The 136767-nt window shown below is 55.9% G+C and overlaps 6 protein-coding genes and 1 long non-coding RNA gene across 14 annotated transcripts; 5 read left to right on the plus strand and 2 right to left on the minus strand.

The window, feature by feature from the left end:
• The first annotated feature begins 2005 nt into the window (after positions 1 to 2005).
• NPRL3 (NPR3 like, GATOR1 complex subunit) lies at positions 2006 to 39487 on the plus strand. 7 transcript variants are annotated; one of them, XM_004750935.2, is made up of 14 exons: positions 2008 to 2171; positions 7491 to 7560; positions 11715 to 11753; positions 14992 to 15121; positions 16613 to 16687; positions 21151 to 21304; positions 23174 to 23255; positions 29928 to 30065; positions 31009 to 31165; positions 34128 to 34234; positions 34654 to 34783; positions 36697 to 36886; positions 37576 to 37768; positions 38529 to 39487. In XM_004750935.2, the coding sequence occupies exons 1-14, from the start codon at positions 2054 to 2056 to the stop codon at positions 38692 to 38694; spliced, it is 1749 nt and encodes a 582-aa protein (XP_004750992.1). In that variant the 5' UTR covers positions 2008 to 2053; the 3' UTR covers positions 38695 to 39487. The 7 variants fall into 7 exon arrangements, with proteins under 7 accessions (XP_004751004.1, XP_004750992.1, XP_004750996.1 ...); XM_004750947.3 differs by lacking the exon at positions 38529 to 39487 and having other exon boundaries at positions 2006 to 2171; positions 36697 to 36917; positions 37576 to 37719; XM_004750939.2 differs by lacking the exon at positions 16613 to 16687.
• Positions 39421 to 45636, minus strand: MPG (N-methylpurine DNA glycosylase). Of its 2 annotated transcripts, none has more exons than XM_013055351.2 (4): positions 45532 to 45636; positions 43462 to 43692; positions 42452 to 42656; positions 39421 to 39871 (listed from the first exon to the last, which is right to left on the minus strand). In XM_013055351.2, the coding sequence occupies exons 1-4, from the start codon at positions 45553 to 45555 to the stop codon at positions 39459 to 39461; spliced, it is 873 nt and encodes a 290-aa protein (XP_012910805.1). In that variant the 5' UTR covers positions 45556 to 45636; the 3' UTR covers positions 39421 to 39458. The 2 variants fall into 2 exon arrangements, with proteins under 2 accessions (XP_012910805.1, XP_044928051.1); XM_045072116.1 differs by lacking the exon at positions 45532 to 45636 and adding an exon at positions 44987 to 45415.
• Positions 45637 to 57053: 11417 nt separating this feature from the next.
• RHBDF1 (rhomboid 5 homolog 1) lies at positions 57054 to 64084 on the plus strand. The gene is given in 18 exon segments (XM_004750956.3): positions 57054 to 57654; positions 57724 to 57854; positions 58744 to 58957; positions 59377 to 59586; positions 59674 to 59796; positions 59868 to 60025; positions 60498 to 60682; positions 60685 to 60754; positions 60864 to 60975; positions 61094 to 61168; positions 61256 to 61417; positions 62103 to 62203; positions 62335 to 62398; positions 62489 to 62583; positions 62699 to 62774; positions 62846 to 62946; positions 63078 to 63231; positions 63441 to 64084. Coding segments are annotated over 18 exon segments (2610 nt in total). The 5' UTR covers positions 57054 to 57495; the 3' UTR covers positions 63861 to 64084.
• A 621-nt stretch (positions 64085 to 64705) lies between these two features.
• Positions 64706 to 67406, minus strand: SNRNP25 (small nuclear ribonucleoprotein U11/U12 subunit 25). The gene is made up of 5 exons (XM_045072115.1): positions 67166 to 67406; positions 66188 to 66278; positions 65861 to 65966; positions 65307 to 65381; positions 64706 to 64896 (listed from the first exon to the last, which is right to left on the minus strand). The coding sequence occupies exons 1-5, from the start codon at positions 67205 to 67207 to the stop codon at positions 64839 to 64841; spliced, it is 372 nt and encodes a 123-aa protein (XP_044928050.1). The 5' UTR covers positions 67208 to 67406; the 3' UTR covers positions 64706 to 64838.
• A 149-nt stretch (positions 67407 to 67555) lies between these two features.
• Positions 67556 to 71429, plus strand: POLR3K (RNA polymerase III subunit K). The gene is made up of 3 exons (XM_045072117.1): positions 67556 to 67723; positions 69593 to 69680; positions 70885 to 71429. The coding sequence occupies exons 1-3, from the start codon at positions 67613 to 67615 to the stop codon at positions 71010 to 71012; spliced, it is 327 nt and encodes a 108-aa protein (XP_044928052.1). The 5' UTR covers positions 67556 to 67612; the 3' UTR covers positions 71013 to 71429.
• Positions 71430 to 76061: 4632 nt separating this feature from the next.
• Positions 76062 to 88246, plus strand: IL9R (interleukin 9 receptor). The gene is made up of 8 exons (XM_045072142.1): positions 76062 to 76144; positions 79565 to 80084; positions 80182 to 80360; positions 80874 to 81019; positions 81339 to 81546; positions 82044 to 82152; positions 83334 to 83418; positions 84922 to 88246. The coding sequence occupies exons 1-8, from the start codon at positions 76117 to 76119 to the stop codon at positions 85420 to 85422; spliced, it is 1776 nt and encodes a 591-aa protein (XP_044928077.1). The 5' UTR covers positions 76062 to 76116; the 3' UTR covers positions 85423 to 88246.
• A 35497-nt stretch (positions 88247 to 123743) lies between these two features.
• On the plus strand, positions 123744 to 128636 carry LOC123389726. The gene is made up of 3 exons (XR_006604376.1): positions 123744 to 123757; positions 124118 to 124175; positions 128427 to 128636. It is a non-coding gene; the product is annotated as an uncharacterized LOC123389726 (long non-coding RNA).
• The last annotated feature ends 8131 nt before the right edge of the window (positions 128637 to 136767 follow it).

Consider the following 136767-nt stretch of genomic DNA (forward strand, 5'->3'; position numbering starts at 1 on the left):
TCTGTTTTTGGTTCTGATGTGCATTTCCCTAATGAGGAATGATGTGGGGCATCTTTTCATGAGTTCAGGGTCCATTTGGCTAGATTCTCTGGAGAAATGTCCTTTCACATCCTTTGCCCACTTTTCTCTCTATACATGCACCTGGGTGCCTTCCACTGAGGTCATGGTCCCAGGGTCCTAGGATCAAGCCCCACATTAGGCTCCCTGCTCCTGGGGCTCCCACTCCCCCTGCTCGTGCTCCCTCTCTCGCTGTGTCTCTGTCAAATAAATAAATAAATAAATATTGAAAAAGAAAAAGTAAAGTGTACACACACACACACACACACACACGGGATCTCCAAACTCGAGGTGCAGCTCAGACACGCACCTGGGATTTCCACACTCAAGTGCGGCTTGGACACACATGGGATCTCCAGTCTCGAGGTGTGGCTGGGAATCATGATCCATCTGGGCAAGCCAGGGCCTGTCACCCGTTGTCCTAGGGCTTGTGTCTGGGTTGAGCTCTTAAGTTTGCTTGTTAGCACGTGCTGGATACGGGGCCCTACACGGTCCCTCTGCAGGTGTTTCCCTCCTCTCCGCCTTCCTGGGTGGCACCCTCCAGTCCCAGGCTCTGATCGGGGGTCCCCTGACTTCCCCCTCTGAGAAACCCTCGCCTAGTCCAAGCACAGGAGGTTCCGTGTAGGCCCGTGTGTTCTTTTAGGAATTCTGTAGTGTTGGCCCTGACATTTAGGTCTATGCTCCACTTAAGAGTTTTTGTTTTACATTTTTTTTTAAAGATTTTATTTATTTATTTGACAGAAAGAGATAGAGAGAGAGGGAACACAAGCAGGAGGAGCTGGAGAGGGAGAAGCAGGCTCCTGCCAAGCAGGGAGCCCAACATGGGGCTCGATCCCAGAACCCCAGGATCATGACCCGAGCTGTAGGCAGACGCTTAACGACTGAGCCACCCAGCCGCCCCTTTGTTTTAAAGATTTTACTTATTTATTCGACAGTCAGAGATCACAAGTAGGCAGAGAGGCAGGCAGAGAGAGGAGGAAGCAGGCTCCCTGCTGAGCAGAGGGCCCGCCGCGGAGCTCGATCCCAGGACCTTGAGATTATGACCTGAGCCGAAGGCAGAGGCTTCAACCCACTGAGCCACCCAGGCACCCCGTCTTTTACTTTCTTGCTGCGGTGAAGTCTGTGCTTTCTGCTCTACACGAAGAGAACCGGCCCAGCCCTGCAGGTGCGTGGAGAACCCGGCTCGCAGCCCCACGCATGCGCGCAGCTTTCCGGGAGCCCGCCCCTCCCCCGCGCGTGCGCACAGACCGCCTGCGCCTGCGCCGACGGCCCCTTCCGCGCGCAGGCGCGTTCTGCGCTGGTACTTGGCCCTGCCACGGACCTCTTGCGAAGTTGGCGGGACGTGGGTGGTGGTTCTTGGGTTTGCAAGTTCCGGGGGTCGGTCAGCCCGGCTTCTGGCGCCGCACGGTTCCACGGCCTCGGGCGCGTCCTCGTCAGGCTCGTTCAGCCCCGCGCTGGGCGCGTCGTTCCCCGAGCCTCCCGCCCTCCGGCCCATCCTTCTCAGGTTGTGCCCCTGCCGGCCCGGGCGCGTCCTCTTCCCCCCGTCCCCCTCCCGGTCCCCAGTGTCCCCGTCTCCAGCGTCCGCCCCCCGTCCCCCATCGTCCCCGTCCCCCCAGCCCGGTTCCCCAGCGTCCCGGTCCCCCACCGTCCCGCTCCGTTCCCCCCCATCACCGTCGCCCCGTCGGTCCCCCACCGTCACTGACCCTCCCCCACCCCGGTTCCCCGCCGTCCCGTCCCCTCACCGTCACCCCCGTCCCCCACCGTCACTGTCCCTCCCCCCGTACCCCGCCCCCCCCCGCCCCGCCCCCAGCGCCCCCGGGTCCCCCAGGATCCCCGTCCCCCAGCGTCCCAGTCCCCTCCTCGTCCCGGTCCCCCAGCCCCCCGTCAACGTTCCTTCTCTCCCCCGTCCCCCCCGCCGTCCCGTCCCCGCCTCGTCCCCCACTGTCGCTGTCCCGTACCCCCCCCCCCCCACCCCCCCCCCCGGGTTCCCGGCACCATGGGCGACAACACCAGCCCCATCAGCGTGATTCTGGTGAGCTCGGGCAGCAGGGGCAATAAGCTGCTGTTCAGGTACCCCTTCCAGAGAAGCCAGGAGCACCCGGCGTCCCAGACAAGTAAGTGAGCGCCGGGGAGCCAGCCCGCCCGCGCTCGGACGCACGTCCGTGACTTGGGTGTCCTCGAGGATGGAGGCGCCGCCTGCCGCGTCCCGAGCAGTCGGGGAGTACCGGGAGTCAGAGAAAATCCTCTTGGGATTCCGCGGCGCCCCTCCGTCAGCGCCTGCCCTGCCTCCAGCCTCGCAAGAACGCGCTCTGGTCCCTCGAGAACGTACTGGGCTTGAAAGACCGGACCCAAGTGCAGGCTCAGGGCAGGTGCTCTTCGAGCCTGTCCCGCCAGGTCTCCTTCGCCCCGCGGGGGTGACCATATGCCCCTCTGGGCCACGCCGCTCCCTCTCCCGCACAGCCGTGTGTCCCGGCAGTTCCCCCACATCGTGCATCGCCCTGCAGGCGCCCCTTTGCCCCTTTCCGTGGAACCCCCTTCCCTGGAGCACCCTCGCTCCCGGAGCGCCCCCAAGAACATACCCTCTCCCTGGGGATGGAAGCTTAGGGTACATACAGTGTTTCACTATCCCGAATGTATTCACAGATACTTTGTTTCAAAAACGCTTTTACATTGGTCAGCATGGTACAGGGTCTTAAAGGTGCAAAGGGGGATAGATGACAGGAGTGCCCTTGCCCACCATGGAACCCCAGCCCCTGGACTCCCTGTCTGCGGGCAGCTGCTGTTACCATGTCCCTGTGCCTTTTCCCAGAACCTTCCGTGTTAGTACACCCATGTGCACACCTTTTCTTTCCTTTTTTAAATTACGTGCTTTTTAAGATTTTTTAAAAAATTTATTTATTTGACAGATCACAAATAGGCAGAGAGGCAGGCAGAGAGAGAAGGAAGCAGGCTCCCCGTTGAGCAGAGAACCTGATGTGAGGCTCCATCCCAGGATCCTGGGATCATGACCTGAGCCGAAGGCAGAGGCTTTAACCCACTGAGCCACCCAGGCGCCCCTATGTGCTTTTTTTTTTTTTTTTAAAGATTTTATTTATTTATTTGACAGAGAGAAATCACAAGTAGATGGAGAGGCAGGCAGAGAGAGAGAGAGAGAGAGAGGGAAGCAGGCTCCCTGCCGAGCAGAGAGCCCGATGCGGGGCTCGATCCCAGGACCCTGAGATCATGACCCCAGCCGAAGGCAGCAGCCCAAACCACTGAGCCACCCAGGCACCCCCCCATGTGCTTTTTAAAAGGTTTTATTTTAGTAATTGCTACACCCCATGTGGGGCTTGAACTCAGGACCCTGAGGTCCAGAGTCCCATGCTCTTCTGACTGCTCCAGGTGCACCCAGGTGGTTTCTTTTCTAAGCAGAAGTTAGCGCACTACACACTCGGTTTTGCCCTGTTGGTTCTGTATTCACTTGACATCTTGGGTATAGATTTGGAATCATGATCAGAATCGTGGGATGAACGCGCTGTGATTGATTTGTTTAATCCTCTGTGGATGGGCATTTCAGTTGCTTCCAAACTTCGGCAATACAGTGGGAGCATCTTTTCTGTATACAGGATTATTTCTCAGAATGTAGGATCAGCTCCCTGAATTGGGGAGGTTGGATCTAGGAGATAATGAACATCCTTATTTTTAGTAAGTCAGATTTCTCTATCTTTGTTAATGAGGTGGGTGAAAAGTTGTATCTGAAAGTGGTTTTCTGGGTTTTGTGTTTTATTTTTTCATTTTTTGAAGATTATATTTTATTTTATTTGTGCGAGACAGAGTGACAGGCAGAGGCAGAGGGAGAAACAGGTTCCCTGCTCAGGGAGTCTGATGTGAGACTGGATCCCAGGACGCTAGAATCATGACTGGAGCCGAAGGCAGACACTTGACGGGCAGCCATGCAGGCTCCCCAAGGATTTTGTGTTTTAGAGAGCATGGGTGAGCGAGTGCGCATGGAGTGGGGGTAAGGGGGGGCAGAGAGAGAGAATCCCAAGCAGGCTCCGTGCTCAGCGGAGAGCCCAATGTGGGGCTCGATCTCATGACCCTGAGAGCATGACCCCGGCTAAAATCAAGAGTTGGACGTGTAACGGATTGAGCCCCCCAGGTGTCTGATAGTGGTTTTGAGGCACATTTGTCTTATGACTGAGAGTGCACATGTTTTCTTCCTTTTCGAGCCATTTGGGTTTCATTTTTAGCGTACAGCTTACTCTTCACCTTTCCCTAATTTCATCTTGGGTTGAGTTTTCCCTGTAGATCTGAAAGGGCTCTTCATATATTTAGGGTAAAAATGGGCCTTTGTTACAAAGGCGTATGTTCTTAGTTTGCCTCTGTGTAGTTTTGGCTGCATAGAGTTTTGACTTCATGGAGTCAAGTTTTCATTCTGTCTTTTGTGGTTTCTGAATTTTGTTCAACATAGAAAGGCCTTCTGCTCTCCAAGATTATGAACGAAAAGAATTGAGACTCCTGAGTTTTTCCTTTCTCATATGTATTAGCTTTTTATTTTTATTTTTTATTTTATTTTTTTAAAAAATTATTTATTTATTTGACAGAGAGAGGGAGATCACAAGTAGGCAGAGAGAGAAGGGGGAAGCAGGCTCCCCGCTGAGCAGAGAGCCCGATATGGGGCTCCATCCCAAGAACCTGAGATCATGAGCTGAGCCGAAGGCAGAGGCTTAACCTGCTGAGCCACCCAGGCGCCACCAGCTTTTATTTTTTTTAAGTGTTTCTCTTGGTGTAAGTGGAGGCTCCTGGTAGGAGTGGGTGTCTTCTGCACACTTTGCCAAGGGTGCACATGTCCGGGAGCCCAGTGGAGCAGGTGCAGCGATGGTGAGGGCGGATGTGGGACTCTGGGGCGCCGCAGCTGCAGACCGGTTGGTTCAGGAGCCGCCATAATTTTCTCTTCCCTCCCTGGTTGGTTCCGCTGCTGTTATCACATAGTAAATTCCATGTTTCTTTGACTTTATTTTTCACCTTTCTTATTTCTCCCAGTGAGGTGCGTTCCACATGGATGAGCTGTTGTGACTTTACGCCGTTACGCTTTCAGATGGGACTGGTCACTTACCACGTCTCTTCTTCCGCATTATCCAGGCTGTTCGTGCCTCCTGTTCCCTTGGAACGTCACTAGTACTGAATGTATTGGGTCCTGCTCCCGAACTGTTGATGGCGTCATGGGGGTCAGGTTAAATGGATGGGTTAGCAGGGAAGAAGCGGCGTCTGCGCTGCTACTCAGGTCATGGCATGTCTTCTTTTCATTTGTATCTCCCTTGCTAGCATTGCTGGTTTCCTCACAGACCTCTTGCCTGGGACGAGCTTCTTACGTTTATCCCAAGGTCTTTTAGCTCTATTACTGGGGTAAGGTATGTGAAGGATATTGGCACATGGATATTTAAAAATTCTTTCTTTTGCCTATGCGTTTTCCGACCCAGCTGTCATCATACACTGAGAGGGTCCGTGTGTGTGCACGTGTGTTATCCTTTTTTTTTTTTTAAACTAAATATAGTAGCAAAAACATTTGCTATTTTCGTAACTTTTTGGAAAGTACAACTTTAAAAAAATATTTATTTATTTATTTGCTGGGGTGCCTGGGTGGCTCAGTTGGTTAAGCCTTTGCCTTCGGCTTTGGTCATGATCCTGGAGTCCTAGGATCGAGGCCTGCGGCTCTGGTGCTCCCTGCTCAGTGGGGATCCTGCTTCTCCCTCTCCCACTGCCCCTCCCCTTGCTTGTGTGCTTTTTCTTGCTCACTCTCTCTCTCTCTCTTTTTTTTTTTTAAAGATTCTATTTATTTGACAGACCAAGATCACAAGTAGGCAGAGAGGCAGGCAGAAAGAGAGGCAGAGAGGCAGGTGGAGGGGCGGGAAGCAGGCTCCCTGCTGAGCAGAGAGCCCGATGCGGAGTGCCCTCGCTCACTCTTTCTCTCAAATAAATAAATAAAGTCTTTAAAAAGATTATTTGGGGGCACCTGGGTGGCTCAGTGGATTAAGCCTCTGCCTTTGGCTCCGGTCGTGATCTCAGGGTCCTGGGATCGAGCCCCTCATCGGGCTCTCTGCTCAGCAGGGAGCCTGCTTTCCCCTCTCTCTGCCTGCTTCTCTGCCTACTTGTGATCTCTCTCTCTCTGTCAAATAAATAAAAAAACTCTTAAAAAAAAAAAAAGATTATTTGACAGAGTATGCGTGAGAGAGAGAGAAGGGGGAGGGGCAGAGGGAGAGACTCTAAGACAGCGAGATCATGACCTGACCTGGCTCAGGAGTGGGTTGCTTCATTGACTGAGCCACCCAGGCACCCTGGAAACCATAACTTTTTTGAAAAATTATTTGTTATGGAGGGGCGCCTGGGTGGTTCAGTGGGTCAAAGTCTCTGCCTTTGGCTCAGGTCATGATCTCAGGGTCTTGGGATCGAGCCCTGCATCGGGCTCTCTGCTCAGTGGGGAACCTGCGCACCCCCCACCCGCCCTGCCTGCCTCTCTGCCTACTTATGATCTCTGTGAAGTAAATAAATAAAATCTTTAAAAAAAAAATTTGTGGGACGCCTGGGTGGCTCAGTTGATTAAGCAGCTGCCTTCGGCTCAGGTCATGATCCCAGCATCCTGGGATCGAGTCCCACATCGGGCTTCTTGCTCAGCAGGGAGCCTGCTTCTCCCTCTGCCTCTGCTTGCCATTCTGTCTGCCTGTGCTCGCTCTCTCCCCCTCCCTCTCTCTGATAAATAAATAAAATCTTAAAAAAAAAATTTGTTATGGAGAAAAATATATAACATAAAACTTGCCATTTTAAAGTTTACACTTCAGGGCGCCTGGGTGGCTCAGTGGGTTAAGCCGCTGCCTTCGGCTCAGGTCATGATCCCAGGGTCCTGGGATCGAGTCCTGCATCGGGCTCTCTGCTCAGCAGGGAGCCTGCTTCCTCCTTCTCTCTGCCTGCCTCTCTGCCTACTTGTGATCTCTGTCTGTCAAATAAATAAATAAATCTTTTAAAAAAAAATAAAGTTTATACTTCAGTAACCTGAGTTACAGTCACCATAATCACTTGGCTGTGTTAGGCAGCTGTCCCCCCTGTGTAGGTCCAGAATTTTCATCAGCCCAAACTGAAATCTGTAACCATTAAGCAATAACCCCGTTTCCCCTGTTCTCAGCCTCTGGTAACCTCTGGTCTGCTTTGTGTGTCTGAGCTTGCCCACTGAGGTGTTTCCTGTAAGTGTTGTGTTTGTCCTTTTGTGTCTGGTTTCCTCCACCCGGCACAGCATTTTCAAGTTGCCCACGTTGTCGCCTGTGTCAGACTCCACTCCTCCTCAGGGCCCCAGCGTGCATCTGCCATGCTTTAGAAGCCGTTTCTCTAACGCACCCCCCCATCCTTGGGTCGGTGGTGGGGCCCGTGTGCTCAGCCGCTCTCCCCTTTGTGCCCTCGCTCAGATAAGCCTCGCAGCAGATATGCCGTCACCAGCACTGGAGACCATGCTGAGGACCAGGACGGGGATTCCAGGTGAGCGCCGGGCTGGCACTCGTGATGGGGCAACGCCTGCCCCAGGCCTGGGAGGGCCCCACCTCCTGCTGACCCAGTGGTTTTCTGCCTCCAGAAGCCTGGTGCCCTTTTTCCCGTTTGCGGGGTGTTTGGGGTTGTGCAGAGCTGGGGATTGTGTTGCCAGGGTCTGACCTGTGGCCCAGCATGGCCCATGTTCCAGCTGGGGACCCGGCTGTTTGGTGAGGCCGGAGAGCACGTTCATCTTCTGTGAGGGGAACAGGGAGAAAAGCAGACCTGACTTCTCAGGCGAGTGCCCAGAGGTCACGGGAAGGTGCCCGCGTGCCGCAAGCCTGTTCAGTGGGGATGGGGGTCAAGAGCCGGGCCTCATGTGACCCTTGCTCTTTTAGGGCGCAGGTGAGAGGCAGGTTTGGTTCCTTCCTGTGTGTGCTCCCGCTGCTTTTTCTGAGATGAGCTGTCAGGGTGGCAGACGTCAGACGTGACTACGTCTACCGTATGTTTATTGTAAAGCCCAGGGAATGGTAACACAGGCCCAGCTGATGGAGGGAGGACGGTAAACCGGCTGTCCTGGGCGCCTGTAAACGTAGCTGGGACCTGAGTGAGGTAAAGGACTCCACCCGCACTGTCCCGTGGCAGGAGAGCTGCGGCCCCTGCTGGGCCTCTGCCTTGGGGTGAGCCCCTGCGGTCTCCCTGAGTCCTCTTGAGCAGGCTCTGTACCTGCTGTGGTGACATGCAGCTCCACAGTGTGCCTTTATCCTTTCTCGTGAGGGTCGTGGGGCCTCGGGCGTGACCAGTGACCTTCTGTGAGGGCAGCAAGCTTTGAAGGAGAGACCAGCGGGGCGGGGACAGCGTGTGGGGAGCTGTCGGACATGTGCGGCTGGTTCCGCTCCATGGAGAAGCTGTGGTCCCCTTGTCCTCTGAGGTCGGCCACTTGGAATAGGCTCTTAGAAGGGGCGCCTGCACCTTATCCTCCACCTGGGGACACAGATGGCTTTAGAGCAGGGCTGGCCGCCCACCCGCGTGCTCTAGCTGTGCAGATAGGAGGCTCAGGCTTCAGAGGGTGCAGAAAGTGCTCTGGGTTTCCTGGGACGCTGGCAGCACCTGGCTCCTGCAGGTGACTCACAGGCTAAGAGGAGGTTTTTAGGGAATTATTTCAGTATTTAGCATAAAGAAGAGGAAGAACCTTGGGAAGGGAGCGAAGCATCCTGGGTCTCTCGGGGTATCACAGGTAATGCTGTTCGCTAAAAGAGCTGGTTCTCTGTACTGTCTCTTTCATTGAATTGAAGAATTCCTTCCTTTGGGAATTGGAGCACAGTATGGCCTCTGCGGATGCCACTCCCACCCACCCCTGTTGTCAAAGATACAGGTTAATACCTCTGAGTGCCCAGCTTTATTTCGTCACGTCGGCCTGCCATGCCTTTGGTGCTGGGGGGCAGCCGTGTGATGGCTCAGACACCTTCCTGGAGTAGTTCAGGGTTCTCCCCGATGGTCTTCTCCAAGGTGCTTTTCTTCTGTTCCCGCTTATTTTGCCAGACTGAAGCCACGTTAACAGGCCACTCGTGCAGCTTCTGAGTGTGGTGATGGAGGTGCGCTGCTCGAGAGAAGTGAGGGCGCGGGGCTGTGCTGCGCACTGTTAAGTCACTGTTGAAATAGAAATGAAACTGGTGAAATCTGTTCCTCCTTTGCACCAGCCAAGTTACAGGTGCTTGGGGGTGGGGCACGGGTGACGACTGGCTGCTGTCCCAAGTGGCTCAGATCGGCAGTGTCTCCACCGCTGTAGAAGGTCCTGTGTTACAACACGGGCTTGAAATCCAGATGTGAAGTTGCAGCAGTCCTGTTGGATGAGTGCTGGGCACCAGGGGGCTTGTGCTCCTTTTCTCCCTCCCTCTTTTTTTTTTTTTTTAAAGATTTTCTTTGTTTCAGAGAGAGGGAGCGGGACACAGAGCACGAGCAAGCGCTGAGGGAGAGGGAGAAGCAGGCGCCCCGCTGAGCTGGGAGCCCGACCTGGGGCTCAGTCCAGGACCCTGGGATCATGACCTGAGCCAAAGGCAGCCGCTTCCCTGACTGAGCCCCCAGGAGCCCTCAGGGAGGTCCTGCTCTTGCATCTACCCACGGCCATCAGGAGAGGTCCTGGAGAAGGCCTGGACTCAGTCACAAAGGCTGTCGTTGGTGCCTTCCCGCCCAGCGTGGAATGTTCTGGGCACTCTCACAGGAAAGCCGGTAGCTTGAAAAAGAGTCGACTTCATTTCAAAACACTCAGAAATCATCTTACTTTAGATAGAATCCAGATGACCTCAGAGGTTTTTGTCCACACCCTTAAGTTCTCGGTTAGCATTGTGAGGTGCTGGATTCCGGGGGCCCTCCTGCCCTCCTCAGGCCTGGCCACCTTTCTGTAAGCCGTGGGTCCAGCTTTTGGGCACACTCACCCCCTCAGGTAGCCCAGAACCTCGGGCCGGTGGGCCAGACAGGCACACAGCTAGTCTTCTCCGCCAGGTGCACGGGGCTCCACCAGGCCTCTCTTGACAGCTTTGTTTCTGCTACTGTGCATGTGCACATGTGTTAGAAAGGTAGTCCTTGGGGTGCTTGGAGGTGAGTCGGTGAAGCCTCTGCCTTTGGCTGGGCCAGGGTCCACACCCTTAAGTTCTCGGATCAAGCTCTCCATTGAGCTCCCTGCTCAGCAGGGAGTCTGCGTAAATAGTCTTGAAAGGAAGGAAGGTTCCCCTGTTTCCTAGAGCTGAGGTTGATGCAGAGAATGTGGGTAAGCAGTGTTGTCCCTGGGCTTGGGGATCCCCGCCCCTTTCCTGGCCCAGCCAGTAAGTCTGCACTGGGGGCTGCCTGCCCGCGGCATGCTGGGACATGTGCAGGCCCGGGTTCCTGCTGGGACTCTCATTTTGAACCTGCAGTATATGGTCTCGGGCATGTTCCTTCTGCCATGAGCCTCTGTTTCGCTGTCTTAAGACACCTGAGGGTGGCAAGGCCCCTCTGCCTCTCCCCCCAGGTCTGGGGATCATGGGAACACGTGTGTCTTGGTGAGAGTGCTTACTGGCAGCCCTGGCTCCCTTAGAGGGCAGACGCAAGTTCATGAAACATGCCGGGGGCATTTGACGTGTCCCCACCACAGCTGGGAAAGGGGAAGAGCACCACTGGTTCTCGGAAGCCCCACATGCTCTTCCCTTTGGGAAGTGAGGGATTTTGCTGGGACCTGTTTGGTTGTAGAAGACAGAAGTTGTAGGAGCTGCACTGGTGCTCCTAGGGGGCTTCTGGGTGACCTGGGAAGGTCCACAAAACATCTTACTCCCTTCATACTATGTGCAGGGATGAGCTGATGTTTGGGAGCTGTTGAAGAAGGGGCTCTTGGCTGTGTGTGTCTCTTACATGGGTCTGTGGTGCGTATTTCTTGGTGAGAGCTGTGCAGAGCCACAGGCCCAGCGGGACAGCCTGGTGGTCCCGGCATGGGGTCGTGGTAGGCTCTCATCCCTCCGTGGCTGTCTCCACGCGGGGGCCTGGCCTACTCTCTGTGCCGTGGACACTGGGAAAGCAGCATGTCCTAGAGCACAGTCCTCTGCAGAGTGATGGACTCTCTAGAAGACCGAAGCCGCGTGGTGCACAGGTGTCCCAGGCCCCGTCCAGATTGGCCGCAACCTCCTCAAGGCCGATGGTCCTGTGCTGAGCAGGGCTCAGCGAGCCTGGATGGGCAGGAGGCGTGTGTCACTGGTTGAGGCTGCCACAGTCAGCGGCACTCACCAGTTCTCACAGGCTCTTCCGTACGGGGTTCTCAGGGGGTCCGACCGAGACGGTTTTGTCAGAAAGATTAAAGTGCTTGCGCCTGGGTGTGCTGTGACACGATTGGCGCTGGGCTCTGACCCTGGGCTTCCGGCTTGCTCTCGCTCCTGAGAACTGGCTCTCCGTTGTGCCCAGCTCTGCTTCCGTGTGGGAATCGGAGCTCTCGTGAGAGAACGGTGGTAAGTCTTCACCTGGGCGAGTGTCTGTCTTCTTTCTTGTCCGGTAAGTCGCTTAGCTTTGCCTTCGGCAGGTAATGCTGGTGGTCGCCCTTCTGCTAGACTTTTAACGCTGTTTAATAAAACAGCCTTGTAACTCTTCATGAATTTTAAAATCAGTGTGTTTGTTTGCTCTTGATGGTCCTGTTCCCATTCCAGCAAGCCATGTCCTCCAACCGATGAGCGATTGGTTGCAGGGTAAGACGACGCTTCTCCACCATCTTTCTGTCTTGATTCCTGCTGCCTTCTCTTCTTGTAATTGTGCTTAAATCCTGATTGCCCTCAGTGTTGAAGAATGACTAACGAGGCACACAGGCTCTGGCTCGGACCTCACTGCCCGGTCCCCACGAGTGCCCAGGCTCCCCACAGCCCCTGCCCTTTCTCCACCTGGAGTTACTCAGCTATCCCCCACTCCCTGGGAGGCCAAGGCAAGGCTGGCTGCTGCCAGGGAGACTTCTGGGACCAGGTGTGCACGCAGACCTCCCCTCCTACAGGCAGGCACCAGTGGCCTCAGGAAGGTGGTAGGCAGGCAAGAACAGGGCTCCCTGTCTCCCGAGTCAGCGTCCCCCTAGAAAGACCCTTGGTCATTGCCTCTGGTTTGCATTTCTGTTTGTTTTTTTTTTTTTAAAGATGTTATTTATTTATTTGACATATAGAAATCACAAGTAGGCAGAGTGGCAGGCAGAGAGAGAGGGGAAGCAGACTCCCTGCCGAGCAGAGAGTCCGATGCGGGCTCGATCCCAGAACCCTGGGACCATGACCCGAGCTGAAGGCAGAGGCTTTAACCCACTGAGCCACCCAGGCGCCCCCAGGGATATTAGTTTTGTAACGGCTGTTTTATTGTGTGGCAGCACACTTACCAGGGCTTTTGTCTTCAGAACGTGGGAAAAGGATTTTTTGGAAACAAATATTTTCACTTGTTTTGTTTAACTTTGCTGTTCATGTCAGTTACGTCCCCTTCCCCCAAGTCTCATGGTGCGACTCTGTGACACTGTGCGTTAGGTCAGCAGACACAGTATGTGAAGTGTAAGCCACTCGGGTGGGTTTTTTTTGTTGTTGTTGTTTTTTAATCATTAGTGTGTAATATAAGTTACCGTGAGTGGATTTCTGTGTGGGTCAGACTGGCTTATATGGGCAGAGCAGCCACAGGCCACCCAGGCCACCCCAGAGAACCACTTAGGGTCGTGTGGCTTTTAACTTCGGCAGCACACGGCTCTCAAGTTGGCCCCCTCTGTTGTGTCCTTTCTGGACCCAGAGTGGGGAGTGTTTTTTATTTGGGTCTTGGAAGGGTACCTCTTGGATCCAGATATTTATAAGCGTGAACTGGACCACCTCTATTTGTCTCTGAATCTCGGCGCATTTCACAGCCGGACTCAGGTTCTGGGACCGGTGGCTAAAGGCCAGGGCTGGGGCCCCTCTGTGGCTCTCCATGATGGAGCAGAGGTTGTTAGTGGAGATTTTTGGATATCACAAGAAAGTGTGAACCTCTGGGATGGTAGGAAGTTGTTTTTCTGTCCGTCATCTCTGTGTCCCTCGTATCGCTGGGTGGCAGAGTGCAGGGGCAGTGTTTGTTTAGATAGGGATGGAATGTTGGCAGAAGTGCTTAGTAGGGCTTTATCAGCGGGAGCCCTCCCTCGGCATCACCGTGTCCCTCCAGTGGGAGGTGTGGGGCAGGGTGAGCCATTGAGAGTTTTTGAAGAAAGCACATCACACCTCCTAAGACTCTGCAAGCTTCCATCTCTGGCTTATTCACTCTAGAGAATGGTGTTCCTGGGAAGGAGTGACCCACATTGGGGAAGGAGTGACCCACATTGGGCGGCCAAGGGCTGCAGCCGTGTCCCGAGTTCCCCAGAATGTCTCTGACAGCGCTGGTCCTGGAAGGTCCAACTGCATTCCTGACTGTACAAGAGGCAGGGCAGCCCGTTTTGGCCAAAACCCTTGCATCTGGTTTGTTTTGGGGACCACAGAGTGATCAGGGGCTCCTAGGGGACCACGTTGGCCCTGGGGGAAGGCTAGAGGCCAGCATGGCCAGCTCCCCTTGGCCGTGCTAGGCTCGCCTGCTGCCTAGGAGAGAGGCTTGGAGAGAGCCCATCGCTGCCTGTCTTGCCTTTCTCCGTGAGCTGGTTGACCTCAGCGAGGCTCTCGTTCCAGGCCGGTTCCAAGTTACGTCTCTCGCTTGAGACACTGAGCCCTGCCGAGGGTGAGGAACCCAGAGCAACGGCCCCTACTAGACCACGTAACGTCGAGGTCATTTGCTGCCTCAGAGTTGGACGGGAGCCGCAGTCTGTGGTAGACTTTCCCTTCGGAGTGGTGGGGGTCCGTTGCCGCCCTCCCTGCAGAGTGAGCTCCTTTAGAAGAGAAGCTCTCGAGGGGTCCCAATTCCCTGTGGCTCCTCCATGAAGGCCTGGGACGCACCCTGGTGTCTGTCCTCATCAGCCTCCTCAGGACTATCAGGGCCTCCTTACCCAGGGGCAGAGCGTGGCTGTGGAGCCGCCCTTTCCCACACAGTGGGCCCTTCCGGCCCGATGTTAAATGTACTTTTCCCAGGTGGAGAAACGAGCACAGGACTCGTCTCCCTTCTGGCTCCTGACCAGACACGGGGCCTCCGAGTTTCTAGAGTGGAGGCCCCTGCGGCCTGGGCTCTGAGATGAGGGTCTGCACTGTACCCCCAGCCTCTCCTCCCTGCAGTGATGCTCGCTTATCTGGGTCCCCTGGGCAGGAAGGAACAGGGTTGCCCGTGGGGAGACCGGTGTATAGGTGCCTCTCGACAAGGGTGAGCTCAACAGTGGTACCGAGGCGGTAGCCAGATGTACTGCCCCACCACAGCCTTCCTCCTTCCCACGGCGCCCAGCCGGTGCGTCCCCACCTTCGTTTCCTGTCACCAGCTCTGCATATCTTGCACTTCTTCAAGGTTTCTCCCCTAGTAAGAGCTGGAAGGTTGAGATGCTCAGCGTAGGGGGACGCCCAGGCAGCCTTGCCGTGAGGAAGGTCAGTGAGTGATGTCCTTTATATACCTGGGGTGGAGGGTGCAGCCCGGCAAACCCGGGCCAGTCAGTCCAGGCGTCCCCACGTGCCTGTGCACCTCGGCGAGCGGCTCCCTGGGGCAGTGCCAGCTGCAGCTGCTGTCCTCCCTTGAAAAGCAAACTGCCATGCGTCCTCTCTCCTGAGTTCCGTAGAGCATGCCAAGAAATGACAGCATGTGCCTTCATTCTATGCTTCTCATGCCTTTTACCTCGTAATCCTGGGATTTATGTCCCCGGTCGCGGGGGCCGCTTCTGAAGGGCGACTGACGGCCGCTTCCAGGTGGGCAGTGGCGGTAGAGCACTGCACGCACGAAGCGGCCCTGTCCTGAGACCCTTCCCCTCGGAGGGCAGGTGGGCCTGGTACCGTGGCACGCTATGTCCTGATTTCCACTCTGCCCTTGTGTTATTTTAAGGTTTTCGGATGTCATTCTGGCAACAATTTTGGCAACCAAGTCTGAAATGTGTGGCCAGAAATTTGAACTGAAGATTGATAATGTGCGGTTTGTTGGACACCCGACCCTGCTGCAGCACGGCCTGGGGCAGGTACGGCCTGGGGCAGGTACAGCGCCCAGCAGGTGGGGCTCTTGCTGGACAGGTGGGGCTCTCCCTGGGCAGGTGGGCTCTCGCTGGGCAGGTGGGGCTCTCCCTGGGCAGGTAAGGCCCCCCTGTGCAGGTGGCGTTCTCGCTGGGCAGGTATGGCCCCCCTGTGCAGGTGGCGTTCTCGCTGGGCAGGTATGGCCCCCCTGGGCAGGTGGGGTTCTCGCTGGGCAGGTGGGGCTCTCCCTGGGCAGGTGGGGCTCTCCGTGTGTAGGCACGGCCTGTCCTGGCTCCGGGGCCCTCAGGGAGCTGTAGCTCACACTAGTGAAGGCAGCCATCGTATCATGCCGTGTCCCTGACCCCTTGCATGTGTGTGTGTGTTCAGTGAGCTGCGTATCCCCATAGGCCTGCCATGGTTTTTGCTCTTTGCTTCCTGAGTTCTCCTGACTGCTACCTTCCCCTTTATATCTAGGACGTCCATCTCTGAAGTGGTGCAAGTCTTTTTTCTTATTTATTAAATGACATCATAGCAAATAGGATGATTAATTCAGTTCTTAGTGTTGTGCTAGACTTCTGGGATGAATGACATGTTACGGTACTGAGGGGTTTTAACAAGATCGAGGGCACTATTCCCCAAGGGAGTTTGACACCAAAACCTGCTAGTCAGTCCTTTGCACACAGAATCAGGGCTTTGATAAGATGGGGTAGGATTCAGCTCTATCTATAGGATCCAGAAGCTGCAGTCCTCAAGTCTTTTCCCTGAGTTTCCCTGTGGAAGGAGTTTCTGAGGGGGTTGGCTGTTCCAGGATGGCAGTCCGTGGCTGGTGCACCAGGTCCCACTGGTGACACCTTCCTCTTTACCAGGCCTCTGTAGACAGGCCTCAGTCCCCGCTGCTGACCTGTGGGTGGCAGGGGGAGATGGGACATTTTCCCAGGAGTCACAGCCTACCAAACCAGGGATGGTGACCGTCCTGGTGGGTTGGCCCAGGGAGATGTGGCCACCACCCCCTCCCCCAATCCCCAGACACACTCCCGTGCCTTCTGCTGGCGGCACGCGTGACTGACCATGGCCGGGTGCCAGGCAGCGCGGTCCCGATTGGCTCTGAGTGTTACCTGTCTCTCCGTCGTCTGGAGCAGTTGCCCAGCCTGGCGGGGACGGGACAGTGGAGACAGCAGTGGGGGAGGGAGGGTCTGGGCAGAGAGTGTCCCGTGTGCTCGAGCCTCTCCCCATCAAGCTCCCTTCCGTTGCCTGCAGTAATCTTGTCCCTTGGGGCCGTGGCATCGACCCTCCCGCTGTCGTCTCAGCCGCGTTTCCATCGGTCTGTGCTGCCCGTGCTTGCCTCTGCGGAGGCGGTGGCCACGTCTCAGAGACCCTTGGGCTGTTTTATTCTGGGTCGGCTACCCTCTCGAGCCTTTTCCTGTGCCTGAAGAATAGCTCTACATAGGGTTTCTTGGGACGTGGTGGCCCTCACTCATTAGATTGTATTTCTTTTCCAGGTTTCAAAAACAGACCCATCTCCGAAGAGGGAAGCCCCCACGATGATTCTTTTTAATGTGGTGTTTGCGCTGAGGGTGAGCTAGTGCACAGATGGCTGGAGAGCCCTGGCGGCTCGAGGGCGGGGAGCAGGGCCCCGGGGCAGGGGAGCAGGGTCCTGGGACGGGAGCGGCCGTTCATCTCTGGTGACAGTGTCATTGGCTCAGAGCTCAGACTGCAGGGTCGGCCCGGCTGCTGCCAGGCCCCTCTGGGGGTCCTGCGGGAGTTTACCCTTCCTGTGTCAGTTCCAGGACAGTTTCATTGCCCCTCCTCTCCCGGCCCCTGGAAACCACCGGTGTGCCTTCTGTCTGTGGGCTTACCTGTTCTGCATTTGCGTAGAGACAGGATTCTAGACAATATTTTTTTTTTAAGATTTTATTTATTTATCAGAGAGAGCGAGAGAGAGAGAGCGAGAGAGAGCGAGCACAGGCAGACAGAATGGCAGGCAGAGGCAGAGGGAGAAGCAGGCTCCCTGACGAGTAAGGAGCCCGATGCGGGACTCGATCCCAGGACGCTGGGATCATGACCTGAGCTGAAGGCAGCTGCTTAACCAACTGAGCCACCCAGGCGTCCCGCATAGAGACAGGATTCTACACTGTGTGGCCTTCGGCGTCTGTCTGCTTCCACGTGGCTCACGCACGTGGTAGTGTGCCCACCCCTCTCGTGGTGGCAGCGTGTTCCATGTGTGTGGAGCTCAGCGGGCGCGTCCGTCTGTAGTTGCGGTCGCGGATGCGCTGTCTCTGCGCTCCAGCCGTTGGGAGCGACATGTATGTGTTGCTGCACTAGGGCCCGTGCTGTGACGGACATTTCTGTCCAGGTGTTTGCGTGGACGCCCGGTTTTCTTTCCCTTGGGCACACACACTCTGGAGTGGCATTGCAGTGCCGTGTTGAGGACGGGTCAGACGGCTGCCCACGGCGGCCCACTGTCTGTGTCCTCCACACCAGCACTTGTGATTCTCCGTGTCGTGTTTAATCCATGAGCCTCGGAGTTTCTCCGGGCAGTTCCCAGACTGCCTGAAGTTAGGTCAGAGGAAGTTTCTCTTCAGTGAAGCTGTCAGGATCTGAGGGACCCACAGGAACATGAAAAGCGCCCCCGGGAAAGCCTTACTGTGTTCCGAAAGGACTGGGAGTTGCCCAGGAAGTCTGTCTTGTGGCTGTCCTGTGACGGGATCCCTGTGAGCTGCCCCACTGCCGGTTCGTACAAAAGCAGTCCGTGTTCTTTCTGATGGGCACGTGTGGCCCGTGCGCTGGCTTCACAAAAGCATCCCAGACCAGGTGACTGGGTCTCAGTGACACGGAGCAGCGTGTGCTTTGCCGGCCCTCAGAGTGGCCAAAATGACATGCAGCGCAGGGAACACCTGTAAGATGGGGAATCGTTCCACGTCTCGAGGTGCTTTTCTCTGGAGAGAAAACCGCATTCACTGTGAGCGGCTCGAAACCACAGTGACACCAGGGCAGAGCCCCTTGGAGTGAGGCTTGGTCTTTAAAACTGGCCCCCGCGCTGCTTGAGACAGCAGCATGCAGGGTTAGCAGGGGCTGTCCCGGGCCTGCCGTTCCACGTGGAGACCTTTACTTTGTCATTTTGGCCTTTGCACAGTGTAAATAATGTCAGGTGTGACTGACAAAACTACATACTGCGCACAGCCACCAAGAGAGCTCCAGGAAGTAAGAAACAAAACCCCCAAATCACGATGAACACTGTTGGCCTGTGAACCCTGACAGTCCCTGCGGGATGGGCAGTGAGAAGCAGCCATGGGTCTGCCCTGCAGGCAGGTCCTGGTCGCGGCGGGACAGTGCAGGGGAGCCGACTGGGTGCCACCTCTGGACACTGCCGTCCAGAAAACAAGCGGCTTCTGGAGCTGCGAGCAGACTTAGGATAACGGCGAGGCCGGAAGCAGTGCAGGCATCCAGTAGTTGGGTCGCTGAGACAAGGGGGAGGCCTCACACTGGTGCGGCCCGTGGCTGGCAGGGGTGAGGCGTGGGGGCCCGGCCCGAGCCTGGAGGAGGACGGGTGGATCGCTGCGCTGGGAAGCAACGCGGTAGGGGACCTCACACAGCAGAGGCCGTGACGTTGAAGAGCGGGAGGAATTTTAAATGATGTAAAGCATTGGTATTTTTAGGGGAGAAAGTTATTTTGTCTTTTTTAATAGTCATGAAAACATACATATATACTTTAATACTTTGAAAAGTTTTTCCTTTGAGATTTTATTTATTTATTTGATGGAGAAAGAGATCACAAGTGGGCAGAGAGAGAGGGGGAAGCAGGCTCCCCGCTGAGCAGAGAGCCTGAGATCATGACCTGAGCTGAAGGCAGAGGCTTAACCCACTGAGCCCCCCAGGTGCCCTACTTTAAAGAGTTTTAAACAAACCGCCCACTAGTGACAGTAATAGTCTGACCACCCTCGTACACCCATCTCTGATGTCCCCCAGCTGTCACCAGCCCGCCCTGGCTTCTCCCCTGCCCTGTTGTTCAGGCGTTTTGGGCAAGCCCCGCAGCTCATGTCTGTTCAGTTCTGCATACTGTGGGTGGCTTCTCTATCAACTGTGAATGTTGGTGTTATACCATGGCACCTTTTCACCCCTGATAAAGTTCGCTGTGATTTGGTATCAGCTAGTGCCTGATGGCCATAGTTTTGGCCGCTGGCCTGTCTGGGCCAGGATGAAAACCTTGCCCTCACGAGTGTTTGGGCTGTGTCTGTGGGTCTCTGCCGGTCTAGGACCCTCCTCCCGCTCCGGCCCGTTGGTGTTCCGTGTTGGGGTCCATCTCATCGTGCTTGCTCTGTGTGTGTGTGTTGCCTGCAAATTGGACGTCTGCTCTGGAGGCCTCTTTCTGTTTCAGTGCACTTTTTGGGAGCGAGAAAGTCTCACAGGCGATACCCTAAATCTCCTGCTGTTTCACATCACCTATGGGGCAAATGCGGCATTTCTGAGTTTCCCCTCAGGGCCGGCATGTCCTCGGTGGTCCCTCTGTCCCTGTGGCCAGAGTGAGCCTTGGGCTCTGCAGGCACCTGTGTCTGTGGTGTCTGGCCTGTGGAGCCAGGCAGGACACCCCAGGGCACCCTATCAGTGCGGGTCTTGCCTGGGTGCATACCCCGCTGCATGCCTGGGAGTGTGGACGTCATGGGCTCAGGCGTATGACTTAAAACGCCGTAGTGGCCCGCCAGTGGGACCTGGAACATAGGGTCATGCTCTCCCGTGTGACTCGGTGGCTCAGGAGGGGAATAGCCAGGTGCATGGGATCATTCCTCCCCTGTTTGCTGCCGGGACCGCCTGTGCAGACTCTTCTGCAAGTGTGTTTTGTCGGAAAGCTGTGGCACATGCATGAGGCCCTGTAGTTCCAGCGTCTCGTGGGGGCGTTGCTGGGGGCCGTGCTGGAGGAGCAGGGCTGCTGCCGGGTGCTGGGCATGGCGTGAGGGCAGTGTTTAGTCCTGTCCCCTGCATGGGTGCAGATTCTGTCTGTGAGTGTGACATCTGCTGGGAGCTCAGAAAATCTCTCCAAGTCCTGGTGACGAAGGTGTTTATCCTGTCTGGTGCAGGGTTTGGTCCAAAGGGCTGACTGTGGACACCTCGCTGGGGGGGCCCTGCCTGCCAGATAAACAGGAGGGGAGGCACCCCTGGGTTTAATCAGCGGTACCAGCGTCCCTTTCCCTTTTCCCACCTCCGCCCCTGGGATGACTCAGCAGCCCTCGTGGCCTCCTGAACCACTGAGTCATGGCTTCGCCGCTATCTGCTCCCTGGTGCATCTTCAGAGACCATCCAGCCGCCTGCCCCACCCTGGCCTGGGCGGGTGTGGCTGCCTGGCCTCCCTGCCCATCTGATAGGTTCTGGAGCTGGCGCAGGGGTGCCAAGGGAGCCTGCTGGCTTTGGTTAGCCATGTTCCTGCTGGGAAGAGCCTCTTCCCTTGAGGACAGTGTGTCCAGCAGACGGGGGGCCTGGAGCTTCTGTGTCCCGAGCTCCGTGTCCCTGTTGTAGTGGGTCTGTGTGGTTGAGTTCTCAGGAGGCCTGGTCCTGCCCACCAGCAGTGGCTGCGCATGGGTGACCTCAAGCACTCTCGGGTTTGTGCCCTGCAGGGGCTCTGTCGGGCTAACTGCTGGGGGAGGTGCCACTGTGGAGCATCTCCGGAGGGAGCCTAGGGTCCCACTGCGGGCACGTGGTGGGATCTGTGCCTTCCGCTGCCCCGGCCCCCGGTGGGCTGCCCTGGTCCTGTCTGCATGGCCCTGCTGTGGTGCCCTGCTATGCCTCTGCTGGTGGCACATGCTGGGGGCCCCATAGAGCCATTTCCATGTTGCCTCTTGGGCAGTCATTCCCCAGCCAGGACACCGCTCACAGCAGTGTTGCTGTGACAGACCCCAGAGGGGACACAGGCCCGGGGACAGCAGTGGCCCCTGGAGAGGACCATGTGGACAAGGAGATGAGCAGGTTCCTTCACACCCTGTGGCCAATGCGCCCCGTGTGCCCCTCAGTGCACGTGCCGCCTCCGAGCCCCTGCCTTCCCCCACAGGCCAACGCGGACCCGTCGGTCATCAACTGCCTGCACACGCTGTCCCGGCGCATCGCCACCGTGCTGCAGCATGAGGAGCGTCGCTGCCAGTACCTCACGCGGGAGGCCAAGCTGATCCTGGCGCTGCAGGACGAGGTGTCTGCCATGGCTGACGGTGAGTGCCGCGGGGCGTCAGCGTGTGCAGGCCCACACGCAGGCATCGGGGGCTCCTGGGACCGTCTGCAGGTCGTCCCCAGGCACTCGGGAGGGTGCCCCATGGGACACAGCTGCATAGCAGCCCTGAACTGACCCCGGAAGTGGATTTCCCGGCCTGATCCGCACCCCACAGCGCCCGGCGGCGGGTGCACACACCGGGGACTTGTCCAGGGGCCAGTGGGAACTCAGGGCTGGTGAAGTGGGCGCTTTCCCCTTCTCGGCTTCCCGCAAACTGAGGGAGGACCCGACGGAGTCACCAGCTGACCGGTTACTGGCTGCTGCATGGACTTGGGCATCCCCAAACCACCTGTGAGCACAGGAGCGCCGCCTGCCGCCCCCACACCTCCATCTCAGCTCAGGGCTCTGCAGCCGAAGGAGGCCAGATGCGGGTCTGAGGGTGAGCCCGGTCTGGCCGTGGCCGGACATCAGAGTAGCGGTTGGGTGCGCTGTCAGTGAGAACTTGCTTTTTCCCTTGACAGCTGTCAGAATGTATAAGTATGTTTTGGTCAGTTGTGTATTGATTCATAACAATCCACAAGTTTTGTTTAAAAAAATTCTCTTTAGAATCTGTGACTTCATCACAGAAGAAATTTTTTAAGATTTCATTTATTTGAGAGAGAGAAAGAGCACAAGCAAGGGGAGCAGCAGAGGCAGAGGGAGAGGCAAGCTCCCCACTGCGCAGGGAGCCCAATGTGGGACTCCATCCCAGGACCCAGGGATCTGACCCAAACAGAAGGCAGACGCCCAACGACCAAGCCCCTAGGAGCCCCTACCACAAGAAATGTTTAAAAATTCAATTAACTACATATTTTAAGGTATTAATGATAAAGGACTAAGAAAAGACTTTTTTTTTAAGGTTTTATTTATTTGACACAGAGAGAGACCACGAGAGAGGGAACATAAGCAGGGGGAGTGGGAGGGGAGTGGGAGGCTCCCCACCGGGCAGGGAGCCCGATGCAGGGCTTGATGCCAGGACCCCAGGATCACAACCTGACCTGAAGGCAGATGCTTAACGACTGAGCTCCCCGGGTGCCCCTAATGAAAGACTTTGGATTCTAAAAATAAATGGCCCTAGTGTGAGCGAGTGGGATGAGGCCTGGAAGCAGCGGCTCAGCAGGTGGAGGGCGTCTTGGGGGTCTGTGCTCTGGGGCCACCGGTGAACTCGCTGCGGGGCCAGGGGCCCCAGTGCTAAAATCTAACACATGACCCATCTAAAGGCCATTGAACAAATCAGCCAAAGTCTCATCTTCATTCAAATGGGTGCACAGATTTTATAAAATACAGTGCGGGGTTCCCTGATGTTTGGTTCAAAATGACTTGAAATTGGGGCGCCTGGGTGACTCAGTTGGTTAGCATCTGCCTTCGGCTCAGGGCATGGTCTCAGGGTCCTGGGATCGAGCCCAACATCAGGCTCCCTGCTCAGCGGGGAGCCTGCTTCCTCTCTCGCTCTGCTTGTGTTCTGTCTCTCACTCACTCTGTCAAATAAGTACATAAAACTGTACAAAAATAAATCAAAAAAGAAAACCTAGTTCAAATTTATTTTCAGTTAAATTTTAAGATTTATTTATTTGAGAAAGAGCACGTGAGTGTGGGGGGTGAGAGGCAGAGGGAGAGCGAGAATCTTGAGCAGACAGACGCCCCACGCTGTGTGGGGCTCTATCTCACGACCCCGAGATCATGATCTGAGCCAAAACCAAGAGTCAGACTTTGGACCCACTGAGCCACCCAGGCGCCCAGTTAACCTTGTTCTTACGGGTATTTTCCGTTCTAGCCTCACATATTTCCTGGCTTCGGAGGCTCTAAACTCTCTGTGTTCTGATCGTTGCAGCGAGTGATGGTCCTCAGTCCCCGTTTCATCATATCCTGCCCAAGTGCAAGCTGGCCAGGGACCTCAAGGAGGCTTACGACAGGTGAGGCGGGCGGGGAGTGTGCCGGGGCACCTGCCGTGGCCCTTGTTGCCTGTTCTCCTGTGGTGCCACTGTGATGGGGGTGGGCACGGAATGGCAGTGCTGGCCCCCCCCCCAGCCCCCGGACTGAACCTGAAGTCACCCTGTCATGGTGCCAGGTTTGGGGTCTGCCTCCTGAGGTGGGTGTCATGTCATCACTTTGCTGAGGAGGAGGCTGAGGCTCCGAGGGCGCCGCGGACGCCGCGGGACTTGGGGTCTGCGTGTGGGAAGGCGCAGGTGCTGTGGACACAGCAGAGCCGCACGGTTTTCCCCGTAGTATTGGTGTCCGCAGCCGGGAACTTCATTTCCCAGCGTGTTCACTGGTCCCTGACCCTGGGTCTGTAGTGTGGCTGGGAGGTGGGGGGTGTGGGCCGGGGTGGGGCATGGGTCCCTGCCCCAGGACTGTTGCTTCCCGAGGGGTCACTGCCCAGCCAGCGGTGCAGGCGGCTCTGGGCCTTGTCCTTGCACACTGCCCCGTGCCCGCCCCTGCCTTCTCGGGCCTTCATCCTATCGGCAGGCCCCGTGCTCCCCACTGGAGGTGGGCTGGGCCTAAGAGCTGTGGCTGCCAATAGCACACATCGTCCAAACCCAGAAAGGGTGGCTTCTCGAGGACCCTTTTCTGTGTTAGTCGTTTTCCTGATCTCACCAACCATACACGCTTGTTATCGATATTTAGGAAATCTAGAAGAGTGTCGAGAAAACAAAGCCCATCTCTAGTCCCATACCTGGGATTATTGTTAGGAGCATTTGGGAAATTTCCGTTCTTTTTGCTGTTTTAATGGAAGGTTTTGAAAAGGTCACGCATCCCTCATCTGAAAATCAGAGTGTTGCGTTTGTTCCCCGATGTCCCTGCACCAGGCTCCGTCCGGCCCTGGCGGCAGGTGTATCCTAGCCCCAGGCCACGTGCCAGCCGCCCAGGTGGGCTGGAGGCCACGCAGGCGAGCATTGGCCACCTCTGCCCCTCCACGCTGTGCGTACACACCGTCCCTGCCCTCTCCGCTCAGCGGTGTGGCCTCCACCCCGCTGAACTTGTATGTAAGGACTTCTCTGTTGCTGCCGCCAGTTAGACAGCCCTTGCCTGGGCCCTCAGTTGCCGCAGCCTCTGAGCCTCGGGGGCCCTAAGACCTGCGCCCGCTGCGCACGTGAGGTTATGTGTGTGTTCCTGACAGCGTGGGGGGGCCTGCGCCACGGGCCACACCCCGCTGGCAACACAGGAGACCCCCCCTTCCTCTGGCTGTGCCGGCCCAGGGTCTCGGTGAGCGTGTGTGTCCACAGCCGTGTCCGGCCGCCGCCCTGTGCATCCCCCTCTCCTATCCAGAGCCTTCTCAGACCCTGTCCGCTGCTGTAAGAGGAAGGGTGCTTTCGCCCTGGACGCAGAGCTGTCCTCTGCGACGGAAGCTGCGGCCCGTGTTCCCTCGTCCTGACCTCGGTGGTGGTGGGGGGTCGGCACGGGCACTTCCGTCCTGCGGTCCCCCCCGTTTCTCCCGCGGCGTCGCTCATGACCACGTTGAAGTCTGCTGCCCTCTGGTTTTGGGTTGGCTGGTGCTTCCTGGGTGCCGTCTGGTGCCCGGCCTCCCTCCACGAGGGTGGGACGAGAAGCGGCGCTCAGCCTGCCCTGGAGATAAACGCCAGCCCTGAGCCAGGCTTGCCGCGTCGAAGGAAGGAGTGGAGCGCGACTCCTTGGGTTTGAGCTGCAGGGTTGGAGGCCGTGAGGTCTGGGGCGCTTGGCCCACCTGCCGCCTGGACTCGAGGCAGCCCGGCGCCCCAGTGGGCCCTGGATTGAGGGAGACCAGGGAGCCGCGTTTCAGGGAAGAAACTGCGCCCGGGGTTACTGTTGCGCCCCCGGCTGCTTCCTCCAGCCCAGGCGTCCTGGTGTGAGTGTTCAGGATCCTATTTCCTCCAGGTGAAGCCCCCGCCCGCCCTTTCCTATTCCCAGACCCCACCCTGCCCACTCGTGGGTCCTGGGGCCCACCTCTGTAAGCCAGCAGCAGCGCCCCTCTGGTGGGACGCCCAGGGACAGCGGGGTCCTCCCCCACACCCTGTCCCAACCTGCCGGTGGCAGTGGCTCTGGGACGGCCCAGGAGCAGCCCTGGCCTGGGGCCTTCCCTGTCCCTTGAGGTCTAGCCTGGCCCGCTGCTGCAGGGGGCTTAGCTTGGAGCTGAGAGAGGGCGCCGTGTGTTTACGGAGTGACCCAGCGGCACAGAGCCGCTTCTCCCTGGGGCAGCGTTCCGGCGGGGCTGCGAGGGTTTTGTCCGAGCATAGGTGAGACCCGGAGCTGCGAGGTGTGGGGGTAGGAGATCCGGGTGAGACATCAAAGGAGCTGGATCGGCTTCTTTTTTTAAAATTTCATTTGTTAATTTGTCAGAGAGAGAGCACAAGCAGGGGGAGCCGCAGAGGCAGAGGGAGAAGCAGGGAGCCTGACCCAGGACTCGACCCCAGCAGACACTTAGGCACCTGAGCCCGCCCAGCCTCCTGGGATGTGCTGCTTCACATAAAACCCATGGCTGTGGCGTGGCCGATTGGCCTGGTGGCCTCACGGCCCAGGATCCAAGTGTCTGTGAGGAGGGGCCAGCAGCATGAATCCCTTGGGAGCCTGCCCTGACTGTTGTGGCATCTGTGTCCCCCGTGGGGCTCGGTGACCTCAGTGACTGTCCCATGCCTCTGTGTGACCGTCAGGTTGTGTCTCCCGTGAAGTCAGGGGATGTCCCTGCACTACCTGTAACAAACCTTGAGGCTGGCCTGTAGGGAAGTGTGGCTGGTGGCTCACCGGTGGTCGAGGGAACGAGTGCGCAGCAGTCACAGTATTGTGGGCCGCGGCTTGACAGTGTGTGCCGACTGGTTTTCAGAGGTAGCGGGGCCTGTGGTGGGGCTGGGAGGCTTGGAGCTCGGGGGGGGGGGGGCAGCCCAGGGCCAGTCTGGGCAGGTGGCCTTGGGAACTCTGTGCTGGTTCATTGCTGCCTCCCACTGCCGTCTGCTCAGAGCCATGATGCACCAGAGACACCTCCGCCAGCATCCTTGGAAGGTTAGTCTCTTTTTCCACAAATCGTACTTCTGTAAACCTTTGAGCCCATTCGGACCTCTTGAATGTGTATGTGTCCCCGCTGCGTTAGCAGGAAGGCTGGCTGTGTGTGGGACCAGAGTGTCGGTGGGCACTGGGTGGCAGGGAGAAGGGTGACCGGGAGACCAGAGAGGGAGGTCTCAGCTCTCAGCTCAAGGGTTAGGAGCTGAAGTTGTTTCTGCGAGGGTGGGAGGAGAGGGTAACGGAGTAAGAGCCACACGCCACCTTCCTTCTGGGGCAGGAGATATAAGGGCGTGTCTTCAAGGCCAGGTGTCGCCTCCTGCGCAGTCATCGCCTTGAGACCCGAGCGTTATCTCCTGTGGCAGATGGTCTGGGCGACGCTGTGTGGCCCAGAGCCATGTGGCAGGCGGGATAAGCCTCACGCGGGGGGCAGCGCTCTTCGGACAGTGTCTCCAGACCAGACACAACTGCCATGCAGACAGAAGTTCAGAGTGGGAGCCGTGTGGGCGCCAGACCCCTGCTCCGCACCTGCTATGGCGTAGGGAACTACCCCGTGATGCCGCAGGGACGTTGTTCGGTGACAGGCGGCAACGGCACACACGGGGCTGGGTGCCGCGTAACGTGGGCAACAGACAGCAGCTGCGCGTCAGCTGCTGTGTGGTGCTGACAGATACACACACCAGATGTAGCCTCCCAGGTTTTCTGAGGGGGCGCCTTCTGTCCTTCAGGGTCAGAGAAACGGGCTGCATTTCCGAGACAGAGACACAGCCGTTTCCCCTCCCCTTGGCTCGCCTCTTGAGCAGGGGTACTCTGGGGCTTCCCCTTCCCCTGTGGGTGGGCATATTGGGCCGGGTCTGCACGCGGGGTCTCGGTGTGCAGTGCTCTGTGGGCGCACGTGACCGGCGGGGGGGGGGGAGGGGGTGGCGACCAGTGCCTGGGGGCGTGGAGCAAACTGCACGTGAGACCCAGGGAGCATTGTGTGCCTGTCTCCCCTGCTCCGGGGAGAGGACCCCTTGCCCATGTGTGCAGTGGCGTTGCCAAGCTCCTGGGGCAGCGGAGCAGCTGCATGGGAAACAGCAGGAGAGTCAGGGCTGACTCCGGTTCCCGGGTGTGGCCACCATGCCTTTGAGCCGCGTCTTAAGGACTGCCGCTTGGAAGCCGGCCTTTCTGTCCAGGTGTCTGGTGGGATGGAGGAGCCTGCCCACATTAGCTTTCAGGCTCGCTCTCCCTGTGGCCCTGCTTTCCTCTCTCTTCTCTCTTCATTTTGTCCGTGGGTGCTGAGAACCTCATCCACCCGGCGGCTCTTGCGTGCTGTGACCTCTGACTTTGCGAGCTGCCGTTTCTCAGGTTTGGTGGCAGCTGTCCTCCTGCAGACGCCCTTGCTCAGAGCTTGCTGGGGCTCTGGGGACCGCCATCTCCTACAAACTCCTTAGCTCTCCACTCTTCTGGGCCTTGGTGCAGGATCCTGGGTCTCTTCCGAGAGCGTGACACTCATCAGACCCACTCGTAGCTGTCACCCTGAGGGACTGTGGCGTCCCTGGTGACCAAAGCTTTGCCTTCTGGCCTCAGCCCCACCTGCGGCCCCCACCCTCGCAGCCGTGGGTGCTCTGACCCTCCCTCCAGGGACGGCTCGTGGTGCAGATGTCCAGGGAGTGTGGCGTGGGTTCCCTGCTGACTCGGGGCAGGGCCGGTGGAGGGTGTCTGGGAGTCGTGGGCAGCGGGCAGATTGTGGTGTTGGCAGGAATCCCGAGGGTCGTCGAGGTCATAGATGTATGTTTTGTTCCCCCCACGGTTTGTTCTCACGAGAAAATGGCTGACACAGATTCTGCTGGCTCTTTGGGTGGACCCTGGAGAAGCCTGTGGTAGTTGTTATGCTGCTTAAGGCTTCAGGGACGCGATGGTAGGAACAGCCCGGGGCTGTGGGCAGTGAGGGCCACAGGGCCACCTGCCAGCACCGTGCATTAGTGTGCCCCGAGGGAGGGCTGACACGGGGCCTTCCTGAGCCCCAGCCTGCCCCACACTTGGCCAGATGTGGACGTCATGGCCTCTCCGGCTGCTTGGGAATTGCAGAGTGGGGTTTGGAATGTGATGGGAAGAAGCGGACTGGGCCAGGCTAGACCTTGACAGTGGGCACCATCCCCATCTTGTCCACCTGCTGGGGGTTTGGGGAGGACCAGTCATGGCACTTTGCCCAAGTAGCCCCTCCTCCTCTGTGTCAGGTCCCAAGTGCTGTCGGCACTTGGCTCAGGAGCCGCGCACTGGGCTTGGAGTGCAGTCAGGCTGGCTCCTCACTGGAGGGCTTCAGAAGCCCCTGCTGGAAACGACTCCCATGTGTGTGGTTCTCGGGGGCAGGGCGTATGGGGCCACATGCCCGCTGGGGGGCTGCCAGGAGCCTATTCTCTGCGCGGGGGCTTCCCGAGGGAGTGTCCCCCAGAGTTGGCAGTGTGTGCCTTCCTCAGTTCCCGAAATGGCCCTCAGTGCCCCCAGGTACCCGACGCTTGACCGGCTGTGTCGGGGGGAGTTAGCACTAAGACCAGAGCTGGTGACCGGGTTCTGGCCGGGGAAACGGCACCCTCTAGCAGACACGTAGGTGCCTCCAGACACGCGGGACCACACGGCGGTCGGATTGCCTGTGGGACGGGGGCAGGGGCCGGGTCCCGGCCCATCCCACCAAGCAGGTGGTGCTTGGAGTGAGACCTGAAATGGGAAAAGAGCCCAGGGCGCCCGGAGGAAGCCCCAGAGGCTGAGAACAACAGAGTGGCTGGTTCGGGTGAATCCAGACGGCCTGAGGTGGGAGACGAGGTTGGGGGAAGAGTCGGCGGGTCATGTGGGTCTCCCGGCTTTTGGGGGCCTTGGCTGGGACTGCTGAGGTTGGATCGTTGAGGGTCTGAGTAGGGAGGGTGGACGGGGGTGCTGGTGCTGAGACAATCTGGACCTTGTACCTCCCTGTAGGTAGAGCAGACAGGATTTGCAGGTGGTCAGGGTGGGATGTGGGAGCAACAAGGCTTCAGGGCCAGGGGCTTTACGGGACCCGAGTCGTGTTTGGCCCTGAAAGAACCACATTGCCATCAGCAGGGAGGTGGGGAGCGAGAAGTCTGCAGCTGAGGCTGGTTTGCTGTGGGGTAGCTGGCGTGCTGCTGGCCTCTGTAGGGAGCCGGGTGCCCTGTGCTCCTCCCTGACAGGACGTATGGGGACTCGGCACCCCCCCACCTTTCCCCCGCTGCCCACCTGTCCTTTCCGGAGACGGGCCCTGCCTTCCTGGCCGCCCAGCTCTGATGGGGCCCTCCTGGGCTGTGCAAGCGTGTATGCCCAGGTGGCCCCTGAGCCTTGGACTGACAAAGAAGAGGCTTCCCTGAGCCTTGGTGCTCCGGTCGGACTGCAGATTCCAGGGCTTCCCAGAGACGTCTGTGTGTGTGTGTGTGTGTGTGTGTGTGTTTTCTTCTGGTGAACACCCTGCTGGCTGGGAGGTGCTCTCTGGCCCGGGGCTTCCCGTGCGGTTTGCTCCGGCTGCAGGAGCTGGGGGCTGGGAAGCAGCCCCCTCCGGCGGGGCTGGTGGGCTTGCGAGTGAGCGTGTGGGTTTGCGGGGGCACTGGCGGTAACGGGCCCGCTCTCCGCAGCCTGTGTACGTCCGGCGTGGTGCGGCTACATGTCAACAGCTGGCTGGAGGTGAGCTTCTGCCTGCCCCACAAGATCCACTACGCTGCCTCCAGCCTCATCCCCCCCGAGGCCATCGAGCGGAGCCTCAAAGCCATCCGGTGAGTGCCAGCCCTGCCCTCTGCCTGCGGGCCCTTCCCCCGAGCTGCTGCCTCAGGCTCCTGTGGTTGCTGCCTTCGGGAGTCCTCCGTTCTTCCTGCCCCAGCCCATGGCAGGTAAGGCCCTATGCAGAGAAGGGAAGGTGCCTATTTCGAGGTTTGCTTTTTGTCCAGATGGGACCAGCCACAGGTGTCCTCTGAGCCCTCTCAGCACACTGGGGCGATGAGGCTCTGTGCTCCCAGGTCTTCAGCCCAGGCCTGGGCTGTGCTCCAGGGGCCCAGCATCCTGGCAAGAAGCCAGACTGGGGGAGGAGTGCGCCCTCCTGGTGTTGCTCACCACTCACTGGGGCACCGCATCCGAATCAGAACTCGGGGAGCTCAGCGTCTTAGTTTAACTGGTCTCCTGCAAGGAAAGAGCTGAGCTGTTTTCGCAACCCCCCTGCCCAATTAAAGTCTCTTGTTTCCTTAGATATTTTTATGACTAGAAAAAGAAATCTGGGCACATTACAGAAGATTTGGAGATGAGAGGAAGCGGGGCACTACCTCGCCCTCTCTCCCTTGCCCAGTCTGTGCTCTAAGTGTGTCCTTCCTCCTGGACTTACTTGCTGAGTCTGTTTTTATGTAGTTCTGTTCATAGCTGCTGTGGGGATTTTGCTTTTCCAAATTTGGGACTCTCTGCTTGGAAAAGATTCATGTATGTTTTCAGTGAATAAATGTTTGCTGGGCAGTCCCAGGGAGGGGAGATGGAGCTGGGTTGCCGAGCCTTCCTCCACTCTGTTCCTGTTGTTTTTTCTGAGGGTCATAGTAATCCCTGTGGCTTTTTAAAGGCCCCTGGACACACCACTGCCCTTCTGTCTAACCGTTCCGGTGGCCTCTTCTCTCGGGTCCAGTGTCTGTGGGGCCCGGGTACGTGCCTGGTCAGTTGACCTCGGACTCTGCTCTGCAGCCCGTACCACGCTCTGCTGCTGCTCAGTGACGAGAAGTCCCTGCTGGGCGAGCTGCCCCTCGACTGCTCCCCGGCCCTGGTGCGGGTGATCAAGACCACGTCCGCCGTGAAGAACCTGCAGCAGCTGGCCCAGGACGCAGACCTGGCCTTGCTGCAGGTAACTCCCTGTGGGCCCGGGCACGCGCCCTCCATGGGGAGAATGGTGGGGGAGGGGGGCATCTCAGAGCAGGTGGTCCTCGGGTGGAGGTGGGAGGTCAGGGCGTCAGGAAAGCAGACTGCCTATGTGCCGTGTCCCCAGGACCTCTCTAGTGAGGGGCCCCGCGTGGCCTGCCGTGGGGGAATGGGTCATTCCAAGCTCTGGAATCTGAGGCCTGGCTTCAGGGCTGGCTTTGTGAAGTGGCTGTGGGGCCAACGTCGTCTTCTGTGCCAGCAGTCAGGAGGCATGCGGCCCTCCAGGTGCTGGGGGCTTGCCGGGCGTCACTGTGAGAAACCGGTGGCACGGGTGCACTTGCCAGTGTGGGAGGTGAGGGCAGGCCCACCTGTGTGCGGAAGTGGGACCTGACCTGGGGGCCGACCAGACTCCTAGTGTGCGCAGTGAGGCCTGTGTTCTGTGTGGGGTCCTCCACTTGCTGGGCTGGGCGCCTGTGCCTGCAGTTTCTCTTTTCGTGGCTCAAAGACTTGTTTGTTTTCGAGAGAGAGCGCACTCGTGCACGTGAGCTGGGGATACTCCACGCCCTGTGGAGCGTGGAGCCAGGGCGCAGAGCAGGGAGCCTGGTCAGGGTTGGTCTCACGTGGCTGAGATGCCGAACTGAGCTGACAACACGCGGAAGGCCCACCCGTCGGAGCCGTCCAGGCGCCCCCACAGTTTCTGATGGGATGCAGGGCCCCTTGGTCCTGGCTGTGGCCTGGCTGGAGCCTGGGTGGGGGTCAGGGAGTTCGGAGAAGCCCAAGTGGAAGCTGAAGGTCCCAGGGCAGTTGTACCTTCCTGAGTGACCTGTCCGCTGGGGTCTGGGTCTGTGGGCACCATGTGGCCACCAGGGGGCAGCAGGACCTGGCCCTGGAGCTTGGCTCTCTGAGGCTGTCTGAGGAAGAGGAGCCCAGGGGTGAGACCTGCCTGGGCGCCCCCTGTCACTCCCGCCCCACCGGAGACAGGCCTTTGGCCTTTGGTCGTTAGTGTGGGGTTGGGGGGGCTGAACTCCCAGGCCTGTGTGTCCCAAAGCAGCATTTTCTGGTTCTGCTGTCCAGGGTGAGTCCTTCCCTGTGGGTTTCCCATGCGCTTTGTCCATCCCCTGTGAGACTGGCTATGTACGGGTTCTGCCCTTGTGCACTGTCACCTGGACTCCTAGACTGGGGGCCCTGCTGTCTTTCGCAGCATCCACGAAATGGGCCTGATGCGCAGGCGGCTCCGTCCACACTGCAGAGCTTGTGCTCTGAGCGTCCGGGCTGCGCTTTCGGAACTTTCTGGCTTCTCGGTGTCTTCGGACACAGACTAAGCTTGGTGACACCCCCTTCAGTTCCCTGCCCAGCCTTCCCTGCCATCACCCTCTGCACTGAACCCTGTTCGAAGCAGGCTTTCCTGCTGGCTGCTGGTGGGCCTTGCCGGCCTCTTCACTCACCCCCTGGGGCCCGAGGTCAGCAGAGCTGCCTGAGGCCCGTTGGAGCCCCAGGCGCGATGGCCCCACGAGGGAGAAAGTGTCAGCTTCAGCGTGCATGTCCTCAGGTGACTTACCGTTGACTTGAGCTCTCAGGGTGCCCGGCCGGCTCCGTTGATGGAGCACGTGACTTGATCTTGGGGTCGCGAGTTTGAGCTCCGCAGTAGGTGTACGGGTTACCTAAGGAAAACTGAAGCCTTAAGTAATTCACGTTTCATCATTGGCAAAGTCAATATTTTGGGCTTTTCTTGTTTCACTTTTTTTGTTTAACTGTAATTAACATACAGTGTTGTCTTAGTTTCAGGGTCCAGTGTGGTGAGTCCGAGATAGGGACACTGTTGCGTCCTTCACCTGTCTCCACATCCTCCCACCCTCCTGCCCTGTTTTGGGGTTTCTTGTCGTGATAAGGTTAATACGTTCTTAGAAAGATTCAAACATCAGGGGTGCCTGGCTAGGTGGGTTAATCCTCTGCCTTCGGCTCAGGTCATGATCTCAGGGTCCTGAGATCAAGCCCCACATCAGGCTCCCTGCTCTGCGGGGAGCCTGCATTCCCCTCTCTCTGCCTGCTGCTCTGCCTACTTGTGATCTCCGTCTGTCAAACAAATAAATAAAATCTTTTAAAAAAAAAGATTCGAACATCATGCAGATTAGAGGCAGGGAGAGTCCTGCCGTCCTGTGTCACAGAGGTCACTGCTGGAGATTCCTCCGGACCTTCTGCGTGTGTCCCTTCTTCACACATTATCTCTGGATTACAGAACCAGGATCGCACTGTCCATCCCTTGTGATTGGCTCCCCAAAGACCTTCACATCCTACTCCCACGTCCTGCCACTGCATCTGCACAGGGGACTTTGCAGATGGTGAAGGGTTTTGAGGTGGGCCGTGACCCTGGGTTGTCCCCGCAGGGCCCTTGTGAGAGATGGCCAGGGGGTATGACCACGGAGGCAGGGAGTGGAGGGAGGTGGTCACGTGCCAAGGAAGGCTGCTGTGAGAGGGGGTTGGGCAGCTTCTCCCCCAGAGTCTTCGGGGAGTGTGTCCCTGCTGAGAGCTGGACTCCAGCCTGTGGCACGAGTTCAGACCTCTGGTCTCCGGAACGGCGCTCTGGCTGCAGGGAGTGGTGGGAGGCAGGCTCTATAGGGGAGGGCGGGGGCAGATGGCGGAAAGTGGCGTATCCTCACTTTGGAGCTGGTGTCATTGGGACTTGGGGTGAGAGGGAAGACCGGCAGTGACAGCTGTGGTTCCGGCCGTGTGGGCTCTGGTGTCCTGTTTGCCGAGGCGAGCTGCCGGCGCACGGAGCAGTGTCCCAGCCTCAGTGCCGGCCTGGGGAGGATCCTGTGGACCCACAGGAAGTGAGCGTCCCAGACCACACCAGGGACCAGTGGTAACGAGGGTGTTGTGTGTGCTGTGCCAGACGCCCAGGTGGGGGTCAGAGAGTCGGGCACTGTCCTCCCAGCTCCCGCTGTTGGCAGGTTTTCCAGCTCGCCGCCCACCTGGTGTACTGGGGCAAGGCCATCATCATCTACCCGCTGTGTGAGAACAACGTCTACATGCTTTCTCCCAATGCCAGCGTGTGTCTGTGAGTACCTCTGGTTGCCAGAGCCCAGGACGGTGCTCCCTGCTCAGCTGGACCCTCACTTGGGCATGCTTGCTGGCCTCTGCTGTGTCCATGTTTTGATTGTGGCCTGCCCCAGGCCTGTGCTCTTTCGGCATTCAAAACCCCTGTGCAGGTTCTGTGCTCCCTCACACCTGCTGGCCGGTGGGTGGTGGATGGGGTCCCTGGTGGGGGTTGGGAGCCTTGGGAGCTTTGGCCTCTGCCCATGGCTCCTGCTGCCCCTCAAGGGAAAGCACCTGGGTTTGTCCTCATGGCTCCCACCCTGGGCACCTGCTATGCTGTGCCTCCCTGCTGCCCACTGTGGCTCACAGCGAGGGCATGGCTGTCCAGAAGCGAGGAGAGGCCTGCTGAGCTCATGGGCACGTTGCCTCACCTCTCCCCAGGTACTCCCCACTGGCCGAACAGTTCTCCCGCCAGTTTCCGGCTCATGACCTGCCCTCTGTCCTTGCTAAGTTCTCCTTGCCTGTCTCCTTGTCAGAATTCAGGAACCCCCTCGCCCCCCCTGTGCAGGAGGTAAGTTGCAGGAGACCGGGGGTCTGGGAGCCACCAGCCCAGTGTCAGCTCCTCATCCCAGGGCTCTCAGTGCTGCTGCACTCCTAGCCTGGATTTTGGGGAGGAGGGGGCTTGGCTGCGTAGTTGGTACCTGTCACGTCAGGGTGACCAGGAGCTGGCTCCCAGCCAGGCCCGCTGCAGACCGTGGGGCAGTCCCAAGTCCCACCCCCACCCCCGCTGGAGGCCGTCCTGACTGCTGAGAGCCGAGTGGTTAGAGCCGCTAAGAGGCCCAGGTGACAGGAGAGTGGTGACCTCTCCTGAGGGGAAGCTAAGTCAGCTTCGTTTTCACTGAGTTTGGGCCCTGCTTCCTGCTCTCTCCCCCTCCATGGTCCAGGTGGCCACAGGGTATGTGCGTCTAAGTCCTGAGCTCCCTGATCCCCAGAACCTCCTCATCCAGGAAGATCTGGAGAGGACAGGCCTGGGACAGGCCCCAGTGGGACCACTAGGGTTGCTGGGTGTGGCAAGGGCTCATCTAGGAAGGTACGAAGTGTATGGGATGAACAGGTGAATTCTGGGTCAGGTGCAGGCTCTGTCCAAGAATGAGCCTCTGCCCTCCACCCCCGTGCGGAAGGCCTGGGGTTCTGTGGCTCGGGGCAGGGGCAGCACAGAGCCAGAGCCAGGGTGGGGCTGGTGTTGGGAGATGGGGCTTGGTGCTGTCAAGGCTTTGTTTTCAAGAGCAAAGTATCTTTTTAAATAAGTGTGAGATCTGTGAGGCAAAACCAATCCTTCAAAGGAAACCCTTTTCCTTCTTATTGTGAATGAGGAGGAGATCCTGGTTCTTGAGTTCATTCAGATGCTGAGCTGACGGAGTTCTGACGGCCTCTTTCATGAGGCCTTCGGTTTCCAGGAACCGAGCCAGGCTGTACCATCTGGAGAAAAGCCGCACTCTGCATCTGTGCCCCACGTCCCCCAGCAGAGCCGTCCTCATGGTCCAGATGGCAGGTGGATTTCCCAGGCCAAGCCTGGGGGGCCGCCGTGTGCTTGGTCAGGGGCTCGGATAGAGCTGGGTTTGGTTCCGCGCTGTCCCCGGGAGAGGCGTCTGCTTGTCAGGACTCCTGCTTCGGGGCCTGGAGTGCGCTCGTTAGTGCTCATGAAGCCTCTTTGTTTTATTTTTTAATGGTAACTCTTTCGCAGGCCTTTTCCACTTTACTTGGTTAGACCAGGTCATAACATGCCTAAGGTACCTGGTGCCTCTCTGTTCCGTGCCTGGTCAGTCATCCCTTCCCAGGAGGGGACTCCGAAGCTGAGCAGGCAGATGTGCGACCTTCCTGCTCACCCGTGCTCAAGCCGGGCCTGCACAGGGCTCCTCGCTGGCCACGGTCAGGAGCCAGCCCTGGGTGGGAGGGGTGGCCTCCATGTGCCAGGAGGACCACACCGCTCATTGGGACTCCGTGTCCATGGGCAGGCTTCCAGGCCGAGCCAGGGAGAGGCCTGGGTGCCATCGGAGCAGCTGCCTGCAGGGTCTTCCTGGGCAGTGTCCAGGCCACAGCTGGCAGGTCCCCAGGGGCCCCGCTCCGTGTCAGGGGGTCTGAGCGGCGGGGCCGCTCTGCTGCTCGTAGTCGGCTCTGCTGCTCTGCTCTGGGCGTGAAAGGCCCTATGCTGGCGCTGCCCAAGTGTGCAGTGGGGGCAAGTGCAGGTGTGGCCCCGGGGCTCCTGTGGCCTTGCGCAGAGCAAGGAGCTGGTCTCTGCTGGCCGCTGGCAGGTCCTTTCCTAAGGTGGGGGTTGGGCCTCTCGAGCTCAGGGACCCCTCACCTCTGGCATGACTCGTGGGAGCCCTGGTTTCAGTCATGGCCTGGGTGCACCCCACGGGGACAGGGCAGTGGTGGGGAGCAGCCCCCTCCCCGGCCCTGGGCCACCTGCGGCTTCTCCTGCAGACCCAGCTCATTCAGATGGTGGTGTGGATGCTGCAGCACCGGCTGCTGGTGCAGCTGCACACCTACGTTTGCCTCATGGCCTCACCCAGCGAGGAGGAGCCCCACGCCCGGGAGGACGAGGTCCCCTTCACTGCCAGGGTCGGCGGCCGCAGCCTCAGCACGCCCAATGCTCTCAGCTTTGGCTCCCCAAGTAGGAGCCCCCTGCCCCGGGCGTCTGTGTGGTGGGTGGGGTGGTCGGGAGGGTGTGGTGGCGGGATCCCGACGCGGGCACTGCTGGGCGTGAATGAGGCACCTTCCCACGGCCACACATGTGCACACACACCCGCCCTTTATGTGGGCCGCTGGGGCCTCCCACGGGCAGCCTCTGTCCTCCGCTGAGCCTCCTTCGAAGGAGGCAGGAGACCCCGCTCCCTGGCCTCCCTGCCACTCTGTGCCTCTGGGCTCTGGAGCAGGGCCTCGTTCAAGCCAGGAGCAGCCTGGGATCTGAGCCCATTTCCCACTGTCCCTGGGAGGGTGGCTGGGTTCGCTGGGCCGGGGCCTGTGAGGGGACACGGACTCTCACAGTCACTTCTTGGCAGAGCCATTGTGGCCGCTGCGTGCGCCCAAAGAATGCGGTCCATTGCCAAGCCCAGGTGCCCTGGGCTCCCCCAGGCTCGGGGGACACGAAGGGCTGGAACTAGACTGAGGCCTGACCTTACCTTCAGCTTCAGTGCGAGGACCAGCCTTGCCCGGGGCCACTCTAGTCCCTCTTTGGTGGGGGGGTGGGATGAGCAGGCCTGCCGGGGGGTGTGGCAGCAGATTCCTGGTGGACATGGGCACAGTGGGTGCACCAGGGCGTGTGTGGGGGACTGGCTGTTCCCTGATCCGTGCCCACCACAGCCAGCAGTGATGACATGACGCTCACCAGCCCCAGCATGGATAACTCCAGCGCAGAGCTCCTGCCCGGCGGGGACTCTCCCCTGAACAAGAGGATGACAGAGAACCTGCTGGCCAGCCTGTCCGAGCATGAGCGGGCGGCCATCCTCAGCGTGCCTGCGGCCCAGAACCCCGAGGACCTCCGCATGTTTGCCAGGTGGGGGCAGGGTGACCCCGGGGCTGGGCCGGTTCTGGCATCAGAGCAGAAGGTGGGTGGGGGCTTGGCCAGCAGGACGCAGCTTCTGTCCTGTGATGACCACTGGCTGTTGCTGGTGGTGCTGGTGTCTTGGGCATGAGGTGTCCCCAGCTGGTGCCTGTGATGCCAGGCCTGGGGCCTCTGCCTGTGGGGTATCTCCAGGACTTCCTGGTGCTTCCCGTTAACTTTTTCAGAAGCTGCGGCAGGTTCCTGCCCTCTTGAGGCCTGTGGGGATCTCCCACACTGGGAAGGCTCTTCACCCGGGCTGGGGTTGCTGGTGTCCAGGACCCCCACACCATGAGTGACAGACTGTCAAACCCGGCTTTGACTTGGGGGCTCTGTGGGTTTCAGGTTTTCGGTTGCCCGGGGAAGCTCCCAGTCAGGAACCGCATGCCAGGCAGACAGGCCCAGGCCTCTGCGCTGGCCCCAGCCCACACAGCCCTAGAGCAGTGACCTCGTCTGGGCCCGTAGCCACACGGGAGCCACTGCCACAGCAGCACGGCGGGCCTGTCCCCCCGCACTTCCCCGTCAGGGTGCCGCGGGCAGACGTGGCCTTCAGGCTCAGGTGGCTCCAGGGTGTGAACAGGGCCCACGAGGGCAGCAGGCCTGGAGCCCTCACCCGCCCCTCCGTCCGTGCCGGGTCTGCTCAGGTCTGCGGGATGCTCAGCGCGGACCCCCTCCCATGGCTGCCTGGCCTCACACTGCCTGCCCCTCGCCCCAGGCTCCTACACTACTTCCGTGGCCGCCACCACCTGGAGGAGATCATGTACAACGAGAACACACGGCGCTCCCAGCTGCTCACGCTGTTCGACAAGTTCCGCAGCGTGTTGGTCGTGACGGCCCACGAGGACCCGGTCATCGCTGTCTTCCAAGCGCTGCTCCCGTGAGCCGGGCCCAGGACGACACCGAGGAGGTGGCAGGCTGCTGCTGTGGGCGCTGGGCTGTCCCCCCGCCCCAGGGCCCCCCACGCCCCCGGCTAGGCTGAGCCCTCTGAGGCCTGAGTGGATCCAGCAGCAGCCTTGAGGCGGATGCCCTCCGTTCTCGTCCTCACCTGTTCCTTAAACCGCCTCTGTGTCTGAGCTGAGGAGACGAGGCTCCCCGCTGGAAGGAGTGTCCAGGACTCGGGCCTGCTGGCCTCCTGCGCAGAGTCAGGGTGTGCTTCTCTCAGACCCTCCTCCCAACCCTGCCCTCGTTCTCTGGTCCCATCCGCTGCTGCCTTCCTCATGGCCACCCTGGGACTTACAGAGAACTGTGTCTGACATGAGAGCGGAGGAGAGCCCGGCTGTGCCATGTGCCCTCTGCTGCTCCTGTGAGTCCTGGGCCTTTTGCAGCCTGGCCCCTGCAACGGCTCTTGTGTTCACCAGGAGCCTCGTGACCAAGCTGTCACCACCAGCACCCCCGCCCCGGGACTCCTGCTGCACAAGGGCCTGGGCCGATGCCCGTCTTTGGGGTGAGTCTGCCCTGGTGCCCTCCAGCTTCCCTCACACCGACCTGAGGGACAGTGTGCCTAGCCTGCACCCGCAGGGCCTCCAGAGTCCGGTGCTGGAGGGGGAACCGACTGCAAGCACATGTTGACCCCTGAGGGGGCTCTGGCCGAGACACAGGAAATAATGTTTTCTAGACATAAAGTGTTTATTGGGTTTTTATAGAATTAAAAAGCCTCGTGGGCGCAGATGCTCACTGCGGGCCCGCTCTGTGTGTTCTGCTCAGCCGTTCTGTCCACCACGCTGACCCAGGGGCTGCCCCGGACATAGAAGCGCAGGGGCTTCTGGGCCCATTCTCCTGCCTGGCCGATGCCCACGCGGGCTGCCGCCACCACAGCGGGCTCCCTGGTCCCCGGGGCGCTGTGCTCCATCCACACAGCTGTGTCGGCGGCCAGGTCCCGCTGGTCGAAGCTCTTGTCGATGGCCAGGGCCTGGCACAGCTTGGAGGGGCCGCTGCACAGCTCGCGGTCCTTGAGGGCTCGGCCCACGGTGCCCTTGCGGAGGGCGTTTCGAAGCTGCCGCATGGTCTCCAGGCCCCCCAGGGGCTCCAGGGCTCGCAGCAGGACACACGCCCCGTCCCCTGGGGGACAGACAGACAGCCTAGAAAGCCAAGCCTCCCCGGGCTGTTGCCCTCCCTACACCGGGGCGCACACGGTGCTATGGCCGTGAAGCGGCTGCCTTCCTGAGCACCGGACACCTGCTGCCTCCACCCCCACAGACCGGGACCTGCAGGTGCCTGGGCCACTAGGTGGGGTGTGCCTGGGAAGCCCGAATGCCTGACCACCAGCTAGGGACAGCCCGGTGGCTGCTGGTAGCCGGCCTCCTCCTGGCTTGGTCTGGTTTGGAGACTGGCAGCACCTGTGAGGCTGCGGAAGAAAGCCCCGGAAGCCAGTCATCTGTGGGCGTGGCTAGCCCCCCGGGAGGCAGCAGGCTCAGGCCTGGGTGCCCCGTCTGCCTTATCCACTAGGTGTCCGCTAGGCAAGGTCACTGGCTCAGAGCAGCCACTCTGCACTCATGCACTGAGTGAGTCCTGCCCGGGGACCCGTGCAGGAGGAGACGCCAGCACACAGCCCCTCTCCTCCCCTGGGGCCCCTCCGCGTGTCAGTCCACCGACCCCTGACATCAAGAGTCACGCCTCACTGACTGAGGCACCCCAGTCCGAGCTACTTTTAGGGACCAGCGGATGGACACCCTGGGTCTAGGGGCTCACTGGAGAGGGCGCGTCTGCCCTAATCCCCTGCACAGCTGGGAACAGTATGACTGGACCCTGGCGAGAAAAACCAGGATCGTCTGGCAACTCTGCTCGGACGGCTAACCCCCCCCCCCCACCAGGGTTCGCAGAGGCTCAGGTGGCCAGCCGCTTTCCACTCTTGGACCTTGGCCACAAGGGCCCCCCCCACTGGCATCCGGGAGCCCCGAGTGGACGCAGCAGCCAGGCCTTCTCAAGTAGCCAGCAGCTGGCAAGTGCGGGGGCTTCGGGACCAGATGCCCCTTAAACAGCCAGTCCTCAAAGGACCTCAGGAAATACTTGGTCACGCAAAACCGTGCCGTTCCTGTGCCTCCGGCTCCTGGGCTCGTCCCAGCCCACCAGCGGCATGGCTCCCTGTGGTGCCACACGAGTGCCTCACTGCACATGGGGTGAAGGGGCAGCCTCTCCCAACATCCCCACATCCCAATCCTGGAGTGCATCCAAGTCCCTCCCCCTGACGAAAACCTGACACCCTAACCTCTTCCTGCCAGGTCTCCCCGTCCTCACCTGCTAGTCCTGTCTACACGGCCTGCCCTCCTGGTGTCTGTGCTGCCTCCACCCTGCCATGTCCTTGGCCTCCCCCTCCCTCCCTCTGCCTCACAACCCTTGGCCTTGACAGTCTGCACCCACGTGGTTTCCTGCCCCCCCCAATGTGGTTTCCTGCCCCCCCCGAACCTGGATGGTCACATGTCCACAAAGTGACGTGCCACCTCCAATGTATGCCCTGTCCACTGTACCTCCCCCCATCCCAAAATCCTGCCCTCCTCCCCTTCCTTGTTGACCACGGCCCTGGGTATTGCTAGACCCCGTGAGTCCCCTTGTCTGAATTCAGGCCGGCTCCACAAGAGCGGGTTGGTTCTAGTAACAAGGAAAAGCCAGACAGCCAAGGTAAGTGCTCCAGAATGACCAGAGGACCCTCTGGGATGGCCCCTACCACCCTCTCAACACCTGCTTTGTGCTGGGCACAGGAACCATCCTTCAGCCCCTGTGGCTCTGACACTCGACGTGTCTAGCTCTCTGCTTGGTGCCATCACAACTCCCAGGTCATTGGACTCATTCAGCAAATGTGTGTGACACACAGCATGCCCGACCCAAGCTTCTTACTGGTCTCCTCAAGCATTCGCTCTTCTCGGGATGGGCCCTGGCGAGATTCGACAGATACAGAGGCTGGGACTGGCCAGGTGGAGTGGGCCGGGCAGACCCTGCTCCTGGTCAGCAATGCCTCTGGCAGGACAATGCCGGGGACTCTCCCTTCTGAGCATAGGCCTTCGGCTCCCAGTGGGACACAGGCTGTTCCACAGCAGGTGTCCCAGGCTGAGCGGGTTCTCCCGGGAGCTCCAGACCAGCGTTGCTCCACTCGGCACTGTGGACAGCGGGGGCCGTTCCGTGCCTCGTGAGCCATCCGGCAGCATGTCTGGCCTCCACCTGCCAGACACTGGTCGCACGTCTCCAGCTGGGATGACCACACCTCTTTGGACGTTGCCTAATAGTGGCTCCCCAGGTGGCAAAACCATCCCCAGTTGAGGACGACTGGTTCAGGCCCCGCAACCAACCACCTGATGAAGCTCTGGCTTGAGGTCAAGTCAACTCAGGCTGACCACACCCTTGTGTTCCCACAACTCACCCTCCCAGATCGGCCCTGGTCATAGGAGATCTCAGCTTTGAGGTTTGTGATCATTGGTGTCCTTGTAGAGCCTGTCAGCTCTGTGTTCAGGTCAGCCCATGACCTCTGTCCATGGGGGGGGCCCCAGGCACCTACCACCACCCAGACGGCGTAGCCAGAGTTCCTAAAGCCCTGGCCTAGCTTAGCAGGGACACCCGTCCGTGCCTGTCCTCCCGGATCTCCCAGCTGCCAGTTCAGGGGGCAGTGCCCGAGGCCTCCTGCTGCCCTGTCACCCCAGCACTGCTCACCTCGGCTGGAGACGTTCATGCAGAAGTACATGCCATAGATGACGTACACGTACAGAGTGCCCGGCTTCATGAACATGCCACGGTTGCGCGGGGTCTGCCGGCCACCCCTAGAGTGCGCGGCTTCATCCTCTGGCCCCACGTATGCCTCCGTCTCCACGATGCGGCCGCGGAGCTCTGTGCCGTCATCAAGTCGTCGAACCAGTACCTGTGGGCAGTGTGTCTGCTCAGAGCCCGGAGGGGCAGGGGGCACCCTCAATCGTGACAGCCCGCAGCCTGGGCCTCACCTCCCCAGTTCAGGGTGCATCGGGGCACCCAGACCCAGCCAGGCCCCCACGGTCCCCCTCACCCGTCCCAGGAACACAGGCCCTGCTACGTATCCTGTCCCCAGGGGGCAGCTGTTTCAGGCTCTGGCCAGGGCCAGGCTGGGGAAAACCAGCACTAGTGAGTCCGCACACTTCAAGTCTTCTCGGTGGGGTCCTCCATCTCCCTGCCTCCTCCTCACCCTGCCCCCTTGGATTTAAATGCTTAGCCAGGGATAAGGCAGCATGGAGGGCACAGGGCACCAGTACTGTCCTCCACACAGCTGCCCAGGATGCCCAGAGCCTGTGCGGCCCCTTCCACCTGGACTGACCACAAAGGACCACCCTACTTGGCTCCCACCCCCGGCTCTGAAAGGCCCTTCTGAGCAGCGGGAGCAGCTGCCTGCAGGGGCCCCGGCCTGGACTGCAGGCCTGGGTATAGCTAGCTCCACAAGGAGTAGGTCAGAGCAGGCCGTCTGCCAGGGAGATGAGCTGGCTGCAGCTGGCTCAGGCGGCACCCTGGGGCAGGGGTGAGGCCCGGAGCCGCCCGAAGGGCCAGCTGAGGACGGGGCAGGGGCGGGTGCTCTTGGGTGAGCCAAACACCAAGGAGAGCAGGGCAGGCCACAGGGGAGCCAGGGAGGACCCGTGGAGTGCTGAGTGTGCCTGAGAACGGAGTTTTCCCCCGCCTGATCCCAGGCCACAGGACAATACCTGTCCCAGAAATGCCCGTGCCAGGGCGACAGCGGGTTGGTCGAAAAACTCCGATCCCAGCCGTGCAGAGCGGCTTTTTGGGCTTGAGAAGTAGACGCTGCGCTGGGGGCCCAGGGAGGCAGGCTGCCCCAAGCGGGGCTCCGTAGGGGAGGGCGTTGGGGCTCCGTGCAGGTCACTCCCGGGCTCTTCTGCCTCCAGCAGTCGCTTTTTCTGCCCGATTCTGCGGGAGAGCTGTAAGGGGAGTGGACCGATCTCCTGAACAGGTTTGGTGGTGATGTTGGACTCAGGGAGGCGAAGGACTGTATTCGACAGCCTGCCTCCTCGAACAGCGGAGACCACCCCGTCTTGGGTTGTTCCAGGTGCAAAGGGAGTGCTGTACCTGCCGTGTGCAGCCCCACGCTGAGCCCCGGGAGACCTTGGGAAATGCCTGCACAGCTCGACCGGCTGTGGGTGCGGTGGCCGAGCAGCCACTCTGACCCACACCCGGTCCGCTGCAGATGATGCGCAGGCTGATGGCAAAGGGCTGCACGGCCTGGGGAGGGGACATAGGGCGCGCGAGCCTAGGACGGAGGGCTGCTGTCCTGATTCCCACCCGTGACATGGAGCCCAAACTTCCAGTCTTGTTTCTGGAACCTAGCCTTTTGCAGCAACCCTAACCGGGAATTAATTATTTTCTTTTATATTTACTTACCTAAGTACTCTCTACACCCAATATGGGGCTCAAACTCACAACCCCAGCATCCAGAGTCACATGCTCTTCCACCTGGGCCGGCCATGACCTTGATGGGGCTTGGCCAAGGACCGCTCACGGTCCTTGTGTCCTCCACACTCCCTCCCACCCGGCTGCCGTGTTGGCAAGGCTCCCACTGTGTCATCCCCTCCTCAGAATGTCCAGGAAGGCCTGACATGCAGGGGTCAGGAGGTCTTCTTTGCTCCAACCCAAGTGCTCAAGGCAGGACCCCTGGTGAGTCCCCAGCTGTCCTCGCTCAGGACCCAGGTGTCGTCCTAAGGAGCAGTGGAGAAAAGGCGAGGTCTCCCAGGGGACAAGACATAACCTCCCACCTGCTACCACACAGCCCGGGAAGCCTGAGCAGACACTGTTCTGGGACCAGCTGCTCTACCGGTGGGAGAAGACGATGAACAGGTGAGCCCCGGGGCCTGGAAACACCCTGGGCAAGGCCTGGTTCTCGGTAGTACCCACATCTCCTCCGCACGTGACGACCCAGTATTTTTAACATCAGCACTGATGTTCCATCTTGAAAGGAGACAGCCAGTCTACTGAGAGTGGACGCTGACGTGACCGTCTTCGCAGCCCAGCCCAGCCCATCTGCCAGCACCCGCCGTGGGCTCAGACGCTGGGTCGCTGCCACCCGGAGTCTGGCCTCCCGCCTGCCTCATGGCACTCGGGTCATTCTCCGTCAGGCGAAAGTGCCCAGGACTGAGGCCTAGAACAGTTTCTCTATCAGAGACTAAAATCTGAACCTGACCCCGCACCGCACTCAGCGAGCCGGCCTCAGATCCCTACCTGCGCCTCCTGCATCCCCGCTCTGGTTAGAAATGAGGGTTCCCCACATTGGGGACCCGGGACACCCACGGAGTCTGCCTGTTTCCTCCTCAGAAGGAAGGGAGCCCGCATCTGTGGCCGGGGGTGGGAGGAGGGCCTCCGGCCAGAGTGGTGCCCCCCGTGGAGGGCTGGAGCGAGCTCGGCCCGGACGTGGGTTAGTCCGAGGGACCCACGAGCCCTCCATCCACACCCGCCAAACAAGGGCTTAGGGCGTCCAGGGCGAGCCTTTATCAGGCCACTGCCACTGCGGCCACCGCGGGTCACTTCTGCGGCAGCCTGGCCGCCGGGCAGGACAAGTCTGAGCTGGACCCCAGGGCGCCGCACGCGACCAAGACACCGGAGCCTGGGGCTGCTCCAGGACTCCACCGCCAGCCCCGGGTCGGGCCGCGCCTTTTCCAAAGGCGGAGGAGCAGCCGAGCCGGGGCCGCTTGGGGCGCGGGGGGGGGGCTCTGGGCCCCGGGGCGGGTCCTCGGGCGAGCGCGGGGCGGCAGTGGGCGCACACTCACCTGCGCCGCGCCGCGCACCGGCATCCCGCGACTCCCGGCGCCCCCGCCCGCCCCGACGCGACCCCGGAAGTGCCGCGGGCGCCTGCGCGGAGGAGGACGGAAGCCCGGCGGGGCGGTACAGACCCGCCCCCGGAGGAGGGGTCGGGAGAGGGGGTGGTCCTCGGGTCCGGGACAAAGGCCCGGGAGCTGCTGGGACGCTGGAGGCGGGAGAAGGCGGGGACAGCGGCGGGATTGGGGAGAGAGCCCCGCAGCCCGGTTCCCCTCCTAGTGCCCTGCGTTCCGCCCCCACGCGCGCGGGGGTTCACGCACGGCCGCCAGCCGGGGGTCAGACCCCCGATAGCGCTGGTTCTCGAGGGGCCCCGGCTGGGGGCTGGGGGTCGCATACGCTTGGGTGGGGTAACCGGGAGCGAGCGTGGGGGAGGCGGCGGCCAAGCCCCGGTCCTCGGGAGACCCCTTCGTGGACGGCGGCTCCGGGAGGCCCTTGGGAGGAGAGGACCTGGGGAGTGGGCCAGGAAGGCGGGCCGGGAAGCAGATGCCGGGCCCCTCCGGAAGCCCCCGGCCCCGCCCGGGTCGTCCTCACCGGCTGGAGCGGGGGTCCTGTCTGCAGTGCGCCCCGCCCCTTCAGCCGCGCGGAGGTGCCCAGAGGAGCCCGCCCACGTCCTCCGCGGGCTGGCGGGATCGTGGCCAGCCTCCTCGAGAGGCCGGAGCCCCGGTCCCGGGAACGCCCGGCTTGCGGCTGTCGGGGAGCAGCCCGCCCTCCACCCCTGATGCTGCCCACCCTGTCTGTAATCTCTCAAGTCGGACAGGAGTCCCCAAGGGCGGTGGCGGGGAGGGCAGTGCCTGGTTCACAGGAAGGAAGGGCCGTGGGTGGCGGTGGGGGGTCCAAGCACAGGGCTGTTGGCTGGGGACGGGGCTGGGGTGGGGGGTGGGAGGGGCGCGCTTCTGGCTCCTGTGGCTCAGAGAGCAGACCTGGAGGGTGAAGGCGGGTCCTAACACCCAGCGGAATCCCCTGCCCCTGTCCTCGCAGCTCCAGGGTCCCCTGCAGTCCCATCCTCCTGGATCACCCACCCCTGTCCTGGGGAGACATCTGAGCAGCAGGGCCTGCAATTGGATTTCTGGGACCCTGGCCCAGACCCCTGGGGCGGGTACCATGGGGCCTCAGAGCCATTGGATACAGGATGATGTCAGGGAGTGCCCCGAGAATGGGGCCCAAGATGAGCACAGAGCCAGTCCAGCTGGGAAGATTCCGGTCTCCCACTGTGCTCCTCTGAACAGCCCAGGCGCTGAAGTCCAGCCTGGGCCCAGGCCCAGCAGCGCTGCTGGCCCCCTCCCCTCGGGGCTCCCACCAGGACTTCCTGGAGAGGGAAGGGCCACAGCCGTCCAGCTGCCTGTTGGAAGCCGCCCAGCTGTTTGTGGCATTGGGTGCTGCTTCCGGGGGTGGGCCGTGTGTCACAAATCCAAGCTTGTAAGGCCTGGTTTTGACGCCCACCATGTCCTTTCCTCCTTACCCCCTGCAGCCATTCTGCCCAAACAATGACGCCTGCTTCCTGCCTTCCTTTGTGCCCAGTCCCCCTTCTCTCCTCCCTTTCCCCTCTTCCTCTCTCCCCACGGCGGCGGGAAACTGAGTCCTCCTACTGAGGGCTGGGGCAGGGTGGGTGCGGCTTGTACTAATTTTTGTTCTGATTTCACAAATGCGTGCTGAGTCCTTGTAGAAATCACGGGGAGTCGACTCGCTCCCGGAGGGGTGTGTTATCCCCACCTTGAGAACGAGGAACGAGTGCCTCAGAGCACAGACCCGGCGCCCGGACGCAGAGTCCAGATGTCCCAGCCAGAGTGCGGGGGCTTGTGAAACCTCTGCAGGGTGGGCCCTACTCTGCCCTGCCCCCATTTCCTGGCTCTTGGTCTGAGGCTTCACCAAGGGCTGGAAGTGGTGGGCCGAGCGTTCCCGCTGTGGCTGTGGCTGGCCGGGGGTAAGAGGAGGGGGTCCCGGCGGGAGGGGCCTATGGCCTCCTGGGTCCTCAGTGTGCCCTGCTGCTGGCCTGAAGAGGTGTGTTGGAGGATGTCAGTGTGAGACGGAGGTGAGGACACCCTTCCTGCTTTGAAGGGGAGCAGTGCCAGGGCGGGCTGCCCTGGGCCCTGCTGTGCCAGGGCCACCAGTGACCGAAGCCTTGAGAGTCCACAGTTCGGTACCAGTACTGTCCCAGGGCACCGGTACACTGTCTCTGTCCTTTTCTCTAACAGTGATGCTGACACGGTGGAAGGGAGAGTTGGGTCTGAGCCCAGGGGCTGCATGTCCAAAGGCGGAGGGCCCTGCGGCAGGGGGCCCGTGGGGGTCAGAGCCTCCGTGGGTGGAGAGGGCAGCCAAAGGAGGTGTGTGGGGACGGCCCTCTCCCTTTCTGGGCTGTGTAGCCCGTGCTGCTGAGCCTTGGGCCCAGGTACTTAGGGGATCACTTGCTGTGCACTCAGACACGGGGAGGGGCCGCTGCCTCGGAAATAGTCGGTGACTTCAGACCCCTGGCTGGCCTGGCCTGCGTTCATCTCCTCCCCAAATAGCCAGGGGCTGGTGCTGGGTCCACCCTGTTGCCCAAAGCCCAGGATGGCCTGCTGAACTGAAGCTTCCAGGATAGCTGATGGCCACTCACCTTGGTTGGGATCTTACCCCCTCAGGTCCTATGGTGAAGTCCACCACCAAGGGGGTGGCCCAGATAGCCATCCACCCCTCGCTGTCCACAGGCTAGGTGGTTGCAGCGGATTTCCATTTCTCTAGGGCTGGGAGGAAGAGGAAGGAGAGGCACTGGAGCTAGCTTTCCGTGGAGGGGCTCCGCCAGAGCAGAGGGCAGTGGGGCCGACTTGAGGGAGGACGTACGTGTATGAATACGTGTGTCTGTGTGGACCAGGCCAGGCCTGAGCACTCATGGGTCGAGGCCCCTGCGTGCACTGTCCTTTGATTCTGAGGTCCTTGTTCAGGTGGGCTGAGAACCTGGGGCTTCCTGGCTTTGCCTGCCAGGGTCTTCCGAGCTGTACCTTAGGAGGAACACCCGGGAGGGGCAAGGGTTTGTCACAGAGGCTGCTGGGAATCCTACTTGAAGTCAGAGACCAAGAGGACCCTTGGGAGGTGACTTGATTACACACAGGGGAGGCTGTTTTCCTGTCACTGAAGGCACAGACCACCCTTCCTGGGGAGGGAGGTTGCCTTCTGTTCAGGCGTCTCTTGTCAACTGAAGGCGACTCCTTGGAGGGGGGTTTCAGCGGGAAGCCAGCCTGGGCTGATGCTCCGGGCAGCGGGGAGTGAGTCTCTGGGTCATGGAGCGGGTCTGGGTGGCACCCTGCAGCGGCCACTGCCGGAGGGGACCTGCCAGCACCGGGTGCCCAGGGCCTTGGATATGAGCCCAGGCCCTGGACTCCAGAGATGATACCACCGCCAGCCTCTGTCTGGGCATCCCGATGGGTGGGGCCTGCCTCTCCCTGGCAGGGGTCAAGAACGCCTGAGAATGCCTGGTATGGAGAGACGGTCCTGTCTGGCTGAGCGCCTGGCATGGGAGGAGTGGCACGTGTAGGCCGCAGGAGCCGTGAGCATCAGGGCGGGGCGGCCTCCCTCTCGCCTGGCGTCCCCAGTCCACCTGCAGTCGCCTTCCCCACGCCCCAGGGAAGGAGTCCTGGAGCTCCTCCAAAGCTTTTCTTGTCTCCCCCTAAGAACTGTGTTGATGTGCCTGTGTTCATAGAGGACCCAGTATGGGCAGGCACCGCTTTGGCCCCTGGTGTGAGGGACAGTATGAGCAGGGTGCCTGTCCCTCACCCAGGTTCCAGGGCCAGCTAGGAATAGGAAGTTGGTGGCCACTTCAAGCCATCAGCGTTGTTTTCTGTGGGTCCAGAGCCCAGTATTGTGCGCAGTCAGGCCTAACATGACTTGTGGACAGTGGCTGCAGCTCTGCTCAGAGAAGGCCAGTGCCACCTGGTCCCAGATCAGCAAGGGGCATGTTTGTAGGTACTGCGAGGCTTGAGGTGCTGGGCCCCATGGGCCCCAAGGTGCCCTGGGAACCAGTGAAAGTGTCCTTAGGGGACCTATGGTTCCAGTTCTGTTTTCTGCGGGGCCATAAGCAAGGCCACCGTGAGAAAGTCTGGGTGGTCAGCCCTGCCTATGCCCTGCTATTGGCAGTCCCCGCCCCGCTTCCCTGGTCTTCCTCTGGGTGGTTCAGTCCCACACACTCTGGCGATGTTGAGAGACAGGGATGCTGGGAAGTTCCACCAGGACCTCAGCCTCAAACAGATGGATCATCTTGTGTCCAGCTCCGAGAGTGCAGGGCTGAGCCCATGGTGGGGGGCCGGGGCGGTGGGGGGCTCTGAAAGAGGGAACCATCCACAGTGGATGGAGGTCCTGCTCCCTTCAGAGAAGCGGGCTGTGGAAGAGAGAAGGCTGTAGGCCCAGCCTGGCCTGGGAGCACCTGCTGGGGGGCACAGGGGTCTGGGGAGGGGCCCACTGCCCTGATCCTGCCTTTGTTGTGAGGCAGTGTGAAAACACACGAATGGGAGTGTACAGTGGTTGTGTGCATGTGTGTAACTGGATGGAAGGGGCTATGAAGTCGTGTGTGTGTGGATATGTGAGTCGGTGTGAGGGTTTAGAGCATGGGGGCTGTGTGTGTGAGTGTGCGTTTCCATGAGGCTGGCTGAGTGTAGGGGATGTGATTTCGTGTGGTCTCTGGAGGAGGTCGGCAGTTCGGTTTGCAGGAAATGCAGGGACACTGTCCCGCACCGCCCCCTCCCCCTTTCTGAAGCACAAGTCAGGGCAGAATGAGGTCTGGCCTCACCCTGGAGTCCCGGGAGAGGCGAGGAGCCCGGGACTCCCGCAGGATCACGAGGTCTCTCTCCGCGGCCAAGGAGCCCGAGACCACCCCCCCCCTCCCGCCGCCGCAGCTATCCCCGCGGGCAGACCGAGCGGAGAGCAGAGCCCAGCGGCCTTCCCGGAGGAGGTGACTCGGGCCGGGCGGGCCGCTCGCATTCCTGAGCCCTGAGTCAGCGCGGCCGCCCCCTCCGGCCGGGCCCGCCCCCGGCGCGCACGCCCCTCGTTCCATGGCATTCCCGGGCGGGCGGGCCGGACGGGCGCGCGGGCGGGGACTCGGCGCGGGCGCCCTCCCGGCCGGCGGCGGCGGCAGCCCCTGCCCGGAGCCCTCAGGACCCCCGAGGCCCCCCGAGGACCCCCGCGACCCGGGGCCGGCGGCGGCGGTGAGTGAGCGCGCGCGGGAGCGGGGCGCAAGGCTCCGCGGGCCGGGCGGGTCCCGGGCCCGCGTCCGCTGCGCGCGGGGCCCGTGCTCCGTCCGCCGCGGCCGGGGACGCGGGCAGCGGCCGGAGTCGGGTCGGGTGCGGGGTCCAGGCCTGGGTCCGGCCCCGGGGTCGGGCGGGTCCCGGCGCGGAGCGTCCGGACTTTCCTCCCCGGACTTCCCGAGCCACCCGCGGAGGCGGCCCGGCTCGGGATTCCTCGCCCGGCGCGCCGCAAAAATAGCCCAGGGCCGGATTAGCACGTCCGCGCGGCCTGACCGGGCCGGACAGCTCGGCTCCAGCCGCCGCGCAACAGCTGAGGGTCCCGCGAGCTGTAGGGCTCGCGGCCCGGGGCCGTCCCCGGGCCCCTCCGCGCTGCGCCCTGCCCCCCCCTCCCCGGACGAGTTCCGCCGCGGCCCCGCCGGTGGGTGGTGCTTCGAGCCGAAACTGCGGCTCCGGGGGTGGGACTCCTCGGATCGTCCCGTCGCAGCCGTCGTCTCCGGGTCTGGGAGACTGTCAGCACCAGTAGCCGGAGCTGGGGAGCGAGGGGCGGGGGCCGGCCCTCCGTCCCGCTCCGCAGCCTCTGTCTCCCCACTCAGTAAGTCCCGGAACTGCAGGGACCTGGGAGCGGCTCCCCAGGACACCCCCCTACCTTGTGCTTAGTGGCCAGGAGGAGCGGAGGTGGGGGGCGTGGGGGCGTGCCTGGAAACAGGCCTTCTATTGGCAGGCGAGACCCACCCAGGTGCTCCGGGCACTGGGGGAGGGCCTAGGCCTAATGGGGGCCTGTTAGTGGTTGGATGCGGCCTGGGCAGGGGGTCTCGCAGCCCGGCCTGCCCCTGGCCCAGCTGGCTCCTGACGGGGTGCGTTCTGTGCAGCGTGGGCTGTGTGTCCCTGTGTCCGCCTGGGTGGGCGGGGCCTGGATCTGGAGGCCGTAGCCTTGGACTGGGAACCCCCCCCCCCACCTTGGGACTTCCTGAAGGAGAAGATTCGAGGATGAAACTGGCTTTTCAGGTTTGGCCCAGCTAGATGCTGGGTTCTCCCCACCTCCCTGAAGCCAGCCCCAGCCCTCTAGAGAGCCCCCAGAAATCAGGAGGAAGGAGAGGAACCCAGCAGCTGTCTGGGGTCCACGAGGTCCCCCCCGGGCAGCCCCCTGGGCTGCACCCCCTGCCACCGGGGGACCGTTCTGGGCCAGCTGGGCTCTTTTCCATGAGAACCAGGCAGAGGTAGTAGGTGGGCACGGGAGTCAGTGGCCCCACGTGGAAGGTTCCGGGCCCCAGGCACCATCCCAAGCCTTCAAAGCAGCTGATCAGTGTCCCAAGGTGTGGGCCGGCTGACTGAGGGCGGCCGAGCTGGAGGATGGCCGGGACCGTGTCCCTTGTGCTGGTTAGCGTCCCAGCCCAGTGCCTGTCCTTAGGAACTCCTGTTCTCAGGGGGCCTTGGCTCAGAGGTGCTCACTTAGGTGTCCTCTGCCTTTCAGCACCTCCCTCAGAGTCTTCTCAGCTCCTGGCCCCGGCTCTGGGCATACCCTGTTGCTCTTTTCCCTGGATGTGAGGTGCTCCCCTTCCGGCTCCAGGTCCCCGACTTAGGTGTCTGTGACAGGATCTGCTTTCTGTCCGAGGATCGCGTTCCTGGCTTCTGCCTGTTTTCTGGGTTGGGTGTGTTGCGTGTGTTGGAGGGTGACCCCCTCCTCCCTGAACTGAGAGGCTCTGGGTTGGGATAGGGTGGAGTTGGGGGTCCAGATGGGATGCCCCCGCCCCTGGGGGGCTGTGGCCAGCGCCAGCTAGGCGGACACACAGGTCCCTTCGACCCCAGCTCCTGGGCAGACACTGTCCAACGCTTTGAGCCCCCTTGGAGTCACCACTGGCCTCTCAGGGCCTCTGTGTTCTTATCTGGAAGGTGGCTACAGAGAACCCTTCCCAGGGGCTGTGTTAGGTCAGCAGGCTCTGTTGGAGCCAGGTTTCAGGCCAGTGTGCCAGGCTGCTGATGACAAGCCATTTCCGCTCTTACAACAGACTCCAGGACTTGGCTTCCTTCCCCTCCCGGGACCTCTCCAGTGCTCTCCAGGAGCTGGCCCGTCCTGGGAGGAGGTCGCTAAGGCCGAGGGTGTCAGGTCCGTGGGGGAACTTCTGGGGGCGCTGACCTGGGGCCTGGCTGCTCACCTGCCCTTGACCCAGGCAGACTGGTCCCTGTGCAGCTTGAGGGAGGGTTCCCCTAGCCCCAGAGCCCCAGCGAGGCCACAGGCTGTTGCAGCCAGAATTGGCCATAGCTAGACTCCACCCTCGTGCCCTTGCTGATGGACGCCGGGGCCCGGCCCCGCAGCCTCTCTGAGCCTTGGGGTGCGCTTGCCCTGTCGGGTATTGTCGCAGCCAGTGGGGTCAGGGGCTTTGGTTCCGGCTGTCAGTGACCCCCGGGTTTGGGTGGTACCCCTCCCCGGGACTTGAGCTCCCTCTGCACCACCATCCCTGGGGAGGAACCTGAGTGTAATTATCTCTAGGAATTCCTGTGCCTTCAGGGGACCGCCTGAGCCAGGAGCCTCCGGTTCTGTTACTGGCCTTCTGCATACCTGTTTGGGGTGATGTCTGTCCCGTGATAGGTGACGAGGGAAGGTGGGATTGATGGGTCCCCTTGGGGATGGGCAGAGGGGCACTTTGGGGCCATCAGCAAGGTCTTGGGCCTGCCCTGCCGCTGTCGGACCTCATTTCCTTCGCAAACAAGCGGTGAAGTCTGGGAGGGTTGAGGAGGACTGAGGACCCGACCATGACCAATTTCAGCATTTATGCCATTTATATGTAAGACAAAGAGGCAGAGAGAGGCTGGTGACGTGCTTTGCTGCACAGTAGCAGGGGGTGGGGAAGGCCTGTATTCTGGGGTGCCGCACAGTGAGTGACCCCCGCTCTCGGGGGATTTCTGGGGTTAGGCATCCATTTGATGGGGTGGAACCGAAGTGTGAGGGTCAGAGGTCAGGGCTGTGGTGTGGAGGCTGGAGGATTTGGCCCCTCCTGGGATCTCGCTCAGGTGAGGCATGACGGGTCTGGGCGGGTGTCCTGGGGTGGGGCCCACTGCTGCTGCTGACCTTGGTGGTGGGCGGTCCCCTGCAGGGCAGGGCCAGGGTGTGACAGGTCTTGTCCTGGGGCTGGGCGATCCCCACTGCCCACCCGGCCTCCAGCTGCCCACAGTTTCATGGTGGCTCTGGCCGCTGTCTAAGCTGAGCTGGGGCATACCTGCGCCCCCCCCCCCACGCGCCGCCAGTGTCCTCCTGCCTCTTGGTCACGGCCTCCCAAACTGGGTATCTCTGCAGGCTCCCATCTCCAGGATCCTCCCATGGCTTCTGCTCCGGTCCTACAGGCTCTTGGGACGTTGCACTCCCCCACCTTGCCCCCCCCTTTGGCTGCCCTCAGGGAGTTCTCGGGAGCCAGCAGGCAGGGACCAGCCTGGCTGTTGGGTCCCGCTGTGTGCCCGGCACTGCTGTGGTCCCTCCTTTTCAGAGGAGAAAGTGGAGGCTTACAGAGGGTTGCATGTGGTGAAGACGAGCGGGTGTGCCCAGTGTCTCAGGCCAGGCTCTCCCCTGGCTTCCTGGCTCCCCTTCCCATGGCCCCCACCCAACCCCTGCACCGGCCTCTCATCCCCAGGGCAGGAACAGGCTTCAGTAGGACCTGCCTCTGTTCACCCAGCCCTCTGCGCTGAGGCTGTCCATGGAAAGCAGCCCTTGTGGTCCTCTGACCCAGTGGGTCCCTCTCGTCCCCCAGCCTGGTCTCGGTCCCTCATCCACCGTGAGCCCCACGCTTGTCCTGTGCTGCCTGGGATGTCTGGGTGTCATGTCTGCCCCTGTTTCATGCCCCTGGCTGGGCTTAGGCCCCATTTGTAGCATTTACTAAGCCGCTGTGTACACTTTCTACTTGACGTCTCCACGCCCAGTACAGGGTCTCCTGGTGGGGCTGGGCTCTGGGTGGGCAGCCTTGACTGTTGTCAGCCTGACTCAGATGCTGTGTGACCCTGGGCCGTCAGGCCCTCCCCGGGCTGTGGTTTCTTCCGGCCCTGAAGGGGGTCAGTGGAGCAGAGATGCTGAGATCCTCTGGGATCCCCCCCAGAGGGGTTGGCTGGGAACAAGAGCCCACTGTGCTCCTGGGGGAGGCCCGGACACTGGGCCACTGTCTCCTTTGGGTGGGCACTCTTTGTCCTCTGGGCCTGCCCCCTCCTGCTGGGGCCCATTCTGGGGCACCCCCCTTGTGAATCCCACCCACTTGAGGCCCAGATGGGGAACTGTGCACAGAGGGGTGGGGCAGACCAGGAGCCCGAAGCATGGGGGCCCCTGTGGGTTACAGAGCACCCCCCACTGCCCCTAGAACAGGAAGGACTTGGGTGGAGGTGAGGGGCACCAGGAGATGTGGGCAGACGGGCACAGGGATCGGGTGCCTCCCTCGTGAGCTCAATGGCCCTTGTGTTCTTGGGGCTGCCTGGAGGCCCAGCCTAGCAGGGGTGGGGAGTGTCCCTGTGTACCTCACCACCCTTTTCCCAATTCTTGGCTTGTTCTGTCCCTGCCCCGACCTCGTCCTGGGTCCGCTCCTCCTCCCAGACCCAGTTGAAGGGTCTTTTTCGGGAACTGTTCATCACTCTAGATCCTGAGGACGGGCCCAGTGTTTCCCAAGCAGCGGCTCGGACCAGGCCTGCCTTGGGCACTGTGGGCCCAGTAGAACAGCGCAGCCTACACGTGGACGGTGCCCTGGGCTGTGCCCGGGAATCCGGGGCTGGGAGCATCTGCCAGGGGTGGGGCCAGTCTTCTGACCCAGGCTGTGTGCAGGGGTGAGGCATGGCGGGAGCCGTGAGCCAGAGGTAGAGAGCTGGCTGTGGGGAGAGGCTGCGGGGCAGCAGAGCTGGGAGGGTCCTGGATGTGTGGGGTGCTGGGAGCGGTCAGCTGGCGGGGTTCCTTGGACTCCTAAGTCGAGAACCAGTCCATACCCCTGGGAGGTGCTGGGAATGTCTGTGGAGGCTCCTGGGGAGGCCAGCCCCCTGGCGCCTGGCCTGGGGCCTCCTGGTGGCCAGTCTGGGGCCGGGAGGGGCTGTTCTTGGTGATCCGTGCCCCCCTGGTCTGTGTTGGGGTTCCGCTCTCTCGGGTTGGGAGAGCTGCGAGTTGCTCTGAGCGGACCCCTGGCTTCACTGTTCTGTGTAAGCGCCTCGGAAGCTGCGGGCAGCCCCTTGGGCCGTCTCTGGGAACGAGCACCCCCAGCATGCGGCCTTGACCTCGGGGAAGGCAGGCCTCTGTTCTCTGAGACTCTGCTGGCCTGTTTGTAAGGCGGGGGGTGGGGGGTGGTGGTGGTGGTGGTGGTGGTTCTGGACCTCTCCTCAGGCAGGCGAAGGGAGGCTGTTTCTAGAGGCATCCGTGGGTGGGGCCCCAAACCCCAATTTTTTTTTTTTAGATTTTATTTATGTGAGAGCGAGCGTGGGAGCGGGGTGGTGGCGGTGGTGGTGGTGGCCGTGGCGGTGGGGGGAGGGGAGGGGCGGAGGGACATGCGGCCTCCCTGCTGTGTGCGGGGCCTGCCTCCACCGGGCTCCCTCCCAGGACCCTGAGATCCTGACCTGAGCGCGAGTCATGGGCGCCTACCCCAACCTGAGTGTCAGAGTTGGTCCAGCTCCCAAGCTCTTGGATGTGGCAGAGGAGTTTTGGGGTCTCCACCCCCCTGCTGTCTGCGCCCCACACTGTGCTTTGGACCCCGTGTCCAGACACCTTGCTGTCCTTCTTTGGGAGAGCTGCCCTGAACGGGACCTCCTGTAATGGGAGGGGACGCGGCCGTATGGTCGTTGTCTCTCCATCCCCTGGACAGAGTCAGACCCTGGGCTTTCCAGCCCGGGTCTCAGGTGCTCAGGGAGGTGCGGGGCGTGGCTGGGGGCCGTCCCGGGGTGCGTGGCGCCCCCTGGTGGTCCTAGCCGTCACCCCCACCCAGGTGGCTTGGGGAAGCAGGCAGGATCTCCCAGACTGGTGGAAGCCCTGTGGCCACTCCTCCGGGAGCTGGAGGGGTCACGCCCCCTGTGGTGGGTGCACAGGGTCTCTTGTCCTTGCAGCAGATGGCACCGGGGCTCTAGGGTGAGGTCTGGGTCGGACAGGGCTGAGATGCAGACTGGTGTGGGACCTGGATGTCACCTTTTCAGGAGGACGTCTGTGGCCCGGGAACCCTAACATGTTGTTTTCCCTGTCATATGTCTCACGTTTTAACATAGCATGTTGACTGACTTACAGGTTATTGTTTTTTTTTTTTTTTTAAGATTTTATTCATTCACTTGAGAGAGAGCGAGTGTGCGCATGTGTGGGGCAGAGCAGAGGGAGAGGGAGAAGCAGGCTCCACGCTCAGCACACGACCCTGAAGTCACTACCCCAGCAGGAAGCCAGAGTCGGAGGATGCCCAACTGACTGAGGCACCCAGACTCCCCGTGCTTAATTAGGGGTTATGTTTGGACGGTGTGCGCCAGGAAGGCTGGGATTTTGTCCCTTCTTGTTTCCTTGTCTCTCCATCTGTGTATCCCTAAGCTCCTGGGAGTGGCTCTTAATGGACGCTCAAATATTTGTCACGAATGTCTTTCATCAATGAACGGATTTGTGTTGTCTGAGGATCTCGTTCATGCCCTGCAATGTCTCTTGGGGCGTGGAGTTCAGAGAAGGGCTCCAGGACCATCCCTGGGTGCAGCAAACCCTGGGAGGTCTGTGGGCACCGTTCCTGAATGCCCCCTGCCCCCCTAGGGCCGCCGTGCCCCTCCAGCGCCATGAGCGAGGCCCGCAGGGACAGCACCAGCAGCCTGCAGCGCAAGAAGCCACCCTGGCTGAGGCTGGACATCCCGGCGGCGGCGCCCCCAGCGGCGGAGGAGCCTGGCCTCTTCCAGGTAGGCCCCGGCCGGCAGGGGCTGGGGGGGTGCCCTGTCCAGCCTCCTCACTGCGACCCTGCCGCCCAGCCCCTGAGACGTCAGGCTTTCCTGCGGAGTGTGAGTATGCCCGCCGAGACCGCCCGTGTCCCCTCGCCCCACCGTGAGCCCCGGCGGCCTGTCCTGCAGCGCCAGACGTCCATCACACAGACCATCCGCAGGTAGTCTCCTGGTGCGGCGGCTCTGCTGGCCGGGGGGAGTGGTGCTGGGGGGCTGGGGCTTGGCACTTGCGTCCCCTGCAGGCACGGGGGCTGGGAACAGAGCCAGGGTTCCTCCTGTCTTGGCTTTCTCCTTGATCTCATTCCCCGGGTCACCCTGTCCTCCTTCGTAGATCTGGGGACCAGCTGCTCTCCCCTCCAGCACTTGCTTTCTCCTTCTCTGTCTCTCCTATCCCCACGCTCTGGTCCCCGGATAGCCGACAGGTGCGCTTCGGGCGTGTCCACACTCTGCCCCTCTTGGGTCCCCCCGCTGCCTGCAGGGCTCTCCCGCAGCGCTGGTCTCTTTCTCGGTCCCTGCTCAGGTACCTGGGGCCGGGCGTGAGTGTGCGGACGTCAGGTGGCATGCATGGCTTGTGATCTCTTGGGGCTGCCGGCACTGTTGGTGTTCCCTGGGGTTCCTGAACAGTCGGTGCTGGCAGTGGTTTTCCTTGCATGGCCTGGAGGGACGGATGGCTTGCCTGGGCTTGCAGTGCCCACTGCCTGAGTTCTCGGGCGTTTGAGGTCACGCTGCTGCCTGGGGCCAAGCTCCCTGGCTCCAGGCTGAGCTCTGCGTGCCGCCTGTGGACTTGGTGTCTGTCCCTGAACGTCCCTCTCTGTGATGGGTTGAGGATCTGTGTAGCATACTCATGGGGTGAGGCCTGCCGTCTGCGGTTCTGGCGGGAGCCTGGAGCTGGCTAATTATTCAGGGGGTGGCCGGGGCTGGAATCCACTGCCCTCTCAGTGAGGCCCAGCCCACCAGGCCTGCCCCAGTGTGATGGGAGGCTGGGGTTGGGGTGGGTGTCCGTGAGGAGGGCCCCTGAGGCTTCCCCATGCTGAGAGCCTCCTGTGGCAGGGGCACCGCGGACTGGTTCGGGGTGAGCAAGGACAGCGACAGCACCCAGAAGTGGCAGCGGAAGAGCATCCGTCACTGCAGCCAGCGCTACGGAAAGCTGAAGCCCCAGGTCATGCGGGAGCTCGACCTGCCCAGCCAGGACAACGTGTCTCTGACCAGCACGGAGACGCCCCCTCCACTGTATGTGGGCCCGTGTCAGCTGGGCATGCAGAAGGTATGCCCGTCCACTGCCGCCTCCAGGCAGCCTCTTGCGCGGCTCCTGGGGCTGGGGCTGTGTGCCCACTGCAACCGAGGGGATCCCTCAGAGCTCCTGGTGGGGCAGGGTGCTCAGACGGTGCCAGCAGGGCACCTTGGATACCCTCTGGGAACCGGGAGCCAGGCTAGGGGACGGGGTCCTGGGATCGTGGCCTGGGGCCCGTCTCTGGGTGTGAGACCATCTTGGGATGAACAGCAGGGCACAGGCACTCTAGGTGAGGATGGGGACTCTCTTGGGTTCCTGCGCAGCCATCCAGGGACCCACTGACCCACCGGGAGGGGTGGCCGCTGTGTTCTCCACAGCGGGATCTGGGGTGGGGAAGGACACCCTTAGCGATGACCCTGGCCTTGACTCTTACGTCTCCTTCCGTCTGCCAGATCATAGACCCCCTGGCCCGGGGCCGGGCCTTCCGCGTGGCGGATGACACGGCCGATGGCCTGAGTACCCCGCACACACCTGTCACGCCGGGTGCCGCTTCCCTCTGCTCCTTCTCCAGCTCCCGCTCGGGCTTCAGCCGGCTCCCGCGGCGACGCAAGCGCGAATCAGTGGCCAAAATGAGCTTCCGGGCAGCCGCGGCCCTGGTGAAGGTGGGTGCGGGGGCTAGGGTGTGTGTGGGGGGTGTGGAGCGAGGGTCCGGCAGCCCACACGCCGCATGCTCCCCTCCTTGCCGGCAGGGCCGCTCTCTTAGGGACGGCACGTTACGCCGGGTGCAGCGCCGAAGCTTTACTCCTGCCAGTTTCCTGGAGGAGGACACGGCGGACTTCCCTGACGAGCTGGACACGTCCTTCTTTGCCCGGGTAAGAGCACACGGACATCCCTGCGACCCCGCCGTCTGCGTGTCCTGCCCTGATCGCCCCTGTTTGCTCAGGAAGGAGTCCTCCATGAGGAGCTGTCCACGTACCCGGACGAGGTGTTCGAATCCCCTTCGGAGGCTGCACTCAAGGACTGGGAGAAGGCCACGGAGCAGGCTGACCTCACGGGTGGGGCCCTGGACCGCAGTGAGCTCGAGCGCAGTCACCTAATGCTGTGAGTGCTGCCGGGCTGGCGGGGAGTGGTGAGGAGCAGCTGGGCCCTGGGACACAGGTACCCTGGAGGCCTGAGGCAAGGAGTAGTCTCATGGGCTGTGGCTGTGGGACCCGGGGCACTCTCCAGGGCTCAGTGGCCCACCTGCCTGACAGCAATGGCCCTGGAGGCCCTAGGCTGAACAGAACCCAGCAGGGAGGAGGCGGGTGTTGTACTTAAGGCTTGTAGATCGCCAGGGGTGATGGGGGAGCCTTAGGTAGATAGGTTGGTAGGTCAGGTCATAGGTCGAGTTCCACCTCTCCATCTCCAGAAGAGCTCCGAAGCTTTCTGGGGTAAGGAGGACACTGGTTGACCCCATGGCACCATCCCTGCTAGATGGGAGCGAGAGGTGGGGGAAGGTCAGTCTGGTCCTGCCAGGAGGGATCACTGCAGGCCGGGCATCTAAGGCGGGAGGTGACATCCCCCTTCCCCCCAGGCCCCTGGAAAGAGGCTGGCGGAAGCAGAAGGAGGGGGGTGCAGCGGCCCCGCAACCGAAGGTGCGGCTGCGGCAGGAGGTGGTGAGTGCGGCGGGCCAGCGGCGGGGCCAGCGTATCGCCATGCCGGTGCGCAAGTTCTTTGCCCGGGAGAAGCGGCCATACGGGCTGGGCATGGTGGGCCGGCTCACAACCGCACCTACCGCAAGCGGATCGACAGCTACGTCAAGCGGCAGATCGAGGACATGGACGACCACAGGTGCGCCAGGCGCGGGGGGGTGGGGCGGGGCGCAGCTTCAAGCAGGCAAAGCGGGGTGCCGGGGGCGCGTCCGCACCCCCCTGAAGCTCTGCCCCGCCCCACCGCGCAGGCCGTTCTTCACCTACTGGCTCACCTTCGTGCATTCGCTCGTCACCATCCTGGCGGTGTGCATCTACGGCATCGCGCCCGTGGGCTTCTCGCAGCACGAGACCGTGGACTCGGTGAGCGCGGCGCCCTTCCCTGCCTGGCCCAGGCGTCTGCAGTCTGGGCCTACACTCCCTCTGCCACAGTCGGGGAGGAGAGTGCCCGGGCGGCCTCTGTGAGCTCTCCCATCTCCAGGTGCTGCGGAACCGCGGGGTCTATGAGAACGTCAAGTACGTGCAGCAGGAGAACTTTTGGATCGGGCCCAGCTCGGTGAGGGCAGGGCCTCGTCGGCATCGGAGGGTGGGGACCCTGGGTCACCGAACCAGGTCCATCACTGCCCATCTCGCTCGCCCGCAGGAGGCGCTCATTCACCTGGGCGCCAAGTTCTCGCCCTGCATGCGCCAGGACCCGCAGGTGCACAGTTTCATCCGCGCTGCGCGGGAGCGGGAGAAGCACTCGGCCTGCTGCGTGCGCAACGACCGGTCGGGCTGCGTGCAGACATCAGAGGAGGAGTGCTCGGTGGGTGCGCCCGCCCCGGTTTGTGGTTGCTCTGGGGCTTCCCAGTGAGGGCACTCCGCTCCCCTGCGCGCCCTGACTCCTGCTTGCGCATGGCAGACAGCAGCTGCATTTGGTCTGGGACTGGGGCACGCTCTCTGTGCGCATGCAAGTCCTGTTCTTGTGCACGTGTCTTATGTTGACACAAGCGGTGCTGCCTTACTCTTTCCACTAAACAATTAAAAGAGACACCCCCCCCCCAAGGATTCAAGTTAAAAAAAAAGTTATTTAAAAAAAGATTTATTGAGAGCACAAGCTGGTGAGGGCAACACAGGGTCGGGGAGAGCTGACTCCCTGTTGAGCACAGACCTGGCCACAGGCTGGAGCTCACCACCTGGAGCTGAATGAAGAGTCGGAGGGGTACCACCGAGCCCCCAATCCGGGCTTTTATCACCTCATACGTGGAGGTGCTACAGTTTGTACCAGTTCCTCATTTGGGTTGTTTCGATTGTGAAGCTCTTAGGAATTCTGTTGAGCCCCTTTCAACAGTGCCCCCACATGCTTGCATGTTTCTGGAGTGAAATTCCAGTGCCACGGGCTGTGGGCTAGCGTGAGAGTCTCAGTGGCTTTGGTTTTGATTCCTGTCTCCTGTTGGCTGCACTGGTCAAGGGGTGGGCTCTGACTGGGGGTCGACTGTGTCCTCCCACAGTCCACGCTGGCAGTGTGGGTGAAGTGGCCCTTGCATCCCAGTGCCCCAGACCTTGCCGGCCACAAGAGGCAGTTTGGCTCTGTCTGCCACCAGGACCCCAGGTCAGTCTTGATGCCTCTTTGTCCAAGCTCTGTGGGGTGTGGGGGAGAAGGCATAGCCTCCCCTGTTGTGGAGCTGGACAGGTGTGGGTGCCAAGGAGATAAAGGATCTGACCACATACTGGTTCATGCAGAGTGTGTGATGAGCCTTCCTCGGAGGACCCCCATGAGTGGCCAGATGACATCACCAAGTGGCCGGTGAGCTGGAGTAAAGGGCTGTCCCAAGCACAGTGTGGGGCCCAGGGTTGGGGGAGGCCCTAACCCAGCTCACCTGCATTTGTGACCCAGATCTGCACCAAAAACAGTGCCGGGAACCACACCAACCACCCGCACATGGACTGTGTCCTCACGGGCCGGCCGTGCTGCATCGGAACCAAGGGCAGGTAGGTGCGCTCGTGTGTGGCCGATCCGGGGGTGGGAGGTTGCGTTGCCCTGGGGCCCCTCCCCAGGTTCTTCTCAGCCCCTCCAAGTCTTCTCAGCCCTGGCCTGGCCTCGCAGGTGTGAGATCACGTCTCGGGAGTACTGTGACTTCATGAGGGGCTACTTCCACGAGGAGGCCACGCTGTGCTCGCAGGTAGGGCTCTAGGGTGAGTGTCCCTCCCGTCGCCCCGGCTGCAGTGGGTGCTGACAGGCCACTCTGCACAGGTGCACTGCATGGATGACGTGTGTGGGCTCCTGCCCTTCCTCAACCCCGAGGTGCCTGACCAGTTCTACCGCCTGTGGCTCTCCCTCTTCTTGCACGCCGGGCAAGTGATACCATATGGGCTGAGCTATGCCAGGTGGGGTGGGTGCCCCCAGGGACTCTAGGTGTGGCTGGCCAGACGGTGGAGGGGTGGTCTCCCCGCTGAGACCCTGCTGCACCCCGCCCTCCCTGCAGGATCCTGCACTGCCTGGTGTCCGTCTGCTTCCAGATGACCGTCCTGCGGGACCTGGAGAAGCTGGCCGGCTGGCACCGCATAGCCATCATCTACCTGCTGAGTGGGGTCACTGGTAACCTGGCCAGTGCCATCTTCCTGCCATACCGGGCAGAGGTAAGGCTGCCCCCAGGGCAGGGACCCATCCCAACTGGCTCCGTGTCCAGCACGGAGCGTGGGTCCCTGCACAGTCCAGCCTGGGAACATCTCCTTTTGGCTCCTCAGTGTTGACGTGAGCCCCTGGAGACAGGACGGGAGACAGGGCTCTGGGTCCGGCGAGGGTCTGCTGGGCCTCACCAGCTCACGGACACCCTCATTGTTGCCAGGTGGGCCCGGCCGGCTCCCAGTTCGGGATCCTGGCCTGCCTCTTTGTGGAGCTCTTCCAGAGCTGGCAGGTCCTGGCGCGGCCCTGGCGAGCCTTCTTCAAGCTGTCGGCGGTGGTCCTCTTCCTGTTCACCTTCGGGCTGCTGCCCTGGATCGACAACTTTGCACACATCTCGGGCTTCATCAGCGGCCTCTTCCTGTCCTTCGCCTTCCTGCCCTACATCAGCTTCGGCAAGTTCGACCTGTACCGCAAGCGCTGTCAGATCGTCGTCTTCCAGGCAGTCTTCCTGGGCCTCCTGGCCGGCCTGGTGGTGCTCTTCTACTTCTACCCCGTGCGCTGCGAGTGGTGCGAGTTCCTCACCTGCATCCCCTTCACCGACAAGTTCTGCGAGAAGTACGAGCTGGACGCACAGCTCCACTGAGGGGCTGCCCCAGGCCTCCCGGGCCCGACCTTGGCCTGCGCGCCCGGTGTGCGGCCGGCCGGTGCCCTGCACTGACCTCTTGTGCCTTGCTCACTGTGGTGGACTTCTCGTCCTCCAGGGCGTTTACTACACTAGTTACCATGATTACCTTCTAACGAGTTTTTTGACGACCACCTCGTGTGGCCAATAAATGCACCGGGAGCGTTTTAGCTGCCACTAACTTACCAGCGCTGCCTCCTCTTTGTGGTCTCTGGCTACGGCTGTGGAGGGGGGCGGGTCCTTCAGGCCTCTTCCTCACCCTCCCCTCCCGCTTATGGCTCTGCAGAGTGGGGAACAAAGTGTGAGACACACCTCCCAGTAAAGTCCCTCTGCCAGATGGCTGGCTGGACCTTGTCCCCGTCTTTAGGGTGACTGGCAGCTGACAACGAGAGAAGAACCCATGGTTGTGCTATTGTGCCCTCCCCCGCCCCGAGAAGTACCTGACCCCAGCCCTCCCTCTCCAGCCAGAGGCTGCCTCCCTTTCCAGGAGCCACAGGGTGAAGGGTGCTGCTCCAGGCGAACCCTGGGAACTGAGGCCGGAGACCTCACCCACATACTGTTGGATGCAAGGCCCCTGCTGCCCCGTAAGCGCACAAAGCCAGCCATCGACTTTATGTCCCCTTGCCATAGAAATCACGGTAGAATCACTGGTCTGGTGGCCGGGGGATTGTGTGGCCGCAGGGTTCAGAGCAAGCAATGGAGACCTCAGGGCTCCCCCGCACCATTTTCTGCCCTTGTGTCCTCTCTGTGAATGGGCAGCAGCACGGCTTCCTGCTCCCAGACTGTGGCTTTCTTACTTTTCAAACTGAGGAGCAAGTAGATTTATTTTGTATGCAAGGCCAGGCCCACGTGCTGCGCAGCTTGGCTGTTCGGGCCCAGGGCTCAGCTTCGTTCCAGCCGGTACCAGCCACCGGCACAGAGCTGTCCGTGTCCGGATGTTCATTTTTGCCTCAGCTTTTTGATGAAGGACACCTCATCTCGATTCCGGATACCATAACTGGAAAAGAAAGAGGACTACAGTGTGTGATCGGCAGAAGCTGTATCTGACTCCTCACCTGAGATCTGTGAGGGACCAAGAAGGAATGGGCAGGAGGAGCGCTGTGTCCAGGGAGGAGAGGAAGTGGCAGTGATCATCCTCTTGCCTGCACACACTCTGCCTCCCCCTGGCTCTGGGAGGCCCTTCACTGCCCCTATGCCTCCCATTCCAAGGGGGAGGGCCCCCAGGAACCCCCTTGCAGGAGGCTCTCATTCCAGCCAGGCACTCTCCGGGTATTGCGAGTTCCCCAGGAACTGATTTAATCACGACTCCTCATTCCTGGGAAGCCCCAGCCCTCTGGTGGGGCTTGGGGAGCTGGCAGGCGAGAGACCAGATGCCTCCCTGCACCTCAGAGCGTGGCCCACACTTACTCTCGCAGCTTCTTCCTGTCGTCTGTGAGCTTCTCTCCTGCGGAGGTCAGGTAGTAGGTCCTCCACACGTAGGACCTGTAAGGTTCAGGGGTTCAGGAACACCGCGGGCAGGGTGATGGGGCAGCTGGGACACGGGGCTGCGTGTGAGATGGGCTCAAGACACTCAGCTCGGGGCGACCCAGGACAGGCGGCCTCGTCTTGGCTCTTCCTGTACCATGCACGCGCCGGGCCCGATGGAACTCTAAGGAGGCACTGACTGCTCCAGGGGCTGTGGTGGGCCCGGCCTTACTCACGAAACAGGCTGCAGACCACAACCTCTGGCCCAGCAGGCCTGGGAGAGCACCCAAGGGGCCATGGGCGGGACCACTGACAGCTGCCCCACCTCCAACCCGGGAGACCCCTTACACTGGAAATGCCCCGAGGTGCCCCCGTTAAGGAATCCTGGTGGCATGCTATAGACACCAGAGCAGCTGAGGCAGGAGTCCCAGGCACCGGCCACGCCTGAAGGCTCACCAAGACCTCACAGCACCAGCGCTTCCCACAGCCCCACTTACCAGCTGATGTGCTGGATGCCCCCCTCACGCTCTTGCCTGAGCTGCACATATCTCTGAATGGCCTTCTTCAGGTCCAGGACGGTAGCATTCTGGACCACAACCACAGCTGCAACACAGGTGGGAGAATAGGCACGGTGGGAATCCTCGGACGGCAGGAAAGGAGGCCAGCAGACTGTTCTGGACGAAGACTCAAGTCCAGGTGGAGTGGGCTTGTGCCTGGCCCAATACCCCTGCACATGCCCCTGAGTCTCCCCCAAGCCGCCATGTCAGTACCCCGCCTGTGGGAAAGCTGGGCTGCACGGTCCCGGGGAGATGGCGAGCACTTACGCATGATTTCTCCGTCCATCTTGCATACTCGGACTGTCATTGCTTGGCCGTATTCTAGTGCTATTTGGGAATTGACTTCTTCCAAAGTAACCTACAGAAAGACCAAGGGTGGGAGCCCGGCTTGTTGAACAACAACAAGAGAAAACAAGCTGAGAGTATCCAAAAAGGATAAGAAACAGATTTCTTGCGTCTGTGTCTCTCGGCTCCACCCACATTTTGTATTTAATGCTCAAAGCGGATGACAGCTCAGGAAGAGTACAGAGAGCAGGGAGGACCAGGGTCAGATCTGGGTTCTGGGCTGGGCAGGAGCACAGACACTGTTGAGTCCAGGGCCCAGGACAACGTGGAGTTGAGGCAAGTGGGCAAAATTCACCAGGCCACCCCCATCCCCGCCCGCCAAAAGCAGTCACAATAAATAAGCCAATACAACCTTAAAAGCCCGACAAGATGGGCAACTGGGTGGCTCAGTCGGTTAAGCGACTGCCTTGGGCTCAGGTCATGATCCGGGAGTACCAGGATCGAGTCCCGTGTCCGGCTCCCAGCTCCAGGGGGAGTCTGCTTCTCCCTCTGACCTCCTCCCGTCTCAAGCTCTCTCTCAAATAAACAAGTAAAATCTTTAAAAAGAAAAATAAAACCCGACAAGTTCAGTCTACGACTCCAGGAAGGGCTGAGAGCCGTACGGAACCAAACTGAAAGCGATTAACGAACACCGGTCCCGGTCCTGCTCCCCATCAAGGGTGCGTCCCGTACGCCACGGACGACCTCTGCGTTCCGCCCCCGTGTGTCAGAGGGTCCTGCGCGGACGCGCGTTTCCGTGCGCCCCTCTCCATGCCGCGCGCCCCCGCCGCCCAGGCCCGGTTCCCGCGAAGACCCCCGCTTGGGCCCAGAGGCGCCTCCTCCAGGGCTGCGGGCCGCCCCAGGGCCGTGCGCGGCCGGCGGGGAGAGGGCCCGACCCCGGCCCCCGGCGCCCGCGCGCACCTGGATCGGCAGGTCGCAGAGCAGCGGGTCCTGCACGACCATGGCGAGACCCTCCTGGAACACGTCCACCGCCTCGGAGTGCGGCAGTGCCTCCTCTTCGTCCTCCTCGTCCTCCGGCGCCTCGGGCCGCGCGGCCGCCTCCGCCCCCGCCCCCGCCCCGGCCCCGGCAGGCTCCAGGTCGCCTCTCCGCGCGCGCGCTCCACCCGCACCGCCGCGGCGCGCCCGGGTTCCGGCCGGGGCGACCGCGAGGGGGCGGGACTGCCGCAGGGACCAATGGGGAGCTCGAGGGGGGGCCAGCTGACGGGCGCGCCGGGGCGCGAAGTCGGCCCGTCCATTGGCCGGCCGGGGGGGCGGGGCAGCTGCCCAGACCAATGGGCGCTCGAGACGGGCGCGGCGGCGGCGGCGGGCGCGGGGCTGCCGGGATCCTGCGGGGCGCCGGGGGCCGCCATGCTGCTCTTCTGTCCCGGCTGCGGGAACGGGCTGATTGTGGAGGAGGGGCAGCGCTGCCATCGTTTCGCCTGCAACACCTGCCCCTACGTGCACAACATCACCCGCAAGGTGCGGCCCGGGGTCCGCCTTCGCCCGTCCTCGCGCTCGCGGCCGCCTCCCGCCGGCTACGGGTCCTGCCGCGCGTCCCATCGCGTGCGCCCGCGATCCGGCCGCCAAGACTCAGTGCAGCTCCGCGGGTCCCCGGCCGTCTCTCCCGCGCTGCGCTCCTGACCGCGCCCCGGGGCTCCCTCTCGGGCTCGCGGCCCGTGCCTCCCCGTCCGTCTCCCCCGGGCTTGCGGCCCCCCACGCGCGCTCCCGGCCCCTGCCTCCCCCTTCCCCGGGCTCGCGGCCCCCACGCGCGCTCCCAGCCCCTGCCTCCCTCTTCCCCTCCCCCTCCCCCGGGCTCGCGGCCCCCACACGCGCTCCCGGCCCCGTCCCGAAACATCCCCCTTCCCAGCGCGGACCCCAGGACCCCAGCCAGGCCCCACGAGGGTGCCGCCCATGCCCGGCCTCATGCACGCGCTGTCCCGAGACCCGAGGCGTTCTGCGAGGAGCCCCGTCGCGCACGCAGCTGCGGCCGGGCCTTTGCACGTGCTTTCTGCTCGGTCTGCTTTTCCGGGGGGCGCCGTGCCCCTCGGGGGCCCTGTTTCAAGTGGTTGCTCGGTTTACAGCGTTTCGGCGTCTTCCCTGTGTTCCTGAGGGCCTAAGGCGTGGGAGGGCGGGGGCTTCTCGGTTTTGGTGCCGCTTAGGGCCGAGGCCGATCCTCGAAGTAGCGCGCGCGCGGGGCGGGAACGACGCGCGCGGGGTCGTGCCTCGTCGGTCTCCAGCGTGAGCTGCGCGGATGGGAAACTCGCCCCCCCCCGTGTGCGCGGGGCTGCGCCGGGCTGCCGCGGTCGCCGGCTGCGGGGGGAGCGGACGCCCAGGGAGCCCTGACGTTCCCCGGGCACTTGGCGAGCCGGGGAGCAGCCCAGGTGTGGTCTGCTGGTCAAGGCCTGGGGCTGCGCTCTGCGGGCCGTGCCGGGGAGGGGACGGTCCCACCTACCGGCTTTCCTGCCGCTCTGGTGCGTCCTCCAGTGCCCGGAGCGACGCTCTCACCCCTGTGTGGTCCCTGCGCCGAAACAAAGGAGCGGCCACGCAGGCTGCCTCTGCGAGGGGGGGCAGCCCAGCGGGGGGTTCCGCGCGGAGCTGTCGTCTTCCTTTACCGGAGAAGCAGGGACGCGTGCCTCAGAGCGAGGGAAAGGACCGCGGAGGGTGGCGGGTGCCTTAACGCGGTAAAGCCGGCCTGCACCGTCCTGAGCGCGGGCTCACCGGGAAGCAGACGTGGGTAGGGGGGGAGTGGGATGTTCTTGCTAGTCATCGCCAGGTGCAGGGAGGGGCGGAGGGGTACCGTCTTCCCTCGCTCCTAACCCGTGCTCTGTCCCTGGGTCACGGGATCCTGTTCTTGGGCCCTGGCGGTCAGTAGTAGCCTGAGAACAGGACCGCTGCTGCTGTTCCAGCTGCTTCCACAGTCACTCCTTAGGGCTTACAATGCATTTACTTTCTTTGTTCCTGCTTTAAAAAGGTTTTATTTATTTGAGGCAGAGAGAGAGAGAGAAAAAGCCGGTGAGCGAGTATGGGTGTGGGGAGGAGGGGCAGAGGGAGGGAGAAACAGGCTCCCGGCAGAGTAGGGAGCCCAGTGCCTGCATCCCAGGACCCTGGGATCATGACCTGAGCTCCACACAGCTGAATCCTCCTCTTTGGGACTGCGGAGACCTGGATTCTTTAAATGCCAGTGCTGAGTTCTGCGCTGTGAGAGGAGAAACGTGGGACTGCTTTAGTGTCCCTCCAGTCTCTGTTGAAGGAAGCAGGTCTGGGAGACCCTTGAAGATGGGAATGGTTTGGGGGCCCAGGTCTGTCCTCCTCCATTGTGTGGATCCTGAGGACCCGCTGTTCCATTAGGTGACAAATCGGAAGTACCCGAAGCTTAAAGAGGTAGACGACGTGCTCGGTGGGGCAGCGGCTTGGGAGAACGTGGACTCCACCGCAGGTGAGTCGCGAGCAGTGACGGTGAGGCACGGGGCTGCCGTCCTGGGTCTGCATCAGGGACGCTGAGGACGGGGGAGCGCCTAAAGAGAAAGTTTCCTGAGCACTTGTTAGACTGACAGTAATGGCTCAACTCCCACCCAGAGTTGGACGGGCCTGGGCCGGGGTCTCAAAGTGACCTCCCAGCGTTTTAGGACCTTGGAGGCCTCCCCGGCCCTTCCTGGGGCTGTTCCATGTGCGCTGGGTGTGGGAGACAGCGGTGGGCACCCCATGCACTCCGAGGGCTGGCCGTGGTGGGAGCGGCGGTTACAGGAGTAAGGGAAGTCAGAGCCCGAGGAAACACATGGGGTCCCTTGTTCTGGTGTGGACTTTTACATGTCAATGTCAGAGAGCATTCAGCTGTTTATCCCAAGTCTTGTTCGTATGCGGAGGGGGGAGACGTGACCAGTGAGGGAAAGGGGAGCCCCAGACAGTCCTGGACTGGGAGGACCGAGAGCAGCTCCTGTTCCCTGTCGCCTTTTCCCCTGTAGAAGAGCGTCCACATCTGATGCGTAAAATTGGCATCGGCAGAATTTGATTAAAAAAAAACGATTCACGTACCTAATGTTTGAAATGGTGTCTGAGAGTGTGATGGACTGGGTCAGTTTCTCAGGGTGAAGTCACTTTGCCTCGAGGCACTTGGCAGAGGTGTGGGGCGGAGGGGCGGAGGGGCGGAGGGCAAGATGGCCCTGAGAACAGCCCGAGGGCTGTGGCCAGGATGGGTCCCTGCCCTGGAGGGTACGTGTGTTCACTGCCCGCGGGGGCTCTTCTGGGAGGCGTGAGGGCCCACGCCATGGAAGGGCTGTTGGAAGCCTCGCAGGAGTGGACCCGTGATGCACAGGTAGCCACCGTCCCCTTCCTTGTGACGTTCGCAGCCCGTCTTCAGCAGATGGGAGGAGGAGAAGGGGGCCAGGGAGGGAGCTGGCGTGTATTCCCGGTCACAGGTCTCAGTTCCCTCACTGCGGGAGCATAGTGGGACCGGTGCCACTAGCGGTCGCCTGAAATCCTGGCACAAGGGTGCCCAGGCAAGGGATGCCAGGTAGCCGGGCCGGGACAGGGTCTTGCTGCCTTTCCGTGACACCTCCTTCTAGCAGGTATGTCTGGCTATGGGCAGTTTTGTTTCTGTTTTTGTTTTGAATGACGTGGGTTACTCGTTCTTCTGTTTCCAGAGCCGTGTCCTAAATGCGAGCATCCTCGTGCCTATTTCATGCAGCTGCAGACGCGCTCTGCCGACGAGCCCATGACCACCTTCTACAAGTGCTGCAGTGCTCAGTGTGGACACCGCTGGAGGGACTAGGGTCCGGCTGGCCTGGCCGCGTCACTGTCTCGGACCTCACTCCCCAGGGTGCACTCCCCGCCAGGAGTGCGAACTTTGTCCAGAGGCGTCTTTGTGGGGGTGGCGGGAAGCTGACCCGTGGAGGGGAGCTGGCCCAGGGGCCCGTAGATGCAGCCCGCCTGTCGGTCCGCGGATGAGCTCACTGTGCCCGGGGGTCGCGTGTGCGGAGTTGGGTGTCCGCTCGGAAGTGTGCTCTTCCGGCGTGCACCTGTCAGGGCCGACAGATGTCCTCTAGCCATCACCCTTTTCAGATGTGTGCCCTGTCGGCAGTTGCGAAGTAAAGTTGTGTTGATAGTACATCGATGTCCCTGAGTATTTAACTGTTAACTTATTTTATCACCATCTGTTGTGAACGTTTAATTAAAATGGAAACCTTAATGATGCCTTTTCAGTGTTTCATTTTTTTTGCCAAGAAGTGTGTTTTATTGTCATTAATCATAACCTGATTTGCTGTAGTAGCCCAGGGCACACTGGAGGGTTGGGCAGTCTGCCTGGGGGTCCTCAGAGACCCGCAGGCCTGTCGTGTCGCCCTGGGTGCCCGGTCCACAGTGCGGCCTGTCACATGTGTCCACCGGCAGGTAGTTCTTGCTCCACGGCACGGCCGGGCAGAGGTCTTGCAGGTGACGAGGGCAGGGAGTCCCCTGGGTGCTTAGGATGGTCACTCTGCTTCTCCCCCAGGGGGGCCTTTGCCTGGGTGGGTGTTCTCCTCCAGCGTCTCCGTTTTCCCCAGCTTGGCCTTCTTGACGTGTCCAGCCTCTGCCATTTCCTTAACGTGATCTGTGGCGTTGTGCTCTGAGCCCGGCGCCTGGTCCTCGCACTCGTGTTGCTACCGCAAGAGACCGCGTTCAGGGTTTTCAGTGCTTTGAGACGTTGACCTCAAACTCCTGCCACCCTTCGGGTTCTTCTGGTCGAGAATCACTGATGACCTGGATTTCGGGCGGTCATTTCTGTTTGGGTTTCCTAGGATTGCAGTAAACTGGTGAGATAGAAGGCATTTCTGCTGTTTTCCTTCATCTTTTCTCCTGCAAAAGAAAAGGGATGTCCCAGCCTGGAGGGGGACCGGATGGCATTTTGCCTCCGGGTTGGTTTCTTGCCCAGGACCTTGGACTTCATTACGTTCCCAAATTTCTTCCCAGTGAAGTCTCGTTTAGGAAGTTGCGGGATGTGAATTCATACCCCTGATACGGGTGTGTACGTTTTCGAGACTCGCATCTTTTCCAGAAATGGCTAATCCTGAAGTCTGACATGGCGGTGCGTTCTTTTGGCTTCGTTTTGTTTCAGGTAGGCTCCACGCTGGAGCCCCGCGTAGGGTTTGAACTCCTGATCCGCTGGTCATGGCCTGAGGCTGAGATCAAGAGTTGGCTGGTTCACTGACTGAGCCACCCGGCGCCCCAACCTGATGGGGGCTTTTTGCCATGACACGTAGCCCGGGTCGTGAGCCTGTGGTCTGTAGTGGGTCATTCCCCGGAACAAAACAGCGTCTTCCGGTTATGCTGATGGAATGTTAGGATACGGGCATTGCCCTCGGTAGCTTCTGTTTGTTGCATCAGTTTTTGTGGTTTCGTTTTGTTCCCACGTGCACAGTTTCCTCGGATCTTCTGCAGATGCCTGCCGTCTGGTCAGTGGTAAAGGCCAGCACGTCTGCCGCTTCGCGGTGAGACAGCGGCGAGCTGAGCTTCTGCCCTCATTCCCCTGTGTACGGTGGTGATGACGATTGTCCAGTGCAGGGGTTCGCAAACTTCCGTCAAGGGACGGATAGTAAATATCTTCGACTTTGTGGCTCAAGAGTCAAAATCTAGGAAGACAAACTTCGACAGCCTTTATATAGACAAAACCCGACATGGCCGCAGTCCTTGGGTGCAGCGTTTTGTGTGGGGGTCTCCCGGTGAAAGAGGGGATATCGGTTCACTTAAGGGGGCTTCAGTTCTCTTCGTGCAGACAGATGGCAAACAGGCATCTGTCAGTGCCGGTTAAGTGCCGGGAGCATGTGAAGTCGGCTGTTGGTGTTGCCGGCAGGTTGGAGTCTGTACCGATGGGAGTGGCGGGTGGTTTCCGCAGAGAGCTTGCTGTGGTGTGGGAGCGGACGCCAGTCCACGTTCTACCCACCTAGTGTTTTCTCGGTTTTGAGGATACTCTTGCCTCTGGGGTTGGGTGGTTCTCTGCGGGCTGGCTCCAGCTCCGTGCGGGGCCCTGACTCTCCGGAGACACCCTTGGGCGGTAGCAGTCACATCGGGGAGTCGTTGGGGTTCGAGGGAAATCACTTTGGATGACGTGGGTTGCCTTCCTGCTGCTCCCAGTGCCCTTAGGTGTTAGAACCGTTCTCCGAGGGGCCGGGGGTTTTCAGTCTAATCTCTTGGGACACACTTCAGCTGCTACGAATACACGCCAGTCGCCATCCTCACAGCTTTCCTGGCTTGGGTAACGCACGAGCCACTAGGAAATTTAATTTAGTTGCTTCATTTTTGTATTTAATTTTTCTGGAGAAATTCTGTGCCACGTTGAGAATCGTGCCAGTGACCGGGTCGGCTCCAATAACGTTGACCTGCTGGGGTGCCCTTGTGCCACCAATTCAGGGTCCACTTTCTGGTTTCGTCTCGATGCGTGTGCACTGGGAAGAGGTTAAGGGAAGGAAACACGTGATATGTTTGTATGACTGCTTCACGCTCAGGATTGACAGTCCTGGGGATTCTCTGGGGCTCTCCCTGGCTCCCAGCCTCCGGGAAGGGCTGTGCACTGACTTTCACGGATGGCCTCTCTTATGTCTTTTTCTTGTTTTCTGCATTGTTACGATACTGTGTTTTTCTCTTATGTATTTTCCTTTTGGTTCTTTTCTGCAGTGTGTATCTCTCCTCGCGTATTTCCTATGTCTTCCTTGGGAGCATATTTTCCTTCACAACTTGGAGCATAAACCTGTGCTCATTCCAACAGGTTGGTCCTGGGAGTCCCTGTCCATCGACGTGGGTCACCTGGTTCTGTGTCTTCCTAAGCCCGATACTCTCGGGTTCATCTCGGAAACGGTGAACGATGTAGACCACAGATACTGGATTCTGTTGGGTTTCTCCGGAGAGGGTGTTTCGTACTGGAAGAGGGTGTTTCGTACTGCTCCCTACCGAACGCGGTGTCTGATCTTTAACCCTTCGCTGGCTGCCTGGAGTCACTCTTATGCATGGAGTTCGCGGGGAGCTAGAGATTTTGTTGTTTGTGTTGGGGGCAGAGTTTCGATCTAGAATTTGGTGCTCTTCTCCCCTCCAGGTTTCCTCCCTTTCCCACCTGTGTGGTTTCCCCTGGAGGGGTCATGGCTGTGGTGTGGGTGCTGTGGTCTGACAGACTTGAGGTGGTAAATTCTAGTTTTAGCAAGGTGGGAGGGACCCTGTCAGAGGGAAGGAACCTCTCTTTAGACGGGTCCTAGAGAAGCTGCAGTCATCGTAAAGGTGTGTGCTTCTAACAGGTAAGGTGGGCGTCATGCTGAGTGAAACTTAAATAGTAGACAGCTCTGTGGGGGTCGCCTGGGCGGCTCAGTCTGACTCTTAATCTTGGCTCAGGTCACGACCGCACCGGGTATGAGCCTTCTCCCTCTCCTTCTGCCCCTCCCATCTCAACAAAACAGATGCGTGATGTATGTTTGCCGCCAGTCCTCAGGTGTTCACGGGCTTAGACTTCTGGTTTCATCTCTCTGTGGGTCCTGGTTCTTTGCAGAGCTCAGAGCTGCAGCTCCGGGTCCTCCAGACCTAACCCGAGATGTTTTGATGCAGAGACACACATGCACACTGAAATGTGCCCTTATTTGGTACCCCAGAGAACACACAGACAGTAAGTAAGGGAAAAGAAGCATATCTTCACTAATAATCAGCAAAGTGTAAATGAAAGCGACGCGAAATGTGTTTGCTTAGGAGATAGGCAAAGATTACAAAGACTGATACTGTGTCCTGTTGGGGACAGGCACTCCCAGACTCCGGGTGGGAGTAGATGTTGATCCGTGTTTGGAGGGCCACGTGGTAGGATCAGTATTTTAAAATGCTGAATCGTATTGTTTTTAGTTTTTATTTTTAAAATAAATTTAGATTTTATTTGTCAGAGAGGGAGGGGGGCGTGTAAGCAGGGGCAGAGAGAGGGGGATGCAGGCTCCCTGCTGAGCAGGGAGCCCAATGTGGGGCTCGATTCCAGGACCCTGAGATCATGACCTGAGCTGAAGGCAGGGGCTCAACCCACTGAGCCACCCAGGTGCCCCATTAAAATGCTGAGCTTCAGACCCTGCATTTCCACCCGTAGAATCAGTTGCACAGAGGTGCTCACTCTGGGTATTAAGGGTCCCTGCCCAGAATCACTCATTACCTTTGTTTAAAATTGCGATTATGGAAATTAACGTAATGTTGCACGTCCTTCCTCAGAAAATAAAGATAGCACACACGGCAGCAATCCCAATGTCTCCCGGCAGGATTATTGAACTGTGGCATGTGCTGCCGTTAAAGGCACTAAACGGGCTTTTCTGTGCCGACCTAGAAGAGCATCGAAAATACAGGAGCCAGGAGTCCACCCGCTCGGCGCAGCCTGAGGCCAGGAAAGACACACCTGTTTGGGCTTCCCCCTCGTGTGGAAGGACTTGTGCCTAACTTCTCACAGAGGCGTCCTCTGGGGTGAGAGAGCAGGGACTCATTTTTTATTTTCTTCTGTGTCGTTTGCTCTCCTTGACGTGGGAGTGCATCACTTTCCTGTTTAACCGCCTCTCCAGGGCTGTTTCTCGGAAGGGTTCCAGTGGACACTGCCCCTTGCCGGACGGGTCCCCACAGCCCATGTTTAGCTACCTTCCGTGTCACAGGGAATGAAGGGTCACCCCATGTCCCAGTCCCCGGGCTTGGGGTTAGCGGTGGTGGTTGTCTCCCAGCCCCACTTGGGGCAGCCGCTCTGCTCTGCGTCGTGGTTTTGATATGGGCGGCCCGTGTGAGCCGCGGGAGGTTCACGTCACTGCTCACTGCACTTATAGCCTGAGTCAGGCTGAGAGGCTTTGCTGCAAGCACAGGAACAGTCATCTCCAGGTCTGCAGGGTTGGGGGCCCCTCTGACTTGCCATGGGACCCAGCAGGTGCATCTGGGAAGGTGAGTCTGGCTGTCAAGACAGCCATTCTGGGGCCAGATGGTCTGAGCTGTGGTGGCCCGGACTGGAGATGAGGTCCAGGTCCTGGGGCCAGCAAAACCCCTTCAAGCCCCCATGATCTTGGGGGACCTTTGAGCAGAAGAGGAGCCAGAGTCTGGGGATCCCCCCGTTGGGGCTGTGGGCGGGCAGCAGGTGAGAGTGTGGTCCTAGAAGGAAGGTCATCTTGGCCAGGCGGAGGAAGGGGAGGTGAGGGTTCCTGCTCTGGTCCTGTCCCAGTGCCCTCTTCCCAGGGGCCAAGGCACACACCTAGAGACAAGGTCCGCCTCCGCAGGGGGTTCAGGATGCATTTCTCTTCCTGTTGGGGCAGGCATGGGACCTCACGCCAGTCACACTGGTCTCGCCCTAGAAGAGCCTGGTGTGAGGAGGCAGCAGAGCTGTGGGCTTGGCTGACCTCGCCGCCGGGGGCTGCCGCGGGGAGGTGGGTTCTGGGCAGAGGAGGGCCATTAACAGGTGCAGGAAGAGCAGGTACAACATTTAACCCCCTTTTGCCCCCAGGTCCCCTGCAACCCTGTCAACATCCTTATTCTAGACCTTTCCTACAGCCCTACCTGCTCCCCTGCTCCTTTCCTGAGCTGACTGGCCTGGCTTGGGGATGTCTGGTCTGGCCAGAGAGACACTGGGGGGGGGGGCTCAGCAGGGCTTCATGAAGGATGTGTCTTTGTCTCCCCGAGGCGCAACTGGGGCCAGCTCATGTGTCTCCGCGGCTGCAGCCTGGTGTCTCCAGGGCTCCCAGACCCGCTCTTTCCAGCTGCAGCCCCTCCTGCCCACCCCTCTCAGTGCGGGGAAGCTGCTCGGGGCAGGCTCTACCTCTCCCCAGCCTTCCCTGCACCTCTTCTGCACCCACCCCGGCTGGCCTTCCTGCCTCTGAGCCTCCAGCCTGTGGCCTTCCTGTCAGCATCCCTGTAGGAAGCTCGTGTTCAGGTCCTTTCCGCCAACAGCACTGGCAGTTTCCACCTGTGCTAGACGAGCCCCTGTGCGCTCATGTGGCCTAGAGGCACTGGGGGGACTCCTGCCTCCATCTCCAGCTCACTGTTTATCACAGTCCCCATGTCCTCCTGTATCTGGTTCTTGGGAGCCAGGGCCTGAGTTTCTCCGCCTTCCCCAGCAGAGAGAAGAAAATGCTTGGTAAGTGTCCATTGAAATAGCAGCCTCCTTCCTCTGGAGGGAGCTGGACGGTTCTCCATCCGTTAAAAACACAGCGTCTCTGTAGGAGGGGACAGTAAGTGGATGCAGGAGTTGGCGTGAAGCCCGCTTGGAGGGTGTGCTACAAAGGCACCTTGCTCTGGCGGGGCCTCCCCGGCCTCAGTGGGTCCTTGGGGGCTGAGGCCCATGGCGGGGAGGGGCTGTGTCTCTCTAGAGACCTGCCTCGGGTCTGGCCCTGTCGGTGGGTTCTGGTGCAGGGTCCAGCTGCAAGGCAGCCCATGGCTTTGTGGTGGGCCAGTAAACCAGGGCAGGAAAGCTGTGAGGCCCCAGCGGTCAGACCTCATGGCCAGATCTTGACCCCAAGGTCACGGAGGAGATGGGTCCTGAGAAGGGACCAGAGTGCTCCAGGGCTGAAGGCGTGTCCACAGACGTGGGGCTGTAGTGCTGGGTGGTGGCGTCCTGAGGGGGATGCCCTGGTTCACCCCCCAGCCCTGCAAGCCGTCCTGCGAGGTGGTGTCGTGTTGTCCGAGCGGTGATGAGGTCCCCCTGCTGTCCTCGCAGTGCCTGTTCCTGGACCAGGGAGTGTGTGGGTAGGGGTTTCCACACTGCCTGGCCTAGTGCCTGTTGTTGAGGATGCGGGTGGCCAGAGGAAGGATAGGCCAGCGGTGCCCAGGGCGAGGTGGGTGCTCCCAGGCTGGTGTGACTACAGGTCAGACCTGTGCTGGGAACAGAGGTACCAGGTGCCGGCGTTGGGCACGTTGCTCCTGACCCCGGCCTTGATGGCCACAGCTCGGGGAGGGGCGGCCCCATCCAGCTCACGTCGTAGACCCAGAAGCATCCTATGTGGAGAGTTCGAGGAGAAACGTCCCCGTGTCCATCTCTGCTGCTCCCCCAGAGGGGTCCTGGCCCTGGTAGCTCGCTCTTGTCCCTGCCCTGGGGCCAGCCGAGCTTGGAGCCACCCCACACCATGCTCTGGAACCATCCGCTCCTAGGTCAGTCTGGGGCAGGAACGGCCCAGTTCAGTGTGCACAGAGGAGTCCTTCCACCAGGGCCTGGCTCAGCTCCTGGCTGGGAAGTGGCTGCCATCCCTCAGGCCCCCAGACCTTGGGCTCACTGTGATTCTGTCATCCCACACCCTGCCTTGGGCTCTGGTCAGGCCGCTCCCTCATCTCCAGCCCGGCATGCACGGGAGGGGATGCGAGGTGTTGGGCAGAACTTGCCTCCCATGCTGTGGCTGGGGGTGCCGGGGGATGGCGTGCCATTTTCCTGAGCAGGGATTGTACTGGGGTCTGTCCTGCGGGTCCACAGAGAGGCTGCTGGTGTGTTGGAGGGGTGTGTGCTGCCTGGGTGCGTGCGGGCTCCCCAGGAGCTTGCGTGCTGTGGTCTGTGAGCACGGTGCTGCTTGTTGGCCTCCTTATCACCCATCAGGCTTGCGTAACCAGGCTCACCCTGCTTCCTGCTTCGGAACTATCAGTGCACCATCTGGAGCTACGAATGGGGTGATCGGATGTCAACGGCCTCCCCGCACCCAGGCACTTCCTAACACCCAGCGCCTTTGTCTCCCGTGAACCTCCAGTCCCCCCGGGGCCCTGCTCTCCTTCCCAGGGCGGGTGCTCTAAACAGGGGTGCGGCCGTTCGGCTCAGGGAGGGCCCTCTGTTGCACGGACACCCCACTCACTGCCATCCTCCTACTAGTCCCCAGCGGGTCTTTATTTACGGATGCAGCGGGGAGAGAGGGTGTGTGGGTGTCGGCAACATGACCCTGGGCGAGGCACTACCCCTCCTTGGGACTCGGCTGGCTTGTCAGGAAGCGGGGACGGTCTCTCTACCTCACGGGGCTGCCGTGGGAATGCAAGCGTGTGATGCGTGCTGCATGGTTGGCCCAAGGTTGCTGTGACCTGATCTCCCTTGCGTGACGGGACCTGGGACCATGCTGGCTGAGGACATCTGTCCCAGAGAGGAGGCTTCTAGGCAGACTCAGACACTTGCTGGTTGGGAGTCCGGAACCCAGCAGGAGGCCTGGGTCTGCGGGCACCATGCTGTACACCGCGGCCATTCGGATCTTCCCGAGCTTCCGTTTCTTAGGAGAACAGCTTAGCCTCTGGTGCCCAGTGGTGGGACGTGGTGAGGGGGCAGGCGGTAACCCACTTGAAGCCCTCCACAGGGGAGACCTCCTGGGGACAGTCCCATGGGGGTGTGCTCAGCCCAGTCCCTTGCAGGACGGACCTTGGAGGCTGAGGCCCTGACGCGAGAGCTGAGCGCCTGGCTGCTGATCTGTGCCTGCATGGGTGCCTGGGTCGGTGCGGCTGTCTCTGTCCAAGGGCAAGGAGGAGGTGAGCACGGGGCACTCGTGTCTGTGGGGGTGGTTGGCAGAGAGCTTGGGGGCAGGGCAGTTGTCTGTCTCACTCCACAGGGAAGGGTTTGGCTGGACGTGCTGGGGCGCTACCTCCTGGGACCAGCCTGGAGGTCCCACCCACACTTCGTGGGTCAGAGCCCTTCACCTCCCAGCCCTGCCCTTGAGGCCTCCTCCTGGGACCACTCTTGGGGTCGGCCCTGTCAGAGTGTCCGCTGCAGGTCTGACCCTGCCCTGAAGCACGCTGTGGGCTGCAAACCGTGCCTGTCCCCAGGGCTCGGGGCGGGGGCTGTCACCTGTCTGAACAACAACATCCTGAGGATCCACTGCCGCTGGTCGGCCCCGGAGCCGGGCCGGGGCCCCCATGCCTGGCTGCTCTTCACCAGGTGAGGCCGCAGGGCCCTGAGGGCGGGGTCCCCACGGTCGCGGTGCAAGGGCTGGGCTGGCGCAGTGGTCCTTGGTGCCGACACACACCCTTTCCAGCAACCACGCGCCGGGTGGCCGGCACAGATGTGTCTTCCGGGCCGGGGAGTGCACCCTGGTGCTGCCCCCCGAGGAGGTGCTTGTGCCTTCCGACAACTTCACCGTCACGCTGCACCGCGGCGTCTCTGGGCAGGAGCAGGTCAGCCTGGTGGACCCGCAGTACCTGCCTCGGAGACATGGTGAGGCCAGGTCTGGGTGCCCTGACGGGGAGCGTCCTGGCTTCGGGGGGCCTGGGGGCAGGGTCGCATGGCCCCTAACCTTCATGGCCCCGTGGAACACCCGGGGCTCGGAGATGGGAGGGGAGGGTCCCCAGCTCCCTGGAGACGTAGGGTTTGGGAGGAGGGTGAAGATACCGGGCTTCAGGCTGGGCCCAGGGCACAACTCCAGTCACCTGAAATGCACCTGAGGCGCAGCAGGAAGGGACACAGTGAGACACGTAGGACGGGAGCGGCCGGCCAGACCGGGGGCTCTTTGTCTGGCTGCAGGGCCTGGAGTTGCTCACCATTGTCTTGTCCCGCCTGGGGCCTCGCTGGGAGACGTCACCAGCGAGGAGACAGAGTCCTGCCACCCAGGAGGGCCCCGGGCTGGGAGGGCCATGACCATGCCCCCGCCCCCTGACCCCCAACCTGTTTCAGACCTCGTTCCTGGGCATGCCGGCAGACACACCCTCACGCAGCCCCACTCTGTTTCAGTGAAGCTGGACCCTCCCTCTGACTTACAGAGCAATGTCACCTCTTACTATTGTGTCCTGACCTGGAGGATCAGCCCTGCTCTGGAGCCCCTGACCGCCATCCTCAGCTACGAGCTGGCATTCAAGAAGCAGGAAGAGGGCTGGGAGGTAATGCTGGGCCCACTGCTCTGGAGCCTTCTCTCTCCTGGGAGCCGCGGCGGGGGGCCAACTCTCCCCCACAGGAAGATGTCCATGTGGATGAGGGGGAGGGGGTGCCCTCAGAACCCAGAGCGTGGCTGTGCACACGTGTGTCTGAGCATGTGCAGGTCCACAGCTGTGTGTGTGCATGGGGGTGGATAAGTGTAAGTGTGCTTATGAGCCTGTGCCCGCGTGCATGGGTGTGGCTGTGTGGCCGTGTGCGGGCGTGGCCTCAGGGCCATGGGCCTTGTCCCCCCTCTGCGCCTGCTGACGGTCCTCTGCCCCACAGCAGGCCCAGCTCAGGGACCACATCGTCGGGGTGACCCGGCTCTCGCTGGACGCTGTGGAGCTGGACCCCGGGTCCCGCTATGAGGCCCGGCTGCGGGTCCGCATGGCCACCCCGGAAACGGACGTGGAGGAGGAGCTGCGCTATGAGGGCCAGTGGAGCGAGTGGAGTCGGTCTACCTGCTTCCCCTCGCCCCCTCGCCCTGACCGAGGTGCGGCTTTCCCTCCCGGAGGACCTTATACCCATCCAGGCCTCTCAACCTCCTAGAGCCCCGCCCGGAGGTGGTCCTGCCCCGGCTGGCCACATTTCCCTGGAGGTCTGGGATTTTGAAGGAGGGAACACACAGCTGCCCAGCGTCAGGCTTCTTGGAACCTGTAGTTACTGTGTCATGGGGAGAGACTGTGGTCCTGGGAGGCATGCCGGGCCTCTGCTTCCGTCCGCAGTGGGACGTGGTCTCACCTCTTTAGGGAGGGCTGGGCTGACCCTTGTGACCAGCTGGGGAGGGTGCCTGACCCCGATGACCTTGCAGATGGAGGAGGTGGGGCCCTGCGGTGGCTGATTCGGGAGCAGGCATGACACAGCCCCTGGGCCTGGGAGGAAATTCCCACGGTGGCCCCGGGCACTCCTACTAGAGCTTTGCCACGTGGGTTTAGAGGAACACCTTGGTTCCAAGGAAGCTCACTGCCCCGGGGCCCTTCCTGCCCACAGGCCCCCTGTCCTCCTCTCGGGGGCAGCCCGGCAGCAGCACCCTTGTTGCTGTACCCGTCTTTCTGCTGCTGACCAGCCTGATCTACCTCGTGTTCAAGCTTTCACCCAGGTGGGTAGGCAAGGTGTGCGTGCGTGCGTGCGTGCGTGTGTGTGGCGGTGGGGGGGGGCATCTTGGACCAGAGCAGCCCTCCCTCCCACCATCTGCCCTCCCCGCCATCTGATCCTGGATGGGCTACACCTCTGCCCTGGGCCTCTAGAGAGTTCCCCACTTGTCAAGTGTGTTGGGGGTTGTAGGGCCCCAAAGATGCTCAGGGGGACCCAAGTTCACTGGGACCGCATCACCCAAGAGCCTCTGGGGGTGCTCTGTGGTCTGCTGACTTTTAAACGCCTTCTCTGAAAAGACCGTTTTGGGGCCCTGGTGTGCTCAGCGCTCCAGTGCACGCCACAGAGAACCTACCAGATGTAGGGCCCGTCTGAAGTAAACCATCACCCGTGTCAGGGTGAGGGAGGGGCCTGGAGGAGACTGACCGGCTGCAGACTCACCGCAGAAAGGATGAGAGCGGGGTGGGTGGGGGTACTGGGCGGTGTGGACGCCAGACTTGACCTGGAGCAGAAGAGAGGTCTTCAAGCTCGTGAAACAGTGTTTGTATTGTGAGGATAGATTTTGGGGGGTCCGAGGGGATGGGGAGGACCCACCAGGAGGCCGGGAGGACCCACCAGGACGGCTGTGTGCCAGAGCAGTGGGGAGAGACAGGGGGGGAGAGACAGGCAATTGCAGGCCTAAGAAGGGAAGCGGAGGGGGCAGAGGACCGGTGATCCCCGCGGTGGGGACCTGGGGGGGCCACGTCCCCCCTGGGGAAGCTGGTGAGGCCAGTTTGGACCTGCTGTGTTGGAGTTGTGGGCCACATCCTTGTGGGATGGCCCGTGGCTCTGTATTGCTCAGGGAGAAGTCAGGTGGGGCAGGGAGCTGCCTCCTGTCTGCTCCCTCTGTGGGATAAGGACCCAAGGGGCACCCTGTAGCCCTGAGCCCAGCGTCACGACTCACCCTGTAAAGGATGTGTGTCTTGGTGTGTGTCAGTTCTACAGGGTCATTGGTCTGGCAAGCCACAGGGATGGGTGTCAGGTTTTGCCCCGAGAACAGGTTTGGACCCAATGAGAGGCAGGAGGTGGGGCGGCCTCTGGCGGGAAGGGTGCAAGGCTCCCACGGGGTCCAGTGCTTGCTGGAGCCGGGCCTCCAAGGACCCCTCGCTGGGCATGCAGAGGCCTCTAGCTGTCCCGTCCTGGCCTCAGGGTGAAGAGGAGCCTCTCCTGGAATGTGCCCTCTCCGGCGGCCTTCTTCCAGTCCCTCTACAGTGTGCACCACGGGGACTTCCAGGTGCGCGCAGCCCGCAGTGGGGAGAGGGCGGGTCTGGGGTCTCCCCCAGGTCGGGCCTGCCGAGGATGTGGGCTTCTGGTGAGATTGGGGCCGGTATGGGGCCTTTGTGGGTGCTTGGAGCTGTTTTTGGTAGACGTAGTGGGTTTAAATTTACACACGCCATCTCAGATGCGTCCAGACAATTAGCCTTATTCTCTCTCGCGGGTTTCTTTTTCTTTTGGGGAAGCGGCCCCTGTGAGGTATGTGGTCACGTCACAGGGAGACTATGGCCGCTGTGTCTCGTCCCAGCTTCTCTGAAGGCATCTGTGGGGAGGGTCTGCTGCTCACGCCGGCCTTGGGGTCCTCAGAGGTCCGGGGGGCTACGGCTGTGCCAGTCACTGAGGAGGGTCTGGCCCCTCTGGGTTCCCGTGGGTAGCGCTGCCACACTCCCTTTTTCTCCCTTTGTGGGCCCTTTGAGCCCCACCTGAAGGGTCTTTACACCTGACACCTCCCCTTCCTGCCAGCCTCGTGGCTCCTTCCCCCTGGGTGTATGTTGGGGGGAAGCTCCCGTGGGTGGTCTCCGGATCCCCACTCCGGGCAGAGGACAGGACGGGATGCTTCCTGGGGTCCTTCCCCGTGGCCCCTGCCGCTGCCGGGCTTCCCTCCGCCTCCCACTTCTGTCTCTCAGAAGGGAGCTGGGAAAACATGCTACAAGGGAGCCCGGGGTTTGAGGTTGTTGTCCAGAACTGTACCTCCGAGCTTAAAGCTGAGTGTTCTACCCTCGGTGGAGGCCGCCTCCTTCTCCCAGGCAGCGGCCGTCACAGTCGAGAGCCCCAAGGTGACCGTCCTGGAACGCGTCATCTCAGCCACATGCACCCGGCCCTCCTCTCGACCCCAGTCACCCTCCCGGTGATTAGACCCCTTGGGGGCTCTGTGTTGCCGTGACTCGGCTCCCGGCACCTGGGCAGACACACAGGGTTGCGTGTGTGTGGTCCGCCTGGTGCGGTTCCTGGTCCCACCGAGGAAATACTTTCCTTTGGGAGGTGGGGGCCTCCTGCGACCGCATGGGGGGCCCGGGTCTGCTGCCACCAGCCCAAAAGTGGTGTCCCCGCGGCATCTCCTGGTGTGTGTGTGAGTGTGTGAGAGTGTGAGTGAGTGTGCGTGTGTGAGTGAGCGGGGGTCCAGCAGCTGCTGCCCAGCCTCTGTAGCTGGTGCCTGGAGCAGAACCAGGGATCTTCTCTGTCCCCGGCACCCGTCGGCGCCTGTACCCTGTTCCAGGCTGCTGTGAGCAGGAGGCGGGGGGTTGCTGAGCGTCCTGACGGGCCTCGGGGTCCCGGGGCGGGTCTGTGGGCAGGCTGGCACGTGGCGGGTGAGATGGAGTGCTCCAAACACAGTCGTTGCTTGGACTCGGGGTGAGGACGCCGGGAGAGCTTCTGGGAGGAGAGGGGAGGCTGCTTCCGGGGCGGGTCCCGAGCCCGCTGCCTGAGTCCTTCCCACCCCCTCCCCCCATGCTGTCTGTCCTAGACCTGGACAGGGGCCCGCAGAAGCGGTGTGCTGCCGAGCCAGGACAGTGGCTGTTCCCCACGAGGAGCCTCGGAGTCCGGCGTCCATGAGGACATCGCGTGGCTGACCTATGACCCGGTGGACCCCTGGCAGTCAGTGATCCTGGAGGAGGAGCAGGAGGGCCCTGGGGCTGGCCTCCTGGAGGCTGCACTGCTGGCCAGGCCTGTGGTCCAGGGAGGCCAGCCGCCTGCCTACCTGCCGCAGAAGGACTGGGCCCCCACGTGTCCCCTCAGGCCAGCTCCCCCACCGTCAGAGGGCGGCAGCCATGACTACTGGACCCTGGGCTACTCCGGGGGTTGCCACACCCCTACTTTCCCAGGAAACTCACCGAGCATGGGGCCCAGCCCGGCTTTGGCCGGGGGCCCTTTCTGTGACCAGCAGAGCCTGGATGCCCAGCCAGGAAGTAGTGCTGTGGGAGCCGGTCACGGCCAGTGGCAAGACCCTGCTGCACAGGGCGTGTGAGGACCCCAGGGCCTTTGCTTCACCCCCGGCCTTCAGAGTCACCCGTTTCATCTAGAATGCTGACTCGGCCAACTGCACAAAGTCCGTTTTGTGGAAAATGGATGAAAGTCTCTCTGAGAATGGAGCCCTGTGCAGACGTCCTGTCTGGATGGGGGCAGGCCGGCCGGTGACCCCTACCCCCATTCTCCCTGCCCTGCCCGCCACCTCCCTCCCTGCTCTTGGGCTCTGTCCCGGCCCCCCAGAGAAGGGTGGTGTTGGCCCCGACCCCCTTAGAGGGCCGGCTTGCTCCTGGCAGGCACCACTGAGGTGGTGCCTTCCTGAGCTCTGTCTCCTGCTGTGACTCCAGGAACCAGCTGCCCGTGGGGAGGGGGGCCCTGAGGTGGGCAGGGGTCTGTCTACGCTGGGGCTTTCTGGGGTGGCGGCTGCTGACGTTGGAAATGGAGGAGCAGACAAGCCGGTCCCTGTCCATGGGGCTCCAGTGACCCCTAGGCTCTGTGCAGAGACAAGCACTTGTGGCCCCCGGGTCCCCCAGGTGACAGCTCCCTCTGCCTCAGACAGGCATCCCCCTCCTCCACACCCATGGAGCCCCTGGGGTTTTGTGGGGAGCCTCAGCAGAGCCAGAGCGTGGTCAGCAGGGGTGAGGCAGGGCCCAGAATGTATTTGTAGCCATAGAGAGCGGGAGGGGTGTGGACAGACGTGACGTGCAGCATCTTCAGTTCTAACCAAGGATGAGAAAAACCAGCGTGAATTCACGTCCTGGAACCCACCCCCGGTGGGCCCTGGGCTGGGGGCTTAGAGCAGCCTCTGTGAGCAGTGTGGCTCCTGTGGCTTCCCAGGGAACGTAGGCCACCTGCGTGTGACAAGTGACCCCCACAGCTGGGATACCTCTTCTGTGTGGCCAGAGACATCGCTCCTGTGGGTCCCACATTTTCTCTTCACGGTGCCTGGAGCTGGAGCACCCCTCGGAGGCTGTGGGATTGTGGGTGAGCTGTGCCGGCCCCTCCAGCTGTGGGGTTCCCCGTCCCTCCTCGTTGTGCTGCTGTGAGTTCCCCTGCGGGTCGCTGCACACCTGCATGCCCAGATAACGCTTGCTTCCCCCGCTGCGAGGAGACGAACCGGGGAGGCCATGTGCCAGGGGTCCCCCCGTTTGAAGACCATGGATGAGGAAGTGGTTGAGCCCTGGGCCCTGAGGGGGTTGGAGTGCAGGGGCCTGGGAACGGATCCTGAAGTGGGCGCGTGTTTCCAGGAGTTGGAGGCAGGGCAGGGTCCCAAATGTGGCCGGCTGGACTGTGGAGGGCCTGGGAGGCCAGACTGAGAGCAGTGAGCCTCAGGAGGCCAGACTGAGGCAAGCGGGCCTCCCTGGCGAGGGGGGACATCCAGCAGTCTCTCTGTTTTTGTTTTTGTTTTTAAAGATTTTTTTAACTTTTAAGTAATCTCTACAGCCAATGTGGGGCTTGAACCCATGACCCCCAGATCAAGAGTGCCCTGCGCCGCCGGCTGAGCCAGCCCCCTCTGTGTTTTCCAGTGTGGTGAAATCCCCGTAGCTTAACCCCAACTTTTAAAGGGCGTAGCTTAACCCCCCAATTTTATGCATGATGTGGGTGTTTCCACGTTTCCCTGCTGTGAGCGGCACTGCTGTGAATGCTGACATCAACGTTTTTGTTTCACACCTGTTTTCTGTGTTTTTGGGTACATTCCTACAAGTGGAATTGCTAGGTCGTACGGCGACTCAGTGTTTAGAATTTTTGAGCAACTGCCAAACCGTTCTCCACAGAGACGTCAGCACCTTCCATCAGAAACATACTCGCATCCCCCTTCTCCACATCCTCACCGACTACTGTTAGTGTCCTTTCCTAAATTTGGTTTGTTGTGTCAGTTTCCTTATTTGAGGAATCTCTACACCCAGTGTGGGGCTCGAACTCACAGCTCTGAGGTCAAGAGTCCCGTGCCCAGGGTGCCTGGGTGGCCCAGTCTGTCGAGTGTCCGACTCTTGGTTTTGGCTCAGGTCAGGATCTGGGGGTCGTGCGGTGGAGCCCGGCATCAGACTCCGCACTCCTTGTGGTCTCTGTGGAATTCTCTCTCCTTCTGCCCCACCTTCTGGTCTCTCTTTTCCTCTAAAAGTAAGTCAATACATTCTTAAAAAAAAGAAGAGTCACGTGCTCTTCTGAGTGAGCCAGCCAGGGCTCCTTGGATCGCCATTCTGACCAGTATAAGGGGGTACCTCAGTGGGATTTTGACTTGCGTCTCCCCAATGGTTGGTGATGGTGAACATCTTTCATGGGCTACTGTATCTCCTCTTTGGAGACAAGCTGTTCAAGTCCTTTGTCTATTTCTTAGTTGGTTTGCTTGTCCTGGAGTTGTTGAGTTGTCAAAGCTCTTTGTATATTCTGGATACTGAAGTCATAGTACATATTCCATCCCCAAATGTTTTGTTAAATCCTGCATGTTATTTGGTGTCTTACACATGGGTCACTGTTGAATCCAATCCCAACACACACATGAAAAGATGCTTCACGTCCTTAGACATCAGGGCAATGAACATGAAAACCACAGTGAGGTGCCAGTTCGCACCCACGAAAACGGCTGTTATCTAAGAAAACCGGAAACAACTTTTGACAAGGATGTGAAGAAACTGGAACTCTCGTGCACTGAGATGAGAGATGACAGTGGTGATGGTTACCCGGCCTTGTGAACGCTCACTTGAAAACGGTGAAGATGGTTTTAAGTTTTTATGGTGAAGATGTTTAACAGTGAAGATGTTTTATGGTTTTATGTTGTGTGTATTTTACTAGAGTTTTAAAAATAAAAACTAATGAAAGGAAAAGTTGATGTCATGTATATGTTACCACACCCTCAAAAAAAAAGTCTCCCTATGAACTGCTCCTGAAATAGTGACACACGTGGTGGAGGAGACCCTTGTCCCCTAGAGCTGGAAGGACTTCTCCCAGGGACCCCGCTGCTTCGGACATCTAGCGGGGATCCCCTGTGGACGCCTGCGGTCGCCCTGGCCTGTGGGCACCTCCTTCAGCACCTCATTCTCTGGGTCAGACCCCGCCAGCGACTCTCAGTCACTGCCGTTCGCCATCTCTGTGACGTCTCCTTCCCAGCTGTCACACACGTGGTACGGTATGGTCAGTCAGATCGTCTCCCGTCACTCAGTGACGTGCACGCACGACTCACCCGTGTCTTGGCGGGGCTCGATGGATCATTGCTCCCTGTGGGTAAGTTGCGTCCCGTTGCACGCATGGACGCATCTCGCTTGGTTGTCCACTCACCTGCTGAAGGGCACCCTGGTCCGCTGGAAAGTATCTGGCCGTTGGAGAGAGAGGATCTGTGCGGAGAGCAGGCTGGGGTTGGCTTGGGAGCTGTTGTCTAAATACCCAGGAGTGTGCTTGTTGGCTTACACGGTGAGATCGTGTGTGGTCTGGAGGGAGCAGCTCCGGGGCCTTAAGCATGGCGGGGGCAGTATGCGCAGCAGCAGCGTCGAATGCCAGTCCCGCTGCCACCGCCATTTCTCCGGAGATCGTGGCGCTTCAGCAGATGTGTGGCCCAGCTCACTGTTTTCATTTGCTTTCCCTCGTGACTGGTGGTGCGCAGCTCTGTTCTCTGTGCTCGTCTGTCGTCGGTACCTCTGGTTCGCCGAGGGCTGTGTTTGGATCTTTACTTTCTTTAGTTGGGTTGTGGGTTCTCTTTTTCGCTTTTGGAGTTTGCCTGGATATTTTGCACGGGAGTCTTTCTTCTGATGTGTTTTCTGAAAGTTTTCTCCCCATCTGTGGCTTTTCTTCGGGTTCTCCTAAGTGCATCTTTCACGAGTAGATTACATTGTGCCAGAGAGAACATCAGCAATTGTTTTCTTTCAGGGACTGGCTTTGGTGTTTTAAAACTCATCACTGGGGGCATCTGGGTGGCTCATGGGATAAGCCTCTGCCTTCAGCACAGGTTATATCTCAGCGTCCTGGGATTGAGCCCCGCATGGGGCTCTCTACTCAGGGGGGAGCCTGCTTCCTCCTCCCTCTCTGCCTAATTGTGATCTCTGTCAAATAAATAAATAAAATCTTAAAAAAAAAAGACTCATCACCAAGCCCAAGTTCATGTATGTGTTATTTCTTTATCTTATGTTATTTTTTCTTTTCTTTACTTTCTTTCTTTCTTTATTTTAAAATATTTTATTTATTCATTTGACAGGCAGAGATCACAAGTAGGCAGAGAGGCAGGCAGAGAGAGAGAGGAGGAAGCAGGCTCCCAGCTGAGCAGAGAGCCCGATGCGGGGCTTGATCCCAGGACCCTGAGATCATGACCTGAGCTGAAGGCAGAGGCTTAACCCACTGAGCCACCCACGCACCCTCAAACCTGAATTTCTTAAAGATTAAAACTGTTCTGGCTTTAATGGACGTAAACGCATCAAACATTTTTTTTCTTTTGTTGGGAAAGTCCCCGTTGAACTGGGAGCACGTTTATGATGGTACATACAATCATGTGTACTTTGGAATCACTGGCATCCCACTTTAGATGAACTATAGAAATCCATCCCGCTTTGATACTATAATCAGAACACTCGGGTGTTTGCTATGAACCCCTCTGTTTCTGGGGGAGATTCCAGTGGGAGATTTCCAAGGCTTACTGTACCTTTCCATGCTCATTTGTCTGTTTCTGTTTTCTTTATATTAGCGTCCATTTCATTAATGTGCGTTTTTACTTGGAAATTACTCATTCCCTCTAGTCTTCCAGTGTTCTCTCTAATTTGACTTTTACAATTTTTAAAAATTTTATTTTAAGTAAAATTGGCAATGCAGGGCTTAAACTCATGACCCTCAGATTAAGACCTTAGCTGAGATCAAGAGGCCAATGCTTACTTAACCAGTTGAGCCACCCAGGTGCCCCTCTTATTTGACTTTTAATTTCTGTTCTGCTTCTATTTTTTTCCCCAGAGTTTTTACAGTTGATGGACCAAGATTGATATCTCATATTTTTAAGATTATTTATTTATTTGACAGACAGAGATCACAAGCAGGCAGAAAAGCACTCAGAGAGAGGGGGGAAGCAGGCTCCCCGCTGAGCAGAGAGGCCGATGTGGGGCTCAATCCCAGGACCCTGATATCATGACCTGAGCTGAAGGCAGAGGCTTTAGCCCACTGGGCCACCCAGGCACCCCACTTCCTCATTTTCTGATACTTCTGATCCTGGGTCCTGCAGCCACTGTCCCAACCCCTAGAGCCAGACATGTCTTCCAAGGGTCCTTTTTATAGAGAATGGCATAAAAGACTCATATACCACGGGAACTCTGTTTAGACGACGATGCAGGGAAATATATGTGTGTGTTCTAACCCGCATCTACACACCTGATTTTAAAGATTTTGTAAAAATTAACTGGAGGGAACCTTACTTAAAGTGGAGCCAGGAAGCCTGAAGGGGAGAGCTTTCACAAGGCTACCACCAGTTGGGTCACAGCCAGGGGAAAGAACCTGGTCTAAGCATGCCCTTTTTTGATGCAAAAAAGTGGTTTTGTTAACGCACAGCTCTTTCCTGGGCAGAAAGAGCTGCACCGGGATTGTGAGGAGTGACTGATTACAGACTTTCAAGGTGGGCTGTTAGGGATACTGTCAGTCTCTAAGAAATTTGGAAGCAAGGTGGACCTCAAGGGGTCATTTACTACAGTCCGGTAAAACCTTAATTTGTGAGACCCAGAGATGTATGTCAGTGGGCCATATGTTTAGAGGATAGTTGGTAACATACATGTTGGGGGGTGGTGAGACAGCGGAAGTTTCTAAAGGAATTTTTTTTTAAAGATTTTATTTATTTATTTATTTGTCAGAGAGAGAGAGAGCAGGCAGAGGGGCAGCAAAGGGAGAGGGAGAAGCAGGCTCCCTGCTGAGCAAGGAGTCTGATGTGGGACTCAATCCCAGGACCCTGAGATAATGACCTGAGCCGAAGGCAGCTGCTTAACCAACTGAGCCACCCAGACGTCTCCCTTTTATATGTGGGAGAAGACATAGGATCCTGATGGCCGGGCTAATGTCAAGCCAAGGTTCCTTTTGTCCTTAACAAAGTATCAGTATTGAGGCAGCTGAGTTCCTGGAGGAAGACTACGGGGCTGGTCTTAAGTCTGTATCGATGGGCTATGATGAGGGGACAGAAGGCTGGCTGAGGACAAGACACAAGCTGACACCCTGCACCTGCCACCCCCCCACTCCTGGGTGCAACATGGGTGGCATTCTTCCAGGAATCTCACAACTATCTTAATGTCAAAACCTTGCTAGATCAAGTCCAAAAAATGGGCAGAAGGCATGAGCAGATACTTCTGCAAAGAAGACCTACAAACGGCCAACAGACACGTGAAAAAGTGCTCCACATCATTAGTCATCAGGGAGATTCCAATCAAAACCACCTTTGTGTGGTTTTGTGATACACTGTGATACCACCTTGCACCAATGAGAGTGACAATAATCGAGGCAGGAAACAACAGATGCTGGAGATGATTCGGAGAAAGGTGAGCCCTCTTCCACTGTTGGTGGGAACGCAAGCTGGTGCAGCCTCTCTGGAAAACAGCATGGAGGTTCCTCAAAAAAGTTAAAAACAGAGCAACCCAACAACCCAGCAATTGCATTTCTGGGTATTTACCCCAAAGATACAGATGTAGTGAAAAGAAGGGGAACCTGCACCCCAATGTTCATGGCAGCCATGTCCACAATAGCCAAACTGTAGAAAGGGCTGAGATGGCCTTCCACAGACAAATGGATAAAGAAGATGCGGTCCATGCGCACCACGGAACACGACTCAGCCATCAGGAAGGATGAAAACCAGTGTGCACCGACATGGCTGCACTGGAAGGGATTCTGCTGAGTGAAATAAGTCAAGCAGAGAAAGATAATTATCATATTGTTTCACTCATATGTGGAATGTAAGGAATAGCACAGAGGACATTAGGAGAAGGAAGGGAAAATCGAAGGCGGGGGAACTGGAGGGGGAGATGAACCAGGAGAGGCTGTGGACTCTGGGAAACAAACTGGGGGTTTCCGAGGGGAGTGGGTGGGGGACGGGTGAGCCCGGTGGTGGGGATGAAGGAGGGCACGCATTACAATGAGTACTGGGCGTTATAAGCAAACAATCATGGAACACTACATCTGAACATTAATGCAGTACTCTGTGGTGACTAACAACATAAAAAGAGAAAAAAAAAACCTTGGTGGAGGGGAAAACAACCTTAACTTGACAATGGCTTGACCTCTGATATCTTGTAGGTATCTTGTAGGTCAGTACCCTTCAGCATTCGAATGTTCTTTTGAAACCTCCTTCTTCTTACTTCCTCCAACACCCACTAATTAATCACCACTCCTCACGACCCTGGTGAAGCTCTTCCTGCCCACGGGCCCTGTCCCCATACTTTAATAAACCGCCATTTGGCATCAGAGAGTCTCAAGAGCTCTTTCTTGGTGGTTGGCTCTGGACCTCACCCCTCCGAACCTCACCTGTGTTCCAAAACCTCATTAGGCTGCAAAAGAAATCCAATCTTTTGTGTATTTGTTTTGCCTTTGTTCTCCATATTAAGATGAGGACCTCTTGGGGCGCCTGGGTGGCTCAGTGGGTTAAGCCGCTGCCTTCGGCTCGGGTCGTGATCTCAGGGTCCTGGGATCGAGTCCTGCATCGGGCTCTCTGCTCAGCAGGGAGTCTGCTTCCTCCTCTCTCTCTCTCTCTGCCTGCGTCTCTGCCTACTTGTGATCTCTCTCTCTGTCAAATAAATAATAAAATAAAATAGATTAAAAAAAAAAAGATGAAGACCTCTTGCCCTACTGCCTACAGCCAGTTTTCCCCCATACGTTTCTTTCTTTTTTTTTTTTTAATATTTTATTTATTTATTTGACAGACAGAGATCACAAGTAGGCAGAGAGGCAAGCAGTGGTGGGAGGAAGCAGTCTCCCCACTGAGCAAAGAGCCCGATGCGGGGCTCGATCCCAGGACCCTGAGATCATGACCTGAGCTGAAGGCAGAGGCTTTAACCCCCTGAGCCACCCAGGTGCCACTTTCTTTGTTTTTTTAAACTTTTATTTATTTGTCTCAGAGAGAGAGAGAGAGAGCGGGCGCACACATGAGCTGGAGGGAGAGGGGGAGAGGTAGGGGGGAGAGCTTCTGAAGTAGACTCTCCACTTAGCGCAGAGCCCAGTCGGGGGCTCCGTCCTGAGCAAGATCATGACCTGAGTGGATACCAAGTCACCCACTTAACTGACTGAGCCACCGCCCCCCCCCCATATATTTCTAATACAGTTAGATGACGTGTCACATTTTGTATTGCATCTTGTGACGATCACGCATTCCAGGTCACTTTATCTGAATAGATGATGATTGACTCTTCAGGTCCACAAATGCAAAGATGTTATGTTTTCTTTTGGATAATCTGATAGTTGTGCTTTTAAGAGCAAAGACTTGGGTATCCGTCATTATTCTATGTGAAACTTCTTTTTTTCTTTTTTTAAGATTTTATTTATTTGAGAGAGAGATTGAGAGAGCACGAGTGGGATGAGGGGCAGACAGCCCGCTGATCAGGGAGCCTGAGGGGCGGGGGTGGGGCCCGGGTGGGGGTTGGGTTGGGGGTGGGAGGGGGTGGGAGGGGCACTGCTCAGTCTCAGGGCTTGGGGGTCATGACCTGAGCCGAAGGCAGAAGCGTAAACGACCGAGCCACCAACGTGCCCTTCCATGTGAAACTTTTAACCTCAACCCCAGAATCTGTTTATCATTTCTTTAGTTTTGCTTTTCCGCATGTCATCTAAATGGGTTTGTGCTGGATGTAGCCTCTTCAGACTGACTTTAGTCCACAGCAAAATACATGTAACATTCATGCACGTCTTTCCATGGGCTCACTGTTCGTTCTTTCCTGTTATTTGACAGCTCTGCATTACATGTGCAGGTGAGCAAAAGTAATTTTCCCTCTCTCCACTAGGTTCTTGGCTGAGACTCCCAACTCCCCCCAAATAAAAGGAGGGAAAAAAAACCCACACAAGTTTAAGACCACGGATACCTAGGAAGATGGAGTCACTCTCCCGAATGCCTCAAAGCCATCATGGTCAGTATCTGCAGCAGAAGACAGAGGGAAGCTGTCAGATGGTGGGAAGGTCCGTTAAGGGACTTTGTTAAGCCAAACACAGTAAATGAGGCTATGGTTGTCAAGCAGATTTGAGTCTGCCCTTCTCTTTTGATAAGAGTTTCTTCCACCTTAGTCATTCTGTTCTTGGTAGAGACAGCCTTACCAATGGAACCTTCTTTTAGAAGTGTAAATTGAAAATAAAAGGAGAAGTGTAAATTTCACTCACCAAATAGTTGCTTCCGCCCGGTTTCAGAGGTTCTCCCGTGTCTGCTGTTCTTCAAAATGAATCAGCCCAAGTAACCCTCGTGCAGTGGTACATTCTTTCTGCTTCACAAGGAGGCCTACGGACCCATCGATCAAAGGACATTCTGATTTTTTCAAGTTTTTAAACCATTATGCATACAGCTGCCGTGCATAACTGTCTGCTAGTTTTTGTTTGGAAATGGTTTTTCAAAGCAGTTGTCCAAACACTAGAAGCGCTCTAGTTGGATCCTAAAATGGGACCTGTTCAGCCTTGGGAGAAACTGCTCTGACGCCTTCCAAAGTGCCCGGCCCTGAGTCCCCAGCGTGAAAGCTCATTTCTATCACTCCCCACCCTCCGCCAATGCGGAGGACCTCACTCAGCATTTCTAATAGGAGCACAGTGCTATCTCACTGTTGTTTAAATTCTTAATTTCCTAATGATAGAGGATAGACCGTCTGTGGCTTGTCTTTGAGTTCCCTGAGCAAGGTCTTTCATGGTAGAGGTGTTACATTTTTAAAGTTCACAGTATCCATTTTTCTTCTTTTTTTGTATTGGCTTTTGGTGTTGTGGGTTAGAACTCATCACCAAGCCCAAGGTCACGTAGGTTTCTTTTATCTTTTCTTTTGGATGATCTGATAGGTGTGCTTTTACGTTTATGTACAATTATGGTGAATTTTGGTGTTAGTTGTGAAGTTTTGATCTGCATTTCATTTTATTCTCTATGCTTTCCAAGTAATTGTCCGTTAGGTATCCTGTTCGTTAGGTTTGTTAGCCAGGACATCCTACTCCGTTTCAGTTAGAAAGTTCCAAAATCTGTTGGATTCAGCGGGTCCCAGGGGAGGGGACAGGTGTTTCCACTGAGCTGAGAGCATGGGGTCCTGCACCGCCTCCCCTGGCCTTAGGGGGCTTCCTCTCTGCCTGTGGGAGACCAGGGGAGACGTGGGACCTCCTTCACAGCGACAGGAGCCCAGCTTCCTCGGGACCCTCGGTGGGGGCTTCAGGAGGACGTGCGGCAGTGTCCACACGGACAGGAGCCCGGCCTCCTCCTGACCCGCCCTGGAGGTTTCTAGAGAAGATGGGGTGGTGTTCACGCCAACCAGAGCCGGGCCTCCTTGGGACACGCTGTGGAGGCTGTGGAGGACGCGGGGCCACGTCCAGGCCAACAGGCGTCCGGCCTCCTCAGGCCCCGTCGTGGGAGAAGGTGAGCAGAAGCCGCCGGAGCGGGGACTGCCGAGGGGGTGCGGGGCTCGCGGGGCCGCGCCGAGGAAGGGCGCGCTGTGTAGACGGTGCGGCTTCCGCGGCTTTGTATGCGGCGCGGTGGTCCTGCGGGGCTGAGCGCGGTGCTGTGGGGTACCCACTGTCCGGGCTCGGATGCGCCGCGGGTCGCGGCTGTGTCTGTGCGCTGCAGACTCGGCTCCTGCCGCCCCCTCGGGGCTCGCGCTCCCCGCGCCCCGCCCGCCTCGGCCCCGCGCGTCCTTCCCGCGTCCACACCCACCGCGGGGCCGGCCGGAGTCCGGGCGTCCGGGCGTCCGGGAGCTACAGCGCGGGCTCTGAGGGCGGCTGCGGGGACGTCGGGTGTTTCCCGGCGCCCTTCGTCCCGGAGCCCGAGCGTCTCCCGTCCCCGCGCGTCCCGCTCTGTGTCCGTCGTCAGCGGCGCGCGGCGTCGGAGGACCGACCTGTCCGTGGCTCGGCGGGTCCCGGACAAGGCGCGGGAAGCCGGGAGGGCTGGCGGGCTGGCGCGTCCGTGGGGAGAGGCGGGGGCCAGGGGGACAGAGGTTCCCGCCGCGGAGCTGCGGGGGCGGCGACTTCCTGCAGGGGATGAACCGCGGCTCCCGGCCCGGAGCTGGCGCTTCTGCACCGCGGGGTCTGTCGTGCGCCGAGCCGCCCCCTTCCCGCGGCCGCTGGGGCTCCCTGGCCGCCGGCCGGAGGCCCGACCCGCTTCCTCACGGCTCGGGGCTGTGGGGGCGCCGCGTTGACCTGGGACCCCGAGTCCCACCACGTCTGACTCGGCCCCGACTCCATCCTCCCGCGAGTCTCGAGCCCGCCACGGCCTCCTGCGAGGGCGAGTGGCCCGTCCGCGCGGGGGGCCTGGACCTGGCGGGCTCGGCCTCCCTCCCGGAATCTGACGTCGTCTCCGCTCCTGCGACCTGGTGCCGCGTGGGTGCGGGAAGCGCCGCGTCCTCTGTGGTGACCTCGGATCTGCGGGACCGGGTCGTCGTCGCACAAATACGCGACATCTCCGCATGCAGGCCCCCCGCCGTCGCTTCCAAACCGGGTCTGTCGTGTGACACGGGCTGCTTCGGGCGTTTGACCCCTAACAGGGACACCGTCCCGCGGAACCCCCACGGAACCCCAGGTGAGGAAACCCTGACTGCATCCGCAGTGGCCCCCGGACCGCAGGCCCACGTTGGCGGTCACCGCCCGCCGCACCATCAGCGCCGTCTTCTCCGGTCCCGGCCCGTTTTCTCCCTCCAGAGCCGCTCCCGAGACTCCCCTGTGTGCACGACCCGGACGGGTTTACGGAGCGCAGAGGGTCCAGTCTGAGGGGCATTTCAACAGGGTTGTGTCACTGGGGCCGTTTCCGGGGTCCACGCGCGTGGTGACAGGCGTCATCCTTCGTGTTCTCACGGCGACTACACACGACAACACGGACCGCTTCAGACACGGTGGGTGGCAGTTCCACAGCTGAGGCCGAGGTCACGTGCCGCACGTCATTCTCCAGAACGTTCTCGCTCTCCCCGAGGGGGACTGTGTGCGCGACACACCAGCTCCCTGGTCCCCTCCCTCGGCCCCGCAGCTGCGTCCGACTGTGTCCCGGACGCCTCCTCCGAGTGCGGTCCTGGGGTCTGTCCCTCTCTCACTGGCTGGTTTCACTCAGCGAGCGACTTCAGGTTCAGTCCGCGATGTAATCTGGGTCAGGACGTCCGTGTTTAAGGCCAAATCGCGTTCTCTTGTGTATTTACCAAATTTTGTTTGCCCGTCCGTCTGCCAGGGGACAATTGTGTCACTTCCACCTTCCGGCTGGTGTGAAGGTGCTGTTCTGAAGAAGGCGCAGGATGCCTGCTCCAGTCTTTGTTTTCAGTTCCTTTGGGTCCCCCGCTGAAATGGAATTCGGTGTTAAATTTTTTGAAGAGACATCATCTTGTTTCCACAGAGGCATCGCTTTTTTTCCATCTTAAAAAGCTTTTTTTATTCATATTCTAGTCAACCTGTTAAATGAATCCATTATGGGCTAAAACGTCTATGTATTTTATTGTATTTATTTATATTATTTTTATTTATTTATTTATTTTTAAAATAATTTTTAAAAATTTTATTAACATATAATGTATTATTAGCCCCAGGGGTACAGGTCTGTGAATCACCAGGTTGACACACCTCACAGCACCATAGCACATGCCCTCCCCAATGTCCATAACCCCACCACCCTCTCCCTCCCCCCCTCCCCCCAGCAACCCTCAGTTTGTTTTGTGAGAGTAAGAGTGTCTTATGGTTTGTCTCCCTCCCGATCCCATCTTGTTTCATTTATTCCTTTCCTACCCCTAAACCTCCCATGTTGCCTCTCAACTTCCTCATATCAGGGAGATCATTTGATAATTGTCTTCCTGATTGACTTATTTCACTCAGCTTAATACCCTCTAGTTCCATACACGTCATAACAAATGGCAAGATTTCATTTCTTTTGATGGCTGCATAGTATTTCATTGTATATATATATATATATATACACCACATCTTCTTTATCCATTCATCTGTTGATGGACATCTAGGTTCTTTCCATAGTTTGGCTATTGTAGACATTGCTGCTATAAACATACAGGTACACGTGCCCCTCCGGATCACTACATTTGTATCTTTAGGGTAATTACCCAGTAGTGCAATTGCTGGGTCATAGGGTAGCTCTATTTTCAACTTTTTGAGGAACCTCCATGCTGTTTTCCAGAGTGGCTGCACCAGCTTGTTCCCACCAACAGTGTAGGAGGGTTCCCCTTTCTCCGCATCCTTGCCAGCATCTGTCATTTCCTGACTTGTTAATTTTAGCCATTCTGACTGGTCTGAGGTGGGATCTCATTGTGGTTTTGATTTGTATTTCCCTGATGCCAAGTGATATGGAGCACTTTTTCATGTGTCTGTTGACCATCTGGATGTCTTCTTTGCAGAAATGTCTGTTCATGTCCTCTGCCCATTTCTTTTCTTTTTTTTTTTTTTTTATTTATTTGACAGACAGAGATCACAAGTAGGCAGAGAGGCAGGCAGAGAGAGAGAGAGAGAGAGAGAGAGAGAGGGAAGCAGGCTTCCCGCGGAGCAGAGAGCCCGATGCAGGGCTTGATCCCAGGACCCTGAGATCATGACCGGAGCCGAAGGCAGCAGCCCAAACCACTGAGCCACCCAGGCGCCCCCCTCTGCCCATTTCTTGATTGGATTATTTGTTCTTTGGGTATTGAGTTTGATAAGTTCTTTATAGATTTTGGATACTACCCCTTTATATGATATTTCATTTGCAGATATCTTCTCCCATTCTGTCAGTTATATTTTAGTTTTGTTAACCGTTTCCTTTGCTGTGCAAAACCTTTTGATCTTGATGAAGTCCCAATAGTTCATTTTTGTCCTTGCTTTCCTTGCCTTTGGCGAAGTTTCTAGGAAGAAGTTGCTGCAGCTGGGGTCAAAGTGCTTGCTGCCTCTGTTCTCCTCAAGGATATCAACGGATTCCTGTCTCACATTAAGGTCCTTCATCCATTTTGAGTCTATTTTCATGTGTGGTGTAAGGAAATGGCCCAATTTCATTTTTCTGCATGTGGCTGTCCAGTTTTCCCAGCACCATTTGTTGAAGAGACTGTCTTTTTTCCATTGGACATTATTTCCTGCTTTGTCGAAGATTAGCTGACCATAGAGTTGATGGTCTATTTATAGGCTCTCTGTTCTGTTCCATTGATTGTGTCTGTTTTTGTGCCAGTACCATGCTGTCTTGATGATGACAGCTTTGTAATAGAGCTTGGAGTCTGGAATTGTGATGCCACCAACTTTAGTTTTCTTTTTCAACATTCCTCTGGCTATGAAGTCTTTTCCTCTGGATGAAGTCGATTCCTCTGGAATCGAAGTCTTTTCTGATTCCATATAAATTTGAGGATTACTTGTTCCATTTCTTTGAAAAAAATGGATGGAATTTTGATAGGGATTGCATTGAACATGTAGTTGTTTTAGGTAGCATAGACATTTTCACAATATTTGTTCTTCCAATCCATGAGCATGGAACATTTTCCCATTTCTTTGTGTCTTCCTCAATTTCTTTCATGAGGACTTCATAGTTTTCTGAGTAGAGATTCTTTGCCTCTTTGGTTAGGTTTATTCCTAGGTATCTTATGTTTTTCGGTGCAATTGTAAATGGGATCAACTCCTTAATTTCTCTTTCTTCTGTCTTATTGGTGTATAGAAATGCAACTGACTTCTGTGCATTGATTTTATATCCTGACACTTTACTGAATTCCTCTACATGTTCCAGCAGATTTGGAGTGGAGTCTTTTGGGTTTTCCACATAAAATATCATATCATCTGTAAAGAGTGATAGTTGGACTTCTTTGCTGATTTGGATGCCTTTAATTTCTTTTTGTTGTCTGATTGCTGAGGCTAGGATTTCTAATACTATATTGAATAGCAGTGGTGATAATGGACATCCCTGCCGTGTTCCTGACCTTAGTGGAAAAGCTCTCGGTTTTTCCCCTTTGAGAATGATATTTGCTGTGGGTTTTTCATAGATGGCTTTGATGATATTGGTATGGACCCTCTATCCCTATACTTTGAAGAGTTTTTTAAAAAAAGATTTTATTTATTTATCTGACAGACAGAGATCACAAGTAGGTAGAGAGGCAGGCGGGGTGTTGGGGGGGAAGCAGGCTCCCCGTTGAGCAGGGAGCCTGATGCGGGGCTTGATCCCAGGACTTTGAGATCAAGACTTGAACCAAAGGCAGAGGCTTAACCCACTGAACCACCCAGGTGCCCCACACTTTGAAGAATTTTCATGAAGAAAGGATGCTGTACTTTGTCATATGCTTTTCCAGCATCTATTGAGAGTATCATATGGTTCTTGTTCTTTCTTTTATTAATGTATTGTATCACATTGATTGATTTGCTGATGTTGAGCCAACGTGCAGCCCTGGAATAAATCCCACTTGGTCGTGGTGAATGATCCTTTTAAACTACTGTTGGATCCTGTTGGCTAGTATTTTGGTGAGAGTTTTGCATCTGTGTTCATCAGGGATATTGGTTTGTAATTCTGCTTTTTGATGGGGTCTTTGTCTGGTTTTGGAATCAAGGTAATGTGCTGCTTCCAGTCGGCAACGAGGGAAGAATTAGGCACAAACAAGTCAGCTGCAAAAGATTGGGAGCAGGGGACAACAGTCGAAAAGGACTGCTGCCACGAACAACTCCACAGTCTCACTTTTATTGGATAGAAAACAATAGCCAATAGAAGGATTGATGAAGGTCAAACGTTAATCCCATCTAGCAGACAAGCAAGAAGGAGGATAAAGTTTATAGTTAAACAAGCACATTCAAAGGACTCATCTAATTAACAACGGGTGCTTCTGGGAAGAGAAAGGAGCGATAACGGATAAGGGAAGCAGGCGGTTTTCGTTCCACCCTGAGCTGACCAGGCGTTCCTGGGTGCTCAGCTTCTCTGAAGCAGGTGGCATTCTGCCCTGGGTGGGCCGGGCGTTCCCAGCTGCCCGGCTTTGGTGAAGGGGCGGCGTTCCACCCTGAGTGAGCCGGGCATCCCCAGCTGCCCAGCTTCACGGTCGTACATCGTCCTTCTCCCCAAAGACCTGTTGTCAGTATATGTATTTCTTAAGGCCATATCTAAATGTGCTTGGTAGTTGTAACTAGTAAAATCCTCCAGGGGTTACAGTTTAAGTAACAAATTTTTCCGAGGGGCAGCAGCAGTAATGCTCAAACTCATAAAATGACTTTGGAAGTTTCCCTTCCATTTCTATTTTTTGGAACAGTTTCAGGAAAATAGGAATTAATTCTTCTTTAAATGTTTGGTAGAATTCCTCTGGGAAGCTATCTGGCCCTGGGCTTCTTACTAGTTATGGGTCTATTAAGACTTTCTGTTTCTTCCTGGTTCAGTTGTGGTAGTTTATATGTCTGTAGGAATGCATCCATTTCTTTTAGATTGTCAGATTTGCTGGTGTATTGTTGCTCATAATATGTTCTTATAATTGTTTGTATTTCTTTGGTGTTGGGTGTGATCTCTCCTCTTTCATTCATGATATTATTTATTTGGGTCCTTTCTCTTTTCTTTTTGATAAGTCTGGCCAGGGGTTTATCAATCTTATTAATTCTTTCAAAGAACCAGCTCCTAGTTTTATTGATTTGTTCTATTGTTTTTTTTAATCTCTATTTCATTGATTTCTGCTCTGATCTTTATTATTTCTCTTCTCCTGCTGGGTTTAGGCCTTATTTGCTGTTCTTTTCTCCAGCTCCTTTAGGGTTAGGTAGTTAGGTAGGGTTAGGTAGTGTATCTGAGACCTTTCTTGTTTCTTGAGAAAGGCTTGTATCGCTCTGTATTTTCCTCTCAGGACTGCCTTTGCTGTATCCCACAGATTTTGAACCACTGTGTTTTCATTATCATTTGTTGCCATGATTTTTTTTTCCCAATTCTCCTTTAATTTCCAGGTTGACCCATTCATTCTTTAGAAGGATGCTCTTTAGTCTCCATGTATTTGGGTTCTTTTCAACTTTCCTTTTGTGGTGGAGTTCTAGCTTCAGAGCATTTTGGTCTGAAAATATGCAGGGAATGATCCCGGACTTTTGATACATATTGAGACCTGATTTGTGACCCAGGATGTGATCTATTCTGGAGAATGTTCCATGTGTACTAGAGAAGAATGTGTCTTCTGTTGCTTTGGGATGGAATGTTCTGAATATATCTGTGATGTCCTTCTGGTCCAGAGTGTCATTTAAGGCCTTTATTTCCTTGCTGATATTTTGCTTGCATGATCTGTCCATTTCAGTGAGGGGGGCTGTTAAAGTCCCCTACTATTATTGTATTATTGTCAACGTGTTTCTTTGATTTTGTCATTAATTGGTTTATATAGTTGGCTGCTCCCATGTTAGGGGCATAGATATTTAAAATTGTTAGATCTTCTTGTTGGACAGACCCTTTGAGTATGATATAGTGTCCTTCCTTATCTCTTATGATAGTCTTTGGCTTAAAATCTAATTTATCTGATATAAGGATTGCCACCCCAGCTATCTTTTGGTGTCCATTAACATGGTAAATTGTTTTCCACCCCCTCACTTTAAATCTGGAGGTGTCTTTGGGTCTAAAATGAGTTTCTTGTAGGCAGCATATTGATTTTTTTTTTAATCAATTCTGATACCTTGTGTCTTTTGATTGGGGCATTTAGCCCATTTACATTCAGGGTAGCTATTGAGAGATATAAATTTTGTGCCATTGTATGCCTGTAAGGTGACTGTTACTGTATATCATCTCTGTTCCTTTCTGATCTACTGCTTTTAGGGTCTCTCTTTGCTTAGATGACCCCTTTCAATATTTCTTGTAGAGCTGGTTGGTGTTTGTAAATTCTTTCAGTTTTTGTTTGTCCTGGAAGCTTTTTATCTCTCCTTCTATTTTCAGTGATAGAAGAGCCGGAGGTAGTATTCTTGGCAGCATGTTTTAGTGCTCTGACTATATCATGCCAGTTCTTTCTGGCCTGCCAGGTCTCTGTGGATAAGTCTGCTGCCAATCTAATATTTTTACCATTGTATATTACAGACTTCTTGTCCCGGGATGCTTTCAGGATTTTTTCTTTGTCACTAAGACTTGTAAGTTTTACTATTAGATGACAGGGTGTGGACCTATTATTATTGATTTTGAGGGGGGGTTTCTCTGTGCCTCCTGGATTTTGATGCTTGTTCCCTTAGCCATATTAGGGAAATTATCTACAATAATTCTCTCCAATATATCTTCTGCTCTTCTCTCTCTTTCTTCTTCTGGAATTCCAATTATTCTAATGTTGTTTCATCTTATGGTATCACTTATCTCTCGAATTCTCCCCTTGTGGTCCAGTAGTTGTTTGTCTCTCTTTTGCTCAGCTTCTTTATTCTCTGTCATTTGATCTTCTATATCATTAATTCTCTTGTCTGCCTCATTTATCCTAGCAGTAAGAGCCTCCATTTTTGATTGCATCTCATTAATAGCTTTTTTGATTTCAGCTTGGTTAGATTTTATTCTTTTATTCTCTTCTTTTATTTCTCAAAGGGCTTTTATTTCTCCAGACAGTGTTTCTCTAATATCTTCATGCTTTTTTTAAATGCTTTCTTTCTTTTTTAATTTATTTTTTATTTATTTTCAGCATAACAGTATTCATTATTTTTGTACCACACCCAGTGCTCCATGCAATCCGTGCCCTCTATAACACCCACCACTTGGTACTCCGACCTCCCACCCCTGGCCCCTTCAAAACCCTCAGATTGTTTTTCAGAGTCCATAGTCTGTCATAGTTCACCTCCCCTTCCAATTTCCCGCAACTCCCTTCTTCTCTCTATCTCCCCATGTCCTCCATGCTATTTGTTATGCTCTACAAATAAGTGAAACCATATGATAATTGACTCTCTCTGCTTGACTTATTTCACTCAGCATAATCTCTCCCAGTCCCGTCCATGTTGCTACAAAAGTTGGGTATTCGTCCTTTCTGATGGAGGCATAATACACCATAGTGTATATGGACCACATCTTCCTTATCCATTCTTCCGTTGAAGGGCATCTTGGTTCTTTCCACAGTTTGGTGACTGTGGCCATTGATGCTATAAACATTGGGGTACAGATGGCCCTTCTTATCACTACATCTGTATCTTTGGGGTAAATACCCACGAGTGCAACGGCAGGGTCATAGGGAAGTTCTATTTTTAATTTCTTGAGGAATCTCCACACTGTTCTCCAAAGAGGCTGCACCAACTTGCATTCCCACCAACAGTGGAAGAGGGTTCCCCTTTCTCCACATCCCCTCCAACACATGTTGTTTCCTGTCTTGCTAATTTTGGCCATTCTAACTGGTGTAAGCTGATATCTCAATGTGGTTTTAATTTGAATCTCCCTGATGGCTAGTGATGATGAACATTTTTTCATGTGTCTGATAGCCATTTGTATGTCTTCATTGGAGAAGTGTCTGTTCATATCTTCTGCCCATTTTTTGATATGAGTACCTATTTTGTGTGTGTTGAGTTTGAGGAGTTCTTTGTGGATCCTGGATATCAACTTTTTGTCTGTACTGTCATTTGCAAATATCTTCTCCCATTCCGTGAGTTGCCTCTTTGTTTTCTTAACTGTTTCCTTTGCTGTGCAGAAGCTTTTGATTTTGATGAAGTCCCAGAAGTTTATTTTTGCTTTTGTTTCCTTTGCCTTTGGAGACATATTTTGAAAGAAGTTGCTGTGGCTGATATCGAAGAGATTACTGCCTATGTTGTCCTCTAGAATTCGGATGGATTCCTGTCTCACGTTGACGTCTTTTATCCATTTTGAGTTTATCTTTGTGTACGGTGTAAGAGAATGGTCAAGTTTCATTCTTCTACATATAGCTGCCCAGTTTCCCCAGCACCATTTATTGAAGAGACTGTCTTTTTTCCACTGTATATTTTTTCCTGTTTTTTTTTTTTTTTTTTGAAGATTATTTGACCATAGAGTTGAGGGTCCATATCTGGGCTCTCTACTCTGTCTTCCATGCCTTTTTGGAGCCCGGCTAGCACCTTGAAAATCATAATTCTGAACTCTAGATCTGACATATTACCAATGTCTGTATTGATTAGGTCCCTAGCCTTTGGTACTGCCTCTTCTTCTTTGTGTGTGTGTGTGTGTGTGTGTTGAGTTTTTCGGCCTTGTTATTTTATCCAGATAAGAATATATGAAGGAGTAGAGAATAAAATACTAAAAGGGTGGGAAAGACCCCAGAAAAATGTGCATTAGCCAAATCAGAAGAGACCCCAAATTGTGGGGGGATGAAAGGGGGTAAAAAGAAGTTAAAAATAAAAAAAGAAAAAAGAAAAAATATATAGACTGGTGAATAGAACAGAGCCACCAACTTGATTTTGGGAGTATTTTGCTCTCTTAGAAGAAACTACCTCCCAAAATTTTAAAGAAACACACACACACACACACACACACATACACACACGGATAAACACGATGATTGGATAAAATATGACTATATATGAAAATTTAAAAAAATTCTATAAAAGGAGTTGATAAGATAAGTTGGTTGGGAAAAGAAAGAAAAAAAAAGTGGAGAGAATTTGCTCAGGCTGGAGACTAGAACAAAGCCCTGTGCTAGATTTAGGGTATACTTTGATCTATTAGAAGTTGTATCCCCGGGGCGCCTGGGTGGCTCAGTGGGTTAAAGTCTCTGCCTTCGGCTTGGGTCGTGATCCCAGGGTCCTGGGATCGAGCCCCACATTGGGCTCTCTGCTTAGCAGGGAGCCTGCTTCCTCCTCTCTCTCTGCCTGCCTCTCTGCCTACTTGTGATCTCTGTCTGTCAGATAAATAAATAAAATCTTAAAAAAAAAAGAAGTTGTATCCCAAAATATTTTAGAATAAAAAACCCTATGTGTATACAAAAAATAAAGCTAGATACAATGAAGGATAAAATATGACTATAATAATGAAAGTTCAAAAAGATTTTTTAAAATGAAAGGTATTGTTAAGATAAACTAGTTAAAAAATGTCAAAAAAGGAAAGAGGAAAAATTAAAAAAATTAGAATAAGAAAAAAAATAAAATTAAAAAAATTTAATTAACTTTGCAAGACTAAAGAATCATGGGTAGAAAACCACGAATTCCAGGCTTTGCTTTCCCCTCCTCTGGAATTCCGCTGTTCTTGATCAGTGAGCTTGGTCTTGGCTGGATGTTCTTGTTGATCTTTTGTGGGGAGGGACCTGTTGTAGTGATTCTCAAGTGTCTCTGCCCAAGGCGGAATTACACTGCCCTTGCCAGGGGCCGGGCTAAGTAATCTGCTCGGGTTTGCTCTGGGAGCTTTTGTTCCCTGAATGCTTTCTGTAGAGTTCTGGAGGACAGGAATGAAAATGGTGGCCTCCCAAGCTCTGGTCTGGAGGAGCTGAAAGTTTGGGGCCCTGCTCCTCAGTGCGCCCTCGGAGAAAAGCGCCCAATCACTCCTGTCTCCCTGGTCTCTGACCATGCTCCAAACTCATCTGGCTTGTCGCTGAGTGTCTGTCTCTGGCACACAGCCCCATCTGGAGTCTCCAAACCCAGCAGATCCCTGCCACTCTTCCAGGGGGTCTCCCTGGATGTGCCACTTGTGGGGTCCCTTCTCAAGGAGCAGTGGCCCAACTGTGCCGCAGATCACAGTTTAAGGTAACCCTGAGCTGAAAGCTCACTCCTCGGCTCTGTCTCTATAGCCAGATTCCCTGCTCTGATACCAGCAGGCTCTGTGATACTCAGACACCCCCAATCCTTCTGTGACCCGGTGGGACCTGAGACCACATTGTCCCTGTGAGGGCCCCACCCAGCTTAGCCTCTGGAAGATGGCCCTCAGAATGGGACCTGCTGTTGGGGTTAGGGGCAGGGTCATGGCAGGCCCTGTCTGCCAGTGCTTTTTCGATCTTTATGGGGGGCTCAGTTGAGAGCCTGGTTCAGGATGAATGTCAGACTCCAGGATTGTGTTCAGGAGGGCACTGAAAGTGGGGGTGTCCTCAGGTGGGCATAAAGATTTCTCCTACTCTGAGTCCTTTTGGGAGTTCCAAAGGGCATGATTTTTTCTGGGTATCAGGCTGAGTCCTCTTGTAGTGCACAGGTGTCCTCAGTCACTGGGATATTGGAGCCAGGCAACTGGGGTCAGACCTCTCAGAACCAAATCTAGGGTTAGCCTTAGGGTCTATTATCATGGCTGTGCTGATCTGAAAGCACTGTGCTGAATGTCTGGGGGTTGAGTTAAGGGCCCAAGTCAAGGTCATTGTCAGGTCCTGGGTTTTTGTCCAGGAGCTGTGGAATGTGGGGTGGCATCTATTGGTGAAGAAGATTTCTCTTCAGGTTAATCCCTGCCTGTGTTCCAAGTGAATCTTTCTTTCTAGGTGGCAGATTGAGGCCTCTGGTATGGCTCAGATGTCCCTAATCTGGAGGACTTGGGGGCCAGGTCTGTGGGGATAGAAGCCTGAAAACCTAACCAAGGGTTAGGGTTAGGGCCTAGGGGCATGGCAGGCCCAATCTGCAGGTGCCGAGGTGGGCTTTCCACAGGGTTGAGCTGAGGGCCAGTGCCATGCAGTGTCAGACTCCGAGTTTGTGGCTGGGGGGGCCACCAATGATTGGGGTGGCTTTAGGGTGGCATGCAGGTTTCTCCCACTCTGAGGGTTTTGTGCAGCTCCAAATGGCACGGTTTCCTCCTGGGTGGCAGGCAGAGTCCTGGTGTGTGGCTCTGGGGTCCTCAATCTGGGGGGCTTGGGGTCTAGGCCCCTGGGAATGGAAGCCTGAAAACCCAAACTAGAGTAGGGTTTAGGGCCTAGAGGCATGGCAGACCTGATCTGCTGGTACTGAGGTGGGCTTCCAATGGGTGAGTTGAGGGTGGGGGTCAGGCGCCATGTCAGAAACCGAGTTTGTGGCCAACAGGCTGAAGAAGCTGGATGGCTTCAGGGGGCATGCAGGTTTCTCCCACTCTGAGGGCTCTGCGTAGCTCCAAATGACATGGTTTTCTCCTGGGTGGCAGGTGGAGTCCTGGGGTGTGGCACAGGAATCCTCAATCCAGAAGGCTTGGTGGCCAGGCCTCTCAGGACGGGAGCCTGTTAACCCAACCTAGGGTTTGGGTTAGGGCCTAGGAGCATGGCAGGCCCAATCTGCTGGTGCTGAGGGAGGCAACCCATGGGTGTCAGTTGAGGGTGGAGCGCAGGCGACGCGTTGGAATCTGGGTTTGTGGTGGGAGGGTGCTGCAGAATGTGGGAGTGGCCTCAGGGGGGACATGCAGGTTTCTCCATCTCTGAGGGTTTTGTGCAGCTCCAAATGGCATTGTTTCCTCCTGGGTGGCAGGCAGACTCCTGGGGTGTGGCTCTGGTTTCCCTAATCTGGATTTCTTGCACGCCAGGCCCCTGGGGATGGAAGCCCAATAACTGAACCTAGGGTTACTGTTAGGGCCTCCGGGCATGGCATGCCCAATCTGGCCATGCTGAGGCCGTCTCCCTGGGCTACTGAGTGGAGAGAGGGGTTGCTGGCGTTTTGTGGCTATTTGGGTCATGTGTGCGCCCAACGTTTGAGTCGCATTCTCATGTGATTCTAGCCTTGAGTGCATGGGAGCTCATGCCAGACGCATTGGCTCTGCTGAGGGCCCCCACCCCCACCTCCCAAGCGAGATCTCCAGGGGTGTCCAAGCAATTCTCAGGAGCTTTCTGCCCAAATTGGTATTGATTTCAGTAGAAAGCTCGTGAGAATTGGCTGGCATTTTGTGGCTATTCTGTCCATGCACATGAAGTGATTGGAATGCTTTCTTGCTAGGTTTATGTTGTGAGCATCTGGGACCACAGGCCAGGCCTACATGGCTCCCCTGAGAGCCCCTGCCACCGGAGTGAGTTCTCTGGTGATTTCAGCCAATTCTTATAAGCTTCCTTCCCAAATCGGTTTTGACTGAGATCTTTTGAGCTTTAGAATAAGTTCTCATGAGATTTGGACTAGATTTCACAGGATTTGGGCAGAACGCTGGTGAGAATTGGCCGGCGTTGGGCAGCCCTGCGCACCCCCCCCTTCTCCCTGTGGCCCAGGGCCCTTTCTCACCTGGGGCAGGTCGTGGCCACCCACAAAATGCGCCAAGATGCTGCAGCCCACCCTGGGGCCCCGGCGCATGGGAGCGTTCCCGGAGCAGAGTTCAGGGACGTTGGGGCACGTCATCTGTCTGATTTTTTGGGCCGCTGCGGTGCCGATAGTTGGTTGTGGCCTCAGGTGGCTCATAAATTTTTCTCTAGTTCTGAAGATTTTACGCATCTCTGGAAGACGCCGGTTCTGCTTGGGTGGCCTGTGGATTCGTTGGGTGGGCCTAGAAGTCCCAATCTGCAGGAACAGAGTCAGGGTGGCTTTAGACCTTCAGAGGGTTTTGGGAGCTGCATAGGAGTCTTTGGAATGCTCGGCAGTACCTATTCATGCCACTGGACCGCGTGGTGAGCTGTGGTTCCTGAGAGCATGCTAGGGTGCAATGCTGCTTGCCCTCAGCGGGGGGCAGCGGTGAGCTGCCGTGACACACACACCAGAAGAGGTGACTGTACAGCCTGCTGGTTCTGTGAGCAGTGGTGAGGGGCTGCAGGAAACGTGAGGTACTGCAGCTTGTTGTTCCAGGACAGAGTGTTGAGCTGAAGACTGTTTCCCCATGCTCAGGAATGGTGGTAAGAATTGCTGGAGTCAGGCCCCCACTCAGCACTGTGACCCGTTCCCCCAGGTTGATGGGAATGTGCTGTCAGGATGGTTCAGGAGGGTCCTCCCGGCAGGGGTCTGGAGACGGGGGAACCCAATTCAACCCATGGTGCCTTTGGAACCGAGGGGTTGAATGTCTGTTTGGAAGAGTCTATTTGCTTTTCCAAAAAGAACAAGGGCATTGGCTGGCTTGAGAAGGAAGTGGATGACCACTTAAGAAACAAGCATGTGTCTCTCCTCCAGGAATCGGAGCAGGTTTGTAGGCTTTAGGTGGGATGTGCCTCCATATCCGCACCTGACAACCCTTCTTCGCTCTGGCTCCACGAGACCTAAAGTTTGGAAATCAGCATCTGAATCCGTCATGCAGCTTGTCCCAGGACGTCAGCATTCAGAGAAAACAGCAGGCCCATGGGGCACAGTGGCACATCCATGCCAGCATGGGAGGTCAAAGTTCTCTTTCACCTCAAACATCCTGGGTTTTCTCTCATCTCCAGTGGAGCCAAAAAGTCCCACGAATGCAGCTGTCAGCCATCGAGCATGGGTGCTAGGGTTCCTGAGTTTCCTTGCAGGGAGCACCTGGCAGGGGATCTCATTTTCTCTGCTTCTCTCTGGCTCACAGAGGTATTTGGAACATCTCTTTCCTAGGCAAACCCTTGGATTTGAAAAGGAAGATGAGATGGACTCGGTGTGTGTTTGGGACCTAGAATGCGTTCCTTCCTCGAACACTGTTGATTTCATGGGTCCTAGGCTGTGGTGGAATGGCCAGCATCTAGAGCGAGGTGGCTGTTTGTGGTCAGATAGAGGCTTGGAGGATGGCTTCCTCCTTTGTCCAAGGGGATGGATCCTAATGGATTTGTCTGTTTTATCCAAAGAGTTCCGATGAGGGCAGAGGGAACATTCCAAAGGATTCCAAGGAGCCTTGGACGATTGAAAAGGGAAGCTTGACTTTCTACTTTCACTCAGTGGACCCTCTAGAGAGTTGGCCATGGCATCCTTTCTCTGTAGTTCCATGGGTGGTGAAGTCAGAAGGAGAGTCTTTGGGAATTCCACTGGATAGAGGCATTCTGATGGCTTCCCAGGGCATGGCATCAGGAACCCTGGAGTGAATTTCTGGGGCTGCTTGCCGGACGCAGTCCGAGTCACGTTATCCCCTAGGTTTTCTGTTTTCTCCTTAGAAAACTGCTGGCAGGGAAGGTTCTGCATCCAGAGGAACACTCCTGCACTGTCGGTGGGCATGTGGGTTGTTGCAGCCACTCTGGAAAAGAGCATGGTGGTTCCTCCAAACGCTAAAAACAGAACAACCCTAGGAAACAGCAGTTGCCCTCCTAAGGATTGCCCTCAAGGGCACAAAAATGCACATTCAGTGGGGCACAAGCACTGTGATATGGACACCAACATTATCAACCATAGCAAAACGATGGAGGGAGTCCCAATGTCCATTCGCTGATTAGTGATATATATATATATATATATATATATATATATATATATATGAATGTAGACCTCTAATCTCGCACATATTCTCAATGGAATAGGAGCCAGGTTCAAAAAGAATAAAATCTTACCATTTGCGAGGATGTGGATGGATCTAGAGTGGATTTAGCTAAGCCATATCAGTAAGAAATGACCAATAGCCTATCATTTGATGTCTATGGAATTTCAGAAAGAAAACATGAACATAGTGGGGGGAGAAAGATAAGTCAGTGAGGAAAGAGACTCAAACATAGAGCACCAACTGAAGGTAGCTAGAGAGCAGGGGTGTGGAGGGGAAGGATTCAATGGGCGATGGCTCTTAGGGAAGGCACTTGTTGTGATGAGCTCTGGGTTTTTTGTGCAGGTGAGGAATCATGAAATCCTACCTCCGAAGCCAAGGAACGAACACTGCATGGAAAGGAATTGGAATGGAAGTGAAGGAAGGAAAGAAGAGGACCGTGTTCTACTTCATGAAGAGGGAGGCAAAAATGGAGTGATTTTTGCTCTCTTGTTCTCATGATGATCATTAGCAAACATACTGTGTTATGATACTCTAGATTCTGTTTGCATAAGGAGGCCTCAGAAAGCTGCCAGGAAGATTCAGATGTCAGAACATGTCCATGTTCCATGGATATGTTCCTTGCAGTTTGCCCAGGTACAGAGGTAAGTGGAGAGAAATAAGGAAGAAGAGGAAAGGAGGCATGAAGCTGTCAGGAGGTAGCCTTCCCCTTTGTCAAGGAAGCCTTGGGCCGATGTCCAGTGAGAAGAAGGAGAGGGGATCCCAGAGCTTTTTGGCAGGCAGGGGAGTTCCAGGTCTGCCTAGAGCTGACAGGGGTCCCTGAGGAGTGCTGAGGTAGGGGTGTGGCATGCCCGAACTGCTGATCTGGAGGTTGGATCCCCGAGGAGCCAAGTTGAGGATGGTGGTCAGGTGGCGCATCATGCTCGGGGGGGGGGGCAGCAGAATGTGGGGGAGGGCTCATGGGGACATGCAATTTTTCACTGGCTCTGATAGCCCCGTGCAGCTCCAAACAGACTGGTGACCTGCTAGGTGGCAGGTGGACTCCTACGGTGTGACTTCAGGGTTCCCAAGCCAGAGAGTTTGCGGGACAGGCCCCTGTAGAAGGAAGCCTGAAAACACGACTTAGGGTTAGGGTGATGGACTTGGGGAATGGCTGCTCCGACCTGCCAGCTCCGAGAGGGCTCCCATTGGGGTTGACTTCAGGAAATGGGTCCTGCAGTGCGGCAGAATCTGGGTTTCTGGGCAGGGAGACCAACGAGGGTGGGGGTGGTTTACAAAAAAGACCAGGCTGGTTCCCCTCTGAAATCAGGATCAACATGGAGAGGACGCTCGTAGGAATTGGCCTGAATTGGGCGGCCCTGAGGACCTCCCTGTTCCCCATGGCCGAGGTCGCTTACAAAATTGGGGCATGTGGCGTCCACAAGGAAAACACGCCAATACGAAGGGTCAGGGGAGCATCCCAGGAGCACATTTGAAGGAGGGGTTGTGGCCAGGAGTCCAACACAGACTGTATGGGCTGCAGGGGCACACGAAGATAGGCTGGCCTGAGTGAGGTCACGAAAGGTCCTCGCGAATGGAGGCTTTTCCACAGCATCGAAAGGAACCATTTCCACCTGATTGGAAGCGGAATTAGAGGCGTGGACTCAGGGATCCCCAGTTGGAGGCCCCAAGGGACAGAACCCTGGAAGCGGAAGGCTGGGGAAGCAGGCGAGGGTTCAAGCCCGGGCCTCGGGGCAGGCCTGGCCCCATGGGACAGCGCCAGGGAGGGGACCTCCGGAGGCTGAGGAGGAGGCTTTGGCCTCGCCGGAGCCTACCTCCTGGACGGCTTTCTGGAAGGGTTCAGACGCGAGTGCTCGGGAATCCGGGCTAGGCCCCGGGGGTGGCCCTGCAGATGTGTGGCGCCCGAAGAGAGTTCGCCTGGTGTTTTCCGGCCAATTCTCACGAGCATTCTGCCCAAACCAGGATTGGATTGCGAATTGGCCGGCATTGGGCAGCCCTGTGGAGCGCCCTGCTCTCCAGGGCCCAGGGCACTTTCTCGCCCGGGGCAGGTCGTGGCCATCCGGACAACACACCTAGACGACACAGCCCACCGGGGTGTCCCAGCGCAGGGGAGCGTTGAGGGACGGGTGGCGGCCGGGCGTCCGCCTCCGACTTTTTGGGTGGCTGGGGCGCCCAAGGACAGGGCTGACCTCAGTGGGGGCAACAGATTTCTCTCTCTACGAGGCTCATCTGAGGCGCTGAAAGGCACCATTGGCACTGGACCCAGGGTTCTCCAGTTGGAGGCCCCTGAGGGACTAGACCCTGGAAGCAGAAGGCTGGGGAAGCAGGCAACCGTCGAGCACTCGCCTCGGGGCAAGCCTGGCCCATGGGACAGCGCCAGGGAGGGGATCCCTGGAGCCTGAGGAGCAGGAGTCATAGGCCTCGCAGGAGCCTGCTTCCCAGAGGGCTTTCTGGCGGGGTTTGGACGCAAGCGCTCGCGATGCAGGGCCAGGCCTGGGGGGTCAGCCCTGCTGACGTGCGGTTCCCGAAGCGAGTTTGCTCGGTGTTTTCCGGCCAATTCTCATGAGCGTTCTGCCCAGACATTGGGGCAGTCCCGGCACCATGGAACAGTGCCAGAGAGGGGAGCCCCGGTGGCTGAGGAGCAGGAGGCGTCATCAATCAATGTGATAGAATAAATTAATAAGAAAAGAGAGAAGAACCACATGGTGCTCTCAATTGATGCAGAAAAAGCATTTGACAAAATTCAGCATCCGTTCCTGATTAAAAGGCTTCAAAGTATAGGGATAGAGGGAACATTCCTGAACTTCACCAAATCTATCTATGAAAGACCCACAGCAAATATCATCCTCAATGGGAAAAAGCTTGCAGCCTTCTCTTTGAGATCAGGAACACGACAAGGATGCCCACTCTCACCACTCTTGTTCAACATAGTATTAGAAGTCCTAGCAACAGTGATCAGACAACAAAGAGAAATAAAAGGTATCCAAATTGGCAATGAAGAAGTCAAACTCTCTCTCTTCACAGATGACATGATTCTTTATCTGGAAAATCCAAAAGACTCCACCCCCAAACTACTAGAACTCATAACAGCAATTCAGTTATGTGGCAGGATACAAAGTCAATGTACAGAAATCAGTGACTTTCTTATACACTAACAATGAAAATACAGAAAGGGAAATTAGAGAATCGATTCCATCTACTATAGCACCAAGAACCATAAGATACCTGGGAATAAACCTAACCAAAGAGGTAAAGGGTCTGTACTTGAGGAACTACAAAACACTCATGAAAGAAATTATAGAGGGCACGGATTGCATGGAGCACTGGGTGTGGTGCAAAAATAATGAATACTGTTATGCTGAAAATAAAAAATAAATTAAAAAAAATTAAAAAAATATTGAAGAAGACACAAAAAGATGGAAGACCATTCCATGCTCTTGGATCGGAAGAATAAACATTGTTAAAATGTCTATACTGCTTAGAGCCATCTATACTTTTAATGCCATTCCTATCAAAATTTCACCAGTATTCTTCAAATAGCTGTAGCAAATAATCCAAAAATTTGTATGGAATCAGAAGAGACCCCAAATCGCTAAGAAAATGTTGAAAAACAAAAATAAAACTGGGGGTATCACGTTACCTGATTTCAAGCTTTACTACAAAGCTGTGATCACCAAGACAGAATGGTACTGGCATAAAAACAGACACATAGACCGGTGGAACAGAGTAGAGATCCCAGATATGGACCCTCAACTCTATGGTCAAATAATCTTTGACAAAACAGGAAAAAATATACAGTGGAAAAAAGACAGTCTCTTCAATAAATGGTGCTGGGGAAACTGGGCAGCTATATGTAGAAGAATGAAACTCGACCATTCTCTTACACTGTACACAAAGATAAATTCAAAATGGATAAAAGACCTCAATGTGAGACAGGAATCCATCCGAATTCTAGAGGACAACATAGGCATTAATCTCTTCGATATCAGCCACAGCAACTTCTTTCAAAATATGTCTCCAAAGGCAAAGGAAACAAAAGCAAAAATAAACTTCTGGGACTTCATCAAAATCAAAAGCTTCTGCACAGCAAAGGAAACAGTTAAGAAAACAAAGAGGCAACTCACGGAATGGGAGAAGATATTTGCAAATGACAGTACAGACAAAAAGTTGATATCCAGGATCCACAAAGAACTCCTCAAACTCAACACACACAAAATAGATAATCATATCAAAAAATGGGCAGAAGATATGAACAGACACTTCTCCAATGAAGACATACAAATGGCTATCAGACACATGAAAAAATGTTCATCATCACTAGCCATCAGGGAGATTCAAATTAAAACCACATTGAGATATCAGCTTACACCAGTTAGAATGGCCAAAATTAGCAAGACAGGAAACAACATGTGTTGGAGGGGATGTGGAGAAAGGGGAACCCTCTTCCACTGTTGGTGGGAATGCAAGTTGGTGCAGCCTCTTTGGAGAACGGTGTGGAGATTCCTCAAGAAATTAAAAATACAACTTCCCTTTGACCCTGCCATTGCACTCCTGGGTATTTACCCCAAAGATACAGATGTAGTGATAAGAAGGGCCATCTGTACCACAATGTTTATAGCAGCAGTGGCCACGGTTGCCAAACTGTGGAAAGAACTAAGATGCCCTTCACTGGACGAATGGATAAGGAAGATGTGGTCCATATACACTATGGAGTATTATGCCTCCATCAGAAAGGACGAATACCCAACTTTTGTAGCAACATGGACGGGACTGGAAGAGATTATGCTGAGTGAAATAAGTCAAGCAGAGAGAGTTAATTATCATATGGTTTCACTTATTTGTGGAGTGTGGTGGACATGGGGAGTTAGGAGAAAGAGTTGGGGAAAATTGGAATTGAGAAGGAAGGGGAGGTGAACCATGAGAGACTATGGACTCTGAAAAACAATCTGAGGGGTTTTAAGTGGTGGGGGAGTGGGAGGTTGGGGGAACAAGGTGGTGGGTATTAGAGAGGGCACAGATTGCATGGAGCACTGGGTGTGGTACAAAAACAATGAATACTGTTATGCTGAAAATAAATAAAAAATAACTTAAAAAAACCAAAAACTAATGACAGACTGTGTGGTGACTAACATAAAAAAAATTTAGGGAAATGATGAGTTAATGGATATTTTTTCAATGTCTGCATGATCCCTTGTCAACATTGAATAGGTTGAACATTCATTGAATACAATGTGAATAGAATTTGGGGTCAAAAATAAGTTAAACACACTTGTGCTCTTTATCATAAACTGATTGTAAACCTTAATGACTTCATCAGAAATTCTAATTTTGTCTTCCATTTTAATCCTGTGAATTCATGCTGCTAAGCAAAGTGATTGTTGTCATATCTTTGGATTACAATTGTGGTACTATCTGTACTATAGATTATTACTCATAATATGTTTTGACATCCAGCTTATCTTTGTTTCTTTCTCTCTTAGATAAAGCCTCGACAATATGAAGTTAAGATTTTGGGCTTCAGTTTTCTTTGCCAAAAATTCTCGGTGTTTGATGTGCGTTTAATTTGATGAGGGATAAATATGGTGACTTCTGATGTCTCACTGACTTAAGTCTTGAAAATGCTTCTCTTCCCCATGTGGAGTCTAAGTGACAGTGTGGAGGGAGTTGCCATCTTTAAGAGACCAGGAGAAGGAACTCCTAGTGGGACTAGGGAGAATACAAGGTGTAATTTTGCAGAGAGATGTTTAGGAGGCAAGTGATGATGACAGTGTGAGGTCTGGAGTGAGCACTTCGCCATGAGCCGGCTCTTGGTGAAATGTCAAGAGGAGAAAACTCTCTGAGTCTAGCAAGCCGGCTACACTTAGAGAAGAAGACAGATATTGCCATGCAGAGCATGTGTCACAGGAGAGAATTAAACCGTGGTTTTAAGTCTGAAGTGGAGGGAGCCTTTCCTGCCAGGGGAGAATGAATGGAATAGAGCCTGTGCCAGCGGGGATAATGGATAGTGTGTGGGGCTCATGGATTGTGGTGATTCTATGGTGCTGGCTGTTGACGGCCTGGGTGGCCACCTGGCACTTAGGAAACCATTGAATGTCGTTGTTTGTTGTTGTGAGTGCAGTAGTGGTACTGGTGAGAAGAGAGGTCTCAGAGCAGGAGAGCGCTCACAGTGGGTCAGGAGAAGAGGTTTGCACTTTGAGGCAAGATGAGAGAATTATTTTTTTAAGAGATTCTGTTTATTCACTTGATATATATATATAGAGAGAGCACAAGCAGGCAGAGTGGGAGGCAGACAGAGAGGGAGAAGCAGGTCCCTGCTGAGCAGAGAGTTGGATGTGGGATGCGATCCCAGGACCCGGGATCCTGACCCCAGCAGAAGGCAGACCCTTTACCAACTGAGCCACCCAGGTGCCCCACTTCTCCAGGACGTGAAGCTGTCATGTGAGCAGGAGGGAGACGTGGTCATCAAAACCAAAATGTAATATCTTCCATAGATGTTCATGCAGTTGATCCCAAGGAAATGCCTGGGTGGCCAAGGGGTAGAAGGAAGAGCTGATGTCCTCCAGCACCATGGAATCTGGCAATGCACTGTGGACAGAAGCCGCCACCTCCACCTGCAGGTAGGATAAGCAGACTTTAGCTTCAGCCTGTAGCAAGTAGGCCTTGGTGACTCTATTAAGCTGGTGGGGGTGCCATGACCCAGAGAATAATAGGCAGCTGGATAGGAAGGCTCAGAGCCTGTGAGAGACTCTGTTTCCAGGAGAGCCCAGTGCATGGCCAGCAACTGCTGCTTTCATGGTCTATAACCCAGGGCCAAGGAGGGCTGTTTCTTGCATTGGGATCCCATGGACAATTGACAGATAGCATGGGTGGTCCAGGAACTCCAGGAAGGAGAGAGAAGGCTGCTGAAGCCTTTTCTCCTGGGCACTAACAGGTGATTTTTAAAAAAGATTTTATTTATGTAGTTAATAGAGAGCTCTGGCTGGAAGAGGGGGTGGAAGGGAGAGGGGGAAGCAGGCTCCCCAACAGGCAGGGAACCCCCCTGCCAGGCTTGATGTCAGGATCCTGAGGTCAGGACCTGAAACAAAGGCAGATGCTTCACCAACTGAGCCACCCCGTCACCCTCAAAGGGTCATTTTTACTTGCACAGTTTTACCTGCTTTTTGTTGAGGGGAGACCCTCCTGCCTCATTGTGAGCTCATTGACAAGTAACAGCCTAAATGGGCTTCTGTAAAATTTATAAACAAGGAATATGTTGCCTCAGAACCCAAAAAGTACTGAAAGATGTTGGACTTCTATGTCCTTTTTTCTTTTTTAAAGATTTAATTTGTTAGTTGATAGAGCACGAGAGAGAGAGAGAGAGAGAAGAATAGAAGGGGCTGGGGGGGTATAGGGAGAGGGAGAAGCACGCTTCCCACTGATCAGGGAGCCTGATGCAGGGCTTGTTGCAGGACCCTGAGATCAGGACCTGAGCTGAAGGCAGACACTTAACTGACAGAGCCAGCCAGGAACACCGCATTTGTAGGTCCTTAACAAGTTTGCCAAATAAATTTCCTCACAGTAGGATGTCTTAAATGTGATGTCACACCTATGTTCTTGGAGAAAGATGGATGTAGTAAGTTCCTACCCACAGAGTCTGCCTGTGATAGCAGAGCGGTTTGGATGCCCTTTGTATAACAAGGTATATCATGTGTCCTTCAAGGTTGAGGCACACATGCCTGAGAGGATGTTGAACAGAACATATTGACCAAATCTATCATAGCGAAGTATTCACCATCTTTAAATTGGTTGGGCTCCCTCATTTTTTTAAATTATTTTTTAAATTTTATTTATTTATTTTGACAGAGAGAGATCACAATTAGGCAGACAGGCAGGCGGGGGTGTGGGGGAAGCAGGCTCCCCACTGAGCAGAGAGCCCAATGTGGGCCCGATCCCAGGACCCTGAGACCATGACCGGAGTTGAAGGCAGAGGCTTTAACCCACTGAGCCACCCAGGTGCCCCATCCCTCATGGTTTTTTAAAACTTTATTTCTTTATTTTAAAGAGAGAGCAAGAGAGAGAGAGATAGCAAAGGAGCGGGGGTAGGGGGTGGTGGTGGGAAGGGAAGGGCAGAGGCGGCAGAGAAAATCCCAAGTGGACTCCACCCCGAGCATGTAGCTGGACATGGGACCCAATCCTATGACTCTGAGATCATGACCTGAGCCAAAAGCTTAACCCACCGAGCCCCCCAGGTGTCTCAGATGTTTTAAGGGGACTGGGGTTTATTTTAACCAGGTATGGTAAGACAGGCAGATACACAAGTAACTCTCAGAATGGAAGAAGTGTTTTTGGACTCACAGATCCCTTGAAAGGAGGTGCTGGGAGGCATGGAGGGCCGCCCCGGGAAGCACCAGGCTTGGTCAGGAGAAAGAGGAAGTGAAGGGACAATAGGGGGAAGACCCTTTATCATGGATTCCGTGGGAAGGGGCAGGGGAGTCCGGGTAAGCACGTTTAAGACTGCCTAGTTTGTGTCATCTCAGTGGGTTCTGGGACACAGTGGTGTCTGGAGTAGTCTGTCCTTACCCCTGGGGTGATCAGGACAGGGCATAGTGGCCCAGAGTGTAAGAGTTTCTTACAAGAGGTGGTTGGGGTTAAAGCCTCTGATTTGGTTGCTTTACCTGTGAAAGGTTTGCTGGCAGGCAAGCTGCTGACCATCTCTAGGAATTCAGTAAGCCTGCCAAGGACAGTCCCTCCAAAGTCAGCAAGGCCTGAGATGTCAAAGCATTAAATACAGAGGATAGAAAATATGGTTATTGTATTTGCTATAAACAGGATTTGAGCCCTCGTAATAAGTCCATTAAGGTTAGGCAACCAGTGCCTCCTCTCAACATTAGAGTTCATTCAGAACCTATGATGTAGAGGCACAAAATCCAGTCAGCCTCCTTTTATTTTTGCCAATAAAATTATTTTAGTAAATTTTGGATTTCCTTTTTTTCAAAGATTTTATTTATTCATTGGAGAGAGAGAGCGAGAGAGAGAGAGCGCAAGTACGTGTGATAGAGCAGGCCCCAGGGGGAGTAGCAGGGAGAGGTAGAGGGAGAAGCAGACTGACTCCTTGCCCAGCAGGGAGCTTGATATGCGGCTCTGTCCCAGGATCCTGGAATCAAGACCCAAGCTGAAGTCATTGACTAACCATGTGAGCCACCCAGGTGCCCCTGTAAATTTTGGATTGACAGTTGGGTCAAATTTTGAACCTATGTTGAATTAGTCGGGGCAGGTGGGGGGTGGGTTCTGCCTCCTGTATTCAGATTTCTCTCTTCCACTCCTCCTATGCTTGGGTCTGTTTCTTCCTGGAAGAAGAAACCCCTGTGGGGTGGGGGAGTGTCTCATTACCCTGCTCCTCTTTCTCGGGTTTTTTTCCCAGAGTGTCTCAAATCAGCATCATCAGCCTTGGAGCTTCCATTGTGGCAATGGTTGTATGGTTTCAAGTCTCCTGGTGTAAGTCAAGTGGGAATTGATCCCCTTACTGTGCCACAGGGATCCCCCGTATGTTTCCCCCATAATCCTGAGGATCAGGATCTTGTGCCAAACAGATTAGGCAATGGGGTGGTCAGTGGAAAGGCACAAGACCCACAGTCTAGTCGTTGATGAAGCAAAACCATCTTCTGCTACAGCCCTACCTTTTCTCAGTATAGACTGTTTCCCTTCCCCCCTTTTCCCTCTCTACAGATTTCCTCAGGATAGATTTTCATTTCTAACCACACAAAGCCATGAGATTTTGTTTCTGTCCCCATCTAATCACATGGCGCACATGTTCTGCATGTTTATGGGGAAAGGGAGCCGGTTTGGTCAGTCCACAGATGCCATCCTCTTCTTGTGGGAATGCCAGTCCATCTCCCCAGTGTTGGAGTCCACAGCCAGGAAAATCATTCTATCCATGGCCAGAGTCAGAGCGTCAAGCCCCCGAATCACAAGATTAGTCTATCGACGAGCTGGGGAGCAACAACACTACTAGAAAGGCAAGTGTGCTGGTGAGGTGTTTGGCACTGGGAGAGAAGTGGAACACCAAATGCCCCCCCCCTTTTCTGTTTTTGATCAGCTGGTGGGCCCTGGGCTGCCATGGATGTCTACCTGAAAACCTTGAGGGCTCAGGAAGACACATGGTAACAGGGAGAGGAGTGGCAGCTCGGAGTCGGGCAAGGCCACTCCCAATGCCTGAAACACAGTGACTTGGGAGGCTGCCAGGGAGCCATTCTTACATTTCCCTGGGGCCGCGGCCTCCCTCCTTTGCACCCACAACACAGAGGGTCAGCCCCAGGACTGTGCTTGAGGTGCGCTTTCCCCCATAGACCTGTACATCAGCCCCAAGCACTGGGCCATCACCAAGTCCCTGGAACTCAAGCACACCAGTCAGCATGTCCTGCAGTTGCCAACCTCAGGGGGGAGGCTTGGGGACCAATGCAGGCCACATGCAGGTCACATAGGTGACACCTCTCCCCCAGATACAGTCAGTTCTCATTCATTCTCACCTTTTTGGCAAGGATGGGGTATTATTTTCGAAATGGATGGCGACCTCCATTTGAGAGAATAGAACATGAGCCAACACAACTTGCCAGTGATTGCCAGTTCCCTCCCAGATCGTCATTGTCACCCCTGAAGCCAGTGACTTAGCAAAGCAGCAGGTCAAGCTGACCCCATGTCTTCATTTAATGTGGGGACACCCTGTTTGTGATGCCACTTGTTTGAATCACCTTCTCCTCAGGTCCCTGATGAGACCTGAGGAGACCTGCTCCAGATGTTTGGGGATCCCCTGACACCTGCTACATGTGATTAACAACAGTTTACTAGTCACATATACTCACACTTCAGGGGAGAGGATACCAAACACGGTGCAGGACTGCACAGAGATTGCACTTGGGAACAGAGAGAAGGAGCAGGGCCTTGGAAGGGCAGACTTGGTTGAAACAAGAGGGAAGGCAAGTCCTGGTTCCCGTGGGAGGGTATGAGTGGCTTCCTTGAAAAGTTCAGTGGGCTTCTAGAGAACTGAACACTGCTCCCCAAAAACCAGTAGGCTCTATGTCTGGTCCCTGTGATGAGAAGGGTGTTTGGTTAAGAGACCTCCCCTGTGACAGGGAGAGGAGAACGTGCATGATGCCATTTGAGTCCCTCCTTGATCTTCAGGTGTCAAGACAGCCCTTATTACAGAATCTTAATTTCAGGCCTTATGCCATAAGAGGGTACGGCAAAGTAATTCTTACCTTATGTAAAGTAAGTTGTATTCCTCTATGCTAGCAATGAATATGTGGGCTCCACAATCAAACACACATTCACAATTACTCGTACAAAGAAACTACTTCGGGATACATCTAACAGTGCCTGTCCAGGCATCCCATGCTGAAAGCTATTTAGCACTGATAAAGGAAGTCAAAGATATAAATAAATGGAGAAATGCACCATGCTCGTGATTTGGAAGACTAAGCATTGTAAAGATGTCAATTCTCCCCAGACTGATAGAGTTAATGCAGTTCCTATCAAAGTCCTGTCAGCTTTGTTTGTTTTTGTTGAAATAGACAAAAATATTCCAAAATGCATGTGGAGGGACAAAGGAATTAGAGTAGTTTCAAAAACTATTTTGAAAATAATACTAATGTGGGAACACAGTCTACAGAGTTTCAGAACTTAGTAGTTAAAATAAGGAAGGCTGTGTGCTATTTGCAGGACAGATACATGGAACCGAGCAGAACAGGGGCACCTGGGTGGCTCAGTGGGTTAAAGCCTCTGCCTTTGGCTCAGGTCATGATCTCAGAGTCCTGGGATGGAGCCCCACATTGGGCTCTCCCCTCAGCAGGGAGCCAGCTTCCTCCTCTCTCTCTGCCTGCCTCTCTGCCTACTGTAATCTCTGTCTGTCGCGTAAATAAATGAAATCTTTAAAAAAAATTTTTTTTTAAAAAATAACAGAGCAGAACAAAGAACCCAGGAATAGTCCCCACAAATAAGCCCAACTGGGTTTTGAAAAGGGCGCTAAACAACTCCAATGGGAGAAAGCTGGGTTTGTACTCTCTACAGCCTTCTAAAGCTTGTGGAAGTCAGAGAGGCCAAACTCAGAAAACTGCAGCAGCAGAGAAGGATGATGGTGGTGTGACCCAGGCCCTACCAGGTGGGAATGGGGAAGGAGAGAGATTGGACGCACCGGGTTGTGTGGGCGGGGTCCAAAGAGCTATCTATTGATGCTTTCCGAAGTCCTATAGGGAGATGGGAAACTGTCCAATCAGCATGTGGGCAAAGGCGCCAATGAGGGGGAGGGTTGTTAGGATAGCTGACGGGGGTGGGGGGGGTTACCGAGATGCCTCTGCTGAGTGCGGGGCGACCAGCTCGCATTTTCCAGCTTTCTGTGAGGCTTGCTTCTTGCCTGGCGTCTCTGGATCCCTCTTCCTTGCCCCGGTGGGTGCAGAACCTCCAGACCCATGGCCACTGGCCTGAGGACGCCCTTTTTCACCTCCTGTACTTCCTCTTCAAGGTCGACGCAGAGGATGACAGATTGAGCGGCCCCTGGGAAGATGCTTCTCTGTGCAGAGGTACCTGTGGGGCATGATGTCAGGACCCTGTGTCCTTGGAGGCTGGGCCCTTGCTGGGAGGCAGCCTGTGTCTCAGGAATACACTGGATTGCCAAAAGGTATCTGTCAGCTCCTGCGCCCCTCGTTTCGCATCTGTGAGGGGCCCAGAGCAGGGCTTCATTTATGGAGCTGCTAATTATCTCAAGTGTGTTGTGAGAAAGGGGGAGTGGGAATGCGGCCTGAACCAGGCACATGGACATTCGGCCTTCTTGGGGCTCAAGTGCTGCTAAAAACCCGACGTGAAGCGAGTAAGTTGTAGCTTTGATGGGGGAGAAGTTTCGGTTCTCCCTCTTGAATAGTTACATTCCACTAGGGGTTGTCAGGATCTCCACTGTGCACCTGAGATAGGGCCAATTAGGGGTGTGTGTGTGTGTGTGTGTGTGTGTATGTGTAGGGGGAATGGCCTTTTGGATGGGTGGTGGGCCTTCAGTGACTGGAAAGCATGATCAGTAGGACTGACAGGATGTGTGAGGGACTCACCAACTGGTTGGAAAAGACAGGAAGGAAATAATGATCCGTGAAATTCATCATTACTATTTTGCATTGAGTGCTGAAAAATACAGTGTGCGTTAGAGTTTGTCCTTTACTGAGTAGTGTTGAAGCTGAGACCAGAAGGCTAAGAAATAAAAGGCGGATGTGGGAAGGTGTTCAGTGAGAGCAGGGAAGGCTGTGTACTGTTACAGGAACTGAGAGAATGCCCTTGAATCTCGGGCCACGTGGGGACTGTAGGATGGGGAAAACCAAGGTTTGGGGTGAGGACTTGGACTTTTTGTAGGTTCTTGGAGACTAATCATAGTGATTTAAAACATGATGCCCAGGCCCAAGCTGATTCTAGCTCTGCCTCTTATGAGCCGTGTTACTCTACCATTGTAGGTCTCAGTTTCCTGAAGGAAGAAATGGGGGTGATAATAATCCCACTTCATAGATGATTGTAAAGATGAAATGATATTTAACGTTAATCAAACACTCAGAGCCATGTCTGACATGTAGTAGGTGTCGGTGGTTGATTCAAGAAATAAATAGGGTCACCTGGGGGACTCAGTGGGTTAAAGCTCTGCCTTTGTCTCAGGTCATGATCCCAGGGTCCTGGGATCCAGCTTCACATTGGGCTCTCTGCCAACAAGAGGCTGGATCCCAGGACCCTGAGATCAGGACCTGAGCTGATACCAAGAGTCGGATGCTTTGCCAAACTGAGCCACCCAGGCACCCTTACAGGGCCTGATGCCTTAGGAAAATAAATCGCAAGGGTAAAGAAAGAGGAGGGAGAAAGTGAGGCCTGTAATTAAAAGAGGCTTGAGAGACTTGTTAACCAATCGCAAGGTATGGGCCTTATCCTCACTCAGGATTTAACAAATACAGAGAGTCAAAATATTCATGACATAATCAGCTAGATTTGATTTTTTTTCCCCAAGATTTTACTTCTTTAGAGAGAGATCACAAGTAGGCAGGGGCAAGGCAGAGAGAGAAGAGGAAGCAGGTGCCCCGCTGTGCAGGGAGTCCGATGCGGGGCTCCATCCCAGGACCCTGGGATCATGACATGAGCTGAAGGCAGAGGCTTAACCCACTGAGCCACCCAGGCGCCCCAATCAGCTAAATTTGAACTGTGATTTGACATGTCAGGATATTGCAAAATTATTTTGAAATGTTTGAAGAGTGAGGATAGTTTTGCGGGCATATCTATGTGTGTGTCCATCAAGGGCAGTTTTGCTCCCTAGATGTTTGGCAAAGTCTAGGACATATTCGGTGGTCATAAGCACAAGTGAGGAAGAGGCTCTCTGCACCTCATGTATGGAGACCAGGGGTGCTGCTAAGTATCGTAGTATACTCAGGACAGCGCCCTCAGCAAAGAATGATGGGGCCCAAGATGTGGGTCATGCCAAGGTTGTGTAAGCCTGTTCTGGAGACAGGTGTTGACGTAGCCATGGGTTCAATGATAGGATGAAGATAGTTGTTTCAAAATGTTATGGGGGCTGTGGGGATGGGCTGTGAGCTGAGAATTATTTAAGTTAGTGATGGGAGTTCCTTATACCTACCATTCTCTTTTCTTGGGTGTGTGTATATGTATCTATCTGTATGTTTTTAGTGTGTGTGTGTGTGTGTATTATATACAAATGTATATTTCCATAACAAAAGCTCAAAAGCTTGCTACGGGTGGTGTAGAGTCTGTGTTCACGTGGCATCTGGTGCCAGCACGTGGGGAGGGTGGACAAGCTGAGATGGGGGTTCGCAGGAGCGGCAGCAGTGGCGTCCTTAGCAGGCTTGGTCTGCAGTGGAATGTTGGTGGTGTCTGGCTGTCGAGCTTCCCTTTATCCCTGTTGTTTTTTTCAAATTTTTTTTTTGTCTTGTTCTTTGACCTTCCTAATAGCCTTCCAATAAATTCTTTTTCTTTTAAATTTAGTCAGAATCAGTTTCTGTAAAGCAAGAATTCTGACTTACACAAGACAAGGGTGAAGCTGATGTATAGAGAAAAGGTGATTTGACAGACTGTGGGAGGAGAGAGAGGAATTAGGAGAAACAGGTATATAAAAATATATGTGTCATTTATATATCTAACAACTAAAATTTACAGAGTGTATATATATATATATATATAGATAGATATAGATAGATATATCTATATCCACATACATATGTATATAATATTTGAGAGAAAGAGAATCTCATGGTTTCTGTTTTTCTTGTTCTTAACTTCTATCCCTCTCAAGACTACAGTTTAGGGACGCCTGGGTGGCTCAGTTGGTTGGGCAGCTGCCTTCGGCTCAGGTCATGATCCCAGCGTCCTGGGATCAAGTCCCACATCAGGCTCCTTGCTCGGCGGGGAGCCTGCTTCTCCCTCTGCCTCTGCCTGCCATTCTGTCTGCCTGTGCTCGCTCTCTCTCCCTCTCTCTCTCTGATAAATAAATAAAATCTTAAAAAAAAAAAAAGACTACAGTTTAATTCTTGTCCAGGGATATAATGAGATAGCCCCATTTTTTAAATATAAGAAACTCTCCTTTCTACTTCAATAAATGCAACTGGTTTTCTGTCACCTACAACCCACAGAAGCTCAGCATAGTTTAGATTGTGATGTGCTCACCTAACCACCTTTTTGCTATACTTGCTTTTGCTCACCGCTGTGCAGATGTTCCACAAATGTCTGTTTCATGGGCACACGATTGTCCTTTGGCTCCAGACAAGGAATGAATGTGCTGTTCATGGCAGCAGAGGCACTCTGGTCTTCTTGGCCTTTCCAATAATCATTGTAAGTGGACACACTTATTGAGAGTTCAGTCTGTCAATTGTGCCTGTCTTTCATAAGTTTTGCCAGTAAGCCTCAGTCTCTCTGAACACCTTAACTATAGGGTCCACAGTCCTTGGGTTTGTGAGGCACAAGGAATGAATGAATCCAGTGGGGTCCCTTGAGAGACAGCCTGCCGGCCTCTCCTGGTGGGTCCTATACCGACAGACAAAGGCCATTGCAACTTCATTGAGGAAGGTGGCATATAATGTGAAAGAGTGTATAGGCAGGATAGCCTGGGTTTTCCAAGAACAGGCTTTGAGTCAAATAGCCTTAGACCATCACCCTATTTCTACCCTGTGCTCCTGTGCTTCCTTAGGCATGTTTCTTGACCTCTCTATCCTCAGTTTCCTCATCTGTAAAATGGACTGTTTTATGGATTAAATGAAAAAACTGTATACATATGTAAATTCACAGAGAAGATGGCATATGGGGAGCCATGTAGAAATGGTATTTTTATTATTACTCAACATTGTGGTTAATATTATCATAGGAAAGTTCTTCCGGTATAAAGAGCATGAAGCACGAGATGCTCCATTTGGCCCCTTCCAGGCCCTGTGGTTTCCATGATGCCATTTACTCATCAGCTTAGTGATCTCATGCATGGGTGGGTGACCCCTTCTGGGCCAGCACATTCATTATGCAGCCTTGGTAGCTCCCAGGGGCCTGGTCTTGTGGGGAGGGTTTTTGTGTTGGAGCTGTTGGGTCCTGGCTACCTGGACTCCATCACCTTTTACCTGTGTGACACTCGGGACCTAATCACCATGTGACAGGAAAGCAATTCGGGCTGTTCCTTAGGGTTGTTGATGATGATTAGATGGAATGATACATATAAAATGCCTGGAACATGTCAAGAAATGTTTGACCTCATTCCATTTTCTTACTCTTTTTTACTAGCTCCCAGAACAACCCACTTCTACCCATTTCTGTTTCAGAGAGGTGAGGTGATTCTGCGAAGGCCATAGTGTTAGGCGAATAAGGTGAGGAAAAGACATTGCAGGTGTCGTGAAGAGCATGAGTAAAAACCGGGGAGTAAGAACCCGCTGTGAAGCTGCAGGTAACCGGGCGTGGCTGGAGAGCCAGATGTGGGTGAGGGAAGGGTGAGGGATGAGTTTAGGAAGGACTTTGGATGTTGTGCTGAAAGACAGTGGGTCCCTGAGGGACTTTTAAGTTGGAGTGACCTCGTTTAATTTGCATTGTCAGACCATTCCAGAGGAGAGGTTGGAGGAGGAGCCAGTAGAGACAGAGTGACTCCAGAGGAGGAGGATCTTCTCTGAGGGATCATGGCAGCCAGTGCAGAGGGTTTGAAGCAGGAGTGAAAGGATCTGGGTCCTTAAGAAGGCACAGCCCACTAGGGAAGAAGAGGCCTGCATGGGAGGGAAAATGATGTAGTACAGTGCCCAGCATGGATGCCAAGAGCATGCAGCCTGGAACCGCCGGTCACCCAGGCCTATGGTGCCGGGTCCCATTTGCACGGAGCAGTGCATTCAGATCAGATGGGATCAGAGCAATAGATTCTCCCAGTTCTGCTTTGGTCAGTAAAACTCAGGATTTAGCTTCCTAACGTCCTGCTTTGTTAGGACTGCTCTCTCTTCTCAAGGGGTATATGTGTGTATTGGAATAAAGGACCAATGCCCTAGTTTCTCAGGAGAGAAACCTTATTTTTGTCTGTGAGATTCTACCTGCCTCCAGCCCTCAAATGAGAGTGCAGCATTTTTTGTCATCAGGCAGATGTGATTCCAAGTTCACACCCTGCCACGTCACTGTATGACCTTGAGAAGAAAACCTCATTTCTGGGTCCTCGGTTTTCTTATATAGACAGTGGGAGTTATTATGCTGTCTTCTTCCTAGAGTTGCTGTGAAGATGAGATAGTGCATGTGTGTTTGTTATCTCAGAACATAGTGTGAAGTGCAAAATGGACATTAAGCATTGTTTCTTGCCTTGTCATTTGTGGCCTTGTGCCCAGGTCAGATAGTTTGGGTTCCCATCCTGACATCAAGTCGTGAGAGCCATTTTGTTTTTATACAGATTTCAGTGACTACAAGAGAGTCTGAATACATGACCAAACAGACTTAATTGTCCTCAGTGGTCCAGAGCCCCCGATTTCCAGGAATGGTTCAAGGATCCCCCTGGGGGCATAGCCCACGTGGAACTCACTCAGAAGCTTTCTGGGACTTGGTGACCCTTCTCACTGTGATAATGGCACAGCTGAATTTCCCAGAAGGGATCATTAATCAGAGCAGCCACTGATCCCACAAAGGACAGAGCTGAGCTCTTTGCCAGGCATCTAGGACAAATAGGATTCTTTCTTATGATTCTTGGTTTCAGTGCACCAGGGAGAGAAGGAGAAGCAGACTCCCCTTTTCCATGGAGTAGGTCATGGTTAGATATAGACCATGGATTAGCTTTCAACTTCCCTTACCTCTAATCTCAACCCTTGCTTCCTTCTACCCTGTCTACCCCCAAATCAGAACAAATGCTGACCTGCTGGGATATATGATGGGGTTGAGAAGGAGGTAAGCCAAAAAGTAGAGCAAGGATATATCCCATATCTTCTTGCATATTCACTGTATGTCACTCCAGGTTTTTGATCCTGTGAATGAATAAGAAAAAGAAATAATAAATGGAACTTCATGAGTCCATGCTTTTACTCACAGCATCCTTCCTTTCAAATAAAATCCAGAAGCCATAGGCAACCATGCCAAGGCATCTGTGTCACTCAAGTGTAAAGCCCGTCTCCTGCAGTGAAACATGCAGATCAAACGTGAATGCTTTTCTGTTGCTGTCTAAAGCTGCTTTCCACCAGGATGGCACCTCATTGCTTCGAGGAAAGGACAAACATGGAAAAATTAGTCCTCAATTTCAGTTCACAAAAGGGAAACTGAAGATCTCTTGCACACAGAATAGAACCATTACCTATATAGACTCTGCAGAAGAATTGAAGATCTTGAGTATATCATTGACATTGGCCCCAGTTTTTTCATCTGAAAAATGGGGAGATGAAGTTAGATCAAGTGTCCCAGTAGGTATAGTCTTGGTTCTTGGCATTCTGGGCTGGATAATTCTCATTGTGGAAGCTGTTCTGTGCATCGCAGATTGTCTAGAATCACCCCTGGCCTCGACTCAGTAGACGTCAATAGGATTTCCCTTATGGTGACCAACGGTGTCTCTAGACGTTGCCAGATATCCTTTGGACATAAAATCACCCTGGTTGAGAACCACTGAATTAGATCTGTTAGATGATAAGCAATGTAAAATTTCCCAGGCTGGAGTGAGAGTTGGGGCTCTGCTATCTCCTGGTATCTAGCCCTGTGTGTGGCATTGTGGCAAGTATTCAGTATAAGCTGAACGAGTGAGATGAAATACACAGTTCCTTCCAGTTCTAGATCAGTTCTTTGGCAGCAAGAGAATCACTTAGATGGTGATGATCTTATCACCCATGTGACTTCCTCTATTTGGGTACTGTTTAACATTCCTGGAGAGAAATGGACTAAAAATACCATCCGGCACTATGAAAAAAATAGGTCTGTCTGTCAGTTTAGCAACAAATAGTGACTATAATTATTAAGGAGGGTCCACTCAATTTGGACAGCGATCTCAGATTGTGTCCCCTGAAAGTTAACTCTGAATTTTATGAATATGACAAAAAGTTCAGTTGAGAAAAATGAGTCCAGATCTTGGAATATCATGATGTGAACTGAAGTCAGACACTTATCCTGGTGAGCCACCCAGGTGCCCTCAGCCTGTTTTTTCAAATGGAATTTTACTGGAACACTGCCATACTCATTTATTAACAGATTGTTTAGGGCTTCATGATATACCAGTGGCAAAGTGGAATCGTTGGGACAGAGAATCTATAGCACATAAAGTCCAAAGTATTGACCATGTGGTCCCCTTATAAAGAAGCTTACTGGCCCCTCTAGTAGAACACAAGTTTTCTCAGGGATGCCCTGTTGCACAGTAGGAAATATGCTTATATTTAATGAGCGTGTGTTAGGTTGCGCCATATTAAATTGTCATCTCTGTATGTCAAAATGGTCAGATATTGGCACTTATGTATATGGTACTCATAATGTAATTTTCCAAGCATAGCAAAATGGAGTACAGTCTGTGCCCTTAAGGACACGCACATAGGCACACACACACATATACACAAGCTACTGCTGTCAGTGAATGTAGGAATCATTATACTAGAGGCACAAACTGAGTATTTCAGGAGCACAGAGTAGTGTGTGCACGGTTCTTACCAGTAAGGGTGAGGGAAGGGGACTAGAAGCTTGAGAGGCCTCCAGCGAAGTGGCTGTGTTTCTGGCTGCTGTGCATTTGAGCTGTACTTCATGGCACCTGTAGGATTTGTATCGAGTCAAAGAAGTGTTTTCCACAGGGGTGGGGGTGGGATTGACATTGAGCTATAAGAAACATGCTGCATTCTTTTGTTCAAGCACAATTGCCGTTCATCCTGGAAAACAGTTGCTTAGAATTAGAGGACATTAAAGATTGAGTGAGCATGGCTCTCTAATTTTTAGATGAAGGTTGGAGGCAAAGGGATTTGTTCAATGTCTCTCTGCTACTGACCAGTTGGTTTATTGGCAGGACTAGAGCCTATGTCTTCTATGCCCCAACTCAAGGTGATGTCCATTAGGCCACTCAGATGTACACGGCAAGAGTCAGAGAAATCACCTAATAGGGACAGTGGTGGCAGCCAGGCCTGGGCTTGCATTCTGGCTCTGGTACTGACTGTCTCTGTTACTCATCACAGGGTTTGTGAGCCAGAATTGCCTCCTACACAGATGCCCTCAGAGTAGAGGGTTAGAAAGCTCAGAGTCTGAAACCAGACTCTCTGAGTTTCATCCCAGCACTACTATATACTAGTTGTGTCACCCTGGGCACATTACTTATCTGGGCCAGTAATAAAGAGATAATACTACTACTTACCTCACTGAGCTATAGGACTGAGTGATTTTAGGATTAAATGCAGGCATAAGGCACACAGAAAAGTGCCTGGGACATGCTAAGTTCTATATGCTAACATTATTAGAAGAAAAACAGTGGATTGGGACATCTCAGTGGCTCAGTTGGTTAATAAGTGTGTGCCTTTGGTGCAGGTCATGATCCCTGAGTCCTGGGATGCAGCCCTGCCATGGGCTCCTTGCTCAGCAGGGGGCCTGCTTCTCCCTCTACTACTGTTCTCTTTGCTTATGCTCTCTCATTCTCTCTCTGACAGATAAGTAAATAAATAATAAAATCTTTCAAAAAAGAAAAGAAAACAGTGTATCCTAGGACTGTTCTAAGAACCAAGGAGGGTAATTTAGGTGAAGCCTTTTTCCATACTTGTAGAACAATACAAGTAGAAATGTATTTTTGTTCTCTTTGTGAATTGAAAGACTAGCATCCTGGAGATTGAAGGTGATGATTTTCATTTCTTTTTTTTTTTTTTAAAGATTTTGTTTATTTATTTGACAGACAGATTACATGTAGGCAGAGAGGCAGGCAGAGAGAGAGGAGGAAGCAGGCTCCCTGCTGAGCAGAGAGCCTGATGCGGGGCTCGATCCCAGGACCCTGAGATCATGACCTGAGCTGAAGGCAGAGGCTTAACCCACTGAGACACCCAGGCGCCCCATGATTTTCATTTCTTACACCTTACTATTTGCCAGGGACTTGACTTCTGTTAGTTAAGCATCACAAGATCCAGAGACGGTTCTTAGTTTGGCTGACAATTGTGACTGCATAGAAGAGTGTAGGAGGACAGTGTGCTGCCGACTCTGGGGCCAGGCTGCCTGGGTCTGAATCCTTGCTCAGCCTCTTACTGGCTGTGTCAACCCAGCTGTGTTGCTTACACCCTGTTCCTCGGGTTTCTAGTCTGTAAATGAGAATGATGAATATAGTGGTTTTGAGGATTAAAGGAGATAAATTTGTGAAGTGCTCAGGATAGTGTTGGATGGATAGTATTTGTTTAAGGAAGAATGAAAGCAAGAAGCAGATTCCTTGCTGAGCAGGGAGATGGATACAGGGCTCAGTCTCAGGACTCTGAGATCATGATGCGAGTTAAAGGCAGATGCTTAACTGACTGAGCCACCCAGGTACGCCTGTCATCACCATTTTCACTATTACTGTAGATAGAGTTCTGTGGGCATTCAATATATGCTGGGGATTAACTCTGTTGATATTATTGATATCACTAGTAGAGCACAGGTCTCAGAGTTCTTAATTAATGGGGTTGCTGTGAGCCGGAAATAAGCCCGCACGCGTGGGTGCACGTGTGCGCGCTCACACACACACACACACACACACACACACACACACACACACACACGTGAGACCACACTGCCCTCTGCTGACCACACCGTGTAAATGCACATGCATGTCCCCTGGGCCTCCTTCCACCCTAGGTCCAAGGCATCCCTGTACCTGCCTTAATGCGCACAGACACAAGGACGGGCCTCTGTGTCCTCCTTACGTCCCTTCAAGTCGGGTCCGGGCTGCTCCCCACAGCTGATTCAGCCACCTCAGGATGTTCGCTCAGGGCGATCTCCCCCTCCATGGGCCCGATGCCTTTCCTGCAGGATCGATGGCTCTTGCTTGGTTTCTGAGCAGCTGCCCAGGCCAGGAGACCCAGGCCTTCAGGGCTCAGGTTTTGAAGGCTCCCATCTACCTCTGGCCTGCAGGAAAACTGTCGCAGGGAGCCGGATACCTGGGACCTGGCTCTGTCATGGGCCCCAGACATGAAGAATGCGCACTCCGTGATGAGGAATACAACACTCGCACGCTCCCCAGAGTTTCTCACCTCACTGCCTCTGCTCAGGGAGGGGGGGTGAATATTTAACCCTCCCCAAGCTCTGGGTCTTGACTTTAGCAGCTTCCCTTGGCCTGAAACGTAATGGAACTCTCAACCTTTGACTTAAATATTGATGCAAATTGTGCATACTCTTCCCTGTTAGATTAGCATGTTTCCATCTGAACCCTGTATTTAGCCCATCCATGTCTGAGCCTTTCAGGGACTCCTACGGTGTCAACCTGCACTATTGGTCGGAGGGAGGGTCTTGCCACACTTGCCAGCCAGTCCTGGAAAGTGGTTGCAGGACCACGTGAGGGTTCACGTGGTTTAGAGCAGAATGCTGACACCAAGACCGCTGCTCTCATCCAGGAATTAGGATGCATGACACGCCATTAGAATTTTCATAGGAATTGCACTGAATCTATAGATTGTTTTGGGTAGTATGGGCATTTCAATCAGGGTAATTCTTCCAACCCATGAGCATGGAGTATGTTTCCATTTGTTTGGGTCTTCTTTGATTTCTTTTAGCAGTTTCTGGTAGTGTTCATACACAGGTCTTTTGCCTCCTTGGTTAATTAAACTCTAGGTATTTTATTCTTTTTGATCCAATTATAAGTGGGATTGCCTCCTTATACTCTATGATAGTTCACTTGCCTTTACCTCTAACTGGTCTCAAGTTTTACCTTTACCTCTCTTGCCATCAGTAACCATTATTCTGACTTCTAAAACCATAGATTAATTTTGCCTGCTCACTTATACAAATGGAGTCATACAGTCTGTGCATCATTGTGTCTCACTTCTCTCCAAATAATGCCTGTGAGATATATACATGTCATTGTATCTGTACCAATAGTTCATTCTTCATCATTATGTAGAATCCCATTCTTTGTACATACCTAAAATGTACTTCACTCTACTTTTGGTGAGAGAATGGAATTGTTTCCAATCTGGGATAACATGAATAAAGTTGCTATACATATTATAGTACATGTCTGTTGCTGAATACTTGCAGAGATTTTATGATTGATATATATCCAGGAGTAGAGATGCGGAATCGTAAGGTGTACATAGTTTAAGTTGATTAAGTTATTTCCACACAGTTGTTTAATGCCTAACATATACTCCTACCACAGTGGAAGCTGAATAAAAGTTGAATAAAAGTTCCAATTTTGATGCAAATTCTGCATACTCTTCCCTGTTAGATTAGCATGTTTCCATCTGAACCCTGTATTTAGCCCATCCATGTCTGAGCCTTTCAGGGACTCCTACGGTGTCAACCTGCACTATCAGTATAATTATGCTGAGCAAAATAACTCAGAGAAAGACAAATATCATATGCTTTCACTCATGTGAAATCATTGATGAGCACTGGATTTTGTACTGTGTGCTGAATCACTAAATCCTACACTTGAAACTAAAATTATACTGTATGTTAACTAACCAGAATTTAAAATAAAATTTAATTAATTAAAAAGCTCTATTCGCTCCATACCCTCAACAACACTTGTTATTATGAATCTTTCAAACTTCAGTTATCCCTATAAGCATGCAGTATTATTTCATCAGAGTTTATGTATAATTTTAAGGGCCATGTAGTAGTTCCTTCTGTCAAGATGATAAAGTTTTTTAGTTTACTAATCTTTAATTGTTGGAGGCTTGTTTTTGTTTTCTTTTTAATTCTTTACAAAACACCTGTATGATCATCCTTTAATATAAAAATTTTCTGTGCCAATATCAGAAATTAAAAGAGAGTTATCACTACAGGGGTAACTTGGTGGCTCAGTGTGTTGAAGCCTCTGCCTTCGGCTTTGGTCATGATTTCATGGTCCTGGGATTGAGCCCAGATTGGGCTCCCTGCTTCCCCCTCCTCTGCCTGCCTGTCGACTTGTGATCTCTCTCTCTCTCTCTCTGTATCAAATAAGTAAAATCTTTAAAAAATATATAACACCACAAAATAAAACAAAAATATGAATGATTCAATATCTATTTTAATAATTGAAATAATTATTAACAACTTTATCAGAAAGAAAGTCCTAGATCCAAGTAGTTTTACTGGCAAATCCTATCAAACATTTATGGAAGAAATAACACCAAAAGTACAAAAAACCCTTTCAGACAGTAAAGGAGCAAGTAACACTGGGTGTTATGAGGTTTTAAGCCTTTGCCAATGTGAAAACTTTAATCTTATTTGTCTTTTCATTACTAATAAGATTGGATTTTCTTTTTAAAGATTTTTTTTTGTTTGTTTTTCAGTGAGAGCAGGAACACAAGCAGGGGCAGTGGGAAAGAGAGAAGCAGGCTTCCCACTGAGCAAGGAGCCCGATGCAGAGTGCGATCCCAGGACCCTGGGACCATGACCTGAGCCAAAGGGAGATGCTTAACAACTGAACCACCTAGGTGCCCCAAAGTGCTTCTTTTAAAAAAAAAAAAAATATATATATATATATATATATATTTATTTGAGAGAGAGAGCTATAAAGATACCACATGTAGGCAGAGA

Source organism: Mustela putorius, unplaced genomic scaffold (genome assembly GCF_011764305.1).
Source record: "Mustela putorius furo isolate JIRA1106 unplaced genomic scaffold, ASM1176430v1.1 tig00004007_pilon_pilon_pilon, whole genome shotgun sequence".
Taxonomy (NCBI): domain Eukaryota; kingdom Metazoa; phylum Chordata; class Mammalia; order Carnivora; family Mustelidae; genus Mustela; species Mustela putorius.

Bases quoted from the DNA above. Each gene is read 5' to 3' on its own strand.
- NPRL3 (XM_004750935.2), top strand. From the start codon at position 2,054: ATGGGCGACAACACCAGCCCCATCAGCGTGATTCTGGTGAGCTCGGGC. The intron at 36,887-37,575 runs GTAGGAGCCCCC...TGCCCACCACAG, and splicing joins TCTCAGCTTTGGCTCCCCAA to CCAGCAGTGATGACATGACG. The intron at 37,769-38,528 runs GTGGGGGCAGGG...CCCTCGCCCCAG, and splicing joins GACCTCCGCATGTTTGCCAG to GCTCCTACACTACTTCCGTG.
- MPG (XM_045072116.1), bottom strand. From the start codon at position 45,097: ATGCGGGCTCCCTTCCTTCTGAGGAGGAAACAGGCAGACTCCGTGGGT. The intron at 43,693-44,986 runs GTAGGGATCTGA...CTCCCCTTACAG, and splicing joins CGGGGATGCAGGAGGCGCAG to CTCTCCCGCAGAATCGGGCA. The intron at 39,872-42,451 runs GTGAGCAGTGCT...TCTGTCCCCCAG, and splicing joins CATGAACGTCTCCAGCCGAG to GGGACGGGGCGTGTGTCCTG.
- SNRNP25 (XM_045072115.1), bottom strand. From the start codon at position 67,207: ATGGTCGTGCAGGACCCGCTGCTCTGCGACCTGCCGATCCAG. The intron at 66,279-67,165 runs GTGCGCGCGGGC...GTCTTTCTGTAG, and splicing joins TCTGCGACCTGCCGATCCAG to GTTACTTTGGAAGAAGTCAA. The intron at 64,897-65,306 runs GTAAGTGTGGGC...TTTCTTTTCCAG, and splicing joins GACAGGAAGAAGCTGCGAGA to TTATGGTATCCGGAATCGAG.
- POLR3K (XM_045072117.1), top strand. From the start codon at position 67,613: ATGCTGCTCTTCTGTCCCGGCTGCGGGAACGGGCTGATTGTGGAGGAG. The intron at 67,724-69,592 runs GTGCGGCCCGGG...CTGTTCCATTAG, and splicing joins TGCACAACATCACCCGCAAG to GTGACAAATCGGAAGTACCC. The intron at 69,681-70,884 runs GTGAGTCGCGAG...TTCTGTTTCCAG, and splicing joins GAACGTGGACTCCACCGCAG to AGCCGTGTCCTAAATGCGAG.
- IL9R (XM_045072142.1), top strand. From the start codon at position 76,117: ATGGGACCCAGCAGGTGCATCTGGGAAG. The intron at 76,145-79,564 runs GTGAGTCTGGCT...AGTCCCTTGCAG, and splicing joins CAGCAGGTGCATCTGGGAAG to GACGGACCTTGGAGGCTGAG. The intron at 83,419-84,921 runs GTGCGCGCAGCC...TGTCTGTCCTAG, and splicing joins TGCACCACGGGGACTTCCAG to ACCTGGACAGGGGCCCGCAG.